The sequence below is a fragment of the Aulonocara sp. 'chitande type north' Nkhata Bay genome, linkage group LG20 (genome assembly GCF_057382095.1).
Source record: "Aulonocara sp. 'chitande type north' Nkhata Bay isolate Kocher_YH1m ecotype deep benthic linkage group LG20, A_spYH_male_GT1.1, whole genome shotgun sequence".
Lineage (NCBI taxonomy): Eukaryota > Metazoa > Chordata > Actinopteri > Cichliformes > Cichlidae > Aulonocara > Aulonocara sp. 'chitande type north' Nkhata Bay.
This window is the reverse complement of record NC_141363.1, coordinates 27,571,977-27,715,208: the sequence shown is the minus strand read 5'-3', so window position 1 is coordinate 27,715,208 and position 143,232 is coordinate 27,571,977. Positions and strand designations below refer to the sequence as shown.

Genomic DNA, 143,232 nt, shown 5'->3' with positions numbered 1-143,232 from the left:
TTTAATGCAACTTGACCGTTCAAACAGCAGTCGCTTTCTAAAACATCGGATATGTATCGGATTCAGTACCACATACGAAAGTGACCCAGATCGGATTTGAAAATATCGGATTTGCGCCGTTCACACTGTCATAGCATGATCAGATATGGGTCGCATAGGGTCAAAAAAATCGGATTTGATGCGCTTTCGCCTGCAGTGTGAACGTAGCCTAAATGTTGTTGTGGTGGTGACGGTTCCACAGACACGGTGCCACAGACTGAAAGGCATCGTCCCCCTGAGTCGTGTACGGGAACAACTAACAAAGTCAACGAGCGAGCAGCACTGTATTATGCAAGAAGCTGAGACGCTTATGTGGAGATACTGTCTGAGTGGCGACACCTATCGCTCAGGAGAGTACTGCAGCAGCTGCCTGCAGCTTAACATGAGACTGTGAGATGAGGCTTTGACAGTGAGTGAAATGATTATTGCTGCAGGTGTTCTGGGGCTTTACTCATTGAAGTAACTGTAATTGACTTTGTATCAGAGTTTGATGTTGGTGGAATTTAGCTGATTATTTACCAATATGGTAAAACTTTAGTTGTTTAGTTCACTTACTAAATACTCAACCGTGTTCCTTAAAAAGTAAATTTTCTTAGAGTTAGTGGAGGAAATAAAAAGAAATACTAGACTTCAAATTTAACTAGTGGATACATATTTGCTTATGTTAGAATTTATTTTCATCTTTAAGGCTTATAACCCCCAGTATTGTATATTGTATAATTTCCACACACATTTCTGTTTTATCCTTTACTGCCCACAGATATGTAGAATAGTTTTGGATTTACAGCCTCTGATACCAGCAATAGCAAAGACTCAGGTAACATCCCAGAAAGACGATAAATCCCCCTGACACTTAGTAGCATACACTATTTGTACCGAAGACTTTATCCTTAGCGTGGACCAGTTTTTGGCATGTTTTGGGGTTTGAAAGCCCCAAAGGTTTGTAAGAAATTACAGGCTAGTCCCAACGTCAGCAACAGGATCAGCACCGATTCAAGTGAGTCTGCTCTTGGAACTGTCTTCATTTCATATATTTGACATACAAGGGCCAGTACTAACGGGCAGAAACATGGATGTGCCATGGGTTCCCCAGTTTTACCTACTGACACCAATTTGTATATAGAGGAAGTGAAAAAGAGCGCTCTGTTATCCTAGCCTGGAACACCACCAAGTCATCAGTTCAGGTATGTGGATATATTGAAAAGAAAATGCAGATGGCATAAACAATAGTAAAAATCCACAGGAATTCAGATTTTTAACAATGGCAAAGACTTTTGGTCAAAATTAAATCTCAAGAGGTGCCACAATTCACTGATCACATTAACCTGGTTAAAAAACAAATCAAGTTTACCAACGGGGACATGCTAGACTTTGATAGTGAGATTTTCATTAGTAATAGGGGACAATTAAAAGTTGATTTGTACCTTAAACCAGCGTTAAAATGTGCCCAACCCTCAGCACAGAGTAACATGTGCTTTTACGTGCCAGGAGAAATGCATGATCTATCATTCGGGAAAGCAAACAACATGAGCCTAAACAAATGTCACAAAACAGACGAACAAGAAGACAGAACGCCATTTATGTAAAACGGGAAAGAGCATTTCTGAACAGAGGACAATGCTGTGATTGCAGCTGCATCAGTACACTCAAGTAATATCCCAGTTCATTCAAAGTGCTTTATACAGCATGCCTCATTCACCCACTCACACCATTTAATACAAGCACTTTTGTATTAAGTACAAGCACTTTTTTGCTTAAAAGCTTTCTGTCTAACATTCACAAACAATGGGGGAGGCGATCGAAGCCCTTTGGGTGTCTACCCTCCCTCTTTTGATTAAAAACTGGGAGCTTGAGTAGCTTTGCAGGCCTGGTCCTACCAGCCACACCCGTTAAGGACAGCTGACCTCTAGATCTGTGTACCTGGTAACTGACTGGGTTGAATTTAATGGCTTGGACCAAGCCCCAAGGGTCTGTTACTTTTAAACTGCTGGAGTGAGAGCTGTTCATATTAATGTAGATTAATTCTCAAGTTTTTATCTTTACTGCTTCACAAAGGAAATGTCAACAATTTACACTTTAATTGCGGAGTATTTTATTAAAGGAGTTTAGCAGGTGCAGAGCAAAAGCAGAATCAAATAAAAAATAATCAAAACCTGAAATTATACTTACCTAATTAACCTACTCTGAGATATTCTACCCTCTACATTGATGGGGAGGAGGTAGAAAGGTTAGAAAGCTTTAAGTTCCTCAGAGTCCACATCTCGGCAACCTTACCTCGTCCACAAACATTTCCCACCAGGTAGGGAAAGCACAACAAAGGCTGTACTTTCTCAGGAAGCTGCGTCCGGCCCAGTTACCCCGGAGACTGCTAGTAAACTTCTACCGCTCCACCATCGAGAGCCTGACTTACTGCTGCACCGCGGAAGACAAGAGGAAACTGCAGCGGGTGGTGAGGGCAGCAGAGCGGGCAACTGGCACCTCACTAACCCCCCTCAGAGACATTTATACTGGCAGACTTCAGCAGAAAGCCAGCATCATCATCATCAAGGACCCCTCGCACCCTGGACACTCACTTTCCCCCTTCCCTCTGGTAAATGCTACAAGTCCATCATCTCAAAGACAAACAGACTCAATAGAAGTTTTTACCCACAGGCTATCAAACATGCCCTACCTCCACCCTGATTGGAGGATAACTGCACTGCCAACACTCATGGACATTACACCTTATTTATAGACCGTATTTTTATTTTTACTATATTGCAACCAACATTCCTACATTTTTAAACTGTAATTATTATAGTAGCAACAGCACCCCCACCCCACTTGATGTGCAACAGCAGCATCCCCCTCCCCACACACACACACTCAATGTATCCGTATGTATGCAGATGTATATATAACTTGTACATATCTTTCTTGTGTTAATGTAAATTTGTCGGTGTTACTGTGTAAATACTTACGCTATTGTGTAAGTATTACATTAAACCCTAAACTCATGGAACAATGTCAAACTGCCTTTCATTGTTCTTGTAACAGTGACAATAAAGACCTATTCTATGCTATAATGCTTACTGTGTGCTGATCCTTGTGAGTAAGAAGGTTAGAGAGAACGAGTGTGCGATGGCCACCAGCGCCCCTCTCTTTTCTGTGTAGGGATAACCAATAGAAGAGAAGTCAAGTCCAAAGGCGAACAATGGATTTATAAATACTGTGGAGTTTATACTCCAGCATGACAAAAATGAGCAGAGAAAAAAGCCAAAAAAAACAAAACTAATTTTAGGTTTCACAGTTTGGACAGTGGTTGAAACTGTGACCATGTGACATCCGATCATGTTGTTGACATCTGTGATGGACCGAGTTGAAAAAACAGGAGGAGTCCCAGGAATTATTAGAAAAATATAGTTTCCATTTACTTAACCCCCAAAAATTATATTTCAAGGTTCTTTATTTGTCACATGCATAGTTATACAAGTATAACACACAGTGAAATGTAGCCTGACACGCTCCTTGACATGTGCAACAATTGTGTGGACGTACGTACATACGTACATACTACGTGCAGTAGTAGCAGCAAGCAGGTGAATTCTGTACATTAATATGAATAGACATCTGACTATTTTACAGGATAGACAATATAAACATATTTAAAATTAAAGGAAATTAAATGTACATTGTTCCTTGGTTTAGTGTCTGGAAGAGTCCTGTCTCAGTCAATTATAGATGATGTGAGAGGGCGGGTGTGTGTGTTTAGGGCACGGATGGCTTGGGGATAGAAGCTCCTCTTGAGTCTCTCTGTCCTTGCCCGGATGATGCGGAACCTTCTACCAGATTGCAGAAGTTGGAACAGTTTGTTGCCAGGATGGGACGGGTCCTTCAGTATCTGCGCTGCTCTAGTCCGGCATCTCCTGGTGTAGGTGTCCTGAGGCGGGGGGAGAGCAATCCTGCAGCAGCGTTCTGCTGTACGGATCACTCTCTGGAGAGCTTTTTGGTCCTTCACACAGCTGTTCCCAAACCACGATGTCATGTTCTGTGTGAGGATGCTCTCCACAGCGCCTGTATAGAAAATCCTGAGGATCTTTGGAGAGACCCTGAACTTCCACAGTTGTCGTAGGTGATACAGGCGCTGCCTAGCCTTTTTGGTCTGGACCTGAATGTGGGCAGCCCAGTACAATCTAGTTTGTTAATAAACTAAACCCTAAAGAAGAAAATCAAAACCCCATTAAACCCTAAACTCAAATATTTAATTAAATACAAATACTTTGTTTTCAAAGTAAAGAAAACACACATTCCCCCCTCAGCAGGAAGTGGTGGTGTGGTCCAATTATCGTCCTTTTTAATGGTTTCAAACCCTGGCTGCCATCTTTTGTCCAGCAACTCCCAGGGATGATGGCAGGTAAGAAATAAAAAGAAAAAGGTTAGTCAGAAAGCAAAGAAATGAAGTAGTATGAATACATAAGTAAACTAAATGTGCGCGCTTACAAATAGAACAAATGTATCCAAACCAATCAATAAAGTTATTGGCAACTAAAATGTATTACTATGTTCAAATGAAAACTGAATATACAAAAGTTACCGACTTTAGAGTGTGGCCACGGGTTTGGCCATCACAACATCTAACGATGTCTGAAGCTTCGCTGTTTCAGAAAGAGTGTTGGTGTGAATTATGTCCTGCAGGTTTTAGATGTGTCCTTGATCCAACACAGCTGATTGAAATGGCTAAATGACCTCCTCAACATGTCTTGAAGTTCTCCAGAGGCCTGATGATGAACTAATCATTTGATTCAGGTGTGTTGACTCAGGGTGAGATCTAAAACCTGCAGGGACACCGGCCCTCGAGGCTTGCTGTGCAACACTTCTATCACCCTTCTATCTTCAGTTTCATGTCAAAGGGTTTTGCTCCAAAGCTAGAGAGCTTATTGCCAAAAAACACCCGAGTCAAGCATATGGAAAAAATATTATTTCTTAATAAAATAAATAGTTACCATCACAGCAGTATTCATAAACACAATCACTCATGTCTACACACATTAATCAAAAACAAATTAGATGAATGAATGAACCACAGTGAAAAATAAGATAAAATAAAACAGATTAAGGTGTTTTTATTTATATTCTAGGCAGTGATTATTCCCATGCTGAGACTGTTGTAGGAACAGCCAACAGGTGCAGGAAGACAAACTGCCATGGCTGCTATTGTCAGGGTTGTGCTGTGTGGCGAGCAGAGGTAGGACCCAAGAAGTAGGTGATGTTCAAAGTTGCAGGAGGCCCTTTGGGAAATATACTTTTCTACACATTATTTATTTTGTAACATGAGCAGAGAACTTTTAGAGATGTACAGCTCTGGGTGTATTTTGCACACTGTCTTTGACTGTTGCAGGTGGTGAGAGCTTTCAGGAAGCTAAAACAGATTAAAATCTATTTTTATTTCCACCAGGTCTCAGGACAGAGACAAATTTCATGTTGCAATACTTTGTTTGAAAAAAACATATCAGAGGATTATTTAATTTATATAGAAGAGAATAGCCCTTTATTGTTATTGTACATGTACAGCAAAATTATAGGTGCTTCACACAAACTGTGCATTAAGTAAATAGTAGTAAACAGTAGTAAAGGTATATTTTATTCGTTTTTAGTATAAGGTACCAACCATTAGCAAACATTAACATTAAAAATCTCATCAAGCTTGCACAGAGTCATAAAATGTAATTATCCAAGCAGAATATTGATGTCTGCACAGTGTTATATTTTTGGGCTCGCATGGTTTGCAATATGAACGAGGTGGGGGCCACAGTGCTGTTTTTCTTCACGGGGCCCCATATCACCCGGCGGCACCCCTGTGTGTATCGGCTTCCTGTATGAATACGAAAAACAGACCACGTGGTGTAAAAGCAGACTGCAGCTTCTTTTGTTCAAATCAATCAAACCAGAGACGGACAGAGAGCCGCTGAATCAGGAAATCGCCGGTATCTGATTTATTTTTAGTTGTCTAAAATTAATAATGATATTTCCCGAAATCACACAGATTGTACCTGGGCTTATTAAAAAATATTTCCAGCCAAGAAAACGTGGATAAAGTTTTATGTTGTATCATCGTTTTATAGAGTGTTTGTGTTTATGTCTTTATTTAGGATGTGTGTTAGCATACAGTAGAGAGGTAACGTTAGCTTAATGAAACCTATCAAGTCGTCTATTTTTCCCATTTTATGTGATATTATTTTACGGTGGGTTCGAGAGTGTTGGTGTTTTCGTACAATATACAAACTTTGCGCAGCTTGTTTGTGTAGCGGCTAACTATTTAACTTCGTACGCCGTGTGTTAGCACATCAGCTAGCTTGGTACCCGACCATTATGTGAACAAAGAGCGACAGAGGTTAGCCGCTCAGCCTAATGAGGCTAGCAGCTAGCTCGCAAACTTAAACCGGTGCACTGTTATAGTTTGCTGGGTTTTTGTGTGTGTGCATAACAAGCTAGGTGGTTGTTTTTGTTTGTGTATTTCCCCCGACGCCAATGTCGAATAGCCGAGTATTAGACAGCCACTAAGAATGTAATTTAAGAAAACCGGAGAGATTTTATTAGCTTGTACGTAACAATAGAGATGAATTAGGGCTTCTTGAATGTGGCAAACTTATATAACGGCACACATATAGTGCTGGCAGCATCAACTCAAGCGTGTGAACTTGTAGCCAGTGAAGTTCGCCAATTCGCCAAAGTTTACGTTAACAAAAGACCGATTTGAAGCATTTAGTTATTTTTAATAACGTCCATTCCGCCATAACCAGCCCACGAGTTTAATGAGTTGAAGTTTTTGGTAATTAACTCCTGCACAGGGTTTTTCATTCACATCTTATTGTGTTGTGCTGTACTTCAAATAAGTGTTTCTGTAATTTAACACGTTAGTAGTTTTATTCAACAAGCCTTCGTTTGGTCTTTTCCACAGCCTTTGTTTCTTTGACAATTAAGTTTCCATGTGGTCTGAATAACACTATGTGGTTTCTTCTTTTCCACAGAAAACAGCTTGAGTTTGAAAGATGCCACGCAAGAAGGTGACAGATGTCTCAGGGAATGGTGGGATGAAAAGGAAGCGAGCCAGCGGGAAAAGGAGAGAGAGGGATTTCAGCAGTGATGACGAGTTTGACTTTGAGCAGGAAAACAACAAGAAATCCGGCAAACCCACCACCAAGTCTGGTCTCCAACCGGTCACTGTGGCAGACGACGTGAAAGAGAAAATAGTGCGTTTGATCAAACATAGACTGACTGGTTTTTGAAAGTTAAAGTGTTCTGTGTTACAAACATTTCTCAGTTATTACCTGATAATGACCGTCAGTCAAACCGTTCGCCTTTCTTTGTTGTTTTTCATCAGCATGTGTGTTTATGCTTTTCCCTTCTCATAGTACAGCCTGACCTGTAATATGAAATTTAATCAGAATTTTTTCATTGTTTTTCTTGTTTAAAAAGAAATATTTGCTGTATGAAAAGTTTGTGTTAAAGCTGTCCCTGTTTGGTTATTGCTAAATAATAATACAAAATAAAACCTACTTTTCCCTTTGACCCAGGAAATAGATTAGATTTATTTTTTTGTTTATTCATTGTTTGTTTGTTTTTTATAGTTATTGTCCTCTTTTTGCAGAAACTCGAGTGCCCAAAGGTAAAGGGCCAACTGCTCATCTTTGGGGCAACCAACTGGGATTTGATTGGAAGAAAGGAGGTTCCCAAACAGCAAGGTAAACACCATTCAAATGGCTATCCTACAATGTACCTGTGTCGCAGGATAGTCTAGTTTTTGTATGTTGGCATGGCCACGTGTATCCTGTTTTCTTAGGGCGTATGACTCATCTAGTCATTTTTAATATTTTGGTGATGATGGCGTGATTAAGAAGCTTCCTGAGGTCCTTGTACAGAGAGTGCACACTGTAGTCCTGAGCCTGTTAGAGAAACTATTTTTATCAAGAAAAGGCTTCAGTGCATAATCAAAGCTACAAAATGTTATTTTTACCTTTCTATTCTATCAAACAGTTTGTCTGTTGTTTGATACAAACACACCTTTCATGAGCTTCCATGGTGCTGGTAGTTGTGAGGTCAACCTATGCTGCGCTTTAGGTCAAGGGTCACCGACCTTTTGTTAAACTGAGAGTTACTTGAAGCATACAGAGTAGTACAAGGTGCTACTTGTATGATATCTTGAATAACAAAGTTTAGCTGTTCCCCTTTAGTGCTAATATTTCTATCTGAGAGCGGGTGACCTGATCACAGTAGTGTCGAGGATTCCCCAGAATTAATATTTGCAATTATTTGGGGAATGCAGATTTAAATACACAACATTGTTTATTTGTGCGAATCTTCTGTATCAACATTTGAAAGTCTGTTTCCACTTGTGATATTTTTGTAAATATTTTGACAGTTTTGTATGAATGAACACATTTGTAGCATTTTGTCTAAAATAATTTTCTTTAAGAAACCATTAACTGTCACAACTTCAAATCATGTAACATTTTTTTTATTTGAACTGATCACATTTTTGTACAATATTTGAGTTTAACAGAACTACAGCGTCTTTTACTGAAAACGTCTTTGTAAATATCTGTTAGTGGGAAGCCTGGTTTCCCACTTACAGATATGCTGTACACCAGTGAACTGTAATCTGGGCTATAATTACAATATAAACAACACTGCACTTCTGAGTGAGTCTTGAGATGTGTGGAGGTCATTTTGTTAGGATTTTAATCTTGTTCAGCATCCAAGTTGAACTTAGCTGTTCAGCAGTGCATGTCGTGTACACTTACATGAAATGATTTCAGATGACTAACACACACATGGCTCAAGTCGATCAAAGTCACTAAACCTGTTCTCAAACTCTTGCCCGAGTCTGTTTAAGACTTGAGCGTACTTGTCTGCAGCTTCGTCCAAAGCCCCAGATGCAGAAGCATTGTTATTCAGCACTGACTGCACAGAGGGAAAGTGCAGGGATTTTTTTCTTCCTCTGTAAATGTACAGAGAGAATTTTCATCGTAGCTTTAAATGCATTTCCAGTGAGATGTCTTCATTTTGGGTTTGCATTAACTCATTGAATTCAAAAGTGACAAAAACACTGCCAAACTCGCCCCCGCCTGCACTATCAGATCTTTGTGTTTTGTAACAGGTTACCATATTCAGCTAAAAGTTCCAGATGCTAATTATGATCTCTATGATGGGAGTTGTCATATTGCATGTATCACCTGCTGCTGAATGGTGCGGGGGTAATGTAGAAATGTTGGGAAATCTGTGTAATTTTTACATTGCACAATGACGCCTGTTCCATTTGTAGTTACGTCAACAGCTTTTTCACTGGTATCTTCTTTTTTTTTTTTCCTCCATGAAGAATCTCTTCACCATATTGTAGATATCAAGTCCATGTGTTGTTGTCTTCAGGGGCACTAGGGGCATATCCTGGGCAGAGAAATCATTGAACATCATCTAGACCAGGGGTGCCCAATCCCGGTCCTCGAGAGCTACCGTCCTGCAGCTTTTAGATGCATCCTTGTTCCCCACACACCTGAATCAAATGAATGGCTTGTTATCAGGCCTTTGCCAAACATGATGGCATGCTGAAGAGATCAAACCATTTGATTCAGCTGTGTTGGAGTAGGGATGCATCTAAAAGCTGCAGGATAGTAGCTCTCGAGGACCGGGATTGGGCACCCCTGATCTAGACAAATGTTATCAGCTGTGATATACTGCTGCAGACTTGTTGCACTGGAAGCTGAACCCCTAGCACTTAACTAGATTCCAGGTACTCGTCAAATTTAGCCCCTAGTTGGACATCTGAGAGTGTGGAGACAACATCAGGACATGTTGAAAGCTTTAAGCCTGTAACATTGGAGCAGTTTGAGTCACATTGATTGTATCTTTCATTACAACCAGTTAAAAGTACTAATTACTCATTGAAAATGATTCCTCAAAAATCTTGAGCCGTCTTATTTCTATTTTATACTTTGCTTAATATTGTAAACAATAATCCTCCAAGCTTTCAGAGATCTTCAAGAACTAATGTCCATAAGAAATAAGAACATAATCAAGCAAAGACTCAACACAGGATCTAAAAGATGCATCTGGCCTGTCAGTTGATCCGTCTACTGTATGCCAAGCCTCATCAGAAGTAGATGTGTGGCTGTCAAGAAGCCATTCTTTACCCTCTAGAGTCAACTTTTCCTGAATCCTGTCGTCACCTTTGTTCAAGACAGAAATGGCAAAAATTTGATTTACTAAGGAAAGCTCTCACAAGCTTCCTCAAAATTCAGTGACAGCAGGTCTTAAGGAGTGACAAATGCAAATTTACAATATCTGGTATCTATGTAGGAGGTCGAGAGAGATGCAGCAGTGTGTGGTGTTATCTTCATAGAGGAGAGCAAAGAACAAAGACGTATCAAATATTCATTTCAAGCTCATTAGAACTGCACAGACTTTGTGCTTCCTGTATTTTCATTTATTTGCAAAATTTTCAATAAATGACTGCAACAGTTTCCCAAACAACATAAAAAGAAATTGGCTCCAAGAAAAAGCACTCTCTGTGCATGTGAGTGCTTTTGTTTGCTGTGTGGATGCTCTTGTCTTTACCTGACTGCTGTTCTCATTATGGTGCAGAACTGATGCAGGGGCATACAGACCCAGACAAAATCAATAAGTGGTTGATTAGTTTACATCTGCAGTAGAGAAGTCAGTTGATGATGCAGCCTGTTCACTATGAACTGGCCGTACACATCACAGTCTGTGTGATCCTGGGGTTAAAAAAATCATTGCAGCCAAAGAGTCTGAAATAGGTTCATTCATGCTGACATCTGGACCGCAAATGAGTGAATGGGCTTGTTTATTTAACCAGCTGATGATGGTGTTAACTACATGAAGTGAGTATTTATATTCCAATCTATTTGGTTATGTCAAATCCAGAATTTACAAACATATTTTTTTGCAAAGGAAGTATAAATGGGAAAAAAAAATTAAAGTGTAAGTTTTGTTTAGGAAATAAAAGCTCGCGTGACACTGGGAGTACTTGTATGTGTGCACTGTTTCAAGCCAGATGGAAAAGATATCAGTCTTAAACGGCTCTAACAGCGCAGAGATGATGCAAATGAATATCATCATTGTGAACTTACTGTAAAATATATAAAGCATTTGACATCTGCAACAATAACATGCAACAAATACATAGATGTAACAGTAGTATAATCCAGAATACACCATGTTTCATGTAACTGGATGTTTAAGTGTTGTCGAAGGTTTAACTACCTGTTTACTTTTTGCTTGTAGGACCTGAACACGACTGAAAACATCCCATTTTAATGACAGAATTATTTAAATATTACCTGAAAACGGGTAACTATTTTTAAACTATCAGTCTTTGATAAAGGCACAACAGCGTGTCTATTCTGCTCTCCATCTCTCAGCTGGCTGCCTCCTCTCACTGCTGTCCTGGTGTATCAGCAGGAGTGGGAAGCTGTTGCTCTCCCTGAAAGACACCACAGCTCAGCTGCAGCAGTGGATTTCTCAGTCTTTCCTGACTCTGGCCACTTGCAGTTTTCAAAGGAAACTAGATGTATGATAAGTTGGTTTTTTGAGGTGGTTGTCACGGATTTTTGAATAGTGCATCCTTTAAAATGCACGCCATAATGCGCCACACTTTCCAGGTGCATTTTATTAGTTTTTCGTCACTCTAGAGTCTGTTTACACACCGGAGAAGAGCAGAGAGGTGGAGCTGATAACATCGGGAGGTCGGGCTGACCGGCGGCACTGTTCCTGTAATCGCCATTAAAACCTTTTACTGGGAAAAACTAGCAAAGTCCTCATCAAACCACCTGATCAACAAACACTGACCTGAAGAAAAGTAAACTTTGTCTCCACCGCTGTTTGTTTTACACAGTGAAAAATCCTCCGTTAAAGTCAGCAGATGAACTGTTAACTTAGCATGTTTATATTACACAGCTCACTGAAGGCCAAGCAGGGGTGAGTCTAAAGGGGGCCGTGGGCAGTGTCAGACCACATCCACTTGAAATATTTTTTGAATAAAATAAAATTGAAATAATATAAAATATTGTGTTAATGAAATTGCATTTATTTAAAAATATAAAATTTTTTCCACAGACCAATAAAAATGTTAAGCTTTGACTGCACTTGACATTATTTATATATTTTTGCATTTAACAAAAATATTTTCTTTAGAAAGTATATTTTTGACTTGGCACATAAATACAGTCAACGCTGTTTTTTTTGACAATGTTTTTTGTGCAGTTAAACTATTAAAGTTCTCCAAGCCAACCGTGCAGCTTAGTTATTACAAAGAAGTATTGTTACAAGAAATGATCAAACACAAACGTTCTTTTTTGTGCTCCGTTTATAGAAATGTCAGCATTCTTAAAGAATGCAGTGTTTATGAACAGAATAAGGTACAGAGGGAGCGTTGTGCCCAGTGTTGCCAACTTAGCGACTTTGTCGCTATATTTAGCGAGTTTTCAGACCCCTTAGCGACTTTTTTTCTTAAAAAAAGTCACTAAAAAAAGATGTGAAAGTGTATATCGCTTTTACTCTCAACAAGCAGCGGGTGCTGTAACGCAGTCAGTTCTTCTTTTACTCTTTTACTCTTATGCTGTTTTGTGGATCACAAGGTTTAAAACTACTTATAAACACACACACACACACACACACACACACACACACAAAGTAACTCCACCAGAGTGCCTATTTCGGGTCACTTTTGCCGGTCCAAGGACAAAGGAGCAGGGTTGGAATTGTGACATTAAAAAAAACAATTGCTAAAAGAAATTTAATTTGTAGTTCTAAATAAACTCTAAATGCATTTAGGACGTTTTTTACTCACTTTATGTCTCTTCCACGATGTTATTTCTCTCTCCAACAACATAGGTTACAATTAGATTAGCGTGACCAATTATGCAAATTAGGCAATGACGTCATTTAGCGACTTCTAGCAACTTTTAGGACAGCCAATAGCGATTTTCCTTAATGAGGAGTTGGCAACACTGGTTGTGCCAGTGTTGTGCATTTGTGTGTGTGGGGGGTCTTGACACGGGTTCTGTGTGTGTTTCTTAGCTGCTTTCCGCAACCTGGGCCAAAATCTCTGGGGCCCTCATCGTTATGGCTGCCTAAATGACGTCCAGGTTAGCTGCGTGGTGTCCGGCCCCTGTGCTGCTCACAGTCTCTTCATAACCACAGAGGGCAAGCTGTGGAGCTGGGGTAAGTAACATGCACAGTGGTTGTCTGTGTTGGTTGTGTTATCAGACACTGAGCTTGTCTTCCTGCTTCCTTAGGTCGTAATGACAAAGGTCAGCTGGGTCATGGAGACACCAAGCGCCTGGAAGCTCCCAAGTTAATCGAGGCCCTGGCAGAGCATGTTATTGTTTCTGTAGCCTGTGGACGCAATCACACCCTGGCACTCACAGGTAGGCTTAACTGGGGACTGTGTGGGTTTTCCTTGCACAACAGCAGCTGTTTTCAGTGGTTGTGCAGAACAGCCACAAGATCATGTAATACAGCCGCTTGTTGAAATAAAACACCAGTGTATTCTGGGATTGGATTACGCATTATTGGTTTGATTGCACAGGTCATCGAAGGATGTTTCCAAACTGAAATCCAGTCGGTAATGGCTCTGTGCTTTTAACATGTTTGCTGATGGTACTCTGTCTCCTCAGAGGATGGCGCTGTGTATTCATTTGGAGAGAACAAGCTGGGCCAGCTTGGTCAGGGCAACCAGACTGATGCAGTCCTCACCCCAGCACTGGTAAGCCAGGGTGTAACTCGTACTTTTCCTTCCTTTATCAGATGATAAAGTGTGGTGGTGTAGGTGTCACTGCTGTCCAAGTCTCGTCAGTCACAGGAAATGAATACAGTTAATCTGCTATTCCATAGCTTTTATGGTTTCAAAATAACAAAAACAAACTCAAAACAATTATATAAAATTATCAAACAAAAACAAAATTGTTAATTAATGGGACAGCAGTGCAGTGGCTTCATAGTTTACCTTAGAATCCTTTGGTTGTCAGCAATTCCTCTGCTACACAGCAAACAATGACTGTGGATCGTTAATTCTGCTAACTTTATTTTCCAAATTGTAAACAAATATGGTTTAAAACGGCGCTTACGGCGCTGCCGCGATGTAACTCAGTTTAAAGCCGTAACCTGAACAGTCCATCAAAGTGACCACAGCAGGACACCTCCTTCCTTTGTGCTCTGCCTCCAACATTCAGAAATCAGTTGATTTGTGCATACAGGATTTAGAGCGCAGAGAGCTACCCACAGACTGTGAAACTGCAACAGTGCACCAAGGAGACATACTCACGTAGACAGTGGCTTCTTTGTGCATGTGGCTGCTAAGTTCACATGCAGGTTATTGAATTTACATGCAAGGAATTTAATTGATCCTGTGAAATGAAATTATTTGCCTGGATTATAGTTTTCTTGTGCACAACTTACTCTATAGTGGTCTCGCTCTTCTAAGTCTTTGTGAGTAAATGATTAATTATTTAATCAAGTTATTGATTTACTCTGCCTGCTAGAAACCTGGTTACAGCAGTGAGGTGGTTAATTTAAATGAATCAACACCGCTGCCTCCTCTTGTCAGAATCCTCAAACAGGAGTGGCTTTCTGTTGCATCCATCAGAGCATGAATGTGTGTGAATGTTAGAGAGAAAACACTTCTGCATTGAAACAGTGCTTGTGTGAAGAGGTGTGAATGAGGCATCGTATAAAGAACTTTGAGCGCTCCTGCAGAGTAGAAAAGTGATACATAAGAACAAAACATTTACATGTTTTAAAAGCGAACTTATTTCTTAAATCCAGCATCAGAAACAGTGTTGTATAAATGTAGCAAATTGTTGCCTGAAGGCACGTATATTGTAAGGTAAACACTCTACAATAATACAGAGAAAACCCCAATAATCATATGATTAATTACTCCTTTGATTAATTAATGCATTGGTCTTAAATTATGATCGATGTGTATCAAATTCATTTTACATCACGGGCCACATACCACTTTGATCTTAAGTGGAGCGGTGAAGCAGGCCCTTTCAAAGTAAAGAATGTGATGCGGTCAAAAAAATTTGGGTGCACCCAACTTTTATGCTGATGCACCTAAGGAAAAAAGTTAGTCTCGAGCTCTGTATAATGTATGGCAAACTGCTGTACCTGTAATAAAAAAACAAACATGCAGCACCTGGAATGAGCTGAGAAACAGGGTCCCAGGACCTTTGATTAGTCAGCCACATTGGTAAACTTCAGAGAGCTTACCATTGCGGCTGACCTGTCCAATCCTCTAACCAGGGTCTCCTAACATTATGTTGGTGAGGCTGTGGTGCCCAAACACCCTGTCAGGTTGAGCGTGAGATTTCTTTTAAACGACTGCTGAAAACACATTTATAGGTTAGCGTTCCCTTAATCTTTTCCTCTTTATTTTGGGCTGTAGTTTACATCTAAGTGTGTATGTTGGAATGAATGTTTTACCCCATGTGGTTGGTCTGTATGTCTGAACATGTATACTTTTAATGTGTCTTTTATTCAAACTGTGAAGCACAAATTCAGTTAAAATGTGATACACAATTAAAGTTATTGTTACTCGTGCTGAGCCATATCACTTCCTCTCAGACTGCCTGCTAGGCTATTTAAAAGTAGAGTGGGAGAGAGAGCCTTCAGGTTTCAGGTCCCTCTTCTGTTGAACCAGTCAGTCAAGAGACGGATATACTCGTGGCTTTTAAGATAAGCTTAAAGCATCGTTTTTAATAAAGCTGGTTGGGGCTGGATCGGATTACCCTGAAACCTCCCTTAGTTTTGCTGTGATGGGGTTAGGCTGCTGGGGTTGTCTGATTGTTGTGGTTTTCGCTCCATTATTTTAGGGTGCCACCATACAGTATTAAGCACTTAGAGGCAACTGTGGGGATTTGGCGCTATATAAATAAAACTGAATTGTGTTTCTCTCTAGATTTCCTACAATGGGCAGCCCCTGGTGAAGGTGGCTTGTGGTGCTGAATTCAGCATGGTGGTGGACTGCAAAGGAAACCTGTACTCGTTCGGCTGCCCAGAGTATGGACAGCTGGGTAAGCTCTCAGCACATTGTTTTCATGTTTTAACATTGTTTACAGTTTAAAACTGCTTAAGGCTGCAGAAGATTGTTTGCAATGACACCAGTTTTCACGCCTCAGCGATTTAGGAGTTTTAAATTGTTACCATAGGTGCATCTACTTAGAGCAGTTTTAATTTCAGCGATCTCAACCTCAGGGTCAAGTTTTCCAAAAATGGTGTGTATGTGTTAACTCGAGATTTTGAAATTGATACCATAGGTGCATCTGTTTGGGTTGGTAAATAAAGTGTTTTCATATGTTAACAAACTACACACTTATCAAGATGAAATGACATTTTATATCGAGCCCATTACAGTTCACCATCACTGACGTGTTTGACAAAACCTTTCTTGCTGATTTATTCTAGAAAACTGTAGTTAAATGCACGCAAATGATTTTCATCATGGTGAATTTCCCAGGTTAGACTTGGGCTGACAGCATGGACATCCAAGTTTGTGAATGTGATAACTTGAGAATGAGGTGGCATAGAATTCTGAAATTCATACCACGGGATATGTATCATGTAGACACAGTAGTGTAGTTTGTGCACTGGAAAGCACTGATGTGTTGGGAACGATAAACTCCATTAGTTTTTTATTGTTCTGCATCTCTGTCACTGCAGGCCACAACAGTGATGGAAAGTTCATAGCTCGTGCCCAGCGCATAGAGTTCGACTGTGAGCTCATCCCTCGTCGTGTCGCGATCTTCATTGAGAAGTCCAAGGATGGCCAGATCATGCCTGTGCCTAACGTGGTTGTGAGAGACGTGGCCTGCGGGGCTAATCACACGGTGAGAGGATTCCCAGAAGTCTTATCAGGAGCAAATCAAATTAGATGGCCAGTGATTGATTGATTGATTTTTTTAATTTTGCAAAAGGGTTTACAAACTGCTGCTGTTTGTGTTTTCAGCTGGTGCTGGACTCTCAGAAGCGCGTGTTCACCTGGGGCTTTGGCGGCTATGGGCGCCTCGGTCACACCGAGCAGAAGGATGAGATGGTTCCCCGGCTGGTCAAGCTGTTTGACTTTCCTGGCCGTGGTGCCAGTCAGATCTATGCAGGCTACCAATGTTCGTTTGCTGTCAGCGAGATGGGTATGTCACATTGCAACAAGATCTCTAAACAGTCTCGCTCAAGTAGGTTGCACGAACGTTGATACTGTTAGTTTTCACAGATTCTTGTTTAACTTGGATGTTCAGGAAAGTGAAGTCATATGGCACGCAGAATTGCCCACCAGTCCATTCCATCAACAGTTTAGACAAACTGAATTTTAGAAACAAGTCTCATGGAGTTAAAATGTAACTTTGTAGCTGCACAGTAAATTTGTTTGAAGAAAATTAGGAGCATAAAAGAGGCGCCTATCAGTCTGCTCATACTTTAGACTTGTGTTATAGTCATTTGCATAAGATTACACTGGCAGAATGAAGAATTAAATCAATTAAATATAAACCAGTTCTTCAATATAAAGAGGATGGACTCCCTCAGACGTCACTGAAGCAGAAGCCTAGCAGATGATGACGTGTATGCCATTCAGACCCTAGTGGACAAAAACTGTACCATGGCTATTTCCTGCTACAAAAAGCCATTACAAGCTGCGATTATTATTTTCCATTTTTAATGAATTCAAATTGGTGAAACCATAAAGAAGTAATCGTGAAAAAGAAAGGCTTTAACTTTCTGTCTTCTAAAGAACAGAAAACTTTTTTTTTCTTTGCAAGGTTGTTTACAGAAACTACAATTTTAATGAGAGGTGTGAGAGGAGCACACGTATAAATCTGTACATGTTGTATTTTACAGGTGGGCTGTTTTTCTGGGGGGTGACCAATACTTCTAGAGAGTCAACCATGTACCCCAAAGCTGTGCAGGATCTTTGTGGCTGGAAGATCCGCAGCCTGGCATGTGGGTGAGTGCTGTCGTCACTTGTTTCGTTTTTTTCTTTTGGTTTTTATTACCCTTCAGCCATAAAAGCCTGATTGAGTATTGTGGGGACCCCACCAGGTGGGTGGACAGCGTGGACGGTTTGTTGATGTGATAACTCAAGAACAAGCTCACGTAGATTCATACCATAGATGTATCTACTAGAAACCTCAGATAAGTTTAAACCTCCACCTCAAGATCACAAGGCACGTTTTCTGAAAATATTGTGAATGTGATAAGTCAGGAAGGAAGTCGCCTAGGATTTTTTTATATTGATGCCATAGGTGTAGCTGAGGGGTACCACTCACAGCCGGCAGTATTTTTTGGTTTTGGGATTATCTTGCCCTAATTGGACAGTTCCTCAGGGTCAGTTCTCTCACGCTTTGATTTATAGACTGACCTTTGAAGGTTCACTGTGCGCACGCACACACACACACACACACACACACACACACTGATATATTATCATATGCATATTAGAGTCAGTTTAACCTGTATAGCTCCAAATCAAAACAACAGTTGACCCTACAATAATACAGAGAAAACGCTCACATGACCTCCTTTGAGCAAGCGCTTTGGCAACAGTGGGAAGGTAAAACTTCCTTTTGAAAGGAAGAAACCTCTGGCAGAACAAGGTTCAGGGATAACTGATTAAATGAAGAGTGGTGTAAAAACACAGTGAATGAAAAAAGAGAGTGAAGAAAAAACACGTCACACTCCTCATGGGAAGCCTTCAGCAGCATAGACCTGTTGCATTAAACGTAGAGAGGGTGTCTGACTCCAGACTGAGAACTGGTTCCACAGAAGAGGCACCAGGAAGCTGAAGGAAACCCAAATAAGCCTGCAGTCTGAAAGCCAAATGCTCTTTTGGGGTGATATGGTACTATGAGGTCTTTAAGATAAGATGGGTCGTTATTCAGCACCCTATGTGTAATATGTATGTATAGTACTTTACAATACAATTAATGTAAGTAAAGCACTTTTAATAGTGTTTTACATACACTTTTGGGACTATTTGTTGTTTTCTTATCTACATCCGTAGCTCTGACTCTGTTTGCATGTTTGTATCGATCAGGAAGAGCAGCATCATCATTGCTGCAGATGAGAGTACAATCAGCTGGGGACCCTCGCCCACATTTGGAGAGCTGGTAAGAGTCATTATGAGACATCACATGTCCAGTGTTAACAGCTTTGTAGGCCATCGTCTACATAATCTGTCGTTATTTTTGTTTTTAAACCTGAACAAAAAACATACAGAACAATAGTTCTGTTTGGTTAAAATAGTAACATTTAGTTAAAATAAAATTTAAATTTAGTTAGTGAAAATATCAATATTTTGTGAGACAAAATAAAACGATTGAAATTACACAGATGCTCTTTTGTGCTAATAACATAAAATCTGTGAAATAAAAAATGTGATGCCCTCAAATTACAGAAACAAAAGTCTAGATACTGAGTGTAAAAACTACTGACCGAGAACAGTCACAGGTGCCACAGCTGGTTTAACGTTTCCGCTGGTGTGTGGGGAGACGTTGGCGTGCAGAGTGTAAAACAGTCTTAATTCTGCAGTGGATGATTCAGCTGGTGGAATAAATTCATGCCACTGCGTCGTTTGCAGCAATAGTTTTACAGCATGTTTTGGAAATTACCACATTTTGTTTGACATCCTCCTTAAAATCCAAGCGACGAGCGAGTCTCATTCATTGCTCGCCTGAAACTCGCACTGACAGTATTTAAACACGCATGCTCAGAGCAGTGCGCCAGGTAGCAAGTTTTCCAGTTGGGAGGGGGGATTTATGATAAACATCAAGATGAACAGAATCAACTTACAGGGTATACACAAACTACAGACATAGTTGGAAAAATGTAACCAATAAAAGAAATTTGTAAGAAATTAAGAGCTACCTTTTAAATGTGAAATTGATCTTTTCCAGTTAAAGAAATCTGGTCTTTGAGCCACAAAAACTTGGGGAAGTCAAAAGTGAACTCCAGAGAAGGCGGATATATCTTCCTAACAGAGAACGACTTGTAATCTACAGGGGAACAAGTGGAACCCCCAAAAATAGCAATGAAAAGCTCCGCATTTACCCGTGTCCCTAAAACCTTAGACATGATCATGAAATAGTCAGTCTGACATTTGTTCATTTTACACCAGGAGTGGAAACATGTGGCTCAGGTTACAAGAAGAGGCATTGCATCTTTCACATTGGTCAGTTATTTTGGAATCAGTTTTGACAGTCCAGACTGAAATGGACTTGTTAAACTGTAAGAGTTGCAACTTGGCGCAGCTTGCACTTCATTGTATACTAAGAACAATTTTATCCCACCGCCTGATTCCAACCTTGTGCATTTTTGTTTTTGACTGCAGTATGAGTATCCAGGGCCATCAGTGTGTTGTATAGTTTGAGAAGGCAAAAAACCAGAAGACCATCCGATGGCTGTTCAGTAGGCAGCGAGGGAAAACAGGGGAAAAGGATGCAAAACAACTTAGTACTTAAATTATTTTAATATAACTTAAAATAAGTGGGACACAGGAAAATTAAAGTTGGAGGATGAATTGGAAAACGATCATAAGACTCCACATTCTTGTTACATTGAAACTTTGTAGTGTGCTTTAGTGTTGCTAGTCTTGTCAAAATCTCTTTGACATTCACATGAAGATGAATTTGACCAGTGACTTGCTTCCAAATTCGAACAATGTTTATGCAAGTGAAATATTGTGATATTGGCTGTTTTGTTGTAAGATAGGAGATGAACATTGATCACATCTGTCATTGATCTTGCAGGGATATGGAGACACCAAACCCAAATCCTCCACCACCGCCCAGGAGGTAAAGACCTTGGATGGCATCTACATTGAGCAGGTAAATGGACAAGGTGGTAACTATTTGAAGTAGAGTCATTAAGATGCATACTGTTACAATCGTTGATCAATCGTTGATCAAATTAAGCAGTGCCAAAGTTTCACATAATTAGAATGTGTGAATGATCCGATCCAAATCTGATGCATAGTTTCAGACAGTCTTGGATTTGATTGGTCAGCCACCAATCAGACGGTTGCAGAGTCGATCCCAGACTCCCAAAAACTTGAGTATTCGTGTGTGTGTGTGTGTGTGTGTGTGTGTGTGTGTGTGTGTGTGAGTGAGAGAGAGAGAGTTATAAGTGCTTACGGGTAGATAAACTGTATAATGTGTGTGAGCTTGGATTGAATAAAAGTAAAACTTTGAATAAGCATTATATCAGCCCTAGTTTGCTTGTACTCCACTTCAGTAGTGATGTCCTTAAACCTGTAGACTAATTGCTACACATTGTAGCAATTAATAATAACAATAGCAACTAATAGTTGCTGTAGGCTCTTTGCCTTACAATGTACAGTTCCTTGAGGCATCTGTTGTGATGTGGTGGTATATTAAAAAAAAAAAGTCAGCTAAATTAAATTGAAAAAGCATACGACAAAAGTGCCTGTGAGACTTGGTGAACGAGGCAGGTTGTACAAAGCGCTTTGAGGACTCGGGTAGATTTGAAATATAAGAACCTGTCTATTTACCACGAAGCAGGGAAATGTCCTTCTCTTTCAAATAACGTGCGTGTTGTTTCTCCAGGTGGTGATGGGCTACTCTCACTCTCTGGTCATTGCTAGACAGGATACTGAGCAGGAACAGGAGAAACTTAAAAAGCTGCCTGAGTACAACCCCCGAACAATCTGAAGGGCCCACCAGCAGTGACACCTCAACCCATTTCACAGAGCAGAGGAACAACCATGTGATCAGCAGGAATACCTGACCTGTTCAGTCGCTACTAGTCACGGCATCGTGCTAGTGGGATGGTTGAGTTGAGGGGAGAGGTGTTCACGAGTCTGAAGGTTATCCACACATCTCGACTCCCAACAGACTCCACAACAATTTGGACACTCAAATCAGAGAAGATGGGACTGGAGACTGACAGATGCTCTGGATGGTCCAGCTCTCACAATGAATGGTCAAGATATCTTTACTTCCCAATGAGCCTGCAACGGTTTGTTCTAAGCACATCTCGTCCAGCAAAGTTGTGCTTCCCAAAAAACCCATTCCAGTTTCTTTTCTCATTCATGTCGGGTCTCTTAATTCTGTTTGTTTGTTTCAGTATTGATAGTTGTGACATTTACAGGTGCTACTCCAGGAGCCCTCGGTCTTTTCCTACTGGGGGCATTTTAAAGACCAACACTCCATACCTGTGCCTTTTTCTACATGTATGTTCAGGTTATGGAATTCTTGTTTATTTGGTTCCGAGGATCAGCTGATCCATCTTGTCTGTGGCAGTGTGACCGAGTGTATGCGACTGCTGCAGATTATAATCAGGATTTGGAACATACACTGTGTCTCATTTTGAATACTTCCAGTAATACACTTCCATATAGTGCACTTAAGTACTTTGTTGCAGACTGCATTAAGGTCGACAGGATAGTGTTTACCCAGATCAAACACAGTTGGTTGTATACTCTCCACTGACTGAAGTTGTCTTGATGTTTGGCAGCCATCTTGGTAATGCCTCTGGGCAGCTATTCTGAAGCTTCTTTTGATTGATTTGAAGGTTTGACTTTAGTGTTCACCAGGACCAAACTGCATGCATAGAATCGTAAGTCAAATCTGATTAAAACACTTTTGGAGACTGCCCCAGAATGAGGTTTAAAAAGCTTTTTTTCCTTTGCAAATTATACTTGGAGTATCCACGTGCAGTTTTACAACACCACAGCTTTATTAACAACTGCCAAAAGTCTGAAAAATGCCAAGCTTATTGTTGTTATGGATATACAGGAAACTAAGAAAAGATGATCTGGTGCAACAACACGGATGGCTCGTATGCATCCTGGTCCAGCTGTTGAGTATACCATTCAGGTACTCTGTTTACTCTATGCAGTCGCACTTGTCATTGTGAGCACACTTATGCATTAAATAGTAAGTGTATGGAAGAATATTACCTGAGACACAGCAGCCATGTTCTGTGCACTTCATGTTGATGTTACATTCCTTGTTTCTTCAATGTTTGCATCAATGATGCGCGCCTCAGTCCTTCCAAGACCACAGAGTCTCTTAGCTCTTTTTTTTCTCTTGTTTATTTCATTAAGTTTAACTTTCACAGCGCTCTAAGCAATTTCACAAACAGGTCTGAACCTTCAAAACCACCAATGCACTGTCTAAACTCGTTCAACGTGATAAGGTGCAGTGCGTTCTTTTTAATGGTGAAATTTCTCTGGGTTATGTTTTTGTTTGGTTTGTTTCTTGCTTCTTTTTTTTTATTTCATTGAAATGGTTGAATAAAGATTCCTGTAAATGAATTTGTCTGTGCAGTCAAACCTCTACTCAGGTCAGATTGAACAAAACGATTCAGCCATCCATCCACCTCAGAGGTGGGGAGGTTGTTCAGTTTTATTTGTACAGTACCAAACAACAGTTGCCTCGTGGTGCTTCATTGTAAGGTTAAGACCATCGGAAAATACAGAGAAAATCCAAACAATCTGCTGTCCTCTATGAGCCAGCACTTTGGTGACAGTGGGAAAGAAAACTCCCTTTTAACATGAAGTCTACAGCAGAACCAGGCTCAGAGGGGCGCTCATGACCAGGAAGACCGGACAACACTGTAGTGGAAGAAAACCAGAGAGAAATAATGACTGATTTAATGCGGAGTAGTGTAGAAACAGAGAGGGGGGTTCCTCACATCAAAGGAAGCCCCCCAGCAGTGTAACTAAGGGAGGATTCAGGGTCACCTGATCCAGCACTTGCATAGTTTTAAGCCTAATCCAAAAGGTAGAGGGGGAATCTTGTTTTCCAAATCCAAACTGGGAGCTGGTTCCACAGAAGAGGGGCCTGAAAACTGAAGGCTGTGCCTCCATTCTACTTTTAAATACTCTAGGAACAAGTAAATTAACAGCCTACAACGTCTTTATGATGAGCCTGATTTTTCAAGACCTTGTATGAGATGAGAAATTTGATTCTGGATTCAACAGGGAGCTAATGAAGAGAAGTCAGTGCAGGTGAAATATGCTGCAGCATTTTGGATTAACTGAAGGTTTTTCAGGCAGTTTTTAGGACTTCCTGATAATAATGAATTACAGTAGTCCAGCCTAGAAGTAATAAATGCATGAACTAGTTTTTCAGCGTCACTCTGAGACAGGATATTTCTAATTTTAGAGATGTTGCACGAATGGAAGAAAGCAGTCTTACATATTTGTTTAATATGTGCATTGAAGGACATGTCCTGGTCAAGGTTCCTCACAGTGTTACTGGAGGCCAAGGTAATGCCATCCAGAGTAAGAATCTGGTTAGAAAAAACATTTTAAAGATCTTTAGGGTCCATGTTTGCCTTAAAATGGTGGCTGTCTGAGTGGTGTCCAAAAATGTGGGCTTCATAGATCATTTGGAAATTTTCTGGGGAAAACATGGTCTTTCTAAGAGACACAGAATCCATCCCAGTTTGGATGGAGCAGCTCTAATTTCTAGAAACCTGGACAAACTTATTGTACCTACCCAAAACGTGACTATAGTGGGGGCCAGTCTTACACACCTCTGCAGTTTTTCCTCCTCCTGTTATCACCCCATATTATTAGACTCAGCTGGCTAGTATTATGATGGTCCTTCTCTCTTCCATTGTTAATAGCCTTTTTCTCACCATTTTTGTACCAACACACTACTTTCTGTAGTACAACACTGTTCAACTTTTATGCAGACAAAGTAATCCACAACAGCTGGAACAGCTGTAGGAATTACACCAGCTTTCAAGGCTTGATCAACCTCCATTGCTGCAGAACAGCTTTAAATTGTTAACCCATGTATCATTGTGAAATGTACATGATTTTTCAGTTTTGAGTAACCTTACTTTTTTAAACCTCTGCCAGCTCACCACTTTGTAACATTTCAAGCGTTCATTGTACTTAAACAACTTGAATTACAATAGATAACAGGACAAATTGGGGTATTTTAAGACGTTTGACCATAACTTAAGCAAACAGCCTGTTTTGAAAGGAGTAGAAAGTTCAGATACCTGTTTAAAACTGTAGGGATTAAAAGCAAAACGTTGTCAGAAAAAATAATAATACAGAAACCTGAAGTATTGGTACTTCATTACTGTATCGCTCATTTTTTTCCCCCTACATGTATCATTCTCTTTTGCTTTCTACCATCTTTTTCTGCATCATTTGCCTCTAAATCTTGTCTGTACTGTACAGTCGTAGTGTTTGCTGCCCAGAATACACACATTTGATTGGCTGAGTGGTATCATGTGGAATGACATGAAACTGGTCTGTGCCTTTCCTCAGCCACCAAATCACCACCATCAAGACTACGAAAGGAGCAAAACTGGTTTGAGAAACAGGAGAGTGACCCCAAACACACCAGCAAATCCACAACAGATTGTTGTAGTGGGGCCAAAATTGCTCTACAACAACGCAAGACAAACAGAAAACATGTCCTCCTAAAGCTGGATCTACAAGCTAATAAGTCAGAGGGTGTCCTGGGTTTGTCACAGGACAGAAAGAACCCTGTGAAGAACTCTTACATTAAATTACAAGCAGTTTGTTTTCAACTCCAGCAGTAATTGACTCATATTTGACCATATGAAGACTCCGCCCACTTCACAACAATGAAGAATGAACAAAATCACATCGCTCAGTTTTATTTCAGCCCATCTGAGCTGCTTAATTTGCAATTTTTTAAAATCTTGTTTCCATGATTCATTGGGTCCTATGTAGATCCTACAGTGAGTGCTCTACAGTGCAGTAACACTGGAATGAATAATGTTGCTCCGGATCTGTCATCACATTATGAAAAAGAACCTTAAACAAAAACTCTGTATTGTAAACAACATTTATTTAAATACACAAAATCAGATTAATTGCCATTTTAATCATCATCTTCTTCCTCCTCTTCATCCTGATTAATCTGGAAGTAGCGGAGCTCATAGCTCTCCTTGGTGTTGGCAACAACACGCAGCCAGTCACGGAGATTGTTCTTCTTCAGGTACTTCTTTGTCAGATACTTCAGGTATCTGGAAAAACAAGAGATGTTGAATCATCAGTTGAATCCCCTTCAGGGAACAGCAGCACGGTGGGTGATAGTAGAGATGGCACGATACCACTTTTTTTTTATGTCCGATACCGATATCATAAATTTGGATATCGGCCGATACCAATATGAATCCGATATAGTGTTTTTTAATCAATAAAACTGTTTTTTTAATATCTTGCTGCATTTTGTATAAGTTCAAACTCTAAATGCTCAACCAGACCGCGGACAGGTCCCGCACGCCACAGCCGCTCTATCACGTGATGCATACTGTTCCGACGCGCTACGGTTATGAGCAGTTATGCCATGTCGCAAGTTTTGTGAGGTGATTTTTGATATTTAATGGATCGGATTACATTTTTTATTTCTCTCCGATATCCGATCTAGTAATTTAGGTCAGTATCGGACCGATACGGATACGTAATATCGGATCAGTCCATCTCTAATGGATAGCTTCCTGGTATATGGAATGTTACAAAAAGCTATGCAAACCTTGCTTTAACAATGCCATGAAAATAGCACATTTTTCCCCCACAAACACAACAGAGTGGTGGTGTGGCGACATCTAAACTCATAACTGCCATTATACCTTTAAGAACTGAATCCTGTTCACCATGGGCCGTTTTCTCATCGATCATGATGATGATGATGAACTCCCTAAACATCCATTCCCTGACATCATCATTAATTGTTAAACTATTTGCTTACGTGGCAAATACATTTATCCATTTTTAGTTTTGAAAAGACTCAGCTTTTCTGGAATCCTCTATTAAATAAAAAAAACTGACTAATAAGCTCACTAGCTGTGAAATTACACTTTCAATTAAACTACAGGTTCCAGTCTTCAGTTGTAATATCCCAGCTCACGTCACATGATGATTCTACTCAATAAAAACCCTGTGCAGCTTTGTTCTTGCACAGCAAGAGAGAAAGTTACATTTCATATAATATATTTGACACTTTATTAGACATCGCTTCATTATTATTATTTTTACATTCTCTCCGATATCCGATCATTCAGGATTAAAGATGTGTGTCAGCTGTCGTTTGACACCGATATGCCACCATATTGTTAATGTCTTAAAATGAAAATGTTAATGTTAGTATTTGTGAATGGCTGCAGCTGCATGAACCCTTCAGCACAGTGAAATCACCAACAGCAGTTTTTAGTAACGTCACATGATCTATATGAAGATGTTGAGTTAACTGGTCTTTACATTTGCTTCTGTTAGTAATGTGGTCTCGTCATCTTACTCAGAACTTTACATTAGGATCAAACAACACAGTGAGTGCCTGATACCTTTTGGAGAAGGGCACCTCAGAGGACACTGTAATCTTGCTCTTGCTTCTCTCAATGGAGACCACACCGCCACCAAGGTTCCCGGCCTTGCCGTTCACTTTAATGCGCTCCTGCAGAAACTGTTCCTGCAATTAACATGTGGTAAAAATGTTACTTTATATCGACGGCTCTATTTATGCTCCACATGAGCAACAAGTTCACTGAAGAGTAACAAGCAAAGTTCTAATAAAACCAACAAAGCTCTTTCGGTGAATGAGTTTGTGGATTTTAAATGCATCAGGCCTTTTTGCTTAAATGAAGCTAACAGTAGTATGGATTATTACGAGCTGTTTTCCAATTGTATGGCTGTGAGTTTGATGGCTACAGAACCCTGGTATTAAACTTGTCCCCAAGTAGATAGTTACATATTCAAAAATTAGTCATTTCTGGGGTTATTCCTTCGGTGTTAATTCATTTTGACTTTTTTGTGCAGCACATTTGACTGTGTTACATGTAACTGCTTTAGAGTCCTGTGTTTCCAGCAAAGCCTTCAATGTTCAAACTAAACGTTCAAGTGTTTTTCCACCTCAAGTCAAAATAACGAGCACTATTTTTATTTAAGCAATAGATCTGCATTTCTTTATCCTAGGTACAGTTACTGGCATTATGAGAACGTTTGTCCTTGTGCACAGCTTTTCTGGTGGCGCGTACACCACATTGCCAAAAGTATTCACTCACCCACCCAAGTTGTTGAATTCAGGTGTTCCAATCACAGCTGTTATGCTGCTGTGTTGACATCAAAATGCTTGTGAGCAATAACCAATAACTGCAGTTTAGAAAGCTAATTAGCACCTAGAAAGCTTCATCAATTGACAGGAGCCACACAGAGAGGAGACCTTTACCTCATTATCTGTTCAACGTGCAGAAACTTGGTTGGTACTTACCAATTTTCTTGTTGCTTAAAAGAGAAGAAAAAAAACCCTGCTCTTATTTGTTTTAGATATCATCTTAAACATGTAAACACACTGTTTCTTGCCACTTGCCAGAAAAATTGCCACCACCTCAGCTTTGTAATACATAACCACATTGGCCTTGTTAGTTTGTTCTTAACAACTCGTATAAGTATAACCAGTAACTAAGCATTTCACACTAAATTATAGTGAGTATCAGTAACTAGGTGCTGACAACTACCAGTACTGAGAAAATGTTAATGACATTCATCCTTAGTGGCTGTAGCTCAGGTGGCAGAGCAGGTCAGCCACTAATCAGAAGGTCGGTGGTTCGATCCCAGGCTGCATGCCAAATATCCTTGGGCAAGATACTAACCCCATGTTTGCCTACTGGTGGTGGTCAGAGGGCCCGGTGGCGCCTGTGTCCGGCAGCCTCGCCTCTGTCAGTGCTGTGGCTACAATGTAGCTTGCCATCGCCAGTGTGTGAATGGGTGAATGACTGAATGTAGTGTGAAGCGCTTTGGGGTCCTTAGGGACTAGAAAAGCGCTATACAAATGCAGGCCATTTACCATTAGTGTCATGTGGCCCTAAAGACATCTGTAGCAAGAAATGTTACCGACTGAAGAGAAGAAGAAAAAAAATATAGTCCGAAGCTTAGGTGTGTGTGTGTAAAGGTGTGGTTTCCCGAGCTAATCCAAATGGAGGCTGAACTCAAGAAGGGTGTAGAGTGAGCCAGATCTGGCTAGGAATGTCATCTCAAAGAAGCCCTGCAGCTTGTGCAGGACAGCCTTTAGTCTTAAATTGGTAATAAAATAACTCAGAAAAAGTTACAGCTTAAAACTTACAAAGTTGGCAGCATCCATGATGCCATCTTCGACAGGGTGCGTGCAGTCCAGTGTGAATTTTAGGACCTGCTTTTTCTTCTTACCACCTTTGCTGACATTCTGCTTCCTCTGCCAATGGAAGGACAAACATTTACTTCACTGCAAAGAACCTCTAGGCTGTCCACTACATTTATATGAACAAAATTTAGTAAAACACCCAACAACAACCAACTGTTAACATTCCAATGTATCAAAATGTTAATTTCCCGTTTGTGCAGTACATAGGTCCAAAGAGCGATTGGTAAAATCTGGTCACCATCACATTCAACTGATTAATTCAAAAATCCTGCAATCTGAATTAATAGCGGATTTTGCTTTTACCTACAGAGTTATATGTATTCAGCATAACAGTTTAATATACGTGATGATGCAACTGTACTTCGATTCTAGCCAAAGCTCGACTTTAATTATAAGAACATTCAATGACAACATTAAGTATGCATAAGTGCTATTTTCGACTCTTTAATGTTTTGATAAGTACGACTAAAAGTAATTAAAAACATCTCCATGAGTTGAGCTCTGCGTCAATCCCCCGACTAGTAACGTCCACGTCTCGGAGCGATTAACTAACAAGCAGGTCAAACAAACAAACACAGCTCCGTAGATACTGTCAGCCTCCAAAACCTTATCTGCGCACCTTATTAAACAAAGGTATCGTTATAGGGCTAGCAACGTGGTTAGCTCTGCGACGCTGCTAAGCTAACGTTAACTCACAGACAGCCATAGGCCACAAAAAACTCAGCTGTGTAACCGAAAAAAACCATCACAAACGGACCCAAACCCTGCATTTTAGTCCATGTAGATGCAACAAGCCAGTTTTTTCCAGATTTCATATAGGAAAAGATACAACTTCGATAGATTTTAGCACGACTTTTTACTTACAATAGGCGCCATGGTGAAGAAGCTATCAAAAAGGAAGAGCAAGCGGTGCGCATGCGCTACACATCATACGCCGAAAAATTGATGGAATTCGTTTTGTCCCAAAATCGCTTCATTTCCATTCATCCAATAAACTTTTTTAAAAACAGCAATGGATGTTCATAGAACCTCGCAATAGTCCCGGTATTCCTTGTTAACTAGTTTTTACATTAACTGGTTAGATTTGTTTGTTTTTCACTCTCCGTGTTAAAAATGTTGCACCCGCAGATTCGTCATTTTCACGGAACCGTCTGATCGCTCTAACAATATTAAAGACCTCCGCAAAATAAAGTCTCCATCTCCAGCTCGTTCAAATATATACACGTATCGATATTATATTAAGATAACAATTAAATTATTTTAATAAAAAAAAAAACCCAAAACACCTTCTGCCTGGTCCGTCTTTTTGTAACATAAACAACGAGTCCACATTTTCCTCACGACGACGATTAGTTTGACGGGCCCGCGGGTTTACCTGTCAGCTGTTAAACACCTGCTGCTGATACAGGAAACACGCCCACGTGACAGTGACGGTTTAACGTGGACAGCTGCTGTTTGGGGTGGGGGAACTCCAGGCCACGAGGGCCGGTGTCCTGCAGGTTTTAGATGTGTCCTTGATCCAACACAGCTGATTGAAATGGCTAAATGACCTCCTCAACATGTCTTGAAGTTCTCCAGAGGCCTGGTAACGAACTAATCATTTGATTCAGGTGTGGTGACCCAGGGTGAGATCTAAAACCTGCAGGACACCGGTCCTCGAGGCCTGAGGTTGGACACCCCTGGTGACGTCAGCCTCCACAAACTAAACAACTGCAGCCCGTTTTCTCAGCGCAGAACTGTTGGAGCCTGTTTCCTCTCAGAGTGACTGATCTGGGTTAAAAGTAACAAACGGGATTTAACGGGAGGGAGTGATGGACACTGGGCAGCAGATCAGTCAGTTTACAAACAGGAAACCGGGCTGAAATAATCTGTTTCTAGTAGGCTGATAAGTGCTCTTTATTTCAGCATGAGAAATGTCTATAAGTACGTTTTGAGCACTTTGAGCTGATCATCGTCTTAAAACAAAGATAAAACAAAAGCACATTTATTTTCTGAGGGGAGTGTAGTGAGCAATTCACTACAATTCACTACAATTCACTACGTTGATTCAATAGAATCACCTGATATTGACTAAACATTGTTTCAATGTCTCCTGGGGACTCTATGAATTAAATTCTCAGTGCCCCGAACTTACAATAAAACATTACAAATACAATTACTCAACATAAGATTCCCCATAACACCTGCCTTTTCATTTCCCCTGATTCATGATGCGCTGGTACCCAAGAAGGTGACCATTAGCCCCATCGTATCAACTCCATAGTGTTTGTTGAATCTCTATCAGATTGTGTGGCCTGCTATCTGAGTGACTGTCTTGCAAACTAATCCAACTTCTTAATAGCAATGAACTGGTCTGCATTGGTGCATCATATCTTTATTCTCTTCCCCCTCCTGCCCCCCCCCCCCCCCCCCCCCTTTCTTAAATAGATAACTATCATATCTGATATCATATCTCACAGTACAATAATATTGAATGGGTTGCATTGTTGTATTTTGTCATGTTTCTCAGGTCTTTGTCTGAATTTCTACGAACATTATTGCTAAGGATTGTCTTATTGCATTGGAGTCACACTGGGTTAAATATGTACACTTGGGTTTTAAGGGGTATTTATTATTTTCTTCTTTTTTTTGGGTTGTATGGAAGCCCCAAACGCAATTTCATTGTTCTTGACAATGACAATAAATAAATAAATACTAAATACTAAACTAGCCAATGATGAACTTGAGTCCGAGCATATCACCGATCTTAATGGTCTTGCGTCTTCAAACCACTCGACAGTTAACAGTATGGAAACCATTTCTGATAATAATCTTGCGCTGATGATCCATCTCTGATCTTTTTCCTTACTTTGACATGAAGCTCAGGAACAATAAATGTTATCCTGCTTTAGTTGGATCAATCGCGCACTGCTGACACAGTCTCCATGCACAGCTTAGAGGGAACACTGGTTGGATGTATTCCTTTATGGATCTGTGTAGATTTTAACTGTAATACTGATCAATACATGCCTGCACTGTAGGTGAGTTTAAAAGAAAAACCCAAACCACATGACACTGATGGACAGATAAATGAAAATGACAACATTTCTGCCAACATAAGAGGTCAATAAGATGACACTTTAGTCGTGCACATGTAAGTATGTTTACGCACATTCACCCTGCAGTCAAAATCACATATTTTTCTTTACTCTTTGTCTGTATTGCATGGAGTATAAATACGACATACCTCATAAACATATAATTTGAACTTGCTCACCAACCTTCAACAAACGTTACAAAGTTTGCTAACATTTTCTCAAGTGTAGTTTTTCCCTCCTCTGCTGTTTTAACCAATGGATCATTTTATTCACTTTCAGTCTAAAATAAAATTCTGCCCATTTGTCAGAAGATTCAGCTCATTCATACACATTATTATTGAGCATCTGTACTTTGGTCAAGAGCCTGCTGGCATCCAGCTGAAGGAAGATGTTCTGAAGTACTTCACAGCCGGCTTCAGTTGCTGAGGGTAAATGAGATTCAGTGTTCCTGAATCTGCACATGCAGAATCCATGTAAGAAACAATGCTTTGTCTGTGGTGGCATCGCCTCTCTCAACAGTGATGGTGAAGATGCCACCGGGACAACTTGTTCCAGCTCCCTATTGAGATCATTTATAAAGGAGGGTGCAGCAAGAATATTTTGCACAATTATAAGTTACTCTCTGAAAAACAACATCATACTTCAAACACTGCTATGTGCATAAAAATATGAATATGTAGAACTTCTGTAACATTATTACCATTTGTAACATTAATATACACTTATTAAGCAGTTCATTAGGAAAACTGATGCAATGCAAGAATTGTCATAAATTTGTACTTTTACTAATATTTTATTTTTAGTCCTATTTTCATGTTTTCAGTGGGAGAAACGTTTCATCACCTCTCCGGTCAGGCAGAATTGCCTTATCTGGATGACTGAGCACGCCAGACTGTTTTTTTACATCAGTATTGTGTTTACACATAATAATTTGCCCTTTTGTTACATTTTTTCATGCCATCAAAGTATTTTCATTGATAGTACTTGTTTTATCACAGCCATGTACAGCTGTGAGTGTTTGACAGCGCTATGGTCTACAAAGATACATCTTTTTGTGAAATGAATAAAATAATTTTCCTCCATCACAAAAAGCATCTGTACTTCTCTGTTCAAAGCAGAGCTCCGTTTACAGAAACAGTATTTTAGCATCACTTCATTCAAGATTGACAGAAACAAAAAAGAAAAATGTTTTGGTTTACCTTTACACTGTTCAATGACCAACTGTGGTTAGGCCCAAAGGCTTCATTCGCCACAGCAGGTATGAGGAGGAGGAGGGGCGGATATCAGAGAAGCAGTGAGGAGAAACAGGGAGGACAGGACGTTCTGGCATAAATCACTTGTTTCTGTTTAAACCAAAATGATCAGGCTCTTTAACAAATCTCTCTCTAAGCAGCTGTAGACATTTATAATAAGAGCCTGTCAGTGACAGAAAGAAGCACTTTTAATGATTAGACTTTTATCGGCTAACAGTTTCCATAATGGACAAACAGGTGCCTTTGTCACCATTGACAACTGCAGTAGTTTCACTTAAAACTGGATTAATTTCAAAATCTGCCGCTCTCATTTCTATAAGAGTCCTTTATACATCTGCTCATGCCAGCATCTCCACCAATAGCATTCACTCAGGCTTTTTTAGTCTTTCCTGTGGCACGAGACAGGCGTCCCCATTATCCCCCCTATTGTTCACATAGAGCACCTGTCAGTCTTTCTGAGATCCTCCTCTATTTTTAGCTGAATTTCCCAATTAGGCACAGAATTTAAGTTATCGCTTTGTGTTGATGATTTATTGCTGTATGTCCCAGATCCTGTTCTCTCCAAATCATTTATTTTATCTGCTTTTCACAGATTTGGTTCATTCTCTGATTATAGAGTGACCATCGCTAAAAGTTAATGCTAGCCTATCATCATTACTGCTCACACATTCTGATGTCCCTTTTTTAAATTAGGCCCCTCTGACTTTAAACATCAAGGATCAATGTAACATTAAATGCTGTTTTCTCTGCTAATTAAACAGGACCTCCAAAGATAGGGAAGCTTACTTCTTTCGCTTATTGGTAAAATCAGTGTGATTAAAATGACCATCTGAACAAATCCACACTTCAGAGATGTAAAATTCAGAGGCGGATTGTCACTTCCTAACTTCCTGTTCCATACTGGACAGCGCATATCCCCAAAATCTCCTTCTGGTTCAGATCTTTGGACCTTCTATGGCGCAGTGTAGAGCCCCCGTCCTGTTTCTCATCCACTCTAAATGCTTTACTTCTTCTATTCCATCCAACCTCTCTGGCTTAACCCTTAGTTCACTCCACACTCAAAATTTGGCATCAGTCTAGGAGGCATGTCAAATTTAACTCTCTAAGTATCTACGTTATCTCCTTTATTGAGGAATCATCTGTTTCAACCATTTTAGCATGATATAATAAGGGGCTGGCATGTTTTAATGATTTTTACAATGATGGTGTTTTCTGCAGCGTCACAGATCTCTCTCTCTCAGATCTCCGTCCTTCTGACCTGTTTCAGTGCTTTCAGATTAGACATTGTGCCAAAGTTTTATTCCCAGTTCTTTTCTCCACAGCAGTGGGAGGAGCTTATGAGCCAAGACCCTCTTCAAAAGCCAATTAGCTCTAAAGTTTATAATGAAATGTCATTTTTTGATTCCTCACCAGTTACTAAAGGCTGCTTGGGAACGTGAACTGGGTCTAAATTTGGGGGATGACTGGTGAGACAATGCTCTAAAAGAATCACACAGGTTCAGTCTGCGTTCGGCTTTCTCTCATACAGTCCTGCTCTCTAAAACCTGACAGTCACAGATCCATCCCAGTCTCACTGACTCTCTGGCTCATCACTTACTCACTTTTGGCAGAATTATTTCGATTTCATGGGACATGAAAAAAGGACATTTTCAGTGATCATTAAACCTTTCCCCCATGTTGCCATGTCCCACTTGACCTCTAACCAATAAATATTTTAACGTTTACTTTCTTAATGGCAGGACGTTATCTTCTTCTTCACTGGAAGTCGACTAAAGCTCCCTCCAGCACTCAGCGGTTCAATGACACCATGTCTTTTCTAAAATCAGCGAAGCTCTTAAGATATTACGGTCCATTACAGTCCTGTAAGTGTAGGTCACTGGGAACTACAGCAGTCCTGGTGTTTACTGGGAGTAACCTTCAAAGACCAAAAGAAAAAGCTGAAGCCTGCAGTGATATGATTCAAATGTGCTGCAGTGGAGAGCTGAGGGGCTACTGACAGTGTTTCACTGTTCTTTGCTGCCTTCTGTTGTTTCCTATTTATAGACTTCTCTCTTTTAATCCCTCTGTCACCCCTCCCACCATCCTCCTTGAATTTTGTGAGATAGGTCAAGAGCCTTTTTTTAGTTTCACAGTCCTCTCACAATAAAGGTAGAGGGAGTTATAACTGCCAGTCCTCGTGCTGTGTCTGAGTGTGCTCTTGTTTCAACTGCAGGATCAGATAAGCAGCCATGGATGATGTATACAAAGCAGCGGTGAGTACTGATATTGCCGAGTATGCTGTTATATTTCCTTCTATAACATGTTTTCTATGATATACATATTTATTGGACAATTACATAATTATATTATAAGACAGACTGTATAGTTGTTTTTTAACAACTGTCAGTGTCCTCCTGAAAATGTGAAGTTATGTTATTATTGTAAGCTTTGCGTTACTGGAGCTTTACAGTGAAATCTGAGTTCAGTCAGCCTTGTGTACCAGTGTGATATATTTGACCAACTTCACAATGCAGTGCAATGAAGAATTTTAGGAGAAAGTTCATAGAAAAGAAAAAGGGATTCATTTGAATATTTGCCCGAGGTCACCAAACTCATGTTGGAGTCAAGACGCTGGTCTGAAAATGGTTTGAAAATGTCACTTTTATATGTATAAATAAATGGTGCCTGACAAGAGAACAAAGAACAGCTGGACAGTTGAAGGGAAGAAGAGAAGTGACAGCTGCTGACTCCGTCAACTCAACTCCCATAAACAAGAATAGCAAGTGAAGAAATTAGTGTCACATTGCAGTCCATACTGAGAGCAGGAGTGAAGCTGCAGACGTGAACCTCTGCTGCTGCGGAGTGCCACAAACAATCACCAAATGAAAAACACAAGTCAGATGAATTTCATGTCAATTAAAATGTGATGTTTTCCTCCAGGTCGAGAACTTAACAGAGGAGCAAAAAAATGGTGAGGAAACGACTTCTTTTCATTGCTGTCTTTCTCTTTATTAGATGAAATGAAAAATGCTTTATTCATCCCACCTTTGAGAAAGAAGTTATAGAATTATAATTCAGTGTCATTTCTACAGCGCCAAATCACAACAACAGTCACCTCAAAGCACTTTATATTAATAATATGAATATGTTTTGTTTTCATTATTTTTTGTGTTCATTTTGTTTCAATTACAGATCCTGATTATTTTTCATGACAGGAGAAACCAATGAACCATTTCAGGCTTTTATTTTAAATACTTTTTGAGGGATTCCTGATCATTGCCTCAGATTTCCATGTGTGGAAAAAGGCCTGAGATTGTGAAGTATCTGATATGTGAAGCTACGTTTTCAAGCAAGCATAAATAAATATTTTAGACAAATCAAAGATGGTTAAACAGAAAACAAAAAATAAATAAAAGTAAATTGATAAATTTGTGGTTGTTGGATTATTTCATTGTTTGACAATAAACCTCACACCACAGGAAAGCCTATTTCTTTCCCATAAATGGTGCCAGAATAAATAACAGTATTTTTCCAGTGTAAATATTTTCTTTTGTTTTCTGTTTTCCATTGTGGATAAATTATAAGATTATAGGATTTGGATCTTTGTGTTTAAATGACAGCTTTTATCATAACAAAGGATAATCAGTGAATTCCTGTAATATTAGATGATGTAAACAAGCCCCCGATAGAAACAGTTCAAAGTTAGTTTCGTCCTCACAGATGTTATATTTTCAGCATCAGTCTGGTCTGCATCGGCTGTTTGTTGTTGTGTGCAACGTTAACAACAATCTCAGTAACAAAAATGATTTGTTTTTTCAGAGTTCAAAGCTGCGTTTGATATCTTCATTCAGGATGCAGAGGACGGCTGCATCAGTACCAAGGAGTTAGGAAAGGTGATGAGAATGCTGGGACAGAATCCCACTCCTGAAGAGTTACAGGAGATGATTGACGAGGTGGATGAAGATGGTATGTCAGTATTAGTATGTTTCCATCAGGAACATGTTTATTTCACGACATGGTTTGCATATTTAAAAAAATTAAAAGGTGAAAAAGACATTATAGTCCTGATTTATTTATTTGCTGTATTTTCACAGGAAGTGGGACGGTAGATTTTGATGAGTTCCTGGTTATGATGGTCCGCTGCATGAAGGAGGAGAGCAAAGGAAAATCTGAGGAGGAGTTGGCTGAACTTTTTCGCATGTTTGATAAGTAGGTCTCTTTTGCATTTTTTGTTCACACACAGCCAGAATACAAAGAAAATACCACCAGCCTGATACCACACAAATCATTGCTAACTGCCAGTAGGAGATTGAGGGATGTTTTGAATATTATTGCGTATGTGAAGTACACATGCAGTAAAAATCTTAATGCCAAAAGAGCTCAGCGAGTATTCCACGTAGGATTGATGAGTGTATTTTTATGTGAAGGAATGGAGATGGATACATAGACTTAGAAGAGCTGAAGTCCATGCTGGAGTCCACTGGAGAGGCCATCACTGAAGATGACATCGAAGAGTTGATGAAGGATGGAGACAAAAACAATGATGGCAAAATTGATTATGATGGTATGGGAAGCAGTTTATTTGTAATTAAAATGTGCACAAAACAGCTGACTCCTGACAACATAAGGAGAACATTCTCATCACGTTCACAAACCATTTCACGGAGAATGATTACAGAGTCACTGAGCTCTTTATTGTGGCTGACAAAGTGCATAAAGTAACAAAAATCAGAAACTGAGTTCAAAAGGCAACTAAACAAAATCCAAAGGAGTAACTGTGAAAATGATATTTATGGACTTTGATTTTAAAACCCATAGATTTTAAATCAAACAGTGTTGTGTAGAAAAGTTCAAAATAACATTGTTTCCTCCATTGTACCCAGTCATGGATCGTTAGTAATGAATAGCTTTGCTGATGTGACTGATGTACTGACCTGTTCGTTGTCTCTGATAGAGTTCCTGGAGTTCATGAAAGGTGTTGAATAAAGGATTCTGCCGGAGGCTTCACATCTTCTATCTTCTACATGCGTTGGCAACATCATCGAAGGCCTTCTTGAAGATATCTTCACCGGTTTTTCTAATACTGTACCTTCAAGGCCTTAACAGCTTTTCCAGGAGATTTCATTGAATAAAATATTTTTTCTGAATAAAAATACTTAGATGTTTGTTTTGTCTGTCATAAAATTTTGTGTAAATTAGCTTAACTGAAAGTGAATTAGTATTATTTCTATGGTGCTTAACTGAGCTGCACAGTCGTGTTATAGTTTCAATGGGACACTGGACTCCAGCGCAGGACACGAGGCAGGAATAAAAGTTCGAGTGGCTTTTCCAAGGCTCCACAGAAAGAAACTTGGCAGGTAATTCCAAGTTTTCCACTCGCTTCCCTCCTTGGTACATGAGGCTATGCACAAAGGAGATGACAGCAAAGACAAGCCACAAGAAACAAAACATGGAATTCAACACTCCGGTGGAATGCTCTGATGGTTAGCGGGAAGAAGCCTCGCACTTTATCACATCTCTCAACTTATTACTGTATGTCCATATATATTATGACTGTGGCCATTCAAATGTCCACGTCCATATACACCACGCACTTGGCAAGACACAGAGACAGAGACAACGAGTGGAGGACAGAAGGATAAGTTGACTCTGGAGGATCAGGGAGGTTTTTATTATCCCCAAATGCAAATTTGTTGTGCAGTCAGTAGAAATCACACAAACATCAAGCAAAATGCAATAATGTGCAATAAATACACAACAAAGCAATATGACCATTGAGAACATGGTGAGTTATTTAAAAGACGAATGGTTGGGGAGTTGCAGTCCTGTATGCTGGGATACTGTTTCTACAACCAGATGGAATCAACTCAAACTCCTCTAATAAGGAGTGTGGAGGAGCTGCCATAACCTTCTACAGGTGTGGAAGCTCATTCAGGGCCACACCTGCGATTGTGCTGGACTCTGTCACTGTATCTTGAAGTATCGTTGTGCCTGCACCAGCAGACAAAAAAGAGAGTGGAAGAGCAGATTTAATAAAACAGTAACCTAAAATTAGATGTGCTGGGAAGCTTTTCTACAGACAGCATCCACCTAAAGCTCAAAGGTAACCTTATCATCAGTTTTAGTGCTACAGTATAAATACTGCTCAATGACCTGATCCTTTCTTAAGAGCTTGAAAAAAGGACGTGACTGGACTTCTTTAAGCAGTACATGTCGTGGTTCTTATATGGCTGTTTTAAACTGTTGGAGCACTCAACACACTTTATACAACATGCCTCATTCACCCATTCAGACCCTTTCATACAAGCACTTTATTCTACACCTAAGTGAAAATGTCTCGATGCTTAATCATCCAGGTAAAGAAATCCCAAAAGGTTGATTCTGTTCATCTGGACATTTTCAGCGGGAGAAACATTTCGTCACTCATCCAGATGACTTCTTCAGTCTCAGCTGACTGCAGGTTTCCTGCACTGATCAATGTCCATGAGTACCATTCACAGAGAGTTGGGGAATGACTGCAATCACAGCATTGTAAGATGGTGACAGATGTACCCTTAGACCATTCAGAGATGGTCTTTCCCTTTTCACGTAAATGGTCTCCTTGACTGCCCTCAGTCTGGTTTCCCCGATGTATAAATCCTGGCAATCCTCCAACAGCGTACACTCTGTTACTCTGTTTGTGTTGGGGGATCCTTGGGGTGGACCAATTTTTGGCGCAGCGTGTTTTGGGGTTTAAAAGCCACAGAGTTTCACAGAGCCTGCAGTGTTTAGAAAAAATGCGTCTCAACTGTTCTGACACTCCTGACACATATGGGATTACTACGGGTGATAAGAGAGAGCTTCTGTTTATAAGGTTGGAAACCTGCAGTCAGCTGAGACTGAAGAAGTCACCTGGATGAGTGACGACACATTTCTCTCCCTGAAACGCTACGTCCAGATGAACAGAATCAACGTTTTTTTGGATGACATTAATAATGTTAGTCACTACTTGATGCAACTCAGTTTTTAACCAGCAATTAAAAACAGAACAAGTATATTTATTTATATATTAACTTATATGTATAGTGTATTTCTTATTTATGTATTTGACCTGGGGATAGAATCTTTTTTAAACTGGCAAAATAAAATGTGAAGCCTAATCCAAAAGGTAGAGGGGGAATCTTGTTTTCCAAATCCAAACTGGGAGCTGGTTCCACAGAAGAGGGGCCTGAAAACTGAAGGCTGTGCCTCCATTCTACTTTTAAATACTCTAGGAACAAGTAAATTAACAGCCTACAACGTCTTTATGATGAGCCTGATTTTTCAAGACCTTGTATGAGATGAGAAATTTGATTCTGGATTCAACAGGGAGCTAATGAAGAGACGTCAGTGCAGGTGAAATATGCTGCAGCATTTTGGATTAACTGAAGGTTTTCAGGGAGTTTTTAGGACTTCCTGATAATAATGAATTACAGTAGTCCAGCCTGGAAGTAATAAATGCATGAACTAGTTTTTCAGCGTCACTCTGAGACAGGATATTTCTAATTTTAGAGATGTTGCACAAATGGAAGAAAGCAGTCTTACATATTTGTTTAATATGTGCATTGAAGGACATGTCCTGGTCAAAAATGACTCCAAGGTTCCTCACAGTGTTACTTTGTTACTAAGAACCAGGTCATTTTCCTCTCTAAGGCCCTTCTACACCGATCGCTCAGCGTATTGGGGCGACCAGCTCTTGGCAGCATGGTTCATACTTCTTCCATTAAGTGATTTTGGAGTTCAAAGTGCTCACTTCAATGCTGAAGAAATCTTTCTGTACATTCCCCCAAATCTGTGCCTCGACACAATTTCTTTGACTTTGAGTTTGTGCTCTGACATGCACACTCAACTACTGAGTGTGTGCATTTTCCACCGCAGGCGGACTCCAATGAAGTTGTAGAAACATCTGATTCATTCATGATCTGTTCTCATTTTTACATTATGGGCCATTGTGTGTCGAACTTTAAGGTGAAAAATGAATTTAATCCATTTTGGAATAAGACTGTAACATGACAAAACGTGGAACAATTAAACTTGAGTTAATACTCTCCAGATGTGCTGCACGTGTGCTGTTATGGTAACCACTCCTACCATGAGGTATTAAAACATTAACAAATTAATCGTATTCAAGCACCACCGGACACCTGGAAACGTAGTGTTTGGTTTATTATATATAAGAAGCAGGTAAAGCTTCGGGTCAGGGTGCTGTCTCACTGCGGGGGTCTTCATGCTGACTACCCTGATGGATGTCTCCGTTAACACACATACAAATAAGTTACCAGTTAAACAGTGAAGCTAATCAAACACCATGTTGAGTGAGGGTGAAATGCCAAAACATCTGCCTGCCAGGTGAAGTCAGATCACTGCCATGCTAAACACAGAAACAGGTACAAGGCCTACGCTCTTAGTGTTGCCATGTTCCCAGTTTCTGATGGTCACATAGCATCTATGGGCAGAAGGTCTGTTTAATAATGACTGTGGTGTTTTGGTTGTTTGAACCAGATGGTTGGACCTTATTTACCCATTTCAATATACCATTTGTACACAGTACTGTAATATTACTGTCATCTCACACCTAAAGTAAAATATTTCACATTAAAATCCAACAGAGAAAAAGAAAAGCAGCTCGTGTGATTCATGGAATGTAGAATGTGGGAAAACAACAACAACAAACAAAAAATGCTAACTTATTGTGCGCACACACTTTCTGCAGTTTCCACCTTTTGCACCTCGGTTCATCAAAGTACCATCATTCCTCCCATTTAGCTTTTCTCTCTGTCGTAGCAGAGTCATCTGCATACAGATGTCAGTTCTATCCAGCAGAATTACACTATTAAACTTGCTCACGGCTCACGAGTACATTCCCCTCAAAACATTTCCCTTTCATGAGGGCGTCACTGATGTTTTCACTGCTAACAGAAAACAGGACACCCTGTCTTTAAATCTCATTTCATTTGTAGAAACTCCCACCCTGCTGTCAGAGAGCAAATGATGCTTTACTACATGAGTAGAAATCTGATACTAAAGCCTTAAACACACAGTCAGATAAGGGTAATCCAATCTCTCCTCAAAACAAAAACACCAAATATAACTCAGTCATTCAGCTCAGATTTATTTATGTAGCTCCAATTAACAACAACTGTTCCCTAAAGGCGCTTTATACCGTCGGCTACAGCTGACAGTATAAAGTCATTTGGTTGATTTGGATAACAGTTTGAGCGTCACAAGCTGACAGGAGAGACAAAAAGAAAAATCAGTTCCTAAAATACAAAAGGAGCTCTAGCACTGGAGCGCTGCTAGCACTTCCTGTTGAATACAGATCATGCTCACGTTACTTTAACAGCCTCAGGTACTTTATAATGCGAGCATACAGCACTAAACACTTGTTTAATGCTGTATGCACACGTCCTTCTTTTACTCAGGTGCTTAGAAACGATCCTTAATCAAGTTTTTGTCAGCCACAACATTAAAGCCATGTGCCCAGTGCTGTGTTGGTCCACCTGAGCTGTAAACAGCTGTGGCCGAGGACCTCTGGTGATGTCACTTGGTCTCTGGTTCTGAGACATTTGTGTGAGAATTGTTTGAGCCTCCATGCATCACATGTTTTAGTAATACTCAATGTTTTTTAAGCTGTAAGTAGATTTAATGTTGGGGCTGATTCCTGTATAGCTTCATTTATTTCATCAGTCCATGCATAAAATTCTGTTAAACACTTTTGTATATTTAACTTGATAAAAACCAACCTTTCACATATTCATCACTCAACCTGTATCAACCTGTTGAGCTCTTATATTTCCCCTTTTGCAAAAATGTTTGTCCTATTGTGATAAACTGCTCTCTGTGAGCACTTCCTGTGACTCCACTCTGTTCTACCTTGTCACTTCTCTCGCCTTTCCTGCCTCTGAGTCACATCACAGGTTTACAGGAGGCGCAAACAGGGACGATATACATATGAAGGTCTACGTTTGCAGTCAGTCATATACGACGACGAAATGCTCTGTAAGAGTGGAACTAAACAAAACTGTATGGTATTCATATGCTCTTGTCACACTGTCATGTTGTAAATGGAACTAAGAGTAAATATAAAAGTTCTCATGAACATTTAAAATTGAACAAATGTCACTTCAAAGTGAGGCCTTGATCTTATTAAACACCTCTGCTCATCTTCCTCTCTGCTCACAGCTCAAAAAAAGGAGAAAAGCTGAGGTACAAAGTGAGAATTGGGACTATTTGTCTCCATAAATCATGAAATGTTTTATTGTCCAACTCCTTTTAAACCAGATCACATGTTTTGAGGATGCGCACTGAGCCAACCTGTGCTACTGAATTTCACTCTTTGTAATTTTGGTCTTTTCACATAGAAAAGACTTTTTTTGTTACATCACACTACAGATGACGCTACAAAAAGTCTTTTTATTTATATGCTGACACTACACCTAACAGCAACGCCTGACTGCAGGTTTCACATGAAGACGTGTGATTGGACAAACTGGGATTAGCAGGGACGATGTGGAATTGGACATGTTTAGAAAGAAAATGTAAACATTCCCAACCAATCTGACTTGTTCATTTAAATCCAGATTCAGAGGATAAACAGACATTTATTCTGCACATCTGCCACTGGAAACATGGTGATGATAAACACAGACTTAGACATCAGGACTTGAATATAATGAGTCTCCGTGTGGGTCTGTCTCATATCAAAAATAGTTTGCTTTAATGGAGAAGTACTACAAGAATTTGTACACTAATGATTTTGAACCCGGTTGATTTCCTGTCCAAACATTTGCTACTAACCCCTGAGAGAATGATCACATCACTCTCCAACAACACAGGTAATCAGTGAGAACACAAAGCGTGCTACAAGTGTACAAATGACACATGAGAAATAAATGAAATGGGACACATGTAGAAGAGTGCAGCTTGTCTGGCCTTAAACTGAATGTTGGAGGTTGATATAAAAACAGCAGTCCAGCAGCCTGACACTGTCGCAGCTATCATGGTTTCTGCCTGTGAGCTACGGATTCTCAGTCAGCTGCAGGGTTTTACCTCGGGAGGGCCGTGCCCAGACACACACCCACCCATCAGGTCTGACTCGCTTTAGAGCTTTAAGTCTATTGCGTCCAGCATCCACCTCCTCAGTCTAGTTGACACGGATGCCTGAGATGAAGGGCAGCCCGGTGGGAACCCTTTTCTTGTACTCAACATAGTCCTCGGCGAAAAAATGGATAAGGGAGAGCTCCTCCTCCTCTATCCGCTCCCGGAAGAACCGCCAGCTGGCTATTGTGTAAGCCAGGATACACAGTGGGTTACACAGCATCACCTGCAGCAGCCAGAAAAAGACAACAGATGTCAGCAACAACAAACAATTCATTAAACTGATTTAGAAAACCCCTCCAATAGTAAACCAAATAACCAGTGACTGAGGTCTGTGTACCAGCAGGAGTGGGACATGTAGTTCATAGTTAGTACTTTAAGAAATCTTTCATAATTCTACACAAAGTGTTCCAAAACATACAAACCACAAATGATGGATTTCAAACACTGACAGCTGCATTAAAGCAGCCGAGCAGTAACCCTTCATATCCTGTTCTGTGTGCCCGATCACATCAAACGTTACGTCTTCTGTAATGTTTTTGCTTGTTTTGTTTTAAGTTTGGATCTCAGCGTTAAAACTTGACAAATGTATTTGTTATTAATTGTTCGCTGCGTCCCTCCTACAAAGAACAGATACTGGTCCTGCTCATGGTGTAAGAACCTTCTATGGCCCTGTCCAGCTCTTCTACAGTAGCGGCCCATCGGTGCCACACAGCAACGCTTCTGGCAATGGCACACACAGTATCATCACAGAGCAGCTGGACTACAGGTGGTACCTGCAGGGCACAGGCATTGCTTCATACTGCTAGCAGTGACAAATTAAATAAAATAGCCTCCACCTGGAAAACTTCCTGTTTTGTTCATTTTTTTAACTCCAAAGCAGCTGAAACTGAATAATCTCGTTACCTAACATATCCCACATGTTTAACTGACTTGATGCTATACTCTGATCAAACTGTGTTCCTTGTGTTTAACAAACAAGAAGATAAAATGATCCTAATTGTAAAAATACACAGTATCAATATTTTCTTTTACCTTTATTATTGTAGTGCTGCTCATTACTCTTAGATACGACAGAGCTGTTAGATGCATAGAAAACTGCATCTAAATCGTTTGAGATACACATTTAGATCATCTCAGGGTTTCTAATATGTTCATTACAAATTCTGATTCAATTCACTGATGAACAAACTCCTGCTGAAGATCCGCTGCACATAAACAGCACTTGAAAACGATATAAAGCCCACTTGACTTATTTATAGCTCAAAAGGGCTTATTTACATTTTTCAAGAATTACATTCTTTATTTTTAAGAAGATCCATGAAAGGTGGAGACAGAGATCTCATTACATCACTCAGCGAGCTCTATTAACGAGCAATAATTGATATTCAAAAGAGAAAAAAAACACAGGCTTTTAAATGAACTGCTTACTGGTTTCCATTTTAGAAATTGCAATGTTTTAAAGTTTACCAACATCTACCTAACAACCCTCAGGTCAGCGGCTCCATCTTCTACTGGTCCATGTACAAAAATATTAATGCGACGTACCAAACACAAATTTTTATATTATTTTACTTTCAATCTGAAACGTGTTACGATAGCATTGAAATTAATATGGTCTAGTGCCCCCCATGCCCCCCTTTAGGCTCACCCCTGCTCTCTTCCATGTAAAATAGGATGGCTGCCGTCATCATTCAGCAGTATCATTTAAACATGCTATCGGACTAAGTTCACAGTTCATCTGCAGGTTTTTCTCTGTATAAAACAAACAGCTGCTGAGTTGCTTTTCTTCATGTTGGAGTTTGTTGATCAGCTGCTTTGATGAATGGTAAATGGTAAATGGCCTGTATTTATATAGCGCTCTACTAGTCCCTAAGGACCCCAAAGCACTTTACATATCCAGTCATCCACCCATTCACACACTGGTGATGGCAAGCTACATTGTAGCCACAGCCACCCTGGGGCGCACTGACAGAGGTGAGGCTGCCGGACACTGGCGCCACCGGGCCCTCTGACCACCACCAGTAGGCAACGGGTGAAGTGTCTTGCCCAAGGACACAACGACCGAGACTGTCCGAGCCGGGGCTCGAACCGGCAACCTTCCGATTACAAGGCGAACTCCCAACTCTTGAGCCACGATCGCCACAATGAAGGACTCACACTCGCTTTTTTCCCAGTAAAGGTTTTAATGGTGACCACAGGAACAGCGCTGCTGTTTTGGATGACATAAACCTCCGCCTCTTCGCTCTTTACAGTTTGTAAACAGACTCCATGTTAGACTGTGCCAGCATCGTCATCACTGCTGCTGTTGGGGGCTGCGTGGGCTTAACAGACATTATAAAAGATGGATGTAGCTTCCAGATCTGAAAGTGTATTGCTCATCTGCCGTCACACACACATGAACTTAACTGACATCCCATTCTTAAACTACAAGGTTTAAGGATTTAGGATGTCGGCACACCCTGCAGCATAACAGCTTCAAATTGTCTGGGAAAGCTTTCTACAAAGTTTAGGAGTGTGTGTATGGGAATCTTTTAAAAATCACCTAGTAGTGCATTTGTGAGGCTGATGTTGGATGAGCCTGATTCAGTCTCTCCTCTAATTCATCCCAAAGGTTTTCTAAAGAGCTTGGAAAGAAAGTGAAAAGACTTCTTTATCCCCAGAAAGTTGATTGTGTTCATCTGATCGTAGTGTTTACAGTGGGAGAAACGTTCAGAGCCTGAAGACTTCTTTAGTCATTTCACAGCTAGCTGCTAGCCCATGCAGAGCTTATAGCGCCTTCCTGCACTGAGAATACGAAGCATACGTGGCTACAGGATGTTTCCTGTGAGATCAAACTTCTACCATACACCTGGTAGATGGTTCGAATTAGTGTGTGAGCACGTTCACATCATAAACTGTGATCCAGAGTCACTCTGGAGTTTGTTTGGAACCACACAGAACCAAACAGTCTCGCTGAGGCTGCTTTGGTCTGCACGTGAGCGCGATTACTGTGTTCACACCTGCACAAACAAACCACACCAGGTGGAAAAATGAGCTGAAGTTAAACACTAATGATTGCTGCTGCAGCTCACCTGTGTTCCTATGCTCCAGTAGAACCAGCCCACATAGGAGGGGTGTCTGAAATAGGCGTAGACCCCACTGGTGACCAGCACATGGCTTTGGGCCTTCTCATTCTGGACAATGTGATTGAAGTTGGAACCGGCTGTCAACATGGCCGCCTTCCGTAATCCTTCACCACACAGAACCATGAAGAGACCCAAGACGCTCAACCAGCTGAGTTGCTTCAGTTCTATAAGAGATAAGAAAGACCGATGAAATACTGGTGAGCACATAAAAAGCCTGAGAGCGCAGATCAGGATCTGACCAGCTGCTGGTCTGCAGGCCAACAGGAAACCAGGGTACATCACTTCCTTTATTCAACAGAGGTGTGAGCACATTAGGTGTCAGTATGTTCCCATGAAAGGATGATGGCTGGCCTCTTTCTCCTTCCTTCTCTGTTATCTATTAAAAAAACAGATTATTATATTTCTTTGATGTTGATGGTTACACGAATAGCTGTTCATGCATTTTGCATGTCGCCACAGGTTCCCAGCTAAACTATAATGTTACTTAAACTTAACAAACATGTTTACTTCCTATTTTGAAACACGAATCTCCAACCACTCTTTGGAACTGTTGATTGTCATACCCATGTGACAGCAAGGAAAGTGATACATCTCTGGCAGCAGCCAGCATCATACTGGGTACTACGACACGGCCAGAAGCTCTGCACATAGGATGTGAGTCAGCCATGAATCCATTAGCCCATGCACACGCTCCACAGTCTGGATGTAATCTGAGATCATTGTTATTTCAGCATGAGCTAATATACTGGATCAGGCAACCTCCCTTCTCAACAGTTCTGAGTGGACTGAGTGCAGGTCATTACACAGATGACACACCAACCTGGAACGGTCAGCTTCTCCACAATGAACTCCACCCATGATGAGACAGCAGCCAGCGTGTACTCCACACTGTGGTTGAGCAGGAATGAGTCCAACGACAGGCTGCGAGGGTTGATGATGGCCGTTACCAGATACTCGGAGTAATGGAAGAACGACAGGGAACACATGTACCTGCAGAAAGACAGGATTACTTCACGTTCAACTGTAGCCGGCCTATATTAGGAAAAAACACATCCTGATGTCAACGTATGAAAATCTATGTAGAATTTAACCAAGAAAGTGTGACATATATATAGTTTTACACAACATAACAAATGTACATACCAGCCAAAATGTGTCCAAGTGGTTTCAGAGAAGGTTATAATTAAACCACAGCCAAAGGTCACTCCCAAAAAGCAGGCCCTCACAGCAACCTAGAACGAGGACATGCTGTTAACACACTCTGCACTCACTTTTTCACTGTCCAGGTATTTAAAACTCGTCCTTCACTATTACACCCGTCTGCTCCGCATTCACAAACATGTATTCTGTCTTGCTTCTACCGACTTTAATTCTTCTCCTATCCAGAGCATATCTCCACCTTTCCAAACTTGATCCCACCTGCTCTGTACTCTCACTACAGATCACAATGTCATCTGCAGATATCAAAGTTCAGGGAGACTCCTGCCTGATTTCATCTTCAACCTGTGAACAAGATGGGGCTCAAGGCAAATCCCAGCCCCACCTGTGGCTCAGAAGGGGTCATCTCCAGATCGATAGTTTGTTTCACAGCTCCTCCAGTCTGAATGTCAAATGATCCATGGGCAAGCTGCCCCCTGTGCATCCACAATGCAGAGCGTGAGTGAATGACAGACAATGCACTCATTGATAGGAAAACTGCTTGAATAAATGTGTGTATTATTGGATGAATAAGTCTTGTAGTAAAAAGTGCTTTGAGTGCACAGTATACAAGTACCAGACCATGTATCCCCTGGAACTCATTCCAGCTGCACACCTCACACACTTCTATGTCACTCCTGACTTTACTCATACAGTACCACAATGTGTCTCCTAGCATCCTAAGATATGCTTTGTCTACATCCAGAAAGACAGTACCTTATCTATACTTCTCCAATGCAAACATACAATCTGTAGGGGTCTTCTCAGTCTTAGTTCAAAAACTCTTTCCCATAGCTTCTTGGTAAGGCTCGACAGTTTTCTCGCTCTGTTGTTACTACTGTGCTACATATCACCCTTGTCCTTGAGAAGCAGTACCAGTATCCTCCTCCTCTATTTCTCAGGCATTGCATTAAACAATGTGTTTGCAAAGTCCGCTGCCCTGCTCTCTCAGAGAGACCAAGACAATCCCATAACTCCACAGGTATGTTATGTGGACCAAGCGCCTTTCCACTTTTCATTCTATTTATAGCCCTCACATCTTCCTTGCTAATCCTATGCGCTTCCTAATCCTGTAACTGTCCTCCTTTCTCTCATTTTGTAATTTATCACTGCCTCTTTCTCCATTCATCAACTCAAGCAATGCTGTATAAGTAAATTATATTAGATACAAACCAATACAGGACTAAATGAGCAGATTTCTGAATGGACTTCTGTATTACTTTCTTGTCACAGCACATAAAGTAACTGTTAGTACCAGTTATAGAGTTTAGCCATTTCAACTGTCTAAAATCAGCAAGTTCCTAAGCTTAACAGACTTCTATGTTTAGCACACTAATACCAACAGCCTCTCTCTTCTTTTGCTAATGAGATTAACTCAGTGTTAGCTAGGCTAGCTAGGCGACTCAGTTGGATAACATTAGCAGCAAGATTTAGCATTTAATATTAAATGGCGTAAAACTTGATTGCTATATTAACTGCAGGATGCCAAAACAAACTGAGGTCACAAAAAATACGACTTCAGCATAAGATTCAGCACAAAAGCAGGAAGTTGGTAACCTTATGACAGCACCTACCTTGTACAGAGGTCCCTTGTATATCAGAAGTAAGAGGCCGTTAATAAGGGCAATATGAGAAGAAATCGCAATTTTCCCGGGAGTCTCGGTCAGATAATCAAAGACCCAGTCGTGACGTCCAAACCAGGTTCTGATCAGAGGAATTACAACCACGCTAAGCCCTAAGATAAAGCCATTTATACTTACTCTAGCCTCTAATACCAACTTACTGCCTGCCATGATGGAAATACTGTACAGTGGTAAAATGAGATATCGCGAGAACTAAATGACAATCTCGTGACGTCATGTGACTGCCTTTGTATCTTATCAGCTGCCAGTACAGAAAACCAGAAGAGTCATGCGGATCAAATAAACAGTTTTGTGCTTCAATAATGAATTGTGCAATAAAATATGCGTTAATACATGCATTTGTTAAAAATGATTTTATTATTTAATAATTAAATTAAAAATGAAAGCACTATTTATAATTCAATATTTCAAAATTGAATATTTCAAATTGAAAAAAAAAAATCCCAAACAAAGAATTAAACTCTCAATAAAAACATCTTTTCAAAAACGATTTTCGAATTCCAAATAAAAATATAGATTTAACCTGGTGCTTCCTACCTGCCGACCGTTTTTAGTATTGTGATGTTTCGCATGTTTCTTACAGTTTGAAGCAGATGCAACTATAAGAATCAGCACTGAGCCCTTACATTTCTATACAGTGTTCAAGTGATGACTGCAACCTACAGCCTTTAAAATCATGATTAATCCAACCTGCAGATATGGACAGTTAATGTCACGCTGCTCAAGTCTTGTAATTAAGCTGACTTTTAAAATTAATATATACTTGGACACACACACACACACACACACACACACACACACACACTTTATCCAATATGATTCTGGAATTTAAATATAAAATATTTTAAATGATTTCAGCTTCAATCCACGTGTCAAAGATATGCAGCAGTGACAATAGTCCATTTGATGTTGCATTTTTACAATAATACAGTTTTAAGTGTACTGAGTTGTAACAGTGTTTTTCCTGATTCTTTTCCTAATAGAATGATTTGAAAAAAAATTCTTCCATTACTTGACATTTTCAGCTAATAACAAATATTTTTGGTAACATAGGAAATATTTACTTAACTTAGGAATGTAGAGTTCAGACAGGCAGCACAAATGATTTGTTATGTATGTTAGGCATGATTTGATCTGATTTATTCTTGTGAAACTGTGTGTGTGTGTGTGTGTGTGTGTGTGTGTTGGGGGCAGTCTCCGCTTTCTATAAATGTAATGCTAATACTAATTATTTTCATTGGTGTATGACTTGTTTACAAATCAATAAGCTACACTTTATTGCTTCGAGCATTGCTGGACGTACAAATGAAACTCAGGTCATGAGAATATTTCATCAATTCAATTATCTTACAAAATGAAAAAGATTTTATTTATCCATATCAGATTTACATTTCATCACATGGAAAAAAGCTAATTTCTTTACAGTTACATTCAAAACATCAAATATCAAGAACAAGTTAAAAAAAGAAGATCCACTCAGCAGAGGAACAGACTTGTTCCTGGGATGGTCACTGAAGACAACAGACAGAAATTTAACTCACGTTAGTTTGAACTATGATACCCTGAACTCAATAAGGAATTCTGGACCATTCATTTAGTATTCACTTGCATTCTATCTTCTTTGGCTGCTTGAGAAATAACTGGAAATCTTGCTTTGGGACCTCAAAGGAGACAAAAGCGAAGCTGGAAAACAAAGAAAAAATGCAAAAGGAAAGTTTTATATGTCAGATGTCGTGTTCATTTTATTATTTCAAATCCTTTTCGTTACTTAAAAAAACATGACATCAAACACACAACAGGATGACACATGGAAAAAAGTTTCCAATTTCGTTGTACTGTTGTTCTATGTATGACTGTGCAATAACAATAAAGAGTTATCTGTATCTGTCATGTGTTAAGGCGCTGACAGAAACCAAAAAATAAAAAACTAAACGAGAACTGAATATTCAGTTTTGCGGGGTGGGTAAAGTTATATGCCCACAGTATATTGTGAAGTGGCACCATATAAATAAAACTGAATGAATGAGAATGATTAGTCACAAGGTAAAGCACACTTTTCTAGACCACAGGGATTTACCTTCAGGTTGTTCTTGCTGCTCCTCAATCATAACAGGAACATCAGGAGCAGAGACTGGCTGACCTATCAAGCCATCCAACATGTCTTTGTACTGCTTCTTGTGGTTAGGACGAATAAACATACCAAATCCTTAAGAAAAGGAACACAAGAAAGTCGTTTCAAACCACAAACATTTACAGGAAGATGGCAGAGAACATCTCATGATCTGGAAGAACACTTACTGACAAGAAGGCCAAAGTTCTCATCTCTCTCAGTGAATAAGTTCACTGCTGTGGTCACCAGTTTTTCATAGTTGTCTGTGTTTTTGTAGGTGTGAATAGCCTGAAAGAGCTGTGTCGATCTCTCTGCCCCAAGAGCTTTTTTCACATCAGTCAGAAAGGTAGTGTGGACTTCATTCTTTGATGTAGAACCTGATCAACATAGTTTTATGCTTAACCATCACTGACACACATTACATGACACAAGTTTTTTGTATGGGTATGTATTAAGTAAACATCATTACTGTTTGACAAAAATGCAGCATAATATGCAGAGAATAGGTGAAAACATCAGCTACAGGTAGACCGAGCAGTCAGCTGAGACTGCAAGACCAGGCTCACCAACCTGTGCACGGCCTGGATTGATTACAAGAAGGCCTATGACTCAATGCCCCACACCTGGATCCTGGAATGCCGAGAACTGTACAAGACCAACAGGACCCTAAGAGCCTTCATCAGAAACTCAATGGGAATGTGGCGTACAACACTAGAGGCCAACTTCAAGCCCATAGCACAAGTCACCATCAACCAAGGTGACTTGTTGATCTCCTCTACCAAGGAGATGCTCTGTCCCTGCTGCTGGTCTGCATAGGCCTGAACCCCCTCGTGAGATCATTGGCTACGGATACAGACTACAGAACGGAGCAGTTGTCAGCCACATCCTGTACATGGATGACATCAAGCTGTATGCCAAGAATGAACGAGACATCGATTCACTGATCCACACCACCAGGATATACAGCAATGACATCGGAATGTCGTTCGGACTGGAGAAGTGTAGTCGGATGGTAACAAAGAGAGTTAAGGTAGTCAGAACTGAACAACATTGCAGACACAGAGGACAGCTACAGGTACCTGGGGATCCCACAGGAAAATGGGAACCATGAAGAAGCTGCTAGGAAAGCTGCAACCACCAAGTACCTGCAGAGGGTCAGGTAAGTCCTGAGGAGTCAGCTGAACAGTAAGAACAAGATCCGGGCTATCAACACCTGATCAGGTAACTTGCTGGGATAATAAGCTGGCCAAAGGAGGAGATAGAAGCCACTGACATCAGACATCAAGACCAGGAAGCTCCTGACTATGCATGGACAGTTTCACCCCAAGTCCAGCACCCTGAGGTGGTACGCTAAGCTAAGGAAAGAGGCCGGGGACTGTGAGTGTCAGCACCACAGTCCAGGATGAGACAAACAAAAGCCAGAACACTCCACGGTATGTACCACCAGCAGATAGAGGAGGTGGCTGACATCCAGAAATCCTACCAGTAGCTGGACAAAGCTGAACTGAAATACAGCACAGAGGCACTAATCATGGCAGCACAGGAACAAGCTCTGAGTACAAGATCCATTAAGGCTGGGGTCTATCACACCAGGCAAGACCCCAGGTGCAGGCTGTGTAACGATGCCCCTGAGACAATCCAGCACATAACAGCAGGGTGTAAGATGCTAGCAGACAGGGCATACATGGAACGCCATAACCAAGTGGCCGGCATAGTGTACAGGAACATCTGTACCGAGTATGGCCTGGAATTCGTCTTTCATGTTTAAAATGGAATATTGTGTTATTCTTCCAAAATTCTTCCTTGACATTCTTTTCTAATCATGTATCTCACACACATTTCCAAGAACAAAATGAAGAGCGTGTTTCATACCGTTCTGCAGCATTACAGTCTTCTTCTCATCCTTGGACAGAGTGTGATCAGGTTTGTATCCACAGCCCTTCCCTGTCAGCTCCTGGCAATTTTCATCAAACCTCTTTTTGTGATGTGGGCGAACAAACTGGTAGAAGCCTGTGACACAAGGCAGCAACAGCAGTCAACTACAACCTGTTTTGCATTAACACACTGTTAATGTGGTGCCCTGATACTGAAATCATGACTTTGACATTGATATTATTCCTGTGTAGATATCAAGACTAATAATGTTGACAGTTATGTTCAGTTTTTCAAAAGTAACGTTGGGTGAGGTGTTCTTACACTACTGTGAAAAAACAGGGCAAACTACAAAGAACGATTCTATTATTGTAGAGAAATCTCTGTAAGACACAAGGCTGAAAACTCATACTGACTGACTATGATCTGCACTGTATCTAAATATGGCAATGTTCATGGGCAATTTAGGCAATCATTGACTGCAAGAGATTTTCACCCAGTTATTAAAAACAATCTTTATTTAAAATTATGTTGGTTTGTCTAACTACTTTGAGCTTCTGAAAATGCATGTTATAATTCCTTAACAGTTAAAGCAATACTTAAACCCTTTGAATTAAAGCTTATCTCATCCTTACCATGTGAACAGAGACACAACTTTTACAATTTTGCACTGTGCTCGAGTGCAACAAAGCACAGTCACTTGTTGTATATCAAATGAAACAACCTGAACGTTGCAGTTTAGAAAATGTGATCTTCATAGAAACCCTGCTTGTCAATACATTCTGCACATATTCAAACTATCGTGCTGTGTACGTTTTAAAACATACTAATTATACATATTAAAATAATTTAAAACACTTTATTGAAAAGAGTGCAAAGACTTTAACGGATTTGTAAATAGTTGCACTAGTTAGACTCATTTTACAAAGAGCGTAAAATGTCTAATCATAAATTAAGAAAACGTGTTCTGTAGAGTTCAGACGTCTGCAAAGCAGGTATACTTTATAGGTGGCAGCGTACTGTCATTCTTCAGTGTTAACTATGTGTGGTGTTTATCGTTTTAATAGCAGTGTATTGCCGTACCTTCTAGTATCAGTACACAACATGCAGTGCTACCACATGCAACACTGAGGCTCAGATACGAGTCTGAATGTTCAGGTCGCTTTGTGTTTATTAGAGCAGAAGATTTACCATGGAGGAGACTCTGAGTATTAGTGTCTTCACTTAAAATTGCTGTCTCAGTCAGCAGGTGATCCAGGTTGTCGGTCTTTTTGTAGGTCTGCAGAGCCCGTATGATGCGGTCAAAGCTGACCTGACTCAGGGACTTCTTCATGTCCGCCAGGAATTTCTTAGCCCTGCTCGCCTTTCCTTCTTCAGACAAATCCTCAGAGACACTCGGCTTCTTCAATAACCATGGAGGAAAAGATAATCTCAGCAGCAGTGTAAATTCAAAATGATGTTAAACAATCTGGTTCAAAGTTCACTGCCCTCTGTTACACATCTCTGTACGTCTACAGGTATGTCATCTGGACCAACAGCTTTTCTAGTTTTCATCCTCTTCACATCATTCTTACTAATTGTCTGCACTTTCATCAGGTGTGTGCACCATAGGTTTATTAGATAAATATTTGCTTAAAAGTTCAAATTGAGTTAACAGCAGGCCACAGATAAACATAATTATCCCAACCCTTTAAACTTTAACGATTCATCCCCAACTTTCAACAGTCAGAAAAGACGTTTTCACCGAGTCCAGCTGTGTGTTGTTTAGAACACCACTTACCTGTTCTTGGACCAACTTGATTTTACGTTTTCCACCCCGCAACTCATCCTCCATCCTCTTATCGTATTGAAGAGACAGTGTGGACAAATGATTTGCCTTCAAAAGCAAAACAAGTGGAAAATGTGGTATTTAAACTTTTTTGTTTTATAGTGTAACACCCCACCTCACCCCACCCCCCACACACACACGATGTGAGTTAATAAAACGAGCTACCTTTTCCTCTCCCATGGTAAAATCACTGTCCTCTCCAGTGCCGTGGTTGCCTTGCTCCAAAGCATCCAGCAGGTTGGCTGGTCTCCTCTGACTGTCCTGCACCTCACTCTCATACTCAAGGCAGATCCTGGCCATTCCACTGGCTCCACTGTTCTCATCTGACCACAAAAACAAGGGTTAAAATTCATCAAGGACTCACTTTAGAGTAGCTGTAGCTGGAAATTTTAAAACTAGTGCTTCCAGCTGTAGGTTTAGGATTAACTGGCTCTTAGTTGAATTTCTACCATTTATTATTGAAGTCTGTGTTTCTACTGTAGTTTTTCTACATTTCAACTGCATAATGAATTCTAAAGACACTCCTGTGAAACCCTTTGCTAAACGTATCTAGTATAGCAAAAGAACACCTTCATCTTTAATAGCAAAACATCAAACCACATCCATCATCTGTGTACTCACAGAGTCTCCTCCTCTTCAGGCTGGGAAGGCAGGTGTCCAGCACTTTGGCCTTCTGGGTGTGAGACGTTTGTGAGGAGGAGCAAGAGGTGAAACTGGAGGACTGAGTGTCTGATGAACACACAGCCGCACAGCTGTCTGCTGGAGCCTTCTTCTCAACCACAGGCCTCTTAAATGTATAATGCACAAACTGTGAGTATAAGCTGACAACCTGAACTGTAACCAAGTGTCTACACACCTTTACTGCACATGCAATGAATGAAAACCAGATAAACGATATGTTAGTAGACATTTATTATGAAAGTAATAAGGTTGACATGGTGTTAAAAAAACTCTTATCTTCACCTTTATTCCACAGAAACTCACAGAAAACACTTGACATCAAATTATATTTCAGCACGATGAACAGTGTCATAGCCATTAATGGAAACACTCCAGGTAATTATTCACTTTTTGTGTTTTAAATCAAAAAGTTTTCCATTTTTTCAGTGCTTAAAATAAAAAAACCTTCCCTCCAGATCAGAATCAGTACTATGAGCTGGTTCTTTAACAAAACTGAATAATGCAAGAATTTGCTGCATTGTATAAACCATGCAGGTGCGACAACTCACCATTTTTTGTGCAATCCTGAAGAACTGCGAGACATCACGGACCACGTTGCCAAAGCTGTCACAGAGGCGCACATACGACCTCACCCACGATGGAAGCTGAGCCCGGGCATCGGCACTTTTAAATCTGTGGGGAAAGTTTTCCTTTAGTTTAACAATCATTTTTTTATCATCAATAAATAATAAATAAGGTGACCGAAGCACTTAATTGAAGCTTGTGTGCTGCTGTGTGGTATAGTGGAGGATGTTCCCTCTGATGTGATGTTACTGAAGTAAACCAGCTCTGACCTCTGATCACACAAGAAGATCGCTCCATAGTCTTCCTTGTGACGAATCACTCTACCGATGGCCTGATTCACAGCTCTGAAAGCCTGCTGTTTGTACCAGTCTTGCCCTGATAAGTACTGTTTACACGCACAAAGACAGAGAGATCCAACTACCGTAATACGACAGAGCAACTTTTTAGTGTACATCAATAGTTAATTTTCTTTCACCTTGAGCCCTGGAGCTTTCTTTCGATTCATCTCATCCAAAAATTGCATTTTCAGGATGACTCGAGGGTCGTTCTTTGGAGGGAAAGGAAGGCCAGTGATGATAACACCCCGACCATAGGTGTCTGCAAAATCCAGACCCTCGCTCGCCTAGCACAAGAAGATATCATTACAGAACGGCTATTTGTGTAACCCTACACTAACATGAAAGAAAATCTGTCTATGCATCTTCTTAAATGTTTATCCAATTAGTCCCAGCATCACAGAACAGGAGGTAGCGTGCACCCTGGAAAAGCAATAAAACTGCTAACAAAGAGAGACAACCATTCACACTCACGAGCCATCATTACAAAAACATTGTGTAGTTATGCAGTGTGTCAACAAAAGAAAAAAAAATGATGTCACATCTTTGGCACCCTTGTCCTCTCGTGTCAACATGTCCTTTGAATATCATATACAGGTGTGGTCAGAGGTTTACTTGGTATAAAAGTCATGATTATTTGGGGCTTTTAATGATTTCTTCCAACTGCTTTATTCAGGGTGGAATGATGTTACAGCACTCATCTCTTATGACTTTCACAAAATTGAGTGCACAACTTTAAATTAATTGAGATTTTCTCTTATTCGCACTGGGTCAAAAGCATAAACTCAAATATTAACATACATCTGCTAAAATCTTTCATAAAGTCTTTTAACTTGATGAGGTCAAGGCCTATAAACTCATTAGTGATCATGATCCATTACAACTACAAGATTTGTCTGGATTGACCAATACTCAGAACAATATGAAAATCCAAGGAACTCAGTAATGAGCTAATAATGAGAACTGTAGATTTATGCCAATTGGAACATTTCTGAACTGCAAATTCCAAGATCATCAGTTCAAACTATTTAAGTAAATACAAGTTACTCAGATGTCTCACCACTTTATCAAGCTCTGGAAGGAGACTCAAACGGTCAGCCTCAGATTGAGAAAATAGGATATTCAACACCAACAGAATTTGCAGCTGCCCACACAGAGAAGGCAAATGATTTCTCGAGAAAAGTTTTTTGGACAAACAAGACAACGACTGTGTTGTTGTTGACAATGAGCAGGTAGTCTAAGGAGCTTGGAAAGAAAAGTGTCTGGACTTCTTTAAGTTGCTTGAAGACGTTTCACCTCTCAGCTGAGAAGCTTCTTCAGTTCTAGGGTCAAATGCTTTTCTTTCCAAGCTCCTTAGACTATGATAACCTGGATGACTTCACAGACCTTCACAGACAATGAAAACTGGACTGGACGAGTAAAAGTGAGGCCTTCAAACCTAAGAACACCGCGCCGACTATCAAGTATACAGAGGGATGATTTGCCTGTTGTACATTCATGCTCACGATGAGTGTACGTAAACTTCTGACTACAACTGCATACTCACTGTATACAGCTGAAGTTTTGAGGTGAAACATGATAACAGAAAACATTTTAGGACTTTTACAGACTTCATGGACAGCCTCCTCACCTTCCCTCGACACACAGCAAAGAAGGATCCTCCTTTGGATGCTGGATCATTGACTTTGCCGTAATAACCATCAATAACCTGGGAATAGACAGAGGCTAAAGTTTAATCAGATCTTTACTTTTTTTTTTTTTTTTACTATAAGCAACTTAGGAAATATTTTTAGATGTGAAAATGTGAATAGAGGGGTTTACAGCCAAGTGATTAGATACCTAAAAAAACACTCACGTCATTAAAGGTGCCCTTCCCTTTAGGTTCAACAAACATAGGCTTTATGTTCTCAATGCGGTTTGCATGTCCGTTAGCCTGGTGATGACACACATGCAGGAAATGATTTACAGCAGCATCTTAGATTGTTATAAATGATCCATTTGACTGCGGAGTAACATAAACGTAACATAAATAAATTGGTTTTTGACTTAATGATTAACTCTTTTGATATCTTTACATTCTATTTTTTAATATGCATTTCTTATGTATTTCTTGCACACTTCAGAAAGCAATTCTTAGCTTCTAATTAGTATAAGAAGAAGAATTTATGTAATTGAAATAATGATGAGAAAATAAAAAAATGTTAAAGCGATTTGGAAGTTTAAACTATGCTTAAATTCATGATGAAGTAAGGTCACAGAGAGAAACAGACAGGGAGGATGGTAAGGTGTAGTGATTAAATGCCAACAACAGTGACTGGATGCCACAATGGGTGTGAGCCCAGACATCCCCTCAGAAGATGTGACATCCAGGAAGAGAGGTGGGAGAAAGGATAACCAAGTATAATACTGTAGTGCAGAACAAATAAAGGGTTTTCCATCTGTCATCTAGAAGATGAGCAGTTAAAATAAAATAAAGTAAAATAAAAAAATTGGATCTCATAGTTCACAGTTGAAAGTTCCAGCAGAGACGCCAGAGGGATCAACTGCTGCCCAAACTATGGACTTACAATTTGGCTTAACATTCTTTGGTTCTTTCTCTCCTCAAACCCTCTCCTCTCAAAGATCAGAAGAGAATCAGCATTAGCTCCGAGTAGGTTAACTGAAAAAGTATAGTTCAAGTGATTTGATTATTCGGTTTTATGGTCGCGGAATTTGATCTCTGCTTTTTGCAGATGATGTGGTTCAGTTGGCTTCACCGGGTGATCGCCTTCAGCTTGCACTGGAATGGTTCGACTGAGAAGCGCTGGGAATGAGAATCAGCACCTCATTCCCAGCGCTTCTCACTCCCCAGGAGGAGGAGGAGTTTAAGTGTCTCTGGGTCTTGCTCACGAGTGATGGGAGAAGGGAGCGGGAGATCGACAGACGATTGGTGCTGCGGCTGCAGTGATGCGGACGCTGTACAGGTCCGTCGTGGTGAAGAGAGAGCTGAGTGTAAAAGCGAAGCTCTCAATTTACTGGTGGTCCCTACCCTCACCTACGGTGACAAGCTGTGGGTACTGACTGAAAGAACGAGATCGTGGAAATTGGCTTCCTCCGAAGGGTGGCTGGCCTCTCCCTTAGAGATAGGGTGAAGAGTTCAGCCATCCAGGAGGGGCTCAGAGTAGAGCCGCTGCTCCTCCACATCGAAAGGAGCCAGCTGAGATGGTTTGCGCATCTTACAAGGATGCCTCCTGAGTGAGGTGTTCTGCACTGCAAGGCTACTCAGCCCTGGTTTTTCGGGTAGGCAGAGTAGACATCGGGAGGCTAAGAGGCAGTTGGAACTGGACGAGTCCCCTCATCAATTGGCTCCATCTAAGCTCTCTGCAATTTTTAATACTCGTAGGCTCAGAGACTGGACTATTTAAACAGAGAGACCTGATCCAGACTTCCTGTACTGGGGTCCTGGTTCCACAGGATGTGTGACACAATTGTCACACATCCCATTACCTCTTATTGGCTGCTGACAAGTCAACCAGTAGCAGAAGCATTGGCATAGTCGTCTCCATATTAAATTTCCAGTAAATTGATTTCTAATTTGCTAGAAAATACAAAATATAGTTCATGGGAAAAAACCCCCCATCAACATAAAAGTCACTAGAAAAGCTAAAAACGCCGCGCCCAAACTATTATTTCTTTCCTCAGGTGACTCTGCTGACTTTCCACTTACTTTCCAGAATTCCAATGTTTTTTCCATTAAAGGGAAGGAAGGGAAAAATACTAAGAGTCCGTGAGGAACCACACGGCTCAGGTTAGCTGAGGAGAGAACACAAGTTACAAATATATGTGAGTATAACTTACAAATATATATCACAATCAAAACAAAAGATTTCACACTCCATATACAATCCAACATGGTAGCACTTCCTATGATAGCTCAGCAGTAATGTGGTAATAACGAGACATTAAAAGCCAAAAATGTAATAATATGGAAATAGCAAATTACTACAACTTAATCACCAGAATAATATCTAAGCAGTTTTTATTTTTTACCTCGTATCAACATTGGTTATAGGCGAGTTGTGGTAACGGGCCAAAATTGGGTGTAATAACATAGAAAAATGTATGCCTATAAGGCAAAACCAATTAGTTACAGTAATATACTGGCAATATGATATATATCATATATGACATATACCTGCTAATAATAATCTTCCTATATCTGTGCATCTGAATATGTATATACTGGCCCCTCACATTAACCTTATAATAACAAAGCAATAGTAACTAATGGTTAAAAAGTAGGATACTCTGTATTATAATGCTGGATTTTAATCCTGCCTTGTGTTAACAACCTTACTCTTTGTTTAAAGGTAACAATGTAAATATTATTTAATGTGTCGTATTAGTACACCATTAAACAATCTGCACAATCTGTGTATATACTTCCTATAATTAAAAAACAGAACAGAAGAAAAACATGTCTGTGTGTTAAATATAAATGTTATAATCATGTTATGGTTATTTTTTATTACATCACTGGCAAATAAATTTATGGACAGTCCTAAAACATTAATCCTGTTCATACAGATGTATTGTTGTCAGCAGTAGAGACATTTCGTCACTCTACCAGGTGACTGTCTCAGCTCAGGTTTCCCCCACCTTATAAACAGTACATTTGCATAATGACTGAAACCAGCAGCACTGAGGAACAATGAGCGGTCATGATTGTCTTGACCACTGATCAACAACCAACGACCAAATTAACACGAGCACCATCATTAAAATAGTGATAAAAACAATCGCACACTTGTCTTCAATACTTTTGGCAATATAGTGTAGAAATAGTAATATGTTATATGTCACAGCATCAGCCAGTATTAGTAGTATTATTAAGTCTAATCAATATATTGCTATTCTTATCAGTCATTAGTTTTGCTTCATAGGCACAGGTACAAGAGTACCTTCTGTTTCTACCTTATGACCCAGTTATTGCCAAGCTGTAGTAAAAAGTGCTACTCTTAAACACAATATCAAAAAGGTAATAAGCAATATGACATCACCATGAACAACAGAGCTAAAAGTTAACAATGTTGGTGATGTTAGCACAATCAAACGATTTCCATGCTGTATACTGTGATCTTACCAATGGTGTTGCCTAAAGACGCCATGTTTTCAGGAACAAACCTGCCACACAAATTTACAGTTTGAGTTCAGCACTCAAGTAACAACTTCAAAGTCAGAACCAGTAAAATATATATGAGGTAACATATAAAAAAGGAGCTCTTCCTTCCCACTCTCACCAACTGCTACTGCTAAGGGATTGTCTGTGTCATACAAATAAGGCAGATCAGGCAGCAGGACACCGGCCCTCGAGGCCTGGAGTTCCCCAGCCCTGTTTTAGAGCATCATTGTTTACTGAGCCACAACAGCTCTTATCTCCTAGTGACACATCCTCCATGAATTGAAAAGTGTATGGGTGCCTCTGAGGGACATCTCTCTAACACATTACACCCCCTGTTTTAGCCCTCTAAAGCCTAGCCTGTCGCTGATATCAGACAGGTTTTTCAACATCTGTAACTCCCATCTGTTCAATTGAAAGACTTCGTGGTTCCTGAAAGCAGCGATACAGTGATATTTGGGTCATAACGTTAAACCCAGGCACAGTGCTGCAGGAGTCCCAAAAGACTGGTTGGTTGAGAGAAGAGAGAGGGAGTGAGTGTGATGAAGCTCTACAGAAAACTGACATTTTATTGGGCATCTGGGTTCTTTTTTTTACCGTTTTGCTGTTTGTTGTTTTCTGTGTTGTTTGCTGAGATTTAGATGTGGTGCCCTGCCTGGGATTACCATAATGACCCTAATATAACTGAAAAAGGTGATACTTTCAGAAACTGCTGGAATTTTTTGATTGCCCCATTGTTTTAAGAGTTATGGTAATTTGATCTAAAAGTCTGACCTAAACCCTACAGGAGCGCTCCCACTGGTTTTAAGGGGTTAACAAATCAGGTTTTTTTTTATTTAAAACAAACAAACAAACAAACAAACAAACAAACAAACAAAAACTGTCTAACGTCTTACAAATGAATCAGCACTATATTGAAAGGTTTTTCATAATAAGATAACAGTTTCCAGTTACAAAATTTCGATTTAACCAAGAGTTACTTAAACTCTTATCAACCAAACACGTTCTATGGAACAGGAAATAAGGTTGGATTTTTTTCCTAGGATTTTTCATACATCTCCCTGACCCGGTTCACTATAAGTGTTATGTATCTCTTTATTATGTATCCTGCTGCGACACTGATCTTTCCTTCTTGTGAATGTGGATCTAATAGCTCAATGCCACTGACAGCCTTTATTGTCGTTGTAGGACTCATCTTCCTGCAAGGACAACCTGTTGTCCAACCACAGACAGCAAGCTTGTTTCTGTTTTTCCTCAATTCCCATTTCTCTTGTACTCCCTTCATTTTTTGTGTGTATCCTGAAATATCTTAGCTACTCATGCGTTTCCAGAATGCTTGCTAGCTTCCAGGTATCCCTCTTGTATATCCTAACCATAAATCTGGTAGTTGGGTTTTTTTATTATTATTATTATTATTATTATTATAGTAGTGTTTCCTTGCTAGCATTCTAGAATTACAACAAAAGGATCTCCTTTGTCCTGGTGTGACTGCCTTAGCAGCTTCTTTTTTTGTTTGCATTGTCACCTTGTCCATTGGACTGGTTGTGACCAAGGCTTGAACTTACAAACACTTTGATTCCCTCAAAAGCTTTAAACTCATCACTGGTGTTCTGATATACTGAACACTGTAGTGTTCTGTCAGGACAAGAAAGCCAAAGTGGTGCTTTCTTCATCAAATCTAAAAATAAACATAAATTAAAACGTACCAAAGTATTAATAATGTTAATAATGCCTTTAATACATTAGTAAGGAAAGCTGTAACTATGATGGAGAAAAGAGACAGCAGTTCTGACCATGTCTGGTTTAATGTAAAAGGCAAGTTGAACAGGTGAAGGCTCAGCAGCACTTTCAGATTTGCATCTATGAGAATGTCTGAATAAGTAATAAGTTTAACCTGCTGTTCTGTTTTCTTGCTAATTTTTATTTTGATCATGTATATGTATATACAAAAGTTCATTTAGCAAAGATTCAGTTAGATATCAAAAAGAAGTTGAAGAAATGCAAACTTATTTAATCCCACCACTTAATTAAGGTGAAACCAGTGAACAGTAGAAGTAATGTCCAGTCTAATACCTGCGTTGCCTTGTTTAGTATTGCAATACTTATTGATACTTTGGAATGAATATATCTTATGTGAGCTCTCCAGTTAAGTCTTTGATCTATTATTACCCCAAGAAATCCATTTTCATTGACTCTTTCAATATCAACAGCATTTATTTGAAGCTTAACATTTGTAGTTAAACTGCTATTTCCAAATAACATATTTTTAGTTTTATTCAAATTTAATGACAATTTGTTTTTATCAAGCCAAAGCTTCGATTTAATTATTTCATTAGTTATCTCATCGAATAAATGCTGCAGTTGCAAGTTAGTCTGGATCCATGTACTTAAATGGTCTCAGTTCCAATTGATCATATTCTGCAATTGTCTGACTGATGCAACTGTTTTTTTTTTCCAGATGTAGCCGAGTTGTTTATTTCAGTGTGTTTCAGTGAGTGTGTTTTCATTTTTGGTAATATAGTAGAAACAAAGTAGATAATCTGGAATCTCATGTCTTGTGAACACTGATTTTATTGCTACTATGACTCTTCCACTTTATGTGCTTAGCTTAATAATCTCTGAATAGCTCTATATAAGAATCAGCTTATTTACAGTTTACCTCTAATGCACAACAGTTTGATTGTTGGAGTGTTCATTCTAATATCAAGTGCCTTAAGAAGACAGTTTTCCTGAACTAGTGTTATATAAAAGTGAGTTGAAGTCTTCCACACACACAGCAGGATTTTACTTGACTTTCTAATAAATCAAAAGATGAGAAAAAATATGGTTTGACAACTTTTCCCCAGAGGTCAGAGACTACCATGAGCTAAATGAGTTTTGCCATGCACCTTCATTTGTATTTAGGCACATGGCAAAACTTGAACGACCTGTTAGAAAGTAATCATACGCTAAAAAAGAATACCGACCTCCGATCAAACGCTGAACTTAGGTGCGCTCCATCAGGCCCTTGTGCAATGATGCTCACAAAGATCTGGTCCCGCTCAATCACATGGTTGTTCTCCAGACGTACTGGGAATTCTCTGTAACAGCAGGAGCAGAAACTCACTGGCATATAGAGATGTATTACAGTAAACATATTTGGCCCAGATACATGCATAACACTGTTTCATTAGGGGCTGCACTGACAATCAAGTGAATACACTAAAGTTACGAGTTATTAAATCCACCTACGGTGTCAATTTAAAAGTCATACACCAGCCGCTTCATGATTTATCACATTCACAAACCTGTGTGTCCACACCACCCACCTGCCAGGTTGGGGGACAATCACACCCTTAAGGGGTAAAAACTGCCTGAAACCTCTGAACAGTTAATGCAATCGTTTGGACCAGGGCTGCCCAATCCCAGTCCTCAAGAGCTACTATCCTGCAGCTTTTAGATGCATCCCTACTCCAACACAGCTGAATCAAATGGTTTGATTACCTCTTCAGCATGCCATCATGTTTGGCAAAGGCCTGATAACAAGCCATTCATTTGATTCGGGTGTGTGGGAACAAGGATGCATCTAAAAGCTGCAGGACAGTAGCTCTCGAGGACCGGGATTGGGCACCCCTGGTTTGGACAGTCTGACTGTTTAATTTAAAATCCAGGTGTGGTTACAACATTTTCAAAACACATTAACTTTCCAAAAACCTATATGTTACATGTTTTAGATGTAATTCATCAGCAGGTGCTATGCTGCCTTTGGATGCTAACAAGTAAACACAGGTCTGTCTAATGTCAGAGTCATTCTTAATTATTGACAGATAAATGCAACATAATGTATCAGCATTCCTGGTTTATCCATGTTAAAGACCACTTTTTATGCTGATACTTCTGGCTTTAAAACGAATCATTAACTTTCATGGTGAGTTACAAAAATCACCAAAGATTTACATTTTAAGAACAGTTCACTCTGGACAGTGTTCAGCCTAAACAGGTATAAAGGCCATTGTGTTTTTGTTTTATTTTAATGAGCTGCTACTCAGGTGGGAAAAATTTAACTGTGCAGTCAGAGTGACAGCTAACTTACATTCTCATCTCAGATGTGAAAGACGACAGGGGAGAGAGGGTACCACTGGTCAGAATGATGCAGCGAACGCCTTGATTCACCAGATCTTGCATACTGAAGCCCGGAGAGAAGCACCAGTAACTCAGAATATTGCCTGCAATATGCAGAGAAACAAATCACATTTACTTACAGTACAAATAGTTCATACACTCATAACAGGGTTCACATTCTGACCTAAATGTAAAAAGAAAATATCATGATATTACATTCAGTTCATGTGACTCCATGTAACCCACCAACGCATCACGCTGTGCATCGTTACCTTGTTTTTTTGATGAAGATGAAGCCCACACGTCAACACTCTGTTTCTTTTTGTGAACGCTGGTGTCCCGATGGATATGAACCTGAGCCAAACACATGACACAAGCTCATCATTAGTCATTTCATTTCAAGAAAAAAAAAAAAAAAAAAAAAGAAGAAAAAAAGAAATTAAACATTTAAGATGCCGAAACAATGGTTACAGTTTCAGTTACTTCTCCATCAAGTGTGGCAAAGATATGTTAGCTGGTTCCAATATGAACACAACTGTACAAAAACACACCTTAAAATGAGCCGTGTTGGTCTCCATCTGGTGCTGTCTGTCCTTTTCTGACGGTTCACCACAAAATACCAGCTGAAAACACCAGAACAGAGGGGATCGCTCAAACACGCCACGAGGTGATTAAATAATTACTCTTTATGCAATAAATAGTAATAAAGTCTATCATTTTGTTGAATGATCTCAATCACACAAATATTATGGGACCAATCCAAAAACAAAGTGTACCTGTATGATATCAGACAGCTTCTGGAGTCCACTTGTATTGAGGAATATTCCGGGCTCTGGTGAGAAACATGCATCAAACAGGTCACTTGTTACTTAGTAGCACTAAGATGATCTGTATAATACACCCAGCAAATGTTACAGATGATAAATGAAGTGATAATGTGTCCTACGTCCTGCCAGGTATCCACTGATCTGCTCCAGAGCTTCATAGACTGCCGTCTTGTTGCTGTAGGTCAGATGAGCTCTTTCTAACACCTCATAGATGAAACTAAGACACAACAGAGAGACATGCAGTGCAGGTTTATTATAACAGTTAACATTCAGAATCATTCTCTGACCACCTAAGGAAGAACCCCACTAGGGTTTATGTCACGGTAGTCTAAGGACTATCCACACAGTCTCTGACCACTTTCTTCTTCTTGTTTTATTTTAAATACATGACTCCAACCACAGATTTGTCACAGTGTCACCACACTACCCTAAAATACTTTGGGAACATTTGTGTCAGTTTCCTGCAATAAAGTATGACAATATAAGTAAAACTGATCTCAGACTCAGAGCTTGTTGTTGTTCTGCTGTGTGTCCATTTTAACAGCGGTTAAATTGACTAAGGTACATTTTTAAAAAAAATGTTTTTTGTATGCAGTTAACACTGATTCACACAAAACATTATAGACAATTATTTCAAATATGGATGTAAAAGAAAAGCATTTTTCATGCTGCTAAAAATCAAATGTGATATCTCAGTTTTTCCTTCTGCACAACAATGTTGTACATTGTGTATATAACATGTAGGATGTCACCAATGTTCAATTTGTCTTAATCACTCCATAAATTCCACTTATGATCCAATAGATATGATCATTATATATAAGAACCAATGTATCTATAATAATAGTTATAATCAGGTGTTTTTCTTGAGGCCACATTGTTTTAGCCTTTTTTTAAAAGACTAATTTTGGCATTTTTCTTTTGTTTGATACATGCAGTACATAGGAGGCGGAGCCGAGTGAGGCAGGGGTCAAAGCGTGAACTCGTACGTGTCACTTATGATTTCTGATTGAGTTTGCATATAACCTTTGGGTTAGAGAGGAAATGCACGTGCTAAATGTCAGGAAGTTCTCAGGGCATTCCCATGAATGAAAATTGGATGTAGACAGCCTTTAAACATAACAGACATCATACGAAGCACAAACGCACAAATCTATGCATAAAACACACACGAGCGATACGACACACCAACCTGTGACGTGTGTTTTTTTACCTGAACCATACTCTATGGAACAGAACCGACTCAGACGTGTGTGGAAATAAATGTCGACAGTCTGTTTTGGAAAAATGACGAATTGACGCCTTTAAAATAAAATTTACTCTCATCCTGGTCAGATGTCATCACTTAAAGTCTTGTTTCTTGCCCTCATCCTACTGATGTTTTACACTGACTGCACTTCAAGTCTGGCTTTGTTGCCTTAGAAGCTTTCTCTCTTACATTGTCTGCTTTTTCCACATGACCTTAACGGCATTCAGGGAACCAACAAAATAAACATGAACAGATACATGTTCTTATCTGTTCTGTAAGGATGTGTGTATCTTAGTGAAGCTAAAACGCAAACATTTTAATGCCATCATATTTCAAACCTGCATTGTTGAAGGTGGAAAAGCTTTGACAATATTTATTATTTTCTTGGACAAGCTCTCATCAAGTGTGCTTTGAGATTTATTTATTCATTTTCATATGTTTGGAACAACTGTATAATCAGTTTATTAATGGGCAACCCATACGCTCTTATTTTGAAAGCCTGCTCAGCACTGCTGTCACCTACATTCCAGGTTTAGTAATGCCTTTATCACTTGGAACATCATAGGAATCAATGGCAGCTTCCAGATCCAGTAGTATCTCTGTTAAAGCAAAAAACAAGTTTAGAAAAAGACCTCCAATCACCAACCAACAGGACGACCGACTCCACAATACTTACGTTTGATTTTAGCGATGGTGGACAAATCTAACTTTAAACCTGAAACAAAACAAAAGACAAAATATCAAAAGACCTGCAGCTGACAACCTTTTACTTGCTTTACTAAAGAATAAACTAAAATTACTAGTAATAATGAAACTAAGGCCAAGGCAAAACTAAGGCTAGTAAAGTAGAAGTAAATCCAAACTTTTAAAGTATACAAGTAGCCCAAAGTACCATGACATTCATAAACAACTATACACTCTAAGTATTAGATGGAAAACTCTGTTAGGAACATGTGTATAAGCGAAGGTTTTCTTACCAGAGCTGAGGGATTCCACGTTGACGTCTTCACTCACAGAGTCTTTGTGGCTGATTTCTTTAGCCTGCTCCACAAGCAGCCTGTCCACAGCATTGATGGCCGAGGCTACATCATAGGGAGTCAGATCAAACGAGGTTGATTCTTCACATGTCTTCTCCTGCAAACAAAAAAGACATCAGATCAGGTGGGATAGTATCAACAAAAGTAATTATCAGCATAATTCAAATAACAAATATTCATTTTAAACATTATTATAAGTCTGTGCAACCAATGTTTTTGTAAATAGTAACTTTATTTATATAGAACCTCTAAACCCGGTGAATGAAATGAAAATGGTGTGTAGTTACTACATGTCAAAGAATGATAGTACAGGTAATGTAAATGTAGAGTTTGTCTGAGAATGTTGTGTCCACAAAAACAGATTTTAGTGGAGCAAACTGGCATTAGACCATCACAACCAACGAGTCCTTTGTCTCAAGTTACATTTGTTGCATTAAGCTGAATGAGATTTTGTCAGGAAAAGTGGCCATCGTGTAATAAATAGATGAAAATAACAGGATGAGCATGTTCCAGAACAGTGTTCACATTAATAATCATAACAAATTAGCTTTAATCAAGAACGACATATGCTTAGATTGTTGCTTTGCAAAAATCCCAAATATGTTGTTTAGCTCTCTACCACTGAAATGATTGACCAAAAAAATATTATAACATTGGCAGGCACCAGTGCTACACCTCAGCATCAGGGTAAGTAGGATTTTCAGAAAGCGTGACCTCTGACCTTGACCCTGAGTTCATGGTCACATATTTATCACATTCTTCAATGATGAATCATGCCTTAAATATGCAGCACCTTGCATTGTGCATTAACTGTAAATTTAAATGTAATAAGAAAATGTCTCGAGCTTCACATGTGTCGAAACAGATTAGCCAATTACTAGAGTTTGCTGCTCAGAGGATGTGTCACCAAGTTGGGAAAAACAACTAGAGACATAGACAGGTGTGGTGGTGTACCGGGGCCTCGGTTTAGGACTACGCTTCCTGCTGACTGTCACCCAGCTGTCCCGTTTTCCCGGCTGCTTGGGACAATATGCTGGGTGAAAGCTAACGGTGGCTATGCTAGCTTTGGCTGCACCTGCTACATGGGCCTGGCTAGATACAGGTGAACCCGGGACTCCAGAGCTGTAAACAGGCTACATTTATTACAAGTATCGTTATTACTAAAGAGGGCCGAGGAGTAACTAAAGCTCTGACATACTGAGCAGGAATGTGGAGGAGGGACAGGTGAAGAGGCCGTGCTGCTAGAGAGTCGGCTACAATCGAAGTGAGCAAATTCCTAAAGATACAGTGAATGAATACTGTGAGTATAATTAGTGGGTGAATCAAAAGAGAGTGTGCTTTGGTGACAGAATGTGAAGATTACACTGTGAAATCTCCAAGTTATATACATGGCATGATGATACAGGAGAATATATGCTTTGACAGGTTTTTCAGGTCATAGAAGAAAATACTTGTTCATTTGCAAAATACTCGAGATCTACTGCGATCTATAAATTATAATGCACAGTAATGACATGGGATGTAGTAAAAATCATACATTTTCTGAAGATATTAGTTCAATATCTGGTTTTCAAAGGAAACATTGGTTTTAATATGTCCTCATGGTTTGAGTAGACCAGCCCCTCTGATTTCAAATTAGGCCCGATGTGGCCTGCAAGTTAACATGAATTTGAAACCCTCTAGTGTAGACCATCCCCGTTTAGTAGTGGGTCACTTGTGGTCTTTGAAGCTTTTATATACAACAATGCCAATTTTTAGTGAATACATTTAACAGGGGAAACCAGATATAACCTTACCACATTGTGAGCTTCGTCAAAGATAACCACCGCTCCATTCAGGTCGATATTGTGTGCCTTGCGGCTCTGTGGAATGAGAGAGGGAGGGAGAGGCAGTTGAATATTAGCATTCATAGAGATTAGAAATGACAGTGCCAATCACAACACTAAAGTCTCTGTTGATGCTCATTTATGGTCACATATGTCAGCCTCAGATGTAATGTGTATGACAGAGCTTACCTTTGGATCTAGCAAGTAGTTGTATGGCATAAAAATGACATCTGCTTGTTGTTTCAGTGAACGGGAGAGGTAGTAAGGACAGACTCTGTGGAAAAATTTGCAAATGCGAAATCAAATACGTGAACTTTACAGAAAAACTGACTCATTCTGATAGCTGTTTAAAGAGATAACATAGTACAAAAGGTATAGTTTCCATCCACTAGCCTGTGACCACGTAGCCCAGCAGTTACTGAGTTTCAGTGGTTCTTGGACGAGTTGCTGCACTGTTAGGGGAGGTGGTTGTTAAGACTTTTAAGATTTATTGCTCAGATGACTGTTGCATTTTGACTCAGAATTTGAAGGGTTAAAAAGACATTAAAATGAAAAAAAAAACATCATGCTTCTGGTACTGTTTCTTGGTAGTGAAGTTTCAGGACAACTACTGAAAGAAAGTCAAAAAGCATCCTTCAAATGATAATGGCTCATTTGTGATAAGGCCCTTTCATTCATTTCAAATCTGCTCCAGTTGTTACTTTAGCCCTTCTCCATTTTCTATTTTAGCACTTTTCTATTTTCTTGTGCTCCTACCTGATGTTGCTGTCCCCTCTATCACAGCTGCGGTTTTCTGTTACTTGAAAGACCCACAGGACACAGGCCCAATTTTTCTCAACCACCTTTGGTGTTGTCTCCCATCAGGACCTGGGGACTTCTAGTACACATGCAGCACAGATGTTCCTGTATCCCACTCACTTGATCGTCCTTCTCAGTGTAGCCTGCCCTAGTTTGCATCTTACATCCCGCTACTATGCGCTGGATAGTCTCCGGGGAACCTTTGCACAGTCTGCAACTTGGGTCCTGTCCGTTAAGGACTCTGCTGTCCTTTAACCTGGCCTTTTCTAGCTAACATGTTGATATGTTGATGGTACGTCCACTGCAGGGATTGTCCATGATGGTTCCTGATCATGTCTTTGGCATACTTGGAGCAGCTCACCTCGGGTGGCCCATCTTGCTGATGAATTCATGGATGCTCAGTGTTTCATCCTGCATTGTAACTTCGCCTCTTTCTGTTGCCTGTGGTGCTGGGCGTCTGATGGAGATCTCTATACATCGTGAGGAGTTTTCATGTCCTGATATCAGTGGCCCACATATCCTCTAGTGGCCAATTTATTATTTCATAAATCATATTTATTATTTATTATTATTTCACACTCAGGCACTTGTAGATTGTTGATTTGACCACTCCTATTTTAGAGTAATTTGGGTTTTTCAGCATAATAATGTTCTCCTTCACTTCGATATGACTTTGGACCTCATAATGAAAGTTCTACTGAACTGCTACAAAATGCAAATTCAGCACTTGGAATCAACTCTAGATCTGTTATCTGATTAATATGTGATGGAATGAGAGAACAGTCCTCACCTGGCCATGAAACTGTCTATCAGTCAGTCATCAGACTACTTTAAACTGCTAAAAATAGAGGACGATGCATTAAAAATGGCTGCAATTCTGAAACAATTAAGACTTAATGTCTGTTAAACCCCACTCACTTTGCAAGTGTACACTTAAATCACATTTTTATTGTTGACTGTGAGAATCTACTGTATGGCACATTTAATAACTGTCTAAATGCTTATGAAGCTAACTGTACACTTCAGTTTTCCCCCCAACCACTCACGAGTATTTTGTAACTAAACAAGAGTATCGAAAAAAATTTTGTGTGTTGTTTTTTTTTTAAATATTTTTAATAAATCTGCAATTTTCCTAATTTGCAGAGGTGATGCTACAGTGGACCCTTTGGAAGTCTAGTTCTTGCTGCATGTTTAATATCCCCACTTTAAGTGGATAAGCAGACTCACCCACTCTAATGAAATGCCCATATTTGGTCACATATTTATTGGATCACTTCACTGTTCTGATCAAGACTTCAGCTTTCTAAATTGTGACCATCTGTAGATTACTGACAGATGGATCACAATGGAGGTTTCACACTGGAGAGAGTGCAGTCACAAAGCGCTGTACACAAAAGTTAAAATAAACATACCAATATAGACAATACAAAAGGTTACATGTAAATAAAAATGTATTTTTAAAAAGAATGTTGATCAACAGCAGGCTTGTTTAAACAGAAAAGTTTTTAACTACTTTTTAAATGATTCCACAGATTGAATCAGAAGCAGAAAAATCAAATATTAAGACATTAGTTTGGTGTCACACAGAGACACCCAGCCGCCAATGTTACCAATGATTATTTCTTACCAAAGAAAGAAAGTGCAGTACAGAGACTGAAACAGACAACTACAAAAAAATGAACACATGAACTACAAACCTCTGTTTGGTGCCAAATTGGACCAAATCTTCCACATCGAGGATAGAATTAACCAAATCTCTGTCAGTGCTCTTATCTAGAAGAAGAAGAAAAATCAAGCTTGAGATCTGGTATTTATAGGATACTAAATCACTGAAACATGTGATTAAAACCAGGGCCATCACAGGTGACCCCTTGCATCCCACCCACCACCTGTTTGACCCATTGCCCTCCAGACGATGCCTCAGGTCAGGCAGGTCCTAAACCTTCAGACTCAAACAGATTTTTTCCTAGAAGGACTATAATAAATCAAATACTATGTACAGAAGGCTAGAGTGTAATCAAAATATAAAGTGTAATTAATTATACATACTATTACAATGCTAAAACATTCAGAATGTATGAGTGTCATTATAACTAGCAGCATAACTAACTCCATACCTACTACAAGCTTTATCCAAAATTAAAGTTTGAAGCCTAAATTAAAAACATGTAGAGTTCAGGAGCGGACACACACCAGTCTGTGGCCTGAACTCAAAACAGGAGCTGGTTCACTTCATGTTTATTTATATAGAACCAACAAAAACAGTCACATCAAGGTGCGTCATTCTACGAGGTAAAGCCCTACAATATTTAGGAGAAAAATCACAATAATAAAACAAAATCAAGTGAAGAAACCTTCAGCAGAATCAAGCTCAGAAAGGGAAATCTGCCATGACAGGTTGGGGGATCACGGGAAAGACAAAAAGAGAGGAGAAAACAGAAAACACATGGTGGCTCCTCACCACCATGTGTTTTCAGGTGCCTGACGCACACATGGAGACATCATCTTGATGTATTTGTGGATGCTCGATGTTTACTTTTGAGCTCCGACACTCAATCAGTTGGTGGCATTACCAGGTGAACTTAGCAAACACAGCTCACATTAAAACCTCCAAACATTCATTGTGTATTTTAATATTGCACCAAGACCTGGGAAGAGAGGAGGAACAAGACGTGACGCCAAGCTTGGCAGCAAGACGACTGGAACCACAATTGTGGACGTTAAAACGGGTAAAGACTAATCACTGTAAACACAGAAATGCGAACTGAATTGTCTGTATTTCAGTTACACCCCCTGTGGCCCTAATGGGGAAGCTTCCTGGCTCCGTCCTATCACCTCCAGTCACTGAGGAACCGCTGTGGTGACCTACTGACCCTTTTCTTTCTTCTCCCTCTCTCTCCCCATGATTCCGGTGGCGACTGCACCCGATTTACCATGGGTCACTCAGATGTCGGGGCAGGAGTGCTGCAGTTGCACAACCTCCGAGTGTCTGTTAATTGAGATGGGCCATGTGTTCTGTGTCCCCAATTTCTGGAGGGCCATACAGCGTTCCTGTAGGGTACCAGAGGGGTAGATTCCAAACTATGCTGCGCGGCAGAGCTCGGCCCATCAAAACCTGGTTTGGACGGGGGCATTGTTGGAGGCAGAGTGGGTGGAGATCAGGTGTGTGAATGGGGATTTTCATAAGTATCCTGTGGTGCAGCTGGAAATTAAATAATAATAATAATAATAATAATAATAATGGATTGGATTTATAAAGCACTTTTCAAGGCACCCAAAGCGCTTTACAATGCCACTCTTCATTCATTTGCGCATTCACACACTGGTGGAGGCAGCTACGGATGTAGCCACAGCTGCCCTGGGGCAGACTGACAGAAGCGAGGCTGCCATATCGCGCCATCAGCCCCTCTGGCCAACACCAGTAGGCAGTAGGGTAAAGTGTCTTGCCCAAGGACACAACGACCAGGACAGAGAGCCCAAGGATCAAACCGGCGACCTTCCGGTTACAGATACGCTTCCCAAACCCCTGAGCCACGGTCGCCCCAATACAAGGGCAAAATTAATTTACTAAGGCTGCGGACCAGCAGGGACATGAAGTGTATGCGCTCAGTAGTGAGGTAAGGTCAGACTTCTTGAATGAAACCAGATCCTTGGGATATCATTTTCAGTTATATGGGAGTCACTGAAAGCCTATCTCATTTTCCACAGCAAGAAAAACAGCTGACACAGCGCGATAATAAATAATTATAATAGTCTGTCATCAAAGTAACAAATGCATGGACTAGATTCTCAACATAACAGTTTTTCCCCCTTTTTAAATCAACTGAAAGCAGGCAGTAGATATTTTGTTGATATGCACATTTTGGACATTCCTGGACTCCAAACTTTCTCACAGTAGTGCTTCCTCAGAGGTTGTGCCATACTTTGAGAGTTATTAGTGTCAAATAATATAATATTTAAATTATACATGTAGTCAGTAAAACATAAAAAGGTAACAGGACATGCTTTTCCAGACTGCGTTCTGCTACACGGATACAGTCACTCTGTTAGACCATTACCTTCAAGGTTGTTGTAGTAGACACATGACCTGGTGGAAACTTTGGCTCTGCACATATGAACCTGAAAAACAAAAAAATGATTCCACATTAAGACAAACCACTAACCATCTAGCCCTAACCCATTACTTATCTTTTTTTTTTTTAACCAGCTAGATCGCTGGCAACGTAGTGCAGCAAATTAATGTGTTAAGATAGATAGATTGACCCAGGAAACTTACGAATTTGAAAATAATCAAATCTTTTTCATTACTCAACAGGACTGTCAGAATAAAAATGAAAGAAAAAAAATATTAGCTAATACAAATTAAAGCATTAGAAGTATTTAAACAAAAAAACTGTAAAAATAGGAACCTACTAATGACTTCTGTCCATAAGTTCAAATTAAGTTTCCTGGAATAATCTGCAGAAGGAACTGAAACTGTCAGGAACGGTTACCATGAGGCAGTGTGACTGTTTGTATTGTCGCTCTTAATGATCTGCTATTGTATATTTTTTTCACGTTGGTACTCTGATGGAAATTTCTTTTACCTTAGTGTATTGATTATGTGTTTTACAATAGAATACGTATAGAGATATTAGTTAGAGATAGAAAGGATAGCATCATATTTGTGTTTTATGCTTTACACACACAGTTATTGTAAGTTAGATGTGGACTGGCACACCCAGGCACCATTAGACACTGGAGAGGAAGAGACCCCTCTCTGACCTTTGGGAGTGAGGGGGCCTCCGGGGGGAGGCCTTGGAAGGTAAATCTTCATGTGACTGTTAAGTGGAAAAACAAGGTTTCATCTCTCTCTCTGTCTGCAGATGATATAACCCTCTCCCCAGCCACCTCCTCCAGCTTATCCAGGGGAACACCAAGGCGTTACCAGGCGAGCCGAGAGATATAATCTCTCCAGCGTGTCCTGGGTCTGCCCCGGGGCCTCGTCCCGGTGGGACTTGCCTGGAACACCTCACCCAGGAGGCGACCAGGAGCCATCCTTGTCAGATGCCCGAACCACCTCAACAGGCTCCTTTTGATGTGGAGGAGCAGTGACTCTACTCTGAGCCCCTCCTGGATGGCCGAACTCCTCACCCTATCTCTAAGGGAGAAACCAGCCACCCTTCGGAGGAAGCTCATATCCACGATCTCGTTATTTCAGTCACTACCCACAGCTCATGACGTAGATCAACCAATAAATTGAGAGCTTCACTTTTACACTCAGCTCTCTCTTTACCACAACGGACCGGTGTAGCGTCCACATCACTGCAGCTGCAGCACCAATCCGTCTGTTGATCTCCCTTCCTCCTTCACTTGTGAACAAGACCCTGAGATACTTGAACTCCTCCACTTGGGGCAGGAACTCGTCCCTGACCCGGAGTGGGCACACCACCCATTTCCTTCTGAATAACATGGACTCAGATTTGGAGGTCACCTCATTTGCTTTTTGCAGATGATGTGGTTCTGTTGCCTTCTTCAGGTGATCCCTCAAAGCTGATGGAACAATAGATTACAAAATCTGTGCCATTATGAAATGAATGGCACTGATGACTGATATTATATACAACTATGCTAATAGATATTAGAATAGAATAGAATTCAACTTTATTGTCATTGCACATGCACAGGTACAGGGCAACGAAATGCAGTTTGCATCCATCCAGAAGTGCTTTAGTGATATAGATATATTACAATATATATTAGCAATAATATAGATATGTAAGTATATTACAGAAATGGGTCTATTATGGTATGTTATAATGTACACGGTATGAAGTATGTTGTGAATATTCTATAACTATAAGTATGTACAGGCTATGGACAGGATATAAATATGAAAAACTATACAGAAATCTGAGATATACAGTTATACAGAAATGGGAACTATGCAAGTTGTAAACAGTTGTAGGGTTAAAAATTATCATATGTACAGAATGATTGTTTACACAGAGCTATACAGTAGTGCAGTCAAGATAAGTGAGGGTGTGGATAATTTCTACAGAGGCTATATAAAGTGCTAGTGGTTGTGAGTGGTGGTTCAGTCCATGTTATTATTGTGTGTTTGAGGGTACAGTTGTCCATTGTGTGTGTGTGTGTGTGTGTGTGTGTGTGTGTTCAGTCCATGAGTTTAACGTGGGTCAGATGTCAGGAGGCAGAGTTCAGGAGTCTGACAGCTGTGGGGAAGAAGCTGTTCCGGTACCTGGTGGTCTTAGTCCGGAGGCTCCTGTAGCGCCTCCCAGAGGGCAGGAGGGTGAAGAGTCCATGTGATGGGTGACTGGGGTCTTTTCCTAGCCCTTTTCAGACACCGCTTCCTGTAGATGTCTTTTATGGCAGGAAGTGGTGCTCCGGCGATGTGCTGGGCAGTTTTCACGACCCTCTGCAACGCCTTCCGGTCCGAGGCAGAGCAGTTCCCGTACCAGACTGTTATACAGTTGGTCAGGATGCTCTCGATGGTGCAGCGATAGAAGTTCACCGGATGTCTGAGGACAGGTGGTTCTTCTTCAGAGTCCTCAAGAAGAAGAGGCGCAGGTGAGCCTTCTTGACCAGCTTGGAGCAGTTGATCGTCCAGATGAGATCCTCGGAGATGTGGACTCCCAGGAACTTGAAGCTGCTCACACGCTCCACAGCCGTCCCCTTAATGTGGATGGGTGGATGTGGGTCAGCATTCCTCCTGTAGTCCACAATGAGCTCCTTGGTCTTCTCGGTGTTAAGCAGCAGGTTGTTTCTGTCGCACCACTCAGCCAGACGATCCACCTCCTCCCTGTAGGCGGCCTCATCGTTGTCACTGATGAGGCCAATCACCGTGGTGTCATCTGCAAACTTAATGATGGTGTTGGAACCATCAGCAGGTCTGCAGTCGTGGGTGAAGAGGGAGTAGAGGAAAGGGCTCATCACACAGCCTTGTGGTACACCGGTGTTCATCGTGATTGTAGATGAGCAGCGGTTATCCAGCCGGACATGTTGGGGGCGATTGGTCAGGAAGTCCAGTAACCATTTGCAGATGAGGGAACTGATGCCAAGGTCTGTCAGTTTCCTGATGAGTTGTGAGGGGTGGATTGTATTGAATGCTGAACTGAAGTCTATAAACAGCATTCTGGCGTATGTGTTGTTGTTGTCCAGGTGTGAGAGGACAGAGTGCAGTGCGATGGAGACTGCATCCTCTGTGCTCCTGTTCTGGCGGTATGCGAATTGGTGGGGGTCCAGGGTGGGGGGGAGACAGGATTTGAAGTGTGCTAGGACCAGCTGCTCTAAGCACTTAGTGATGATGGGGGTGAGTGCTACTGGGCGGTAGTCATTGAGGCAAGATGGGTTGGAGTTTTTGGGTATCGGGACGATGGAGGTGGATTTGAAGCAGGCCGGTACCACAGCGTGGGCCAAGGACAGGTTGAATATGTCTGTGAGCACTCCTGCAAGCTCCCCAGAACACGCTCTGAGAACACGCCCGGGGATGCCATCAGGACCTGCAGCCTTGTGGACATTGATCCTGCTCAGCACCGCTTCTACATCGGTGGGGGAGAGAGAGTCAGAGGTTGGTGGTCTGACTCTCTCTCCCCCACCGATGTAGAAGCGGTGCTGAGCAGGATCAATGTCCACAAGGCTGGACATTGATAATAGATATGATTGGAATCATATCTATTATTATACCCATCTTTATACTTACATTTTCCCCTCTTTTTTGTGTGGGGCAAGTGTATTCAGCCATCTGAGGGGGAGTGGGGGTAATGATGAATATGGTGAATAGAATGTTGATAATGGGGTTGGACTTGATGATGAGTGGGTATTTTTATGTCATTTTGATTTTGTTTATGCATGTATCTGTGTGTATGTGTATATATTGTTTTGGTTGTTTTATATGTCCAAAATAAAAGTTCATCATCATCTTCTATTCTGGATTCATGATGCTAAACTGAAGAGATCCAACAATGAGTTTGAACAAAGAAACTATTTTTCAGTTTTCCTGCAACAGTGACAACAAAGCTTATCTACAGATTATCTAAAGTTGCTGTTGAGATGGTCGTTGATTTCATTGAGCAGCCTCAGATATAATGCAACTCCACCGTCTTGAACTAGAGCTGGTGATAGTAGCACCTCTGTTCTTGAGATCTACTGCACACTGGCCCACACCAACCAGACCCTGCAGCAGATGGAGAACTGGTTTATGTAATGCTATAGTTTTAGGCCGCTGAGCAGAACAAGAGTGAAGCTACTGTTCTGAGCGTAAGTCCAATAGAGTAGAGTTGGTACAACTGATGTTTGGTCTTTGTGAGTCTGTCAAAAGTAGATATTTTTTGGTAAATCAGTAGTGAGGTTGCAAACATTCAGTGTTTTGTGTTTAATACAATTCATTGGACATAACAATTAAAACATCCCATTATATTTATATCTTTAAAACTGCATTTATAACTTACTTTGACGTGGTTGCTCTCCTGACGCATGACTTCCTCGTTAATACACAACTGCTCTCTTGAGCCCAGCACACACACCTTTGGCCTGAATCAACAGAGACATTGGAGAACTGAATTACCATAAATAGTCAACAAAACCAGAACAGACAAGAGGTGCTGGACTCAGTAAGGCCTCAAAATGATTGTAGCATATGTAATAACCCTTTAAAGCCCCACTAATATTTGGTCAAATGCCACTTAGCAAGTTGCACCTTGATCATACACTTTTAGTAGCTTTCAACAAGCTTCAGGATAATTTTGTAACTTTGTGCAATGTACAATTTAAATGGATTTGGGTTTCGACCCATCTATGTAGGTAGCTGAAAATTGCAGATGAGCTTGAAAATGCTGATTTAAGAGCATATTGGTTGACAGCCTCAGTGCATGGTAATGTAAAAGTCGCTTCACTGAACAGTGAAGCTGATGCTGTAGAAGTTTCCAGGTTATGGTAGGCTCCAGCTTTTGTGGTTCCTGGGTTGTCCATCCTAACCAAGTTTCCTCTCATCGGAGGGTAACCGTTTTAACAGGGTCTTGCCAGCAGTGACAAATAACTTACTTATGTACAATTGTTTCAAGAACTGATGACCTTGAAATTTGCAGCTGTTTTGAATTCCTCCCCAAATTGTATAAAATAAAACTGTTTTATATTGTGAACAGCTCTAATTCAGACAATCATGCATAATCAAAAACTTATATCCAGTAGTTTTTAGAAATGCTTACCTGTATGAAGTGTTCTTTAATTCACTCATAACTTGTGCAAGCTGAGAATGTGTCCTCGATGCGTATACAATCTTGGGGACATCAGTGTAGTAAGCTTGAGAACAAGAAGAAAAGACAATTAGGGCTTTATACACTGCTGAAAAAACCTAATAGAACACCTATTAACATCGTATAGCATCAAGTCAAACTTCTGGGATATTAGGCATCATTTACTAACAGTGTGTATGCACAAATCGTGTGTATGAACATTTCACGCACTGATCTGATTTATCAGTATTTTCGTTTCTGAATTTCTTCATCCTACTGGGCAACGAGACCTGCAGGGGTGTTGCTGGAACAGCCTGCCGCATCTGAACTTAGACAGCATTTCGAGGAGACTGGGGACATTCAGTCCGAGTGGACCATGTTCAGCACCTCCATTGCGTTTAAATATTAAGAATATTTAAATGTCATGTCCTTGAGAAATGGGAAAGAAATCCATCAAAGACCTAGTACAGGACACAGCAGAACTGCATCTGGCCCTTCAGCTGTTCTATCAACTATTCATCAGAAGTGTCAATGATTAAACCATTAATTAAAACGCCATCACTTAACCCAGAGGTCTTAGCTAATTATGAGCCAATCTCTAACTTTCCTTTTATCTAAAACAAACAAACAAAAAAAACAAATAAAAAAACCAAACCAAAACAAACAATATTAGTGGTAAAACAGCTACCTGATCATCTGCAGAGGAATAGTTTATTTGAAGACTTTCAGTCAAATTTCTAAACTCATCACAGTACAACAATCACATTAGTGAAGGTTACAAATTATCTTCTTATGGCCTCTGACAGTGGACTCATCTCTGTGCTTGTCCTGCTAGACCTCAGTGCAGCTTTCGATACTGTCGACCATAATATCCTATTAGAGTGATTAGAGCACGCTGTAGGTATTACAGGTACTGTGCTGCAGTGGTTTATATCATATCTATTTAATAGACTCCAATTTGTGCATGTAAATGGAGAGTCTTCTTCACAAGCTGAGGTTAAGTATGGTGTTCCACAGGGTTCAGTGCTAGGACCAACTCTATCTCTCCGTGAAGCCAGATAACTATAGCGTTATTTTTGTGCCACTATTCTGAGTGCATGTAAAAAATATTTGCAGGTGCAAGTGTAGCATTTTGAGGAGAAATTTATTTTGAGCGAAGAAAAGCTAAATTTGAGTGAACAAAATTCATTGCTGCGTGCAAAAACTGTATTTCAGTGTTTGCTATTATCCACACACACACACACACACACACACACACACACACACACACACACACTAGCAGCCCCTCTCGCTCAGTTTTTGCATTTGCGCGCGCTCTCAACGTGTTGCTCGCGCTCTCAACGTGTTGCTCGCGCTCTCAACGTGTTGCTCGCGCTCTCAACGTGTTGCTCGCGCTCTCAACATTTCTGCCCGTGCGCGCTCAGCTCTTTCTGTACACCGTTATATTTGTGCCACACAACCAGCCAATCACAGACTTGGATGCAAAAAAAAATCTGACTGGCTGTTCTGGTCTCCAATCAGCTCAAAATGACGAAATGCAATATCCCAGAATCCATTTCGTCCAAAACTCAAACGAGGCAGTGGCGGAGGAACACAGAGTGGTGGAGTTTGAAATATTATTCTTACTGGGTCACAAAATAAACTTTTAAGATATTTTCATGCGAGAATGGTGCTGTGTAAACGTCAAATATCTGCTCAATTTATCAAGACATCACATATTTGCATAAGTGCTCTAATGTTTTCTGAGATGCCTGTTACCCACCAGCTGACCGGGTGGTCACTCGGGTTAAATGTAATATATAAGGCTGAACTGACAAAAATAAAAATAAAAAAATAAATCACAGACTACACCACCAGGTATTACAGGAAAAACCATAAAGCCTTTGAACTAAAACAAACGCTGTTGTGACAGTGATGTACACTGTCTTGTTGGTATATATGTATTTGTTTCCCTCTCACCACATATCCAAACCGATATCATGAGCAGCAGCTTTAACAGCTGTGGCTCCAGCAAACATCAGCTGATCCTAGAAAGTAATATAAAATAAATTCTAACAGCTTATCAAGCTTGAACGTGCTACTGTTGTTTAGCGCGACATCCGCTGATTTCGTCTTTCTGGCGCAAAGTGGGCGATAAACAAACAAGAGAGACGATCAGCTGATCATTAAGCAGTTTCATGATTGAAGTAGCAACAGGAGAGAGAGGGGAGAGAATGAGAGAAGAAGAAGCAGCTGACAGCGTAAAGACAGAATAACTCCAGCTTTGTGTCTTTTTCATTCTCGCTGAAGTACGTGACAAATCACGTTCCTTTTCCCCTCAATACAGATGTATTGTAATTGGTCCAGCCCAGAGCTGATCATGACCAATTGGCTAATCCACCACCTTTCATTGTTTATACCGTTAGAAAAACAAACAAACAAACATAAAAATGAAAAATCACCATCGGCCCACCGCCAAATGTCCACTATGCCCAATGGCCAGTCCAGCTATGCGATCAGCTGGTGGGTAACAGGCATCTCAGAAAACGTTAACTTATGCAAATATGTGATGTCTTGATAAATCAAGCAGATATTTGAAGTTTACACAGCACCATTCTCGCATGAAAATATCTTAAAAGTTTATTTTGTGACCCAGACAGAGTAATATTTCAAACTCCACCACTCTGTGTTCCTCCGCCACTGCCTCGTTTGATTTTTGGACGAAATGGATTCTGGGATATTGCATTTCATCATTTTGAGCTGATTGGAGACCAAAACAGCCAATCAGATTTTTTTGCATCCAAGTCTGTGATTGGCTGGTTTTGTGGCACAAATATAACGGTGTACAGAAAGAGTTGAACGCGCACAGGCAGAAATGTTGAGAGCGCGAGCAACACATTGCGAGCAAGCGCAAATGCAAAAACTGAGCGAGAGGGGCTGCTATTGTGTGTGTGTGCGGATAAATGCAACACTTGCACCTGCAATTTTTTTTTTACGTGCGCTCAGAATAGTGGCACAAAAATAACGCCACAGATAACACACACCAATTAGTTAACCTCTTGACCTCTAACTTTCTGCTTCTAAATTCAGATCAAATAGACTTCAGTGTACTCAGCTCTGAAAATATTAGGGCTGAACGATTATGGAAAATAATCTAATTGCGATTTTTTGCCCCAATATTGCGATTGCGATGCGATATGCGATTATTTTTTAAGGTCTTTGTCTTCTGTATTATTAAACAAAGACAAGCAATACATCATATAGTATGGCCAATACTATATTACATTAATTTTAAACTGTTCTTTCCTGGAAGACAGACCTCTGTTATGATGACATGAGGTGATGCATGAATTGATGACTGACATTTTTATTTAACTTCTTCAATCACAACAGTATATTTGAACATACACAATAGTTTATTTTTAGCTTACAAACATCTGAGCATAAAGTGCTGACAAGGAACCCTGGTGTAAACATTAAAATGAAAGTCAGTACAATGTGCAGATTGCAGAAATATACATAAAAAAATCAGTGGCTTTACCACACTCAGTTTTTCGACATCTGTGAACTACTAGACAGTCATTAAATTAAAAAATAATATTAAATAAATAAAACTAATAAATAAAAAATACACACATCTTACTGATCTCTGCAGTCAGTAACATTACACATAAAGTGCAAACATAATAGCAGTTGTATAAACACACACACACAAACACGCCTTTAAAATTTAAAGGCGTGAAATTGGACGGTCTAGCCTTCTGAATCAGAAGGCTAGTTCTGATTAGCGTCACCGCTGTCTCGGTGGAGTTTAATAAACTCGGCCGTCTGCTTCTTGCTATCTAAAATATAACCAGACACTGGTGTAAATTCTCGACTGTCTCATACTTCTGTTTAATAAGTTTTCTGTTTGACGTTTAGTCAGCTGTGTGAAAACCAAGGAGGAACCCACCCGGGGGATTAAGAAAGTTTTATTTTATCTAATCTAATAACTTTAATCTCAGCCAAACCGATTTACTCACGAACAAACAAAACACTGAAAAAAGCCCAACAATAACATTTTTAGGTTGTCTAAGTGACTTATATATTACGTTTAACCCGAGCAGCGAAACTCCGCGGTGATCTGAAAATGATGTGCGATATATCGTTCAGCCCTAGAAAATATGGGGTCTAACCAGATGCCATTATCTTCTTCTCCGGTAACACTGAGGAATCTTGGAGTCATTTTTGAACAAGATATGTACTTCAATGGGCAGATTAAACAAATATATTTCAGGATGCAGGATGTGGGAGAGAGAGATGGATAGGCTGTTATTTAGGAAGTTGCTGTGTGTGCCAAAGATGGGCCAATAAACTACCCTTGTTCTCTGTTAAGTCAGAGTGCTGTCTGCTGTTATCCTCACCAGACCTCTCTGCGTAACTGTGGTGTCAGAAGTGAATTAAAGAGGAAAACACACTAAATGAGAGCAGTAAGATGTGGAAAAACCCGTGGGACAAGGAAAAGTTCCCTTCCTGACATTGAAGAAAGAGAAGGTGGAAAAACATATAAGCTAGATCCACCAACAGAAGGAGCAATGGCTGACGAGGATGATTTTGAGCCAGTGGTAAAGAACTTTCTGAACCTGATATCTTTGATGAAATTAGAGAATTCATTCAATGACCAAAAGAACAAAAACAATACTGCTTGAACAGATTAAACAGCTGAGCAATAACATACCAAAGCTGCAACATGATGTCTATTCTGAACTTCTCTATCGACCTTCTGTCCAGAGTGACATTTTTACAACAGCTGCCTCAGCTATCAGCTGTGCAGCCACCTCATGGAGCCACTGAGCACCAAGCTGAGCTCCCTCCTCCATCTCAACCACTCCGTGCACAGCCTCAACAAGAATACCAGACTTTAAGGAAGGTGAGCATCCTGAAAGTTTCTTTGTACGATTTGAACGCATAGCTAAAACACAGGGATGGCAAAGCCCTTGAGGCTTATGCTGACATGGATTAACAACAGTCTGACTCTTATGATGCTATTAAAGCTGCAGTGTTATCTAATTTTAATGTGGCAGGGGAGACCTACAAATACCAGTTCCAGAGCACCAGAGGAACTGTGTGTTAGAGAAACCTTCAACTGGATAAAGGGGCTCTATAAGCGATGGACGCGACGTGACAGTCGGAGTAAAGAAGAGATTGCGGAAACCGTCATCTTAGAGCAGTTTCTTCACATGCTTCATCCAGATGTCTGCACATGGGTGAAGGAGAACAATCCAAAGACAGAAGAGGAAGCTGCAAATCTGGCTGAATGTTACCTAGCTCCCTATAGATACAGTGGGGCAAAAAAGTATTTAGTCAGCCACCGATTGTGCAAGTTCCCCCACTTAAAATGATGACAGAGGTCAGTAATTTGCACCAGAGGTACACTTCAACTGTGAGAGACAGAATGTGAAAAAAAAAAATCCATGAATCCACATGGTAGGATTTGTAAAGAATTTATTCGTAAATCAGGGTGGAAAATAAGTATTTGGTCAATAACAAAAATACAACTCAATACTTTGTAACATAACCTTTGTTGGCAATAACAGAGGTCAAACGTTTACTATAGGTCTTTACCAGGTTTGCACACACAGTAGCTGGTATTTTGGCCCATTCCTCCATGCAGATCTTCTCGAGAGCAGTGATGTTTTGGGGCTGTCGCCGAGCAACACGGACTTTCAACTCCCGCCACAGATTTTCTATGGGGTTGAGGTCTGGAGACTGGCTAGGCCACTCCAGGACTTTCAAATGCTTCTTACGGAGCCACTCCTTTGTTGCCCGGGCGGTGTGTTTTGGATCATTGTCATGTTGGAAGACCCAGCCTCGTTTCATCTTCAAAGTTCTCACTGATGGAAGGAGGTTTTGGCTCAAAATCTCACGATACATGGCCCCATTCATTCTGTCCTTAACACGGATCAGTCGTCCTGTCCCCTTGGCAGAAAAACAGCCCCATAGCATGATGTTTCCACCCCCATGCTTCACAGTAGGTATGGTGTTCTTGGGATGCAACTCAGTATTCTTCTTCCTCCAAACACGACGAGTTGAGTTTATACCAAAAAGTTCTACTTTGGTTTCATCTGACCACATGACATTCTCCCAATCCTCTGCTGTATCATCCATGTGCTCTCTGGCAAACTTCAGACGGGCCTGGACATGCACTGGCTTCAGCAGTGGAACACGTCTGGCACTGTGGGATTTGATTCCCTGCCGTTGTAGTGTGTTACTGATGGTGACCTTTGTTACTTTGGTCCCAGCTCTCTGCAGGTCATTCACCAGGTCCCCCCGTGTGGTTCTGGGATCTTTGCTCACCGTTCTCATGATCATTTTGACCCCACGGGATGAGATCTTGCGTGGAGCCCCAGATCGAGGGAGATTATCAGTGGTCTTGTATGTCTTCCATTTTCTGATGATTGCTCCCACAGTTGATTTTTTCACACCAAGCTGCTTGCCTATTGTAGATTCACTCTTCCCAGTCTGGTGCAGGTCTACAATACTTTTCCTGGTGTCCTTCGAAAGCTCTTTGGTCTTGGCCATGGCGGAGTTTGGAGTCTGACTGTTTGAGGCTGTGGACAGGTGTCTTTTATACAGATGATGAGTTCAAACAGGTGCCATTCATACAGGTAACGAGTGGGGGACAGAGAAGCTTCTTACAGAAGACGTTACAGGTCTGTGAGAGCCAGAGATTTTCCTTGTTTGAGGTGACCAAATACTTATTTTCCACCCTAATTTACGAATAAATTCTTTACAAATCCTACCATGTGGATTCATGGATTTTTTTTTCACATTCTGTCTCTCACAGTTGAAGTGTACCTCTGGTGCAAATTACTGACCTCTGTCATCATTTTAAGTGGGGGAACTTGCACAATCGGTGGCTGACTAAATACTTTTTTGCCCCACTGTAACTGTGGGGAGACCAAGGTTTGTGGAGGTAAAACCTCCATGGGCAACTAGTGCTGAAAGCTTGGACCCTAGGTGTGGTAAGAAACCTATACATTGCAGTCAAAGGTACAACCTCGATTGCTATTACTGTCAGCAGCCTGGTCACAAAGCTTCTCTACGACTGTAACAGAGTAATATAACAAATGTCTTTGTCCTGGGTGTAATTAAGTAAGGTACTGCATTACTTTTACGAAAAGTGTTGTGTAGTAACTTTTTTTAACTTTACTCTTTTGGAGTAATGACACCAACACTGATCACAGCAAAGAGAGCAAATATCTCCAACATGCACAAACATTTGACCATGCAGGATGTAACTGATTTGCATGAAGGCAAGGTCTTTGATATATTCCTCAAAGTAGAGCCATTGAGAATCGATAAGGAATCGAAACAATAAGTGATATCGATTATGGAACTGGAATTGCTAAATTCTTATCCATTTCCATCCCTACCAAAGTGTTTGCTCATAGGGGGTCATGTGATTGTTGGGGTTTTCTCCATTTCCTTGTATTATTGTAGGGTCTTTACAATAAAAAGCACTTTGAGGAACTGTTGTTGTAATTTGGTGCTATATGAATAAAACTGAACTGAATTACACTACATTCTGTGTACACATGATACAGAGAAAAGGACAAAGTATTCCAAATTACACAATCAATGACAATCAATGGTGACGGGTCTGATGAATCAAAATATCAAAGTTCTGGTTCAAATTATTGTCAATATGTTTGGAGGATGTCAGGAGAGAAGTACAACGTAAGAGTCTACAGTCATCTGTAAAGCACAGTCGAGGCTTTATGGCTTAGGACTGTATTTCAACAAGTGGTGTTGGACTTTTGTCAGAACTGGTGAACTTATGAATACAGACTAGGGCGGGGCCATATCATGCCATTCACGGTAACACCGGTATAATTTTGGGCAACGATAGCAAAATGAAATATCGCGATAGATTATGGGTAAAACGCGCATGCGCAGTGCCTTTGTTTTCATACGCACATGTCGGAAAAAGAAAATCGTTGAATGAAACAGATGAACCAGAATTGGTTTGTAAAAATGCTGCAACTTCAGTGTGGAACTGGTTTGGCTTTCGTCCGTCAGATACACAACAAAGCACTATTTTTGGTAGAGCATGCTAGTGGGCTGTCGTTATTACCGTGTTCTTTGGAAAATACGGCACACTTAAAATCAATCCTTTGATTTTTCTGAAAATCGACAGTGCCCCTTATAATCCAATGGGCCTTATGTATGAACTCTGGTTGTGTTTACTGACCTCGAAACGATTTTATGTACACGGCGCTCGAAAATCTGTCAAATGTTTTAGTACGACTTTGCTAAGCTACGAACCCGCACCGCTTGATGGATTGTCGGAGCATTACAGCTATCGTAGTCAGGAGCCTGGCGGAGTGATACGTACTGTGCTTCAACATAATATTACCGTATTGTGTGTGTATAACCTCTTTTTAAGTTTTGTGGATATTATACATGGTTATGCTGAGGATATGTTGGCCAATTTCCACTGGAAATGCCTTTTGGTTAAACTGTGAGCAAGGAATTTGCATTTGCACTGTTAAATTTTATATAACTTTAATGCACATTAAAAAAAAAAAAAACAGCTGCTTGTTTAAGTGAAAATACATAGATGTTTTTTTTCACTAATAAAGTTGTGGAGTTGTAAAGTATTTTATCTAGTGTCAGTTATATCGTTATCACAAATTTTCAAATGTATATTGTGATAAATATTTTTGGTCATATCGCCCTGCTCTAATACAGACTTTGCTCCAGCATGCAATCCCATCTTAAAGACATCTGGTTATGAAAATTTAAGCCATTCCCAATGATCCCAAACATACTGCCAATGCTTTAAAAGCATACTTGAATAGAAGAAAGTCACAATGGAAGACCATCAGTCATGGTTGACCTCCCAAGATCTCACCATAACTCAAAAGTGTGGGATCATATTGACAGGGAATGGAACACAAAGTAGCCGACAACCAAAGAACAGCTTTGGAACATCCACTGAAAGTCAAAAGGAACTATTCCTGAAGAAATCACAAAGAGGGAGTTTAGACGATGTTGAAGAATAATGGTCATCATACCAAATATTGACTTCCACCTTGTTAAACTTGTACAAATGCTGATTTTGCCTTATGTACAATATTTCTGTGTATGTTTGGACACATATACATGTTTCAGTAAATTGTTAAATCCTATTTTCCTAACAAAATATAAAGTGGTTTGAACACTCAAATAGAGTAGAAAAGCACTACATAGGAAACAGTCCATTTACCAAAATATAAAGAAATCAGTGCCAGCTCATTTTATTTTGCACAGTAATGTAGCACACAGCATGTCTGTATGTGTGCATATGCATCTGTTATTCTTTTCTGCCCGGTAAAATTAGAAATGACTCGTGATGTGCAGATGATACAAACATACTTGGTTTGTCACCGTCAGTGGCAGCTGTCCCCCAGGAAGACAGAGGTGTGTTTGGAAACATCTCCTTGCCCAGCCTCTCTGCTATCTTCCGAGCAGAGATGGTGTCCTTGAAGTTCTCCCTCCAGGCCAGGGTGGCACACAGTAGGCACAAAGTCTTACCTGTGCCTGTGGGGCTCTCCAGAACACCATTGACTTTCTGAAATAACCAGACAGATAAAGCTAAACAGAAAAACCCCACATTGTGATAGTGACAATATTGCAGTATTAGAGACTTCCAGGTATTAGACTATGCTTCTATGAGCAAACACTTGGCAGTGTGGAGGAAGATCTCCCTTTTAACAGGAAGAAATCTCTAGCAGAACCAGGTTCAGTTATCAGGGCAGTTATCTGCACAGATCAGCTGAACGGTAAGACATACACCTCGCCATGGCACAAAGCAAACTATCAGAGCAACTAGACAACCAGAATGTTCAGTGCAAAGATGGGACATTCCCCAGCAGCCTAATCTAAGGATGGTTCAGGGTCACCTGATCCAGTTCAAAGAGGATTGTTTGAAGCCCAATGTTAAAAGCAGGGAAGGCGTCTGGCTCCAGAACCCAAACTTAGAGGTAGTTCAATAATAGAAGAGCCTGGTAAATTTAGACTAAGAAGCACAAGTAAGCTTTCACTGTCAGAGCAAAATGCCCTGCTTGGGTAATATGTTATCATTCAAAAACATTCAAGATTGATTTTAAAATCAGTTCTCAACTTAACATGGGGGCTATTTCAGCTGTTTGTCAGCAGTCAAGAGCCAGAGTACACCCCAGACAGGTCACCAGAGTGCTATTTATTTTATTTATTTATTTATTCTTACATAGAAACTATACAGCAATTGTAAGGACAGACCCATGACATGAAGCCTCCTTTGTCATGTCTTTTTCCCCATCAAGTATTAAAACAGATCTGGACCATAAGCAAGTCAGTTTATCACCAATCTCTTTTATTATGGAGGCATGCTGAAAATTAGTGTCTGGTTTACGTGAAACAACACACTGAAACACATTATTGTGTGTGCTGCCTTTTGGTGCCACTGTTAAAAAGTCAGGTTCCTTTTTTGTCAGGGCTAGGTCACCCTCATACCTTTCTGATCTTTTAAACTGGTACATTCCTGCAAGATCACTGAAGTCTGCGGATCAATTGCTCCTGGCTGTCCCGAGGTCCAGATTAAAGCAAAGAGGAGATCGGGCCTTTGCTGTGACTGCTCCTAAACTGTGGAACGAACTGCCGCTTCACATCAGGACCTCCCCAACATTGGACACTTGGCTTTTAAATCAGAATGAGTTTGTATTACTTTTATTTATCTTCTTTCTCACTCAAATCTTCTAATTTCGTGATTCTCTTTCTTAACTCTTATCATATCTCCCTATGCTTTTATTTCTTTTAATTATCTTAATTGTACAACACCTTGGTCAACAGTTGTTGTTTTAAATGTGCTATATAAATAAATTTGACTTTTGACTTTAGGTCACGTGATCCTGAATCCACCCTTAGTTATGCTTCAATAGACTTAGGCTGCTGGAAGCTTCCCATGATGCACTGTGTTTCAGCATCTCTCACCCCTTTTGACTCACTGTGATGAGTGGTGTTAGGCACTCTGCTGTTAATTATGAATCATTATTAACCTCCGTCTCTCTTCCACAGCATGTCTTTATCCTGTCTTCCTTCTCTCACCCCAACCGGTCGCAGCAGATGGCCCCGCCCCTCCCTGAGCCTGGTTCTTCCGGAGGTTTCTTCCTGTTAAAAGGGAGTTTTTCCTTCCCACTGTCGCCAAAGTGCTTGCTGATAGGGGGTCATATGATTGTTGGGTTTTCTCTGTTGTATTATTGTAGGGTCTACCTTACGATATAAAGCACCTTGAGGTGACTGTTGTTGTGATTTAGTGCTGTATAAATAAAACTGAACTTGAATTAAAAACCAATATGATTGTACACTCATTTCTTCAACCAGCTGTAACTGTAGCAACACAATGGAAGAGGTTACAAAAATCCAGTGGTGCACATCACTGCAACACCAGCATTACATAGGAACGTATTCGATAAATCACACTTCATCCAGTATAGCACAGCGACATACTGCCAACATAATTTACCCCCATTTCACCAACGCTTTTTAACTCTCCGGGCAATCCATCCTGGTGATTTAGTGTGTCTTGAAAATAGAGTGTGGATTTTGAATGAAGCTAACAGTTTGAAAATAGAAGACACAGAAGATGAACAGTCATCTACATAAAATAATGTGAATTTTCATATCATATTAACGTGTTTGTCTGAAAAACTACAGAGAGCTTACTAACATTAGCTAATGGTAAATGGCCTGCATTTGTATAGCGCTTTTCTAGTCCCTAAGGACCCCAAAGCGCTTCACACTACATTCAGTCATCCACCCATTCACACACTGGTGCTGGCAAGCTACATTGTAGCCGCAGCCACCCTGGGGCGCACTGACAGAGGCGAGGCTGCCGGACACTGGCGCCACCGGGCCCTCTGACCACCACCTGTAGGCAACGGGTGAAGTGTCTTGCCCAAGCACACAACGACCGAGACTGTCCGAGCCATAGCTTAGCTGCTATGTTGGGCAGATAACACATTTCATGCCAGCGTTCCTCAAACATAAAAGTCAAAGTATATTAAAATTAATTATTTTCCAGCATTTTGTTTTTTACCAAAGGGTAACTCCATTAACACATTCACCTGGAGGAAACCTCTTTAGCTGAATGTTGTGGATTCTGATTACAATCAGTTCCTCTAATGGTTGCAATCTTAGGGGTAAAATTCATATCAAAACACACACACCTGAAGATGATGAAAAATCTTCTGCAAGAAGAAGATGTAAAGTCTTGCTTACTCTGGACCTGCTGAAATGTCTTTTCTTGGATAAAGCTGTTTAAAATGCATTCATTTTGTGTATTTGTACAGTCCTGAAAGATATCTGTGCATTCAGCTGCACTCGATTACTTTATTTTTAAATCTGCTGCATCAGAATCCTCTTCAGTCACAGTCTTGCTGTGCATGAATGTATATGTTGAAAATAAATCAAGATGCAAAACCATTACTTTCACCTTTATTAAGGATATGTTGTCTTTCTGTCATCTTCAATGTGTTTTGAGGTTTCAAAAAGAGGTCATACATGTGCCTGGATCACTTTTCATTCCTAAGCAGATGTTTGCAGTAGTCTACACTGAATTTTAGAAAGGAACTAAGTATCCACGTGCTTTTCTTTTTTGCTTAATTCATAATGTTATGTATGAGCCGAGGTATATTGTGTGTTATAAAAGCTATCGCCAGTAGTGGGCACCACGCCATGTTATGTGTGTGTGTGTAACTTCTTCAGGTATAGGATAATAAAGAGAAGAAGACGGAATGTAAACAGCTAACGTGTGTATCTGTCTGGCTCTGTTCTATCACTAAAGAATATAGGAATGCTTGCTGTATTTTAATGCACACATTACACCACGACCTGAGTGAGAAGATCAGCCTGTATGAGTATGGCACAGAGAGCAGGAGGAAGTCGCTAAAGCAATACGTAGATGCGACTGCCACCTGAAACGCAGGCAAAGCAGCACTAAACGACCTGTTCCCAAAGAGGAAACGGCGCCTATCCCGACAGACACAGCAGATATATGTCGGCAATACGCCGTTGTGCTTTCTGGGAAGCGGCGTTTTGCGCGAGCAGATGCGAGATCACTTCTGTCATGCGGCAAACGGTGAGCATGGTGGCCGCATAGCTGTGGCTACTCAGTACTGCCCTTTGCAGCTCGTTTCCATTAACAGACATACACATGTCAGTCGATTCTTACCTTCTGAAGACATTCGATCACTTTGTTCATGTATGCCTTCTGACATTCGTAGGGAGAAAAAGGGAAATTTACAGCCACTCCGCTAAGAGTCAGTGAAGGCATTCTGTCATCTGGCGTCAGTCGGCAGCAGCAAGAGTAGTTGTTCTTGTTTAGAGAGGTACTTCTTCTAGCGCTGTAGTCCCTTCTACTGTTTGACCCGTTAAAATGGCTGAACTGTGGTATAATGTACTTTTAACACTGGCTCATTTAGACTCAGTAGAAAGGAGTTCCCAACTCTTGTTGTTTCGCGCCAGCTTTCTGTTAACTTGCCCATGCGCACTGTGACGCTGACGACTGGTGCGTTCAAAGGGTCACGGAATCCTGAACACTCCAACAACAACCTTTAATTTTCTAAACCACTTTTCTCGCCTTCAATGGAAAAAGTCAGCAGGTCCGGGGAAAATGGGTAGGATAACTCATAAGGAGAAAAGCAGTGCACTGAGAATCGCAACGACTTTTTACAGTCTCCAAAGTATTGATGTCTGCCACGCTAAAACTACAACGTGCAGAAGATGGACTACAAAACGCGCGTCGATGCCGGTGTTGTACCTAAAAGTGCCGCAAAGGAAATGAGCGAGGCTTTAAAATAATCTGAAACTCATCTCCACAGTGACATCTACTGACCAATTTGGCTATCACTGCATCTTTCTGTGAAACAATGATGCAGACATGCCCTGCACAATTCCAAACAAAGCTACTTATTATATCAGACTGTCAGTAATTGTGATCAGCAGATGTTTTCATACAAACAAGGGGGAAAAAATAATGAGACTGTTAAAGACAGATCTGTGACTATAGTGATCGATGTGCTTCAGCAAATTTCTCCATCTGTTAATATTCCTGCTGCTCACAATAAATCAATTTATATAGTAAAACAAACAGAGAAAAGTCTGCGATGTTCACTGTAACGACCACACTGATTTACAGCTGTTTTTGGGCTCAGACGTTTTGTTTGTGCTCACAGCCCTGAAACTTTGAATGTGTTTGTTTGACTTTTAGGTTTTCTGGAAGTTCATGTCATCAGGTTGGTTTTACACTGTCAACCAAAGTGAGAAGCTGGCATAGCGTTAGCTTTGATTTTAATTAACTTAAAAATATACATTTAAATGAAAAGACTACATGTGTTTTCCTTCTTTATAAAAAAAAAAAGTTAACATTTTCATGGGATAATTCTGACCAATCGTAACAGTCCATTTCACGCACATCTTCATCCTCTGCTGAGCAGCCTCTGAACTATGCAGAAACTTTCCTGAACTTTATCTTGTGACACTGGCGTGATGTTTTACTGGGAGTCTGGAGTTTTGGTCATAGTGAACCTGCATAAGAAAAAGAAAAAGAACCCCACACATCTGTCATGAAAATTGTTAAGAAATAGATCGCCTGTAATTAATGAAAGAGTTTTATTGGCGTCTCTTTTTATAGTATAAACATATTCTTTAAGTAACGGATTGTAGTGAGGATGAAGTCACTTAATGCTGCAAATTACATTTTCTGTTGAAAGCAGACAAAACTATATTTTCTCCTTAAAGCAGGTGTTCTCACACCTTCTTCATCTTTCTGCTCTTCCAGTGTCTCACCAATCTGCTGAACTCTTCATCTTCTCTCAACAATCCCCCCAAAACTTGGCCAGCATTTTTTTTTTACTTAATTTCAGAATCCACTTTTAACTAACAGACTGATTTATTTATTTATTTATTTAGGACAGTGCATGTTAATGAACATAAATGTAAAAAAGAAAATTACATGAATGTAAACATACCAGATTATAGCCAAGGGCTAATTTCCATCTGTTGTCCTTAAGCATAAAAATAGACATAATAATTCATAAAAATTCATCATTCATTCATAATAAAAACTCCATCACCAAACTTACACATACACACCATTCTGTTCCCAAATAAAACATTAAAACTATACAACTCATACATCACACACTTGATTTGTCCATAACCAGTTTTTAACCTTTGCCTTAAACAAATTGAATGTCGAGCATTCTCTAATGGGTTGAGGAAGACTGTTCCACAGATGGCCACCCTGGACAGAGAGGACGTTCTGCCCAAATGCTGTCCGTCTGTGGGGTATAAACAAGTCTCCTCGAATTGTAGCTCGAGTGGTCCTGTCTGAGCTTTCTTTATGCCTAATGAACTGCTTGCGTGATGAAATTCACTATGATCAAAAACAAACCATAATACCAACGGCTCCGTGATGTGTGAGTGACGGCTACATAGCTACTATGTGTAAAGGTTTACCCGTGCTGTCAAATGTATTTATACAAAACATGGATTACACACTCAGTACTTACGTTTAAACAAAACGTGGGAGTGTTGGGCCGCCACAGTGGGGGAGTTTAGGGCCAGGTTAAAGGAGCGAGAGAATCGCTCTTCTGTAACAATGTTGAATGTTTGCTATTGCGTTGATTCACTTGTCTGTACTGAATATTGTTATGTGTTATACTATGTAGTGACTTCTGTTGCCCTCTTGGCAAAGACTTTTATACAAATCGTGTAACTCACTAGTACACCAAAGTGACTACAAAGTCATCATGGAAAGAGCTTTTCTTTCAAATCCTTAGTGTTTGGGGAAAACACAAAGGCTTGACATTGTTAGTTCACTCTGCATGTCTGTGGAGTGAACAAAGTGTATAAGATGCAGATTATGAAACTCTAGCTGTAAGTTCTAGTCTATTTCATGAATACAGTTTTATTTCAGGTCTTTCATTAATATTAATATAATTAACACTACTTGGTCCCAACAGTAACTATGACTTGTGTAATATGTGTAGTAGTGCGATTACTCTCATCAATGTGTTTTAGGATGAGTGGTTTGTTTGTAAAAATGTTTCAGAGTAGTTATTATATTCCCTCATTGTCTTTCATTTTCAGAATTATATCAGGCTAGGAGCTTTATACAAGTCATGTAACGTAGAAGTACCCAGTTATTATGGTTACATACTGATATGTGGTGTCTGAAGTTACAGTGTATTTTTTAAATAGAAGAGGCTGAGGGTTGACAGGTACGGTCAAACATATTCTATGTTTTTATTGGCTCGGATTAATATGTCTTACACCTCCTACTGTAAGATTTCTGTCACCATCTTACAATACTTACAGTACATAACAATCCCATTACAAAAAACAGAGGTGACGACTGGCTGACATCTAAATCGACATCCACGACACAAGCAGGGCTTTGAGTAAAATGCCACTGTACGTCATCACTGTCCACAAAAAATAACAACAAAATTCAACACACATATTTTATTTTAATCAGTGAAATACAATAATCAGGTATTACAGTGGACAGGTTACTGTCCTCCAGCTGTGGGAAGAATGATTTTGTTTGTGTCATAGTAGTTCTCCTCTATGAGAGGGCCACCATCGGCCTCGCGCTGCTGAATCAAATGTTCGGCCTCTCTTCTGGCCCACTGCCGCATGCTGGAACACAAAAATACACCAGATATGGACGGTGAGAAAATCAGAATGAAACCTATAATTAAACAATAATTAACTCAAGTTTAGGTGTAAACATTTCATTATTCCACGTAGACCCTCATGAATTCCAGAAAGAATATTCAATTGTGATGTTTTGTCAACAGGACAACTTTCATCCGTCCATGTTAAATCAGAGTTGATGGGTACATTTTTGGATCTTTTCTTTGCATGGTGTCTTGGATCCTCCCCCACCAACCCATCCAGCTCACCACCGGGCAGTCATCAAGTAAGAGCTCACCCTCTCTCTTTACGTGAGTGTCTAGAACACACGCCGCAGATCCAGTGATACAAAAATCAATCAATCAACCTGCGACATAAATGCACAAGTCTCCTGGACAACCTAAGAACACACTCAGATTCAGACATTGTGTTTGTTATGGACAAACTCTGACAACAACAGGAACAAGAACATTTACAAAATCTCCAGCAGAACAAAGACCGATGAGATTTGTCCAGACCGTCTGGATGTTTTAGTGATGTACCATAGACGAGGGCTGTGCCTATATCATATTGTCCACAATAATATCAGTCTATGTTTTTATGCAATATAAAAATGTCATAGTGATGTCATTACTATTGTAAGGTTTTGCATTATTGTTCTCTAGTGTAAAATAGAAACAAACCTGAGCATGTCAGAGAGTAAGAGCCATGTGCCAGCCTACGATGAGCTAGTACCTAAAAATGAAGCTGCCTCAGCTGCCTCCAACAAAGCAGCACTTTGTAAAATATGCAAGAAAACCGTTCACGCTAAAGATGGAAACAAACTTCTTTTTGAGAAAATTACAAAAAAAACAAAAACAAAAAGGCCATCCAGTACAACCCAGCTAAGGAGGAGAGCAGCTGCCGATGCAAACAGTGGGGGAAAATTACTGATCTGGTTACATACATGCTACTTTTAATTTATGCTGTTTGAATGGATATAATGCAAAATCACTAATGCACAATAATGCTGCTCGCACCTTGCTTCAGTAGAGCCACAGTTTAAATTACTGTGTTATTAATGACAATAACTGATTGGAAAAGGGACAATTTCCTTCATGAATTTACAATTACAAACGCTGCTGTCTGCAAGCCTCATGTTATACTTTAAATCCTCTATGTGAGGCAATTCTAAAGAGTTTCGCAAATACTTTCATTCTATTTACATTTTAAAAATATTCCAACTATAAAATTTAAGTTTCTTAATCTCAAGTCACTGTTTAAAAAAAAATAAAGTGTTATTAACTTGATATTCAGTTAGCGTCTGCTGTGCTCCCAAGTATTGCTTATTAATATATTGATAAGCGTTGGTCTTCCTTGGTCTCCTGTGTTCTGAGGGCCTCTGGATGTCTGGAGCCTGGATCTCCTCCATACCTGCTTCATGCCCTGGAGGACGGGGCTGTGGCCCCCCCACACCCTCTAGCAGTCATTACATGAAGGAACCTTTTGAATAAAAGCTAGCTCATGCTCACAGGTGTACACACGGGTGCTCACACACAAACTACGAGACAAGAACACAGATGATCTAAGCAGTTGTATTTTTAACCCAAAAAAATAAATAAAAAAAATACATGAGAACAAAATACTGAGTGTATGCAGGAGGGTGTGAAAAATAACATTTTCACAAAAAGGATGTAGAAAGTGTTTTCACTCACGCTATTCCTCTGCTGCTTTGTATTACACAAACGCGACAAAGATGATGTGAACTGTTAAAAACAGACGAGCCTCGAGTACGGACGCGCTCAAAGGGGCCAGAATGGAATCAGAAAGATTTCAAAGTCCTTTCATGTAACGTGTCAGTGGCAGCTACGCCTCTAACCACAGTCCTAAGAACACAGCTGATCAGGGAGGGGATTCAAAAACAAAAATAAAATCGGCCCTTCGTGATCGCTCAAACAATTACATTTAATGACAGGAAGTTCATTCAACTGGATGTAGTGTTTTCAGGGGGAGATAAACAGAATCAACATTGTGGGGATTTCTTTACCTGGATGATTAACTATGAATCAAGCCATCATGCAAACATAAGTTTATTTCATTTTGTTTGATTACTGAAAGTTTTCCTTTTTATTCGGGCTGGTACAGTTATTGCTTGGTTAGGACATCTTAGTTTCCTCAGCAGGGCAGCATGTGGGGATTAATTGCTACACTTTAGATACTGAGGGTGGCTCATGTTCAAAGCAGCCACTCATTTTGCCCGAATTGTCGATTTTCTTACGTGAATTCCACCTTCATCTTCCTCACTCTCTTATAGGGACTGCACTTCTTCAAGGCTGATGCTAGCAACAGCCTCCTGTGAAACCCACCACAGTGGCTTGTGCATTGTTCACATTTACACACCACTTCAGAAATTTACCCACATTTGGCCAGCGGCAGGTGCCAATTTCCACCCTGGTGAGAAAATGTAAGCGGCTGGCTTAACCACGGCTCAGAAACGACGGCTCACTTTGCAGCATTCATAGTGTTCTTAATCCCAAGGTACTCTGATGAGGCCAAAATGGGGACAATTTCAAGAACTGGTGACTAGTTTGTAGAGCTGGGCCATACCGTTCACGGTAATACTGGTATAATGTCGGGCAACGATAAGAAAATGACATAGATAAATATTTTTGGTCATATCGCCCTGCTCTACTAGTTTGGAGCGTCCTCTGACCATGACGCTTTACCAAAAATAAAAAAATAAAAACATGAAAAAAAGCCAAAACAAAACACACATTTCTCAGGATAATAACTAAAAGAATGTTGTTTAAAGTGTTTGCAGATCTGAGCAGACACCAGTGGACTTTCCAAGTAGGAACTGGTACAAACTGGTAAAGAATTGCACACCACTATACTGAAATATAATCACACTTAATATATCAGTAACATACAAGTGCATACAAATGAACTTGGATATAAGTCTTGGTGGTGCCGACAATTATTGATCATACCTTTACATTGAAAGGACACCTCGCTGCCTTTAGTCTTTTTCTTGGCCATTACTGGGTCAATGGTTCGATGGGCCACAATCAAATCAGGTGTTAAGCTGATTTTATTTTTACTCTAGTAAAACTGAATTATATCCCAAGTTCAACCTATGCTGAGAGGTCAGGGTCAGCAGGGGTTTTGAAATTGTGTGCTGGGAGCCCGCCGTTGTTGGTGGTATGGTGACAGAGAATCCGTGTACACACATAACGCACACACGCGTGGTTTTAGAACACCCACATTTATCCAGTTATTTATTGCAATTCAAGTCCAATAAATAGCTTGAAATGGTACAAAGCGGTGAACTGCCAGAGGTTAAAAAAAAGGGGAAATATCATGTACATTTCAGAATTATACAAAAACGGATTAAAAATTTAATCTGTTCTGCAACAATGGAGCTTGATCAAGCCTTGAAAGCTGGTGCTACTAATTTCTACAGCTGTTCCGACTTTTCTGGATTACTTCCCCCTGTGTCTGCATTAAAGAAGTGTTGCAACACACTGTGGTACCATATGCTCGTCAGCATCAGTTGAACAGTGTTGTACTGCAGAAAGCAGTGTGATGGTACACAAATGGTGAGAAAAAGGTGATTAACAATGGAAGAGAGACAGACCATCATAACACGTATAAATGTCGGTCTGTCCTACAGAGAAACTGAAAAGAAAGTCAAGGTGTCAGTGAGTCCAGTTTCCTTCACCATCCAAAGGCTCAGAAACTGTGACAGGAAGAGGTCTGCAGACCCAAAGACACGACTCAATCAGAGGCCAAGTTAACAGCTGTGTGATAGGCGGCTCACAGGACAACAGCTTCAAGCAGCTTAATAGTGGTCGTAGTATGAAAGTCTCAGTTTCAGCTGTGAAGAGAAGACTTTGAGCTGCAGGTTTGACAGGACGAGTTGCAGCAAGAAAGCCAGACGTCAGAATAAGACAAAGAGGCTTGGCTGGGACATGAAACACCACCATTGGACTACTGAAGAAGAAGGTATTATGGGCTGATGGATCAACATTTGAAATCTTGGGTTCATCACACAGGATCTTTGCGGTGGAGTAGGTGAAGGATGGTTCCACAGTGTGTGGCATCGTCTGTCAAACATGGAGGAGGAAGTGTGATGGTCTGGGGCTGTTTGCTGGATCCAGGGTCGGTGACTTGTACAGCGTGAGAGGCTCCCTGAACCAAAACAGCTACAACAGCATTCTGCAGTGCAATACATCCTACAGCAAGATAATGACCCAAAACACAAGTCCAAGCTGTGCCAGAACTATGTTGGGGAAAAAAGGAAGATGGGAATATGGGAAGAACTTTCTGGAGAATATTTGATTTCCATTGTAGAAAGAATGCAGCCGGTGTGTTCAGCTGTTATATCAGGTGCTACTTTGATGAGTAAAGGTTTAGAATTTTGGTCTATAAACTGATTCCATGACTTGTTTTTTTTTTTTTTAAACTCCAATTACTTATTTGTAGCATGCTTTCATTTCAGAGTGCAATGAGACATTAAACTGAATAATTTTCAATAAAAGAAAAAAGTTGTGGTGTTCTGAAACTTTTGACGAGTAGTGTATATAATCCTATTTTAACTTAGGACAAGACATCTGACATTTTCACTCTGTCCTTTGACAAAGAACCATAGCTAAGTCTAGCCACCATATAAATGAGCTGATATGAAAAGATAAATTGAGAACTCACCCATGGTCGGGTAAATAGTGGATAAAAGTTCCTCCAATGACGAGAACAACTGAAATGCCGAAGAAGAAGCCCACTTTCATATTCCACTCGTCCTCCACTGGATCGCTGGAGAAGCCATGGTATTCCGGATTCTGAAAAAACCCCACAAAAGGGGACCAGTTTAAGTATCCAACATGTTTTCAGTCAGTACTGGAAGGATGATACTGGCCTGTCTACACTTTCTGATATGATTTGTATGTTAACAGAACAACTAAAGTTCTTTGTTTTATTCAGGAGAATCTGACTTAAAACCGCCCTATCTGACTACATCTAGACAAGCCAGAGGAAAGTTGAACCTGAGGAATAAACTGAAGAATTTGCAAACGCTTAAATGTCCCACAGACATTTTCCTGCATTATCAGGTGACCTCTTCTGACAGGGAATAGCTTAAAGCAGCTTTTAAAATCAGTCTAATATTATGGACAGTTTTTGATATTTACACATTTGTGAAATATTAATTGTTTTTCTGATAGGCATATTCGTGTTTTATTTTAAATTAATAGCGGCCTTGTAAGATTCAATGGTTCTCACACAAAATACACTGCTTAAAACAAACAAACAAACAGAAACAAAACGAACACCTGATCAGATCTCACGGGCAGACAAATCATTTCAGAGAACCGACTGAGCCAGAGCAGGCTAGCTGTATGTCTGCGGTAAAAATAGTATTTTTTAATCAATGAATTTTCATTTTTAATCATTGCGATACTATTGTATATTCAGAACTGGTGCGCAATTTAAACTCTCAGCGCACTTGTTGCAAAATAAACCGATCTGACCAATCAGATCGGTTTATTTGGATCTGAAGAACCGCAAAAATCGAGCCTGGTTGGGAAAAAATAAATGCCGTAAATTCGTCCAGTGAAAATACGCGGTCGGCGTGAACGGCTGCATTAATGGGGGTGTCCGAGAATAATTTAAACCACAGAATTGAACGCGTCCGGTGTGTAAAGCCCTTTACTGTGTAAAAATAACATTAGCATGCTGTCCTCAAATCTGATCGAGCAGAACTCACCTTGACATACGGGCTGACCTCACCGTGACCAGAATGCTGGACCTCGGGGTGGAGCTCCGTCACCGCGGTTGAGCCTGTAGCACTGTTCGCTTTAGACTGGGAGACCAACCGGGCTGGTGGATTATAAAGTAACCGGGGCAAAGTCAGCCCAAACCGCGAAATTCGGGTCAACATTTTGCCACTTGTGAAGGATACTGTTAGCCCGGAACCGGAAACTACGGTTTCAACTCTTCTTCTTCTTCTTTTTTTGTTTACGGTTACCAAAAACCGAAACGCTGCATTACCGCCACCAACTGTGATGGAGTGTGGACCGAAATGACACTCGGAAAAAAATGTCAGGCAACATTTACGTGTGTATACACAGTTCCACACATCACTAACCACCTAGCATATCTGCAAGTTCATTAATCTGCTTTAACTATTTTGTTTGCTAAGATTAAAAGAGCGCTAACACAAACTGGCTGATCCATATCATACCCCTACACGCTCCACAGCTCTCCCTGTTCTCCTCTCAGCTCTTGGTTCTTCTCCAGCTTCTCGTGTTCCTTCTTCCTGACGCTGCTGACATTCAGTACAGCTACATCTGTCACTACAGCCTCGTCCTCTGCTTGTTTTTTTTTTTTTTTTTTTTTAATGTTCTTTGATAAATCCCAAGATTAAAACATTTCTTCAGCTTTGATTTTGTCATGTTTTCAACAGTTTTGCATTCATGTTGCTGGACGCAGATCATCTATTTTTCAGTAAAATGCTGACTGTGTGACACTGAAAGGGGAAGAGAGTTGAAATGTAAAAATAATCATAAATGATGAAAAATAAAGGATGGAAATAACAGACAGTAGCTGCAATGACCATTTTTTATTGTTTTAAAATTCCGTTTTACTTGAGCTGTTTGTAAGTTATAACTTTAATCTTCTCAGCAGTTTGCTGATGGACCGACAAAAACAATTACGAGTAGCCTAAAGACCAGATGTATTACGTTTTTATCAGTCTGTGAGTGCCGACAGGCTACCTTTGAACTATCCATGTTCAAGCATAAAATAAGTATTAAAGGTTTATGATCCTGCAAATCTGTCATTGTCATAGGGTCCATGTACATGTTTTCAACCACTGCAAATGTGCTCCTGTATAGTCCTCCACTTGATTTCACTTCAACTCTTTTGTAAGTTACAACTTTGCTCATGTCTACAATTGGCTACAACAACAGGAAGTGAAGCCCACAGACGCGGTGGGCTGATTATTTTGCACACTCCCTCCACTGACAACACTCTCTGCAGGTAGACAGCCAATCGTGATAGCCGACAAGCTACCCCTGCTCAAACATAACATGAGCAATATAAATGATGCTGTTGCCAAAATAATTCACACACCCATCCAAATCATTGAATTCAGGTTTTCCAATCACTTCATTGGCCACAGGTGTATAAAAGCAAGGACCTAAGTCTGCAGACTGCTCCTTGTGACAGAGCAGTACCCTGTTACACGGGATGCCACCTGTGTAACAATTCCAGATCTTAAATTTCCTCATTAAAAATTCCTTAGTCAACTGATACAGGTAATATAACAGTGAAGCAACTGGGAATGACAGCAACACGGAGCTTTTCTGTAGAGTAAATGGATACACACCTGCAAACTTCGCCTGGCCTTCAGATTAGCTCAGCACATACAGAGCTTTATGGAATGGATTTCCATGGCTGAGCAGCTGCATCCAAACCTTAATGCAAACTGTCAGATGCACCTTTGTTCCAGTCAAAGGAACTCTTAATGCGTCAGTATACCAAGGCATTTTGGACAATTTCATGCTCTCACCTTTGTAGGAACAGTTTGGAGATGGCCCCTCCTGTGCCAACATGACTGTGCATCAATGTACAAATCAAAGTCAAAGACATATATGAGGGAGTTTGTTCTGGCTAGTCAAGCTCTTCCACGCCAGAGTCCTGGCCTCAACTCGACAGAACACCTTTGGGATGAATAGGCCAGGCCTTCTGGTCCAATGTCAGTGTCCGATTTCATAAATGTGCTTTCGGAAGAATGGTCAGAATTGACATAATTAAACTCTTAAACGTTGTAGAAAGCCTTCCAAGAAGAGCTGATGCTGTTACAGCTGCAACGGATGTGCTGACATCGAATTCAACCCTACTGTGTCTACAACTCAACTTTGTCATCAGATGGTGGGTGTGAAGCAGAATTTATAATCAGGCGTGAACCTCATGTGTGCATCAGTTAGACTAACTTCTTAAAATGCTTAATTGCTTTAAATGAATTAACAAAGAAGTACTAGATCCACCCAAGTAAAATTAAAATTGAGGCAGTTTTGAGAACAGGATTGTATTTCAAATTCTACACTTGGACTTTTGTAGCCTTCATGAATCAGTTCAAAACAATCATCCTCCATGCAATCAGCTGCACTGAATATTTATTTGTGTCCAATATACAATCAGTAACATTGTGTTTTAACTTTTGTTTACATAGATAACTTGAGATAAATCTTTTTAAATAAATGTACATATTGCTAGCTCACAGTCCAGTGAGTACAGTTACTTCAGATTGGTTTATTTTGATATTAAATACTGACATACAAAAGGAGGCAAAACAGAACCCCAGAATCAGAACCATACGAGCTTCTCCAACGATATCAGTCACTTCAAATTCTGTTTAAACAGAAACAGTCCTCAGAAGGTAATTCTCAAATAAGCGTTACTTTTGCATGAGTACTGTGTTTGCAGAATACCTATCCCTTAAAAAGTAAGAATAGGTAAGGTAAACCATGCTAAGAAGAAGAATGTTTTAAGATCTACTCCCAAAATTTGTAGTTGTGCCTTCATATCCCTAACAGATGGCACACAACTGAGCTGAGGTCTGGAACGTCGAGCATGTGGTCTAAGGATGGATTCATGTGACCGGGGCCAAAACCCATCCAGAGTAAGCATTTCTCCAGCTGCCCAGCTTATTGACAGTGTCATGGCCTAAAACATAAATATGTATTTTGCTTCCCTTCACCTATGTTGACCTGGTAAAAAATAAGACCAGAATATCATCACCACCTTTTATAACCACAGCATGAGCATAACTGCTTTGACACAAACAATAACAGAAAATGATGAATGTAAGCTTTGTTAAAGTGGAGTTTATATCAGAGCTAGCACAATGCAAGCTTTGATTTCACAGGCACATATCTAATGTGATCAATAAATCTGTGAATCAACTCAAAAAAAACCAAAACAACAAAATAGGGCCAATCCTCCTGGGCGTGTCCTGACAGCTTTCAGCTGCTTTTTGATTGATTGCTGTTAGTCGCGTTCACTCTGTGAGATCTTAGTTTCCCTCCAAAAAGAAGATGCGAGCTGTACATTCATAAAACACTGTCTTTGGAAAAGAGCAATGAGCAAAGTGCTAAAATTAAACATTACTCAATAAACACATTTACAGTGTGCAGTACTTACTTTACTACTGATGTAGTTTTAATTTGTGACCCCAGCACAAGGTCTCTTAATAAAAAGGCATTTGTACAAAGTAGACTGAAACCACACTGATGTTCACAGCATGGCAGCCAGTTTTTGTCCTGGGCTAACATGTTTTAAAGAGACGTCACAGCTGTTTGTTTTAACAGCGGCTTAGCAGAGGTTGGATCAGAGACAGCGGCCCCATCTCAGTTTCAACATCAGAACCTACGCCTTCATACTGTCTGCTCCAGTATAGGGTAGGTTGTGGTTATGGTGAGCTAGTCTTACAACTCCAAGATGAATTAGAAAGAACTAGAAATTGACTGGAAAACGTCTAAAGAGCAGAGACTGGACCATACGCAGCAGCTATATGTTTGTAATAAGTAAACCAGTTCATCTGGACCATAGCTACTCTATGAGGAACTACTGGCCAATAAGTATGCAGCTATGGTCGTGTTATGTGTCAAATATTGCCAAGTATGTTTTCAATTCAATATTATTTGTATGGCACCAGTTCACAACTAGTTGCCTCAAGTGAGTGTTTTAGAGGACAACCTACTTTCAACAGGAAGCAATTTCAGGCAGAAATGAGTCCTGGATGGTGTACCATGTGCTCCCGAGCACAGTGAATGTCACTGCAAATGCCTTTCTGCATGTTTGCTTTGAAGATACAAAGAAATGAAACAACATGCCAACTAAATAGTCAGCGAGTGGCTCCTTGTTCACACACACACACACTTATTTAAAATATCCAAACTAAAAGAATTTAGATTATCGGATTAAATTATTGGGGTCACAGGGTCACATCCCTATCGAGCATGTTATTTTATGAGTAACAAGTCACACTTGAGGTTATTTTTTTTAAAAAAACAATAAACAAGCAAACAAACAAACAAACAAAAAACAAAACAAAACATACAAATTCTGCAATTATTCAGTGGTTCGTGCACTCGGGATGAGTGAAAGCAAAGACTTGACTCATGAGTTCAAGAAACCACCATCCCATTATGTTTTTAAATAATTGAACTCCCGTGTTTTAATTAACATACTTCCATGGCTTCCTGGAGAGGAAATCAGATTGTAAACAAACATGATAAAAGTGGCAACACGGGTTAAATGCACCAAGTGTATGATTCAGACAGGCTCAGGGTCAAATATCAGATCCCCAAATTACTGAGCTTCAAGAATCAGCAACCCCAATGGAAAAAAGGCTTCTTAGGTTCTTTATCCCGACTTCCAGAGAACAAGCAAGAAAAATGAAAAATATTACACTGACCTTAAGGAATATATGTATTTAATTAGAGACAGAATTGAAAGAGCTGAATCCACTAAGCAGTCCGGAAAAGGAGGCCAGTGATGTACAACAGAATCAGGAACTGGTGGAAAAGGAATTTTGAGCTATCAGAGAAGGAATGGTGTTTGCCAAATTATAGGTTGAGTTTGGAGATGACAACTGTGGAGATGCTAAAGGGCTGTAAATGGGCTTAGCAGAGATGGCTGAAGAAGGGGAGTGCTGAGTAGCAGTAGCTGTTGTTGGAGAGTCTGAGCTAACCTCATCCCCTTCTTCTGAGTCCCACACCTCACTTTGCAAGTACTCTGCAAACAGGGCCTTGGCTCTTTGCAGCACTCTGCTCAGGTTGTGGCGTCGCACAAGGCGATCAAAGTGCATGGCTAGCTCATTGTAATCCAAACTGTTCTTGATGATATGGTCTCTGTGCTCCAACAGGATGGACAAGCACAGGAACAGCATGAACGGGTTGCCTTTACCAAACTCTTGAGGAGGTGGCAAGGAGCACGGCTTGATGCCAGTGGTCTCGGCTTTTAGAGAACTGGGCGTATTAGCAGCGCTGCTGGGGGATTTGTTGCCAGGTGAGAGGAGACTGTTTGAGTACAACCTGGAACCAGACAAAGATGTTCCTCTTCCAAAGGACAAAATGGGTGAAGACAGCAGGGATCTGTTTTGAGCAGTAGAAAGAGAGCTGACGGATGTCCGTGCAGTGGGGGTTGTGGGTGAACTGATGCGTGTACTGCTGGGCAACTGAGTAGAAGAAGCTGACACGTTTAGGCCAGCTCTTGGTAAGGCCTCACTTTCGTTGCTCACGTATGGTGATGTGGACTTTGGAGGAGAGTCTGGAGAAACACCAGGCCAACTCGATGGTGACAATGAAGACATGGGAGAGACAGAGGAGCCAGTTTTCCAGACGGGTTGGCTGCTTGGGAAAAGAGGTGGAGAAACATCATTATCAAAATTTTTAAACAGTGGTGTTTGCTCTCCCGTGTCCTCCTCAGTGTCAGTTGTGGATTGGCGCCTCGGGATGCTCGTTATCGACTCTGAAACCACTGCACCCTGTTGACATGGAGGATGCTGTTCAACCTCCTCCATATCAAAGCTGTCTTCATTTCGGGCAGTATAATATTTAAACTCCCCAAAACTAGTCTGCCTCTCGAAGGGAGCACCTTTCAAATCTGTCTTTGCCATGGTTACCTGAGGGATATCACACTCGTCACCCACGTTTGCTTTGTCCGAGCTCACGCTTTGCCTGTCCATTTCATCAGCGATGGCATTTATGTTCATGTCTGCTTCTTCTCTTGAAGGTCGCAGCATGTGCCGTCGACGCTGCTTCTCTTTTTGTTCCTTATCTTGAAAGTAGTCCTCAACCGTCTTGTCCTCAAAGTTGCTGAACATTGTTTCGTCGGCTTCCAGAGGTGGCCCCAGAAGCTCCACTTCAGTTTCAGGAGGATCTGGGGGCAGAGAGCTCCAAGTAACTTCCAGCATCCTTAGAGCATCATCAAACGCAAACTCTCGTTTAAGCTCCAGAAGAAGCCAACGGTAGCAGAAGAAGAGGTCGTCAGCTCCTCGGGACACTAGGTAAGAGTAGAATTCAGGATCGGAGTACTGCAGGAGGAGCTTCAGATGCTGGAACTTAACAGACATGAGCTGCCCGTCTGGCCGGAAGTTTCCTTCTAAGCGTTTCATGATGCCACAAAAGCAAATGAAGGCGTGTGCCTCGTTGTCCATTACTGCAAGTATTGGGGAGGCAATGTCACTCATGCCTTGACAGTAAGAGATCTGGAAAAACAACACAATGGCAAAACGTTACAAAAGATGACAGTTTGCACAAAGAACACATTTCTATATCACGTTATATGTCATGTCACAATCATCAAATGTATCATTTAAGACTGTGGTCTTTCTTCCTTAAAACAGCCGACATTAAAATACTTTTAAAGGAATCAAAACTGGATTGCTTTGAGCAAACCATTAGAAAAGCTAAAGTCATGCAAATCAGTCTTTTCTTAAAGAAAAATATCAGCCTTGTTATTTTGTCTTGGTTTGTTCCTTTTCTTCTCATACGTGCCGTCACTATCAGACAGTAATCTCTGTAACGGGCAGAAAATTGTGATTTTCCTTTGATGAAAAACTTCTCTGAGGCATTGTAGGAGATGGAGTTATTTAGTTAATGAACTTTAACAGTGACAAAATAGGTTTTAGATGAAAAACAGCAAAGGTAAGACAAAATTCATGCTACTATTTTTCAAACTCGAAGCGTGGTCTGGTTTTCTTTTGCTGCTGGTTCAGTGAATTTTGGTCGGAGCGTGATGAAACTTGCAGTTTTGGAATCTGCGAGATGCCGGCTTTCAATGTTACATACTTGTCTGCGACTCTGCAAACAGGGAATCCGTGCTTTGTGTTTATGTCATTTGTGTTTACATGCTCTTCTATTTGTTTGTTGAGCTTTTAGCCAAGATTCTGGCGTTTCTGTGGATACAGAGGGTTAAGAGATTCAGACTGCAGGAGAAGATTTGCGTTCCAGATAATGCGCCAATACAAACCTGTGGATGAGTGATGGCAAATGTGGTGAGTAGATCTGTGAGGGCAGTCAAATGGGGACTATCCTCAGAGCCTGCATAGTATGGATGAGCTCGATCCGTCCTCAGGACGTCTTTGAGAACATTTCCACGGATAAATTCAAGGTCCTCATGACTAACCCGGGTTGTCCACTCTCTCTTTAGCTGGTCATACTCTCTCGTCTTCCTCTTCATGTAGTCCATTCTCTCCTGTCCGCTAAGTCCATCTGGATAGACATTCAGGAGGTAACGCCAAACCACCTAACCCAACAGAGGACAACAGAGGAGTTAATCCTTGAGAAATGTAAGTCATAAAATACAAATTCTATAATTGCACATATATGTTCTTAATTGTCCTTCAAGTTCCATCTTTTCATCCAAAAATCGCAAATGACTGAACGTATCAGTTCAAATCTGGTTGCAAGCTGGCTGACTGTTAAAACTCTCAGCCAAGAGGGAGAGCTAGGATAGCAGGATAGCTAGAATTAGCACGAGAATTTGTTCAGTTTAAATAATAACCAGAAATAATAACCAGATTATTTTGTTTAGAGCGTACAAGGTGCTCATATACAATATTAATCAAACACAGGTGCTAAACCTTCCGCAGCGACGGCTCCACACCCCCATGGTAGATTCGCAGTCTGAGTTCCTCAGGCCGGGTCAACTGTCCCTGTCCGTTAAGGTAACTGTGAAACTCAGCGTCACTTAGAGGGGGCTTGAAAGGCTTGATCTCCTCCCCATAAGACCAGCTGAAGGCCTGCTGGACCTTCGACAGGGTCCGGCCCACCTAAACAGAATAGAAACAGGTGCATCAGCAAAAACGTGGCTCAGAGAGTGTGGTTAGGTTAAACAGAGTGAGGAAAGGTAAAGGAACCTGGGACAGTAGAGACTGGGTGAAGGGAAGAGCTGCAGATGCCAAGGATCTAGTCTTCTCTGTGAGAAGCTGCTCAGAGCCAATCACGTCTTTGGGGCTTATGATGTCCCAGTCTTCCAAAACAGGGCCTGCAGTGAAATAATGACAAGCAGATTTAACAGCAACAGTGTTTTAGTCCTTCCTGTGTCACGTTTTGATGCCTGGTTTCAATCTGAAAGAGGTATTCTTTGTTGTAATCATTTCTCTTCTGCAAACAGACTTTTAAAAGTTTGGATGTGATGGGTAACAAAATGTTCTACCACAGACTGTCGTTTTGATCTTTAAAATTTATATTATTTACATCATAAATTAGAAATCTATAACATTTTTGCTTTCAGTCTTGATTTAAGTTGCTGGTGTTCTTACTGTCCTCAGAAGGTTTTATATCCATCTTGAGCTGCAGAAATGGTCTGGCTGCACTGACAAACGCAACATCCAAATCCCAGTCAGAGACCAGAGACATATACATTTCAGCCCCGCTGCGGTCGCGAGACAGGTAACCAACGCTGAAATTTCTCTTCCTAATTCAAGAAAGATATTTAAACAATGTTAGATAAATTCTTTGGGCACTTCTCTGTTTATAAGTCTGTTTGGCCATTCTGACTATTCTTACCCATTCAAATCAAAGGCTCTGATAAGTATGTGCTGCAAAACCTCCAGCGATGTTATTTGGGGATCAACAGCAAAGGAGCGAAACTCCACAGGAAGTGCCCCATCACATTTCTGGGAAAAAATAAATAAATAAATAAAAATCATATTACAATCTCATCACTGACAAACAAGTAAACATACAAACATTCTTGGTGTGGTTAAACCATGGTAGGAGAATAAGAGATACAAACCAAGTCAATGGGATACTATACCACCCTATAATAAAATAAAAAACAATGCATTGTTACTAGACCATAACTGTAAAATAATTATAAAACAAAAAACATAATAATTCGTCTATTTGAATGTAAAGCATACAAAACACATAAAATTAATGGAATAATGCTCCACATCATCCTCTGTTGTTGGGGGGTGGGGGGTTGCCTAGGGGGTGCTACAGTCTCTCAGGGCAAATTTGTCCTGGATGAGGGGCCAGACAAAGCACGATTAAGTCGACCCCTATGAAAAGAATAGAAATCAAGGGACTGTTTATTCTATCTGCAAAAGGGTTACTGGGGTCTCACCCTGAAACCAGGCCTGGAGAGGGAGCTCAAAGGTGAGCGTCTGGGGGGGTCGGGCCTTATGCCATCTGTGCTGGCAGGCACAGCCCAAAGAAGCGTCATGGGACCACACTCATGGAATGTAACCTCTGTGGTGAATAAGAAGCCTGAGGTTAACAGATACATAAAGCTACAGTAGCCTCACTTCAATGCACAGCTTGGGGCTGGACTCTGTTCCGGTCTCAGTGACAGGTGGTAGGCAGGTATGGGTATTCTTGTATTCTCTCACCTTGCTGCCAGTATGCTGGGGTTTTTGCTGGTGGATGAGATGATTGCTTCCCTGCACCTTTGGGTCGGGGAATGGGTCCTGACTGTCATCTGTGCTTATGCACCAATGGACAGTTCAGACTAGCCAGCCTTCTTGGGGTCACTGAGTGGGATGCTTTAGGGTGATCCATCTAGTGTTTCTGTCATTCTACTGGAAAACTTCAACGCTCACATGGGAAAAACAGTGTTTGCAGATGATGTGGCCTTGGTGGTTGCCTCCAGCTTGCACTAAAGCAGTTCGGAGCCAAGTGTAAAGCAGCGGGAATGAGAACAAGCACCTCCAAATCTGAGGTTGTGGTCCTCAGCTGGAAAAGGAGCACGACCAGTTGAGGTGGTTTGGGTATCTGATTAGGATGCCTCCTCGGCGCCTTCTGGGTGAGGTGTTCTGGGCACGGCCCACCAGACGGAGGCACCGAGGCAAACCCAAGACATGCTGGAGAGATTACATCAATCTCCTTACCATGTGTGGAGGGTTTCAACCCAAATCCACCACCTTGAGACTGTACACTAAGCGGAAGGAAGGAGGCAGAGGGCAAGTGAGTGTCTGAACCACCGTCCAGGATGAGACAACAAACATCCATGAGTACATCAGGAAGTTGGCCACAACTGACTGTGTGCTTAGTGAACAGCTCAGGCAGCAGAAACCTAAGAAAGAAGTGGAGCAAGAAGAACCATCATGAAGGAAAGGCCCCTGTATGTACCACCGGCAGATAGACGAAGTGGCTGGAAATCCTACCAGTGGCTGGACAAAGCTGGAGTGACAGCACATAGACACTAATCATGGCAGCACAGGAACAAGAACTGAGCACATAGAGGCTGGGGTCTGTCACACCAGACAAGACCCCAGGTGCAGGCTGTGTAAAGATGCCCCTGAGACAATCCAGCACATAACAGCAGGGTGTAAGATGCTAGCAGGCAGGGCATACATGGAACGCCATAACCAAGTGGCCGGCATAGTGTACAGAAACATCTGTATGTCCTGGACGTCACGAGGTCAAAATTGGATACGCCCCCTAGGGTGGTTGAGCATGACCGAGTTAAGATTCTGTGGGACTTTCAGATACAGGCGGATAAACTGGTGATGGCTGACCAACCGGATACAGTAGTGGTGTCCAGCAGAGCGCAGTACTAGGAACAGCAAAGATACCGTGCAGGACCCTTGAGCTCCCAAGACTCTGGTAGAGGACTCGAGCTTGAAGGATGAAGGGATTTTTTTTCTGGTTTTTATATCAATCAACATTATTATTTGGTTCAATATTTGAATACATTTTGTTCAAATGTGCATTCGAATATTAAACCTTTTTGATATCTGATAATGTGATAGAAATAATGTGTAGAAACTAGCTTTTTAGTTTCTACACATTCTACCCTACTTTTATTTATGCAACTATAACAGTATTATGAATTTCTTTTGTGTCACAAAAAGGCCATTAATTTAACAGTATAATTAAATGATGCAGGGTATACAGTGTACATTTCTTTCCTCTGCATGAAGTTTGTCATATTATGACCTTTAAACTTTGAAGTATTGTGCAACATACAGCAAAAAGGTTCGTAACATTATAAGCTGTTATGTCTTTGATGCAGATAACAATTGACACAACAAAAATGCTGGTGCACCTGTCCTGCCACGGCATCCCCGGCAGACTTCCCACTGGGCTCTCCAAATCACGGACAAAGAGTTTCCCTCATTCTTGATTTTTAGTTCACAAACACTTCTTCTAATGACCAGCTACTCCTGAAATTTTGGAGTTTTAGCTCTTTATGCAGTGAAGGTACAGGAGGATAAAAATGATTATCGGGCAAAAGGTCGTCGGTTTGTTAAAATAATCTCATAAAGTGAGAACAATAAATGTATCATTTTCTGTTTGTAACGACAGTCATCTTTCAGTTTTGCACTAAAGTAAACATCGCTACTTCCACGTCTCGCTGTTTGTAATGGAGGCGGAGTCAACCGGACGTGCTCCCGACGAAGGGGAAACAACACCGCCGGGGATACCTACAGGCACAATACGCACACATTTTCTGGGCAGGCAAGTGACGTCAGCTCACCTCTGTGACAGCCCGATGTTTGCATTGGATATTGTCAACGTGTTATGACCGATAACCGTGTCAGGTGTACATTACAGGTTTACTCAGTGTAAACTGACAGGGACAATGACTGATCGGCATCGAGAAGAAGCAAATAAATAGAAGAGGCCCCCTCTGTTATGGCACACTGCTAAACATCCAGTTTACGGAGTGCATATTTTCGATGTTTAACATTAACGCGGGAGCGTGTCTGTCTAAACAGCCAATTTAACCTATGAGATAATATGATTGCTCGCTGTTAGCAGTCTTTGGCAGCCTATGTGGAAGTCAAAGAAACCATCATTCTCCCACCTTGACTTTGACACGAACAACACCCCTCTCCTCCTCGCCTTCCATCGTAAAGACTCCGTTTCGGAAAAGGATGGTTCGACCGAGCTTTGTCTGCTGTTTGTTTGCTTTTCTATCCTGACATGATGGAAGTGGCTCCAGCCGAGTTCCTATGCTTGACGATATTCTGCTGATTCTTTTTCTTCTTCTTTGTATTCATTGGCTGTTGACAAACAACGAATTGGTGCATTACCGCCACCAACTGGTATGGAGTCTTCTTCTTCTTCTTTGTGTTTAACGGCGGTTGGCAACCAACGTAAAGGAGCATTACCGCCTCCTACTGTTCCGGAGTATGGGTCAGACAGTGAGTTTACAATTTGTATCAAAACAAAAACAAAAACAAAAAAACCCTACACTCTTTCATAAACACCTATATCCTTCAGAAACCCCACCAGTTCCCTCGCCTGTGCCCTACTACCCTCCAACACACTCTTTAGATTAAATTCCCCAATTCCTCGCTCCGTCAACCTATTCTGCAGAACTGTCCTCTCCACATCATAACCCTTGCACCGCAGTATTACATGCTCTACTGTCTCCACCTCCTCCTGGCACACTCCACAAAGCCCCGTCTCATGTTCTCCTATCATCTGTAGTGTTTTATTTAATGCACAATGTCCTAGTCTAAGCCTGGTAATGACCACCTCATCTCTCCTATTACCCCTATACAACCTACTCTCTGCCACCTCCTTCTTAAGATGATACAATTGTCTGCCCTTACTTCCCGAGTCCCACCGCGTCTGCCACTCCTTAACAACCTGCCTCCAAACAATAGCTTTTGCTTCAGATCCACTGCTTGTAATTGCCATCTCAGTCCTATTTTTAGTCAACGCTCTTTTTTTCCAACCTATCCACCTTTTCATTTCCACTGATCCCTACATGAGCTGGCACCCAAAGAAAGTGAATATTGCCACCACAACACCTTATCCTTCTTATAGTCTCCAGAATAGCATACAGCATGCCCTGCCTTGTCTTCGAACAAAATGATTGTAGACTTGAAAGAACAGCTGCCGAGTCAGAGCACACTACCACCTGCCTGATTTTTGAACACTCAAAACTGGTATGGAGTATGCACCGGAATATCATATAAATGCATTTGTCTAAGATAATAAAATATTGCTGATAACTTTTACTTCCTGAGTTATTTCTAAGTAAACCGATGTGGGGGGTTTCATGGCCAGAGAGGAACTTAGGGAGAGTAATGAAGTACACAGCGTGTGAAAAACGGTCAGTTGTGAGAACGACAGTGTTACCTGCAGATGGAGGCAGTCAGGTAGCAAAATCCAGTGCAATATGGGACCAGTGGCACTTCCAGGTATGATGCAGCAGACCAACTGGGAGAGTGGGAGAAGTTTTGTTTTGAAGACAGGTGGCAGACAGCCACTCAGACGTCTCTGAGACTTTTGTTTGTCTAAGGATTCACATTATGGGTAAATGTTGCTACAATGTTGTCTGTATATGACAACATTGTAGCAACTTGAACTTTGGCTGGATGACAGGTGAATTTTGACATGCGTGGCCAATGTATATTCTAAGACTGGACAACTGAAGCAACATAAAAGACATAGAGAAGCCGAGGCAGCGCTGAAGATGTTTTCAAGTGGTTAGCTCTGGCCAATCCAGAACTGCTTGGACCTTAGCTGGGTTGGCTCTGATTTGACTCTTCTCAGAGCTGTAGCCAAGGATGGAAACATTGTCAGCATGAAATTGACACATGCTACCTTTACGCATCTAACTTGTTTTCTAGGAACTGCTGGAGGACTCAACAAAGATGGGACTGAATAACACTGAAGAAGATGCTCAGTGTTATTCAGAAACACTGCTTTCAGCTCAGTTTCATTTTTATTTATACAGCACCAAATCACAACAACAGTCGCCAAAAGGTGCTTTGTATTGTAAGGTAGACCCTACAGTAATACAACAGAGAACCCAACAATCATATGACTTCCTGTTAGCAACTGCTTTGGTGACAGTCATATTTTTTTTTCATTCACTGCAATCTCCCCACATGAGTTTTATTAATTTATTCTGGTCTGTGTGTACATGCAACCTCAAGCCCAGTGCTTGTTTGCTCAGCAAATGCTGTGTGGAGCAGAGAAACAGGGACTCCTTAGTCATTGTTCTTGGTGATTTGACTCAGGGAAACCTCAGTCAGGAGTTCCCCAAATACAACTTATTAACTTCTTAAGTCCCTCTTGCCCCTGGGAACAGGTTTAGTATGATGTGACACAAAGTCTTTTTAAATACAGACATCAGTCGTAGCTTTAGAAACCTCAGAATCTCAGTCAAAAGCTCATGAAAACATTTTTGTATAACCCTGCAAAACAGCCGAACAACTAAAAGAGCAGGAAATTAAATTCTGCAAAATGACTGAGATGGCTTGGCCAAAGTGGCTGAAGAAGATCAGGAAACAGATGCTGTCCAATGTAGCAGGTGATTTATTTGCAAACATTGTGACAAAAAATATTTACAAGAATCAATAACTCAAAAGCTGCCTTGGACAAATAAACATAACTAAACTTAAACCAATCAAAATGAATCTCACATGCACACTGACCTGGTCCTCGTCTCTTGAACAACTAAGTTCTTCTGTTTAAATACTCTCAAGCTATACAAACAAAATTGCCTCCAATGTAGGCTAGTCCATACAAATAGAATACAGTCATCCATGTAAGACACATACATGAGACTAAATATTATAATCATCCTCTTACTCACTTTTCACCAGCAACAAAACACACACTTCTAAAGTGTACATTACATTTTACAATATTACATACAACACTAAAGCAAACAAAACCCTAAAATGCACTTCTATTAAATGACAACAGTTTTCTTCCCTCTCTTCATCTTGTCCCTTTCTGTGAAGTCAACAATAAACAGGAAGCTATAAATACAGGAAGTGAGTGAGAACTTCCTCTCACAGAGTAAAATGCACAAATTAACAGAAGAAACCTGCAGTGTGAGAGTGATGTGCTCTAATAGGGTGATGTGGTAATATGAGGCCATTAATGGGAAGCATGCATAATAATCTGATCATACATGCTTCCCCGAGGCAGTATAATGTAAACAGAATTGGTCCTAGCACTGAACCCTGTGGAACTCCATAATTAACGTCAGTGTGTGAAGAAGACTCTCCAACAAACTGGAGTCTATTAGATACAGTGGGGCAAAAAAGTATTTAGTCAGCCACCGATTGTGCAAGTTCCCCCACTTAAAATGATGACAGAGGTCAGTAATTTGCACCAGAGGTACACTTCAACTGTGAGAGACAGAATGTGAAAAAAAAAAAATCCATGAATCCACATGGTAGGATTTGTAAAGAATTTATTCGTAAGGGTGGAAAATAAGTATTTGGTCAATAACAAAAATACAACTCAATACTTTGTAACATAACCTTTGTTGGCAATAACAGAGGTCAAACGTTTACTATAGGTCTTTACCAGGTTTGCCCACACAGTAGCTGGTATTTTGGCCCATTCCTCCATGCAGATCTTCTCGAGAGCAGTGATGTTTTGGGGCTGTCGCCGAGCAACACGGACTTTCAACTCCCGCCACAGATTTTCTATGGGGTTGAGGTCTGGAGACTGGCTAGGCCACTCCAGGACTTTCAAATGCTTCTTACGGAGCCACTCCTTTGTTGCCCGGGCGGTGTGTTTTGGATCATTGTCATGTTGGAAGACCAAGCCTCGTTTCATCTTCAAAGTTCTCACTGATGGAAGGAGGTTTTGGCTCAAAATCTCACGATACATGGCCCCATTCATTCTGTCCTTAACACGGATCAGTCGTCCTGTCCCCTTGGCAGAAAAACAGCCCCATAGCATGATGTTTCCACCCCCATGCTTCACAGTAGGTATGGTGTTCTTGGGATGCAACTCAGTATTCTTCTTCCTCCAAACACGACGAGTTGAGTTTATACCAAAAAGTTCTACTTTGGTTTCATCTGACCACATGACATTCTCCCAATCCTCTGCTGTATCATCCATGTGCTCTCTGGCAAACTTCAGACGGGCCTGGACATGCACTGGCTTCAGCAGCGGAACACGTCTGGCACTGCGGGATTTGATTCCCTGCCGTTGTAGTGTGTTACTGATGGTGACCTTTGTTACTTTGGTCCCAGCTCTCTGCAGGTCATTCACCAGGTCCCCCCGTGTGGTTCTGGGATCTTTGCTCACCGTTCTCATGATCATTTTGACCCCACGGGATGAGATCTTGCGTGGAGCCCCAGATCGAGGGAGATTATCAGTGGTCTTGTATGTCTTCCATTTTCTGATGATTGCTCCCACAGTTGATTTTTTCACACCAAGCTGCTTGCCTATTGTAGATTCACTCTTCCCAGTCTGGTGCAGGTCTACAATACTTTTCCTGGTGTCCTTCGAAAGCTCTTTGGTCTTGGCCATGGCGGAGTTTGGAGTCTGACTGTTTGAGGCTGTGGACAGGTGTCTTTTATACAGATGATGAGTTCAAACAGGTGCCATTCATACAGGTAACGAGTGGGGGACAGAAAAGCTTCTTACAGAAGACGTTACAGGTCTGTGAGAGCCAGAGATTTTCCTTGTTTGAGGTGACCAAATACTTATTTTCCACCCTGATTTACGAATAAATTCTTTACAAATCCTACCATGTGGATTCATGGATTTTTTTTTCACATTCTGTCTCTCACAGTTGAAGTGTACCTCTGGTGCAAATTACTGACCTCTGTCATCATTTTGAGTGGGGGAACTTGCACAATCGGTGGCTGACTAAATACTTTTTTGCCCCACTGTAGATATGATACAAACCATTGCAGCGCAGTACCTGTAATACCTACAGCGTGCTCTAATGGCTCTAATAGGATATTATGGTCGACATTATCGAACGCTGTGCTTTCCCCTGCACGGTGGCCGTTATGCTCACCTGTCATTGATCCAGGAGTATCAACAGGCAGTATTTAAGACCAATGTCCACATCTGTTCCTCGCCAGTTTGTTATCTAACCCGTGTTAGTAACAGGCCACCTTTGCTTCACAAGTCACGTCTATAATTAACTTACCTTGTTCTCACATTGTGTGCAGTTTGCATCTCTACCCGGATGCTGGTCACCATTTTGGAAATTCTCAGGCTGCTTCAGGTTTTCTGGATCATGCTTCACCGCCTTCCTGCCTTTCACTGCTCTGGATCACTGTACAAACCAGGTTGGATTCACTTCACACTCCCATCTCTCTGGACACTCACCCGGTCAATATTACTTCTCCCAGGAGCTTCTTCCGCTCCTCCTGCCAAGTAAGCCACAAGATTCTCCCTAGTCTTCTCCTCCCAGCACATTAAGCAATCTCTCCTTGTGCCATTGTTTACTTTTACGTTTTGCACTAAAGCTTGTGTGAGAACTGTATCCTTGGTGTCTGTGATTGAATCTGTGTGTGGGTCCCGTTGTGACGCCATCCGCTCAACTGGTCCATCCTGGGCCCTGCACCCAGACCTGCGCAAGGGAGACCAGCCACCTGCCACCCCAGGCCCCACATCCCAAGACTACAAGGCAGCACTCCTCACAGCCACCCACCACCACCGACCAAAGCAGACATACGTATGCCACAAAACAGCAGCTGCAACCTTTAGGACCCCAGAAAACTGCCAGACTTCCTTAGACCTAGAGTTCACCCCCAGCCACCTGCAAGCCACACAGGGAAATGTGACTATAGCCGACCACCCCCAACTGAGTAAAGGAACTGATCAGTGCAGACCAATAAGAAATAAATTCATCCAGTAGTTTGTTTTTTTGTTTTTTTGTTTTTTCGAGGAGACAGACGTTTTTTCCAAACTAATGTGATCTAGAAGTAAAATTCTGCATTGAGTAATACACAAACTGTTTTTTTTTTCATTTGCAGTTATGAGGATAATTTTCTTAGCAATGCATAGGGCAGTAAGGACTATATGTGATGTTTTTGTTTCCCTATCTAATTCACTTACGTCAGCCAAGATGCTCAGCTTCAGTGAGGTTGGGATACAGCAACTAAACCATGTGGATAGTCTTCACATAACCTCTGCCAGAACCTCTGGACTTGTAGACCTCCTCTACCTGCTTTTCCCTGTGTAACCTTGTTCTCCTTGAATTTAGAGGTTGTTGTTTCTCACAGTTTGGTCTCACCTGGACATCTGCTTCACCTCCTTGTCTGCTTGCCTGCCCTCTGGCCTGCTATTATACCCCAGACATTCTGGAAACCTCCATGGACCTCCCCTCCTCAGAGCTTTCAAAGGACGCAGACCAGCAAGTTTCTGGCAGATGTCTGGATTGTTAAATAGATGTTAGTTTACATGGGATAAGTCAAGAATGAGCTATTTATTAAAAATTCCCACCAGGCTGTCAGAGAGGTGTTTATGTTAAGGCTTTTAAAGCAGTTATGATGCTTAATGCTTTCTAGGCTTATGAAAGGCAGACTAGAGATTTTCACTTTCCCACACAATGCTTCTTCTAGGTGCAGCCACAGGCGAGCTTGATTTGATCCATTTCGAAAGATAAAGCAATCTATTGGTCAAGAAGGAGTAATACAATTTTGGTAGTTGTAGACCACCATTGTTTGTTTTGGTTTTTTTGGCTTTAATAGAGTTTTCAAACTTATACGTGATGGTTTTTTTCTAGTGACTTAAACCAGGCAGTAAAGAGTTTATTCGAGATCAGCAAGAACCAGTTGTCTATTTGAAACAGAACCATCATTTTAAGTGGTGCGACTCTTCCCATGAGTGATATGAGTAAAGTATTCCAATGCGTGGGATCTTCTTCTTCTTCTTAGTGGGAGAATATGATTCAATTGTACCAAGTGTGAGAGCCTGGTCGAAAAATCTATACCTAATTATCTAATGTTACCTAATTGTAGTGGACTGGTGGAGGTGTTCTGAAATTCGCAGCTCAGATGTAGAACTGTTGATCTACTCCAGCTAATGGGGTAGTCTGATATGGATGAGAACTTATCTATGAATGTTATTGTCTTCAGAAGGAAAGGCAATACATCATCAGCATATAGGCTTATCTTATGGTCTGTATTTTCAGTTTAAATTCCTTTAATATCTACATTTTGCTGCTGCTAGTGGTTTGATGAAAATGGACCACTGTCTGGTGCACCTCTTTAGATTTAGACAGCTCTGGGATGTAACATAATTTGTCTTAACAGATGTATTTAGAGAGCTGTATAGTGTTTTGATCCAATTTATGAATAATGAATCAAAGCAATAATCTATTACCTTAATTAATTTCTGTGTATTATTGGCTGAGTGTCTGCCTTGATAAAACCTGTTTGATCAGCATGTATTTATGAATGGAGTGAGTTTTTCTAATCTTCTTGCAAGGGCTTTGCAAAGTATTTTAATGTCTACATTTATGAGTGAGATTGGACTATCTTTCTAATCATGCCTCCCTTATTTTTAGTATCTGGTAAGAGAGTAGGTGGCAGAGCAGCTTATGACGAGGCTAAAAAGCAGTGTCAGAAGCTGGTCTGTGGAAGAGGAGAGTGGGAGTGTGACAGCGCAAGCAGGACATGCTGTGCGAAGGAGAAACAAAGTGTGCAAAGCATACACATGGGTAGTGAATGTCATTTCACAGGCTTGTGCCGTGGAAAAGCTTGTGTAAATAAATGAGCAAATTTGAACATATTGACTGTGTCTAGGTGTGTCTTACAATTCTTATTATTGTTTATTTGTTTGTGTGCAGTGGGCAGTTTTGCTTTTAAGCTCACACTGCACACCAGGCCGAGATATGCCAAGTTCTTTTTGTAAATCAACTCGTTGGTGCAAAAATACCGTTTAACGCCTGTCAAACTGAAATACCAGAGATAACACCATTCAGCTAAAGAAAGTGGAACAACTATGTGTTGTTTGTCGTCAGTACCATAGTTACAAGTTCCAAAATTGGTTCTCTGCTAAGTTGTTTATATGTGTAAACACAACACTGCTTTATTGCTTGAGTTACGTTTAAAATAATCATAAGTCATTTTTTCCCATTGGTTAAAAGGACTATGGGACTTTTCCCGGTGTGGTACATTGTCGGATGTTATGTTATTAAAACTAATAAATAAAACATAGATAAGAAGGATAACTAGGAGTGCAGAAAGGTGAAGACACGCAGGAGTGGAGCAACATGGTGAGATAATGAAATACAGCCAGGTGTGTTTTAATGTTCTTTTCTTTTACTTTTTTTTTTTTAAAGAAAAGAACACAGGGGCTGCCTGTGTTTTTGTAAAATTCAGGACACTATTCGAGGCTTAAAAGGCTTTAGTGGCTTCTGAGCACGACAGTCTGAAAACACGCCCGTCCTACAACTACGCCAACTGCCACTTTAAAAGGTGTGGTGATAAACGTGACAGCGTACTGAACAGTTATCTGGCGTCCTGTACATTCTGGAGTGGAGATATTTATGTTAACTTTGCATTATTTGACAGAAAAATAAAGAAAGGTGAGTGTTTTTGTGATTTTGACATACATTCTGTATTGTTTCTGTATTCTCTGGCTGTAAAACGTTTATCAGACATGTGTCCGTCTCTTGATTATTAGTTTCCTGGTTTGAAAATGGCCACAGATGAGCTCTCGTCCAAACTCAGCCGTCGGCTGCAGATAGAAGAAGGATCCGAGGATCCTGTCGCCGTGGATGCTCCCGGACAGCACACTGGTTCGGAAGAGAAAGCGAATACGGCCAACGCAAACTCGGAGCTGGGCGCTAAACTGTTGCGGCGAGAAGAGCTGAACGAGGGGATTGGTGAACACTCCCTACCCAGCATGAAGGTCTTCAACCCCTACACTGAGTTTAAGGAGTTCTCTCGAAAGCAGATCAAAGATATGGAAACTTTGTTCAAAACGTGAGTGTTTCACAATATCCCCCTGTTAAATTGAGCTATAATTTGGAAATGCCTATAGACAGCGCTGCCTCCATTTTAATGTCATTTTACTGGGCACTGGTTTTCAAGGAAGTAGCATTGAGATTACGCACTGAGATTAAGGAAGTTGACTTGACAGTTTGCTGGTGTAGCTCAAATCGTAATTAAACAGGAAATAACTTGCCTTATCCATCTACTACAAATGACAGAATAAACAACTGTGTCTGTCTTCCTCCCTATGGATATAAATATGGATATAGATATATGCGCGCTGTTTCTTTGGCTGTCTGCATTATCCTTCATATGTGATTTCCAGGGTGAACAGTAATGCCTACACTCACACATTTGCAAAAGAACAATTAAAAAAATGTCACATCATCACTGTAAAGAAGAAACATGGAGGCAACTCAAGTCAGGTTAAGAAGTTCATTTTTAGTTGTTGTTGTCTGACATAGTGCTGACTGATAATTAGTTGTTATTTACAGTTAATGGTAATGTTGTTTTACAGAAGACTATAAATGGCTAAACCACAAACACAGCTTTGCATGAGTCTTGTTAATAACCTGTTACATGCAGGTCTGACCGTTATGAGGTGTATTAGGAGACCAGTCCTCATTTTATGAGTCTTTGCAAATAAGAGATTTACCTAAAATAAAAAGGAAGTTCTGCCTATGGAAGACCTCAGGAGCCCATGGCAGTCTCATGTGTGCTGGCCTGAACCCTCTTCCAGATGTTGCAAACATTTAATTTCAGTAAACTCAACTACTCTTTCTTCATGAAATGTACTTTGCAGCAGCCTCCTCTGAAATGTTAATCCTTGATGATTTTGATTGAGTTGCCCTGTTTTGGAAATGTAGTGTAGAACTGTCCGTCTTCTCTTAGATGTAATTAAACTAAATGCCATTTGCCTGCTGCAAATGCCAGAAATCACATTTAAAATTCTCAGCAGGAAGAATCTTGACATGGTCATTCCAACACCACATTCAAAGATTGTTTCAAGCTCATAACATTTATCAAGTTTTGTTTTTTGCTACTTTGTTTTAAAAGAACAAAGAAAACATAGTTTAAGAATTTTGTAGTACAGTAAAAATCAGATCGGGGTAGAAATGTTTGCATGTTCACAAGTCATGGCTGCTTCTTTGCAATGTCCAACCCAGATTCTTCAAGTTTCTATCTTGTCTCGGCCTGTCTAGGCCACTTAAGTGCTTTTTGCTTACGGCATAAACTCTTTACTGTTCCTGAGACATCAGGGCTTTACAGTTTGTTCTTGTAAATTTGTCTTGGGAGTTAAAAACATTTTTGTTTAAAGAGTGGTGCTCTCCTTAACTGGATGCAGTTACAATGAAGGTTAAAAATGACATGAAATGACCGGACGTACTGACGTAGAAACACGATGGGGGTGCTGTTCCGCTTTTTTGTGAGATGGTCACGTAATCAAATCACGTAATTTTGCAGAATGTCCAAACATTTTCATGCCATCAACATAAGGAAAATACATTCTCCTGAAACAAAATCACATTTGTATGTTGCAGGAAGAAAACTTGCACCCACTATACAAGTTGATAGAGGCTGGCGTGTACACGCAAGCGTTCTACTCTGACATTAACTGCAATTTAACAGTTAGTTTAAGATTTAACAGTTTAATTACATTTAACAGTGTATTTACCCTCTTAACACACTAAGGAACAACTACATGTTTGCAGGATTCTCTAAATTGATTAAAAAACTGAGAAGACGTTTCCCCATTCATGAGTATTTCTAGCTGTGAGAACTAATGGATTAGTTCTTATCAGTTCAAACATTCCAGTTTGAACTGATAAGCTGCTGTGTAAATGTGTTTAGTTTAAACCGTGTGTGCCACTTCCCCCTACTGCACATTTGTTACAGTTATCATCAACGGTGTTCCTTTTTGGAGACGGAGAAAGTTAAATTCTTTTGCAACTCAGGGTGAAGAAACATAATTCCATAGAAAACCTTTGTTTTAACAACATGTTTCATCTTGTTGCTTTTATGAGATCATTGTACAACAAATTAACAATGTAATTTTAACTTATTTAGGGGATATTTAGTAAGGTGCAGAGTAGGGCTGCAACTAAGGATTGTTTGGCAGTCAACTAATCTGTCAGGTTTTTTTTTTTTTTATTATTATTTTTAAACAAAGTCAATTAGTCACCAACTATTTCTGACACTCCTTCAGTTTCTGCTCCCTGTGGGCATACCTCCTATTCCAGGCTCCAGTGCATGTTTAACTTGCCCCCTAACTGTGCTCCCCTATGAATATCACCATGTCTCTTCTTACAGCAAATTAAAACACATTAGGGGTTCAGAACCACAGAACAAAGATCCATGAGTACATCAGAAAGATGGCTATAACTGATTATGTGCTTAGTGAATACTTTAGGCAGCTGAAACTGAGAAAGAAGAGGAGCAAGAACAGGAACCATCATAGGAGGACAAGCCCCTGCACGGCATGCAGCATCAGCAGATAGAAGAAGTGGCTGATATTGAGAAATCCTACCAATGGCTGGAATGAAAGATAGGAACAAGCCCTAAGCACAAGATTGATAGAGGCTGGGCTCTAGCACACCAGGCAAGAAACCAGGTGCAGGCTGTGTAACGATGTCCCTAGCAATGCCATAACCAAGTGGCTGGCACAGTATACAGCAGGGGTGGGCAACTCCAGGCCTCAAGGGCCGGTGTCCTGCAGGTTTTAGATGTGTCCTTGATCCAATACAGCTGATTGAAATGGCTAAATGATCTCCTCAACATGTCCTAAAGTTCTCCAGAGGCCTGGTAACGAACTAATCATGTGATTGAGGGGTGTTGACCCAGGGTGAGATCTAAAACCTGCAGGACACCGGCTCTCGAGGCCTCGAGTTGGACACCCCTGGTATACAGGAAGGTTAGGTATGGCCTGCAAGTCTCACCAGTCTGTCGCAGGGCTAACACGTAGACAGAGACAAACATTCCCGCTCACTCCTGCATTCACACCTATGGGCAATTTAGAGTTTCCAATTAACCTATCCCCTACTAAGTGCATGTCTTTGGACTGTGGGAGAACCCATGCAAACACAGGTAGAACATGCAAACTCCACACAAAAAGACCCCGGCCTGATGGTGGAATTGAACTCAGGACCTGCTGTGAGGCAACAGTGCTAACCACCGTGCCACCCTGCTGCCCCTGTCTTCTTCCCCTCACCCCTAATTGGTTGCGCCAAATGGCCCCGCCCCTCCCTGAGCCTGGTTGTTCTGGAGGTTTCTTCCTGTTAAAAAGGAGTTTTTCCTTCCCACCATCACCAAACCACTTGCTCATTGGGTGATGGATTAGCAATATGTCCAGCCTTCTCTGCATTTCACCAAATGTCGCCTCATTCCCTGCTGCTGCCCCTTGGACCTGACTCCAGATAAGCCCCTCATTTAAGTCACGGTGCGACAAAGTCATTACTGAAAAATGTGATAAATAGTTTTAAATACCTTTGGTTATTAGTTTGTTCATATGCTCTATTAGACGGTTCTCAAGTGCACCTTAATATCTGAGTGCCTCCTAGTTTTAGACGACTAAAACTTTTTTCTTTGTTTAGTTGACAAAGTGATTGATCACTAGGAACATCCCTAGCTTATCCACCACTCTGCATTTAATAATTATTTATTATTAATCTCTGGTTGTCTTCTTTTACCCTCAACCGGCTATGCCAGATGGCTGCCCCTCTTTGCTGGTAATCATAGAGGTCAGATTTTTTTTTTTTTTTTTCTTTGCACATATCTCAGGAGGGATTTTGTCCCACTCGTCTTTGCAGATCCTCTGCAAAGACATCAATGTTTCATGGCTGATGTTTGGCAACTCTAACCTTCAGCTCCCTCCACAGATTTTCTGTGGGATTGGAGACTGACTAGGCCACTCCGAGACCTTAATATTGACCTTAACATTCTTCTTGAGCCAATCCTTTGTTGCCTTGGTCGTGTGTTTTGGATCATTGTTATGCTGGAATAACCGCCCACGACCCATTATCATTACCCTGGCTAAAGGAAGGTGGTTCTCACCCCATCCATCCTCCCTTTGATGTGATGCAGTTGTTCTGTCCCCTTGGCAGAAAAACACCCCCAAAACACGTTTCTACCTCCATGTTTGATGGAGTTCCTTCCGAGTAGTTCTGAGCTGGTTCCTCACAGTTCTTATTATCATAAACTCCACGAGGTGAGATCTTGTGTGGAGCTCCAGACCGAGGGAGACTGGCAGTTATTATATGATTCTTCCATATGCGAATAATCGCACCAATTGTTGTCACCTTCTCACCCAACTGCTTGGCGATGGTCTTGTAGCCCATTCCAGCCTTGTGTAGGTCAACAATCTTGTCCCTGACATCCATGGAAAACTCTGGTCTTGGCCATGGTGCAGAGTTTGGAATCTGGATCGATTGATTGCTTCTATGGACAGCTGTCTTTTATACAGGTAACGAGCTGAAAAGGCTCCAAATGTCAGCTTGTTACCTGTATAAAATACACCTGGGAGCCAGAAAACTTGCAGATTGATGGGGGATCAAATACTTATTTCATTCATGAAAATTCAAATCAATTTATGACTTTTTTGCAATGCATTTTTCTGGATTTTTTTCTGTTCAAATAAACCTACCACTGAAATTGTAGACTGGTTAGTGGACAAACTTACAAAATCAGCAGGGGTTCAAATAATTTCCTCCCTGACTGTGATGCACTGCGTATTCTGTCATCTTTCTGTCAGAACCAGCATGAACTCTTTCAGCAAATGTAGCAACAGTTGTTCTTCTGTTTAATTCTGTCAAGGTATGATGCTGGTAAGGACAACTACATTGACCTAATGGAGCTGAAGCTGATGATGGAGAAGCTTGGAGCTCCGCAGACGCACATCGGCTTGAAGAATATGATCAAAGAGGTGGATGAAGACCTCGACAACAAGCTCAGCTTCAGAGAGGTGAAGCAAGAGAGTTGTTTTTTTTTAGTTTTTTTTTTTAAATTAAATTAAAAGTCAGAATCGAAGTTCCTGTTCTATCAGTATCTGTTTGTTGTTCTTGTCTTCCACAGTTCCTACTGATTTTCAGGAAGGCAGCAGCAGGAGAGCTGGCAGAGGACAGCGGCCTCTGTGCCCTTGCTCGCCTCTCTGAAATTGACGTCTCTACAGAGGGGGTCAAAGGAGCCAAGACCTTTTTTGAAGCTAAAGTAAGTTGAAATGGAATAGAGTAGGATTTATTCTATAGAATTTTCCTAGTCTTTCTGATCATTGCATGTCACCTCGTCATTGCACTTAACTTTCATCAACGTCTTTTGTCAATTTAGTTTATCACCAATTAACCTAGTATGTATTTCTTTAAACTATGGGAAGAATCCAGAGTACCTGGAGCAAACTCAGAGAGAAACTGTGCAAACTCTACACAGAAATTTGAACCAGATGATTCCCAACTTTCTAGTGAAAAACACATCATTTCATTAGTGGCACAGAGAAACAGGGATGCATTGCACCTCCTAAAAACATACAAATAATTGAAATCAAGACTAATTATTTGGCGAGAGCGTTATTTGTGGGCAATCTTGTTTCCACATTGAACACAAGAGACCCTTGGAAAATATTTAAAGTATTATTATATCCATGGTCCTCAGCTGAATAGGGTGGAGTGCCCACTCTGGGGCAGGAACTCATCCCTGACCAAGTGGAGGAGTTTAAGTATCTCCGAGTCTTGTTCACCGATTGAGGATCGGTTCTTGTGGTGAAGAGAGAGCTGAGTAAAAGCGAAGCTCTGGATTTACCAGTCGATCTATGCCCCTCACCTATGGTGACAAGCTTTGGGTAGTGACTGAGAGGATGAGATTGCAGATATGAGCTTTCTCCAAAGGGTGGCTGGCCTCTGCCTTATTATCCATCCTGGACATGTTTTGTCATCTGAATTCAGGAAGTTGGTCTCAGGCCGTTACCTCGTACCTCAGGTCGCTTAAAGCTGACAGACCTCGTGTAGATTAATCTTCCTGTAGTTGGTCATTTTAAGACATTTCTCCTTGTTTTATTTTTTTTTATCTTACTTTTAATGTGTTTATTTTTTGACCTTGTTGTTGATCTCTGCCTTAACATGCAACGTTGTGATTAGTGGCTGTGTGAGTTTGACTGTGTGAGTTCTACACACCAATATGAAAAACTGATCCTCTGCTACTGATTGGACTGTGCTTTGTAATAAATGGTAAATGGCCTGTATTTATATAGCGCTTTACTAGTCCCTGAGGACCCCAAAGCGCTTTACATATCCAGTCATCCACCCATTCACACACTGGTGTGTGGTAATAAGTGTTGGCAGTAATCCGAGATGTGCTGCAAAAGCATTTCAAGCAAGGAAGTAGAATATTTTCCAGTGGTTGAGTCTATCACCTCATCTTGACATGACTCAGCATTTATGTCACATGTGTATGCGTTTCACTCACTGATTAAAAACTAAAGGTACAAATTAATAGTAGATTGATGAAAACCCTGAAAGCTGTTGTTTAGAGGTCAGAGGATTCTCTTCTTTATTTTGTGATTCTCCCTTCTTTACTAAGGCAGCTTTGTGTTTTTCTGTTGAACAGGTCAAGGCCATCAATGAATCCAACCGATTTGAGTCAGAGATCCGCCAGGAACAAGAGGTCAAGAAAAAGCAAGCTGAGGAGCAGAAACAAAGACGAGCCGCATTCAAAGAACTGCAGTCAGCTTTCAAATAACTCCTTCAAGACCTTTAAATCACTAATGCTGTCAGTTTTCAAATTGGTAGATTGAAGACTCTTAGTCTTAATAATAATAATAGAAATCCTACAATATGAAATATCAGTATTGCCCTCTTAAAATCAGTCTCTTAAGCCTCTTAAACATCAAAATTTCAAGTTACTAAACACAGTTCTAACATTTGTCATAATTTCCACACTCAGTACTGCACAGTCTTAGAAGAGAGACACTCAATGTAATGCTCTACATTTTTTTTTTTTTTTACTGCACAAAGAGTCGTATGGTCCAATACCAGGGTTGTAACTTGGTCTTGAGAAGCCTCGGGACAGCTGTAGTGGTCATCATTCCTTAGTGTCATGCTTCGTGTACTACAGAGATTTAAAATGAAGTTATTTTAGAAATTAGGTAATATTTTTGTAGCACTATTTTTTTTTTTTTTCATTCAATCAGCCTTCTTTGTTTTATTCACCAACTTTGCTGCTAACCGCTGTGAATGATGTGACCTTACTGTATTCTGCTTTGATTTAACCACATGTGCCATCAGACTATCAAAATGATTTATCCTGAAGTGTAAATGAAAGGCATAAGAACAAAAACCAGGTTCATGATAAAGTGTGTATCATATAAATATCTTTCCTGGTTCATACTGCGACTCACCAAGTCGTAGTGAAACTTAAAAATGTGACGCAACCAAAAACTGATAAAAATTGTGCCTTAATGCTAAAACATGTTTCAAAGGTGCAGCTTCTGCTTTGAACGTCTGGTTCTAAGTTGTGTCACCCTTGTACAGTTTCACTGCTTCTTGGCAAGTAGTTTGCTTTTAGTAGACAGCTCTGTTTCTTCCAAGGTAACGATGTAAGACTGTAGAGACCTGTTAGTGACCAATCACAAGGAAGGTTTCAGTGCATCACCTTATCCACAGGTGATTGGTCAGAGCTCTGTAAATGTCATCATCAGATGGGGGCCAAGCAGACATCTGGGCACTTGCCAGATTTTTTTTGTGACCACACAGACTCGTCTGTGGAGAATTTAATGCACTAACATGCGCTCCAGGCAGCAGACTGTATAACAAGAATAAGTAATCAGTCATCGTCTCCGTCAGAGTCTAAAGCCTGTTGTGGAGACGGACAGCTGCAGACATCATGGCTGAGCTGTCTGGTTATACTTCTTTGAAGTCCACACTCGCCATATGATTCGCAAAGGATATGTTACTTGGAACCAAGTGGAGCCCAGTAAACTTATAATAATCAAGCCTTATACAAGGCTTTGTGACAAATCTAACTACTGCCAGCGACCACCCCAGACTGGTTGGGGAATACTGCGATCGCTGGTTTCTGGGTTGTCGAGCAGTCTCTAGGCCTGTGTGTTTGTGTTCTTAATTTTTATTTTATTTTTATAATTCTTGCGTTGCTAAATTAGTTGATTGCATTTTTTCTTTTCTTTTTTTTCTGTTAAACTTCCAATATGTGAAGTAAAGTTAAACTTGGTGCTACAGCCTAAGTTCACCTACTCAAATTACTCTTTAAATTGTTTTCTCAAATGAATTAGCATTCATTTATTCATACACATCCCTGGTATATTTTGATTAAAAAGACTTAATTTATCGTGTGACATTTGTTCACATGAATCATTTATGGTCTGAGGTGCGTATTCATGATGTTAGTATGGGTTTCTGCTCACATTTCCAAATTACTGTCCTACATGGCTTATAATGTGAACTGTGATTGCAAGATGTATGTAATTCTGATACAATGCCCTTTCTTCGTAAAGTATTTTTGGGGCGTCTAGTTAAGTGATTTGTTCATATACTTTTCTTATTCTTCATACGGGACTATTGAAACAGATTGGTTCTTAAATATTTTTTTCAATTGGAATGACATGTTTAACAGCTGGATTACTGTTGTGCTTTTGCAGCTCTTTTAGTGTAGTACAAGCATTAATACTTTTAAAGAGGCTGTTTTATACTGTATGAGGCACATTGTTGAAAAATAATCTAATGGAGCTACGCTGTGTTTCGTCCAACCTGCCATCCAGCTGGGAGAAAAAAAACCACCAAATCACTTCCCACAGGTGCTCTATGTGGTGCCTTTACCCAGCTGGAAGCAGCCATCATTTGGTATTAGGGGGCACAAAGTGAAAATTACCCAACAACCTAAACTGCTGAAAAAACCCAGCTTGGATACTTGCATGCACATTTTAAAAGAATAAGGTTTTGAAATCTCCAGTATGAGCAATTTTACCCTGTACTTTGGAAAATGTTTGTTTTTCAGCATCAGGAAGGACATGATAGACACACAGTTAATAAACTGAAATTAATGCTTTAGTTTATAAACGTGTTGAAATGACTCACCAGAGCCAAATACTACAGAGCAGGATTTTGGCTTATCCAGGCAACTTTGGACAAACCTTACGGGTTAACCACGTAAGGAAGATGGTTTACTTCTTACCAGGTAAACTGCCATGATAACGTCAGATTAAAGATGAACAGATAAGGAAATCATTGTTAAATGACCAATCAGTTGAAGTTAGTTCTTCCCAAATGTGCCAGCATCACTGCTTTTTCCTCCTCTATTTGTCTTATTAGTTTACTACACTCACCCCAATACCAATAAAATGTCATTTTAAGTCAACAATGTGTTCTTATATTTATCTAAATTTGAGAATTTGTCATATTAGCTGACTGCTGGGACAAATTTGTCTCAATTAGATTATGATTATACCCGTCTGAGTATTTCCTGTTCCCAGTAGGTGGCGCTCTCAGTATTGCATACAAACTGCATATCAGTCTGTTCAGGGCTGGACTCTCACCATGCCTGTGAAGTTTGGTGGAGATTGGACAAATGTGTCTTGGAGTTACAGCAGCTTTGTGCTTTAAGCTTAAAAAATTCATGTAACCTGTCACAGACCTCCAACTTGACGAAGGCTCTCATGTTATATGGTCATTTTCACTGAGTATTTCAAAATAAATCCACAGCTCCTCCTAGACAATTTCAAAACCGAAGCCCCTGCTTGATCTGTGAGTCTGAATTTTGGCACCCACATGTAAGCTATCAAGATGTACAAAAAAGTTTCTTGGAGCCATGTGCAACAGGAATTTGTTAACATTTTGTGCCATTTTCATGTGTGCGAGGGCCCACCCATCGCTGCTTGCAGCTTTTATTGTTATTATTATCATTTCTGCAAATGAATTGGCTTTTTGAGGGCCTAAACATGTTCAAAAACTCGTGAAATTTTGCACACGTGTCAGGTCTGGTGAAAATTTGGTTTCAGACATGCGGTTGGGCAAAAATGCTCAGTATAACCTCTAACAAACATGAAAGATATTGAGCCCCTGGGCTGGGTATGACGTAGTGAGATCATTGACAAGGCTGGCTACGGATACCAACTACGGAACGGAGCAGTTGTCAGTCACCTTCTCTACATGGATGACATCAAGAGTGAACGAGACATTGATTCACTGATCCACACCACCACCACGGTCCAGGATGAGACAACAAACATCCACGATTACATCACGAAGATGGCCCCAACTGACCACGTGCTCAGTGAATACCTCAGGCAGCAGAAACCCAAGAAAGAGGAGGAACCATCATGGAAGGACAGGCCCCTGCACGGTATGTACCACCAGCAGATAGAGGAAGTGGCTGACATCCAGAAATCCTACCAGTGGCTGAACAAAGCTGGACTGAAATACAGCACAGAGGCACTAATCATGGCAGCACAGGAACAAGCTCTGAGTACAAGATCCATAGAGGCTGGGGTCTATCACACCAGGCAAGACCCCAGGTGCAGGCTGTGTAAAGATGCCCCAGAGACAATCCAGCACATAACAGCAGGGTGCAAGATGCTAGCAGGCAAGGCATACATGGAACGCCATAACCAAGTGGCCGGCATAGTGTACAGGAACATCTGTGCCGAGTATAACCTGGAAGTCCCGAGGTCAAAATGGGAGATGCCCCCAAGGGTGATGGAGAATGACCGAGCTAAGATCCTGTGGGACTTCCAGATACAAACGGACAAAATGGTGGTGGCTAACCAACCGGACATAGTGGTGGACAAGCAGAAGAACGTGGCTGTAGTGATAGATGTAGCGGTTCCCAATGACAGCAACATCAGGAAGAAGGAACACGAGAAGCTGGAGAAATACAAAGGTAAAGTAAAGACTTAGCTAGCTGACCAGCATATACTGAAAATAGGATTTATGTAATGCTGAGCAGGTCATTTCTCTGAGTGTACTTCAAAACCAGCTCACCATAAAAAATCGGTTTCCTGCAGTTCAGAATTGTTGCCCACAGTTTTGTTTTGTTTTGCTTTTTCAAAAATAACCTCTGACAAGAGGTCTGCTCTGTTTCACTTCAGCATCAGGTAATGTTCAGATGTTGATTCATGGTTTTCTTCAGTTTTTGATCTCCTGCAGAATATTTTTAGGTTATCTGCTATAAAAAGCCAGGCCAGGAAAATCCTTCATGTTTTTCTGAGTTTTATCCTCAGTTACTTTGACACAAAGGCATCTGCTGTGACGCTCACACCTCTGATGAAGTCTCACAGTGTCAGCCTTGTTTTTATACATAGATATACAAATATGGATATGTACTGTAAATGATCAGAATTATAATATTTTTGACTGTCTAAGTAAAATTGAATTGACTTGAATCAGGACCCTGTGAATCAGAATCATAGATAGATAGATAGATAGATAGATAGATAGAACTTTATTAATCCCTCGGGTGGGTTCCTCTGGGAAATTCGATTTCCAAAAAAGCACAGCACCGACAGAAGTTACATAGTTACAGAATATTATATACACACACACACACACACACACACACACACACACACACACACACACACACATACAGAATATTATATACACACACACACACACACACACACACACACACACACACACACACACACATATAAATACAGAGACAATATAAATAAAATATACGAAGGGGATAAATAGAATAAATAGGAATAAAAAATAAAAATACAAGTGAATTGCACATTTCAAGTATTGAGTCTATTGCACCGTTGACTATTTACAAAAGTATTGCACAAAAGGTATTGCACAGTGAGGTGAAGAGGCACTACAGCTTAGTTGTCCCCTCCTTTGTCCTCCTGTTTCCCCTCCCTCTCCCCTCCAGAGAGGAGTTAAACAGTCTGATGGCGTGTGGGACAAAGGAGTTTTTAAGTCTGTTAGTTCTTGTCTTGGGGAGAAGCAACCTGTCACTGAACAGACTCTTCTGATTGTTTATGGCCGTGTGCAGAGGATGCCCAGCATTGTCCATAATGTCCATCAGTTTCTTTAATGTCCTTTTCTCTGCCACTGTCACCAGAGTGTCCAGCTTCATGCCGACCACAGAGCTAGCCCTCCTGATCAGTTTCTCTAGCCTGGATGAGTCCTTCTTTGCTGTGCTGCTCCCCCAGCACACCACAGCATAGAAAAGTACTCCAGCAACCACTGACTGGTAAAACATCCTCAGGAGCTTCCTGCAGATGTTAAAAGACCTCAGCCTCCTGAGGAAGTACAGTCGGCTTTGGGCTTTTTTATACAGGTGCTCTGTGTTGCATGACCAGTCCAGTTTATTGTCCACCCACAGCCCGAGGTACTTGTACTTGTTGACCACCTCCACCTCCTCCCCCTCTATCTGAACCGGCAGTGGACCTGCTCTGGACCTCCCGAAGTCCACAACCAGTTCCTTAGTCTTTGAGGTGTTGAGTTGCAGGTGGTTTGTGTGACTCCATGCGACAAAGTTCCTCACCAGACTTCTGTACTCCTCTTCCTGATCATCCCAGATACACCCCATGATGGCTGTGTCGTCTGCAAACTTCTGAATGTGGCATAATTCAGAGTTGTAGCCGAAGTCAGAGGTGTACAGGGTGAAGAGAAGAGGGGACAGCACAGTTCCCTGTGGTGCTCCTGTGCTGTTGACCACTGTGTCAGACGTGATGTCCTTCAGCCTGACGTACTGTGGTCTGTCGGTGAGGTAGTCGGAGATCCAAGCCACCAGGCAGGGGTCCACCTCCATCCTGTTCAGTTTTTCCTGAAGCATACAGGGCCGTATGGTATTAAAGGCACTGGAAAAGTCAAGAAACAGGATCCTGACCGTGCCTTTTCCCCCATCCAGGTGTGAGTGGGCTCTGTGTAGGAGGTACAGGATGGCATCCTCCACTCCGACACCCGCCTTGTATGCAAACTGTAGTGGGTCCTGGGCATGTTGTACCTGTGGTCGGAGGAGGTTGAGGAAGAGCCGCTCTAGAGTCTAGAGCCGCTCTAGAGTCTCAATCATATCAGTTAGTGAATACCCATCCCTTATATACATGAACACATTTACATGACTACAAACTTATTTAATGGAAAATTAAAATGCTCAAATTTGAAAGATTGTGAGTTATTTGGTTGATGTATTAGCTGTTTAGTCAATAAAAATTTCGTTTTTTTGAGTTGAGGAGAATAAAATAATGCCTAACATTAATTGTACCAATGTTGTTGTGTACTTGGCACAGATTAAATTAAGACGTTTTAGTTTAAGAAGTTTTGAGCAAATGATATATTAGGTAGCAATTATAGGAATGTATGGTTTAGGATATAAAAAAGTACATTTATTGATTTACAGTGAAAAAAAGTGCCTGAAATTGGTCTTGTACAACAGGATCACCTGTTGAGAAAGAAAAAAGTAAATACTAAATATTAAACATTATTGTGCAACATGCAAGATCGACAGCGCACAGTGTGCTTTGAGGTAGGAGCCAAAAAGGGTGTAGTTTGTGTGTGTGAGCACCCATGTGTACACCTGTGAGCATGAACGCACTTGTTTTTAAAAGGTTTCTTCATGTAATGATCTGCTAGAGGGTGTGGGGAGGCCACAGCCCCGTCCTCCAGGGCATGAAGCAGGTATGGAGGAGATCCAGGCTCCAGACATCCAGAGGCCCTCAGAACACAAGAGACCAAGGAAGACCAACAGAGGGGCAGCCGCGCCACCATCCCAGAAAGAGCTGAGGAGAGTCCCAGATGAGGGCTCACTCAGCAGCCACGGCGCAGAAGCCAGGGGGAGTTGCAGTGACGTGCTCGTGAGCTCCGCCGGCAGCCAGCTGTGCCTGAGTGACCGAGCCCCAGGCCGAGAGGCCGGGGGCACCCCACCTCCGAAGTGGCCCGAGCGAGCCCCAGGCTCCAGGCCCCGACAAGCGGCCGCCAAGGAGTGAGCCGGTGTGTACCTGGACGCCCATCCCTGGACACAAAGAACCACCAACACACCGATGTCTGAGGGCGTCCGCCACTGGCAGGGGAAGTGGTGGGTGGAGATAGGCCTCCAAACCTTGGAGGGCCTGAGATGTCCCCAGAGAGGTGGTGTCTGATACCCAACCTGACATATAGACACAGACAAACAGGCACACACAGATACAGACATCCATTCCCACCCTCTGCTCTCATATGCACTTACTCAACACTCACCCAACGTGGAGACAGACATAAAGAGACGCTGTACACACGATCACACTCCCCAAGCGTACTCTACAAACCGGGTCTAGGTACCCTTGCCCCTGGAGGGGAAAACTGCACCCAGACCCAGGTGGTGTTACCCTTTTTCCTGCGGTGGGGAGAAGCAGACCGCCCCGACTCCGCAGCAGCAGGGAGGCCCCACACTCCAGACCCCAGTCGGACGGCCAACTCCTCCACCTAGCCCCCCCCCCCCCGCTCCAACAGGCCGCAGAGAACGAGCGTGTGAGAAGACTCCAAGCCTCACTCTGCCCGCTCATATGTAGTGTTGATGCATGTGTGTTCTAAGGTGCCTTTAAAACCCAGGAGGGCATGGAGCTACCTGCCAGAGAGCAGCAGGGACGCGCATAGCCCCTCCTGCTAGCCCTCAATGTCTACGTGTATTTAAAATTGAGAGGTAGGCAACGACACCAGGGGTGAGGTTGTACACCCTGATGGTCTTTTGTATTCCGTGTAGCGTGCCCACCCCCAAGATCCTATATGTATGTGTAATGAGAGTGTGAGTAATGTGAATGTCTAAGTTGTGAGATAAAATTGAGGCACAGGCAGCCAGAAGGGGACAGACGGGGGGATGCCTCCCCTGCACCCTGGTGACACACCAGGCCCATCCGGACCGGGGCCCAGAACAGCAGCGCCGCCCGGCCCCACAGAGCCCGGGACAGCCCACCCGACCCCACCACTGAGAAAACTGCACCCACCCCGTCATCCACTCATCTTCCAGACTACACAAGACAATAGACGCCCAGACTAAGATCTTCCTCAGTCTGGGCGCCTCAGTCTATATATGCAAAATATCCATTAATAATACAGGAAATATGCTGTGAAAAAAAAAATGAATTTTCCATTTTAGAGTTGAAGGAACTGTTCCCTAAATAGAACAGAGAGTGTACTCTATATCTACAGGATTTTTTGTTTTACCATTTATGGAAAAGTCTGTTAACGTCTGGAAAAAAACAGAAAACGTCCTGGCAGAAAATTACCAGCACATTTTCTGTTTTTCCACGATGTAGTTACAGGTGATTTTGTGCTGAGAATCTGTACAGCTGGCTGTTTCCATTATCGCTCTCTGTGGAGGGGTGAATTTAACTGCTTCTGTTTCCCAAAGGCTCCCACCTTCGGCGTGGGCCAAAGGTAATTTTTTAAAAGTGATCTTGAGCAGTAGTTTTACAGGTTGTGTGTTTGTATCTTTAGTGTTTTATATTGGCTGCTTTTTCAGTCTATTTGAGTCCAAAGGATCAACCAATCTACACATAACAGTCAACTTAGCAAAGAACTCATTTGTACATGTAACTTCATATGTAGGCACTTTGTTACTAGCAGAAAGCTGCCTCAGAAAGTTGGCTGTGTTGAAGACTAAAGCTGCTCATACAAAATATTGACTTTCAAGGTCATTAGAATTGTGAAAAACTGTTTTTGTCTTGTATACCATATAATTTTAATATACACTATATACCTTACTATACCATGTTATTAAAATGTGCACCCATTTCCCTAGCAAAAGCAAATAAACAGGTGGTTCAAGACTTTTGCACAACAGTTTCCAAGACTAAACATGTTTTTAAAAATTCCATGCTAGCTTAATTATAACTATCTTAAACCTAACATTAAAGGGTGCTGGCTGCCGCCACTCTTGTTCTACTTGTCACACAAACTTGTTTTTGAGAGTTTGTGCATTAGATGACAGTTTGTGTCCATCAGAAAAAAAAATCAAAACATGTATATGAGCTCTGGTGGGTAACTTAAGTCCAAACAGCAGACCACCACAGCCGTGCAGTGCTAGCCGAGCCAGTGAGGACCACCACAGCTTAAATGAAGACACTTTTTTCCAACTGAATGTCTTCTGGCTGCACATCTCCTCTCTCACATGCAGCTCCATTCCCTGTTTTTCAGCCTCCATGTCTGTATCCTGTGTGATAAAAACATGAGTCACAAATGAATGAGCCTGATTTGTCCTGTAATATAGAATGCAGTTTTAATATCTTAGGCAATATAATTAATTTAAAAATTACATTGCAACAACACCATTCCCTTATGAACACACACTGCACAATTGAGTTATATTGTGATGATGGAAAGAAACTGTCCATCAGATAAATTAAGCCTGCAAACAGTTGTCTGATAACCCTCTTTTGTCTGATCGATCCCTAATGACATTTAAATTTACAATAATGGATTACACAGCAGTGGGGAGTAGATTTAATCGCAGTACATGTCTTTCTGAAAGTGCTGCAACAGGTTTAAGGACATAATTCATCTACTGTTATCAATTTCAGTGCCAACAGAGCAGAGCAGCTCACTGAACTCCACTCCTACAGATGTTGATTATATTGTTAATAATTTTAGGATTATTAACACAACTCTGGATACTCTTGGTCCTCTGAAAATGAAAGCCTCAAATCAGAAGTTCTTGCCTCTCCAGTGTAACTTTCAAACATGCACGTTAAAGCAGATCACTTGTAAGCTGTAGAGGAAATGGCATCTCACTAGAAGTTACCATTTAGCCTGGAAAAAGAATTCGCTGCTCTATAAAAAAAAAAGCCATTGGTAAAGCTAGAACATCTTGCTTTTGATGATTGATTGAAGAAAATAAGAACTACTATGGGTATGCTGTTGAAAAATCAATGATGGGATGGCATGTTGCTGCAGGATGCTGTGGTAGCCATGCTGGTTCAGTGTGCCTTCAATTTTGAATAAATCTCCAACAGTGTCACCAGCAAAGCCCCCTGACACCCTCACACCTCCTCCATGCTTCACAGTAAGAACCATGAATGTAGAGACCATCATTCACCTTTTCTGCGTCACACAAAGACAAAGACTTATCAGACTAAAGCACAGATGTCCACTGGTCTAATGTCCATTCCGTGTTTTTATTGGCCCAAACAAATCTCTTCTGCTTGTTGCTTTTCCTCAGTCGTGGTTTCTTAGCAGCTATTTGACCATAAAGGCCTGATTCACACAGTCTCCTCTGAACATGTAGAGATGTGTCTGCTACTGGAGCTCTGTCTAAAAGATGACATATTAAGAATTATTTATAATTTTTTTCTTTGCTACATAATTCCATATATCTTGCTTCATATATTTGATGTCTTCGGTATCTACAATGTAGAAAGTAGTCAAAATAAAGAAAACCCTTTAAATCAGAAAGTGTGTCCAAACGTTGGACTGGTTGTGATACCAGAGCGATAGAAGCCAGGTCAATAAACTACATGTTCTCCAATGAACCATCCCAGGTGTACTCTCAGTGGCAGGGGACGATATGAGAACAGCCCCACCAAGGCTGGAGATGCAGAAATACTGGAAGAGCATAATGGGCTGAAGGACACAACACATAACAACAATGTTCAAAACTCTCAAGCATGAAGAGTAGAAAAGTACATATAAGAACCAGAACAATTTGCCATTTAGTAACAGAAGGCAGACATTGAAGGTAGCTAC

At 40.8% G+C, this 143,232-nt stretch overlaps 8 protein-coding genes across 12 annotated transcripts; 3 read left to right on the top strand and 5 right to left on the bottom strand.

The window, feature by feature from the left end:
• The first annotated feature begins 5,854 nt into the window (after window positions 1-5,854).
• rcc2 (regulator of chromosome condensation 2) lies at window positions 5,855-23,362 on the top strand. Of its 3 annotated transcripts, none has more exons than XM_086277584.1 (13): window positions 5,855-6,002; window positions 7,047-7,268; window positions 7,667-7,760; window positions 13,114-13,257; window positions 13,332-13,463; window positions 13,713-13,801; window positions 15,998-16,112; window positions 16,759-16,925; window positions 17,045-17,225; window positions 17,929-18,034; window positions 19,124-19,196; window positions 20,835-20,912; window positions 21,651-23,362. In XM_086277584.1, the coding sequence occupies exons 2-13, from the start codon at window positions 7,068-7,070 to the stop codon at window positions 21,753-21,755; spliced, it is 1,485 nt and encodes a 494-aa protein (XP_086133710.1). In that variant the 5' UTR covers window positions 5,855-6,002; window positions 7,047-7,067; the 3' UTR covers window positions 21,756-23,362. The 3 variants fall into 3 exon arrangements, with proteins under 3 accessions (XP_086133710.1, XP_086133712.1, XP_086133711.1); XM_086277586.1 differs by lacking the exon at window positions 5,855-6,002 and adding an exon at window positions 6,240-6,260; XM_086277585.1 differs by lacking the exon at window positions 5,855-6,002 and adding an exon at window positions 6,680-6,847.
• A 2,508-nt stretch (window positions 23,363-25,870) lies between these two features.
• LOC147305819 (large ribosomal subunit protein eL22) lies at window positions 25,871-30,212 on the bottom strand. The gene is made up of 4 exons (XM_086277730.1): window positions 30,081-30,212; window positions 29,160-29,267; window positions 27,385-27,509; window positions 25,871-26,067 (listed from the first exon to the last, which is right to left on the bottom strand). Exons 1-4 carry the CDS (start codon window positions 30,090-30,092, stop codon window positions 25,923-25,925), a joined length of 390 nt encoding a protein of 129 aa, XP_086133856.1. The 5' UTR covers window positions 30,093-30,212; the 3' UTR covers window positions 25,871-25,922.
• A 5,447-nt stretch (window positions 30,213-35,659) lies between these two features.
• LOC147305818 (troponin C, slow skeletal and cardiac muscles-like) lies at window positions 35,660-38,680 on the top strand. Its single transcript, XM_086276079.1, has 6 exons — window positions 35,660-35,798; window positions 36,466-36,496; window positions 37,345-37,491; window positions 37,620-37,734; window positions 37,953-38,089; window positions 38,480-38,680. Exons 1-6 carry the CDS (start codon window positions 35,775-35,777, stop codon window positions 38,509-38,511), a joined length of 486 nt encoding a protein of 161 aa, XP_086132205.1. The 5' UTR covers window positions 35,660-35,774; the 3' UTR covers window positions 38,512-38,680.
• A 3,958-nt stretch (window positions 38,681-42,638) lies between these two features.
• icmt (isoprenylcysteine carboxyl methyltransferase) lies at window positions 42,639-50,788 on the bottom strand. Its single transcript, XM_086276078.1, has 5 exons — window positions 50,540-50,788; window positions 48,912-49,000; window positions 48,589-48,758; window positions 47,715-47,932; window positions 42,639-44,866 (listed from the first exon to the last, which is right to left on the bottom strand). The coding sequence occupies exons 1-5, from the start codon at window positions 50,756-50,758 to the stop codon at window positions 44,687-44,689; spliced, it is 876 nt and encodes a 291-aa protein (XP_086132204.1). The 5' UTR covers window positions 50,759-50,788; the 3' UTR covers window positions 42,639-44,686.
• Window positions 50,789-51,950: 1,162 nt separating this feature from the next.
• Window positions 51,951-95,769, bottom strand: LOC147305816 (regulator of telomere elongation helicase 1-like). Of its 2 annotated transcripts, XM_086276077.1 has the most exons (33): window positions 95,438-95,769; window positions 91,603-91,798; window positions 82,198-82,291; window positions 81,442-81,523; window positions 77,053-77,113; window positions 74,692-74,767; window positions 72,386-72,470; window positions 72,167-72,232; window positions 70,311-70,467; window positions 70,010-70,048; window positions 69,857-69,932; window positions 68,204-68,301; window positions 68,034-68,089; window positions 67,809-67,880; window positions 67,530-67,611; window positions 67,229-67,361; window positions 66,123-66,236; window positions 63,121-63,161; window positions 61,705-61,790; window positions 59,854-59,931; window positions 59,629-59,706; window positions 58,139-58,285; window positions 57,933-58,048; window positions 57,648-57,771; window positions 57,040-57,205; window positions 56,584-56,741; window positions 56,371-56,466; window positions 55,782-55,992; window positions 54,591-54,728; window positions 52,907-53,095; window positions 52,686-52,814; window positions 52,218-52,291; window positions 51,951-52,119 (listed from the first exon to the last, which is right to left on the bottom strand). In XM_086276077.1, exons 1-32 carry the CDS (start codon window positions 95,537-95,539, stop codon window positions 52,221-52,223), a joined length of 3,417 nt encoding a protein of 1,138 aa, XP_086132203.1. In that variant the 5' UTR covers window positions 95,540-95,769; the 3' UTR covers window positions 51,951-52,119; window positions 52,218-52,220. The 2 variants fall into 2 exon arrangements, with proteins under 2 accessions (XP_086132203.1, XP_086132202.1); XM_086276076.1 differs by having other exon boundaries at window positions 51,951-52,291; window positions 95,438-95,768.
• Window positions 95,770-98,490: 2,721 nt separating this feature from the next.
• ndufb11 (NADH:ubiquinone oxidoreductase subunit B11) lies at window positions 98,491-104,880 on the bottom strand. Its single transcript, XM_086277895.1, has 3 exons — window positions 104,648-104,880; window positions 103,594-103,724; window positions 98,491-98,910 (listed from the first exon to the last, which is right to left on the bottom strand). Exons 1-3 carry the CDS (start codon window positions 104,819-104,821, stop codon window positions 98,781-98,783), a joined length of 435 nt encoding a protein of 144 aa, XP_086134021.1. The 5' UTR covers window positions 104,822-104,880; the 3' UTR covers window positions 98,491-98,780.
• Window positions 104,881-107,013: 2,133 nt separating this feature from the next.
• On the bottom strand, window positions 107,014-117,218 carry tbc1d25 (TBC1 domain family, member 25). Of its 2 annotated transcripts, XM_086277735.1 has the most exons (8): window positions 116,710-117,218; window positions 114,025-114,149; window positions 113,463-113,716; window positions 113,216-113,370; window positions 112,811-112,938; window positions 112,535-112,723; window positions 111,922-112,197; window positions 107,014-111,157 (listed from the first exon to the last, which is right to left on the bottom strand). In XM_086277735.1, the coding sequence occupies exons 3-8, from the start codon at window positions 113,603-113,605 to the stop codon at window positions 109,457-109,459; spliced, it is 2,592 nt and encodes an 863-aa protein (XP_086133861.1). In that variant the 5' UTR covers window positions 113,606-113,716; window positions 114,025-114,149; window positions 116,710-117,218; the 3' UTR covers window positions 107,014-109,456. The 2 variants fall into 2 exon arrangements, with proteins under 2 accessions (XP_086133861.1, XP_086133860.1); XM_086277734.1 differs by lacking the exon at window positions 114,025-114,149 and having other exon boundaries at window positions 113,463-113,572.
• Window positions 117,219-125,007: 7,789 nt separating this feature from the next.
• On the top strand, window positions 125,008-134,929 carry efhd2 (EF-hand domain family, member D2). The gene is made up of 5 exons (XM_086278063.1): window positions 125,008-125,163; window positions 125,262-125,563; window positions 130,382-130,529; window positions 130,640-130,774; window positions 132,164-134,929. Exons 2-5 carry the CDS (start codon window positions 125,277-125,279, stop codon window positions 132,293-132,295), a joined length of 702 nt encoding a protein of 233 aa, XP_086134189.1. The 5' UTR covers window positions 125,008-125,163; window positions 125,262-125,276; the 3' UTR covers window positions 132,296-134,929.
• Window positions 134,930-143,232: the final 8,303 nt, after the last annotated feature.

Coding starts and splice junctions, on each gene's coding strand:
- LOC147305818 (XM_086276079.1), top strand. CDS start 35,775: ATGGATGATGTATACAAAGCAGCG. Junction 35,799..36,465: donor ATGATGTATACAAAGCAGCG/GTGAGTACTGAT, acceptor GTTTTCCTCCAG/GTCGAGAACTTAACAGAGGA. Junction 36,497..37,344: donor AACAGAGGAGCAAAAAAATG/GTGAGGAAACGA, acceptor TTGTTTTTTCAG/AGTTCAAAGCTGCGTTTGAT.
- ndufb11 (XM_086277895.1), bottom strand. CDS start 104,821: ATGTTGACCCGAATTTCGCGGTTTGGGCTGACTTTGCCCCGGTTACTT. Junction 103,725..104,647: donor AGGTCAGCCCGTATGTCAAG/GTGAGTTCTGCT, acceptor GGGTTTTTTCAG/AATCCGGAATACCATGGCTT. Junction 98,911..103,593: donor CACTATTTACCCGACCATGG/GTGAGTTCTCAA, acceptor TTTGTGTTCCAG/CATGCGGCAGTGGGCCAGAA.
- rcc2 (XM_086277584.1), top strand. CDS start 7,068: ATGCCACGCAAGAAGGTGACAGATGTCTCAGGGAATGGTGGGATGAAA. Junction 13,802..15,997: donor CAGTCCTCACCCCAGCACTG/GTAAGCCAGGGT, acceptor GTTTCTCTCTAG/ATTTCCTACAATGGGCAGCC. Junction 16,113..16,758: donor CCCAGAGTATGGACAGCTGG/GTAAGCTCTCAG, acceptor CTGTCACTGCAG/GCCACAACAGTGATGGAAAG.
- LOC147305819 (XM_086277730.1), bottom strand. Junction 27,510..29,159: donor TCATGGATGCTGCCAACTTT/GTAAGTTTTAAG, acceptor TGTTAATTGCAG/GAACAGTTTCTGCAGGAGCG. Junction 26,068..27,384: donor GAGGTGCCCTTCTCCAAAAG/GTATCAGGCACT, acceptor TTGTTTTTCCAG/ATACCTGAAGTATCTGACAA.
- icmt (XM_086276078.1), bottom strand. CDS start 50,758: ATGGCAGGCAGTAAGTTGGTATTAGAGGCTAGAGTAAGTATAAATGGC. Junction 48,759..48,911: donor ACTTGGACACATTTTGGCTG/GTATGTACATTT, acceptor GTCTTTCTGCAG/GTACATGTGTTCCCTGTCGT. Junction 47,933..48,588: donor GGAGAAGCTGACCGTTCCAG/GTTGGTGTGTCA, acceptor TATCTCTTATAG/AACTGAAGCAACTCAGCTGG.
- efhd2 (XM_086278063.1), top strand. CDS start 125,277: ATGGCCACAGATGAGCTCTCGTCCAAACTCAGCCGTCGGCTGCAGATA. Junction 125,564..130,381: donor ATGGAAACTTTGTTCAAAAC/GTGAGTGTTTCA, acceptor AATTCTGTCAAG/GTATGATGCTGGTAAGGACA. Junction 130,530..130,639: donor ACAAGCTCAGCTTCAGAGAG/GTGAAGCAAGAG, acceptor TGTCTTCCACAG/TTCCTACTGATTTTCAGGAA.
- LOC147305816 (XM_086276077.1), bottom strand. CDS start 95,539: ATGCCTTCACTGACTCTTAGCGGAGTGGCTGTAAATTTCCCTTTTTCT. Junction 56,742..57,039: donor CCTGAAGAGGAGGAGACTCT/GTGAGTACACAG, acceptor TTTTGTGGTCAG/ATGAGAACAGTGGAGCCAGT. Junction 56,467..56,583: donor TTACCATGGGAGAGGAAAAG/GTAGCTCGTTTT, acceptor TTGCTTTTGAAG/GCAAATCATTTGTCCACACT.
- tbc1d25 (XM_086277734.1), bottom strand. CDS start 116,754: ATGGAAGGCGAGGAGGAGAGGGGTGTTGTTCGTGTCAAAGTCAAG. Junction 113,573..116,709: donor TTGTTCGTGTCAAAGTCAAG/GTGGGAGAATGA, acceptor ATTTTTTCCCAG/AAATGTGATGGGGCACTTCC. Junction 112,198..112,534: donor TGGAGCCGTCGCTGCGGAAG/GTTTAGCACCTG, acceptor CTGTTGGGTTAG/GTGGTTTGGCGTTACCTCCT.